This window comes from Cricetulus griseus, chromosome 4 (assembly GCF_003668045.3).
Source record: "Cricetulus griseus strain 17A/GY chromosome 4, alternate assembly CriGri-PICRH-1.0, whole genome shotgun sequence".
NCBI classification, from domain to species: Eukaryota; Metazoa; Chordata; class Mammalia; order Rodentia; family Cricetidae; genus Cricetulus; species Cricetulus griseus.
Genome location: NC_048597.1, coordinates 165673219 through 165809896, shown reverse-complemented (window position 1 = coordinate 165809896; position 136678 = coordinate 165673219). Strand labels below are relative to the sequence as shown.

The 136678-nt window shown below is 41.8% G+C and overlaps 1 protein-coding gene across 1 annotated transcript; it reads left to right on the top strand.

Moving 5' to 3' along the window:
* The first annotated feature begins 42363 nt into the window (after nt 1–42363).
* Nucleotides 42364–79195, top strand: Tnfaip8l3 (TNF alpha induced protein 8 like 3). The gene is made up of 2 exons (XM_027415074.2): nt 42364–42436; nt 78633–79195. Exons 1-2 carry the CDS (start codon nt 42385–42387, stop codon nt 79193–79195), a joined length of 615 nt encoding a protein of 204 aa, XP_027270875.1. The 5' UTR covers nt 42364–42384.
* The last annotated feature ends 57483 nt before the right edge of the window (nt 79196–136678 follow it).

Sequence of the window (136678 nt, the reverse complement as noted above, 5' to 3'; positions counted from 1 at the left end):
AGTCTGCGGTAAGTTTGGGATGAGCACCTGGCTACTTCCCTATTGGATTCTCTGTGGAGAGAACCATTCACACAGGAGAAAACTACAGACTTCATTTTTACTAACAGTTTAGTAAGATCCCATTATGTCTCCTTCTCACATTTTCATCGTCCACTCTTCTATGGAGAGACAAAATGGACTAGAAAGTATTCTATTAAATGAAGTGACCCAGTTTCGGAAAAAGTATCTTGTGCCCCCTCTCATAAGCAGATTCTAACTTTTAACATCTGTCTGTGTTTAAGTGTTTGTAATGAGAACATGGAACTAGATAGGAGACCCCACAAGAGGGGGTAAGAGGTGTTGAGAAGTTGGGGAAAGTGTCACAGGCACCTAGGACGTGGGCATGTTGATATTTGGAGTGGGAGAGCATGAGAAAAGGTTCTGGGTTTATTCATATTTTTTAAGTTCAGCTTATGGCTACAATTTTGTTTTGCTTTGTTTTAACATAATTCTTTATTGATTATTTTTGGGGGAATTTCACACCATGCACCCCAATCCTGCTCACTTCACAGTCCTTCCAAATCCTCCCCTCACTCCTGCAGCACGCCCCCCAAAGGAATCCCCCAGGAAATTAATTAAAAACAAAAATGAAACAAATAAAAACACCTCACTTCATCTTTCCAACACCTCTTCATCCCAGTGGCACTGGGGGCCACCGTGTGCCATGAAGTCGGTATACCCCTTTGTCCAGTCATCCCCACCCACAAAATGCTCATTGCAATGAGTCGTGGGATTGGTCTGGTTCAAGGCCTCTGGCACACCATCATCACTGGACATTCACTGAAACTCCTCTTGTTATGCTGCTGCTGGCCCGAGTCATGAAGAGCCTGTGGTTATTGTTCCACAGGACCAGTCCCTTCATGCACTCTGGCAGATCATAGATGTGGTAGATGTTGGGGGGGCAACCCAAGGACCAGGATGTGGGTCTGGGTGGTAGCTCAGATGGTCAGTCTGGACCACTGGAACCAAACCCCTCAGGTGAGGCACAGAGCCAGCTCTTCAAGGCCTATGCCATTGGGACCAGCTCTCCCATGCTGGGTCATCTTCACTGCTGCAGTGAGTCTTTTCTTTCAGGAAAGGCTATGTAGACTGCAGCTGAGGATTTCCCTCATGGTCACAATGTTTTAAACCAGGAGCAAGGCCTGAGGAAGCTGGGTAGGTATGTTACCTCCACCACGTGGATCCAGAGTAAGTGCTTAGAATGTGGGTGAAGTTGCCTAAAAATGAGCTAACTTATCTGTCAGTCAGCAAAGGAGAAAGTCGAGACACTGTTAATACTACACCTGATAGGAAAGGATGGGCTGAGCCTACATCCTGACAGAGATTCCTGCCACAAGTCAGTGTTTCCTCAAAGAGGCCAGAGAGGCTCCATCCACATTACTGCCCCCAACTGATTCTCCATGGAAGAAGCATCCATCCGTCTCTACAGAAAACCAAAAGAAACATATGTCTCTAGTTCATTGTCCTAACTAAATGTAGAACTTCCCTGTCCTTGGCTGGATCTGGACCCCTGGGCTAGAGCATGGTGCTCCTTAAATGAAGCAAACAAATTAGCTGTTTTCATAGTCTTTCATAAAAAGACTGGATAACACATTGGGCTCCGGGGGGTCCAGATGAGTCCTGTTAAAATCAGTGTGGACCATGACACAAGCCTGTTTGTCTTAATTCATGATCTAGAACCAACTTCAACACCTTAGACAAATCACTTTACTTCTCTGAGGCTATTCTGGCGACACCTGTAAAATACAGATAACAGCGCTCAGGGATATGTCAGGCATACTGAAGGAACACATAAAACCAGAGAAGTATGGAGCACCAGCACACTTGCCAGTCTAGCAATATGTTGATGCTAGCCTTGAACAGTTTGTATTACTTTCTAAAAATAAAAAAGACTGCTAAGAAAAATTTATGAAAATTCATCTTTTAACTCATATAATTTTCATAAAAACTCTGGAAGTGTTAGCTTGTAAACAATGCCAGATACTCATTTTCTTTATAAATATCTATAATTGAAATCAGCTTTACAAAACAGAACAAATGCAAGTAAATTATATGCATGTGATTAATTACAATTTTTTGTCTTATTAACAAAGACTTATGTTAATCTGAATTAGGAATGTATAGAGCATCCTTGAACTTTGTGATCTATTCTTTTGAGTTTAATTCCAAAAATCCTCAGGAACCACACTATTCTCGCTTCAGAAAAACAGCAGAAAATAAGCCAAAACCAAGACTGGGGAATGCTCGTGTCTTAAAAGTGAGGGAAGAACACTCAGGGCCATTAGTTATCAAAGAAATAGAAACTGAAACTACTAGAATGGCTAAAATTAAAAAGACTGAGAACAAATATTTGTAAGATGGGAAGCAGTTTGCGCTCCTATCCACTGCTGGTGGGAATATGAAATTATACAATAATTTGTAAATACTAGTCTAAAAAAATGAAACAACAAAAAAACTTGAATACACACCTGCCCAAAGACCCAGGCCTTATACCCAAGAGGAATAAGAATGCACACCCACAAAAATGATAGCACAGGGTTTGTCCTAGTTGGGTTTTTGTTGCTATGATAAAACGCTAACCGAAAACAATGGTGGTGTGTATTATTTCATCTTACAGCTCCCAGGTCACAATCTATCCATAAGGGAAGCCAAGGCAGGAAACTGGAGGCAGGAACTGAAACAGAGTTCACGGAGAACTACTGCTCACTGGACTGGCTTTCTCTCAGGCCCACATTCTGTTTCCTTTCTTATGCAGCACTGGCCCACCGCCCAGGGATGATACCATCGAACATGCTGAAGCCTCTTCCATCATTTAGTTAATCAAGAAAACGCCCACAAATGTGCCCAGTCTGATGGAGGCAAATCCTCAGCTGAGAGTCCCTCTTCCCCTGGTTCGAGTCAAAAGCTGTGACAGAAATATTAATGATACATTTTGTGCTGGATAAGTTAACATAAGTTAATTTGACACAAGCTAAAGTCATCTGAGAGAAGAGAACTTCAATTAAGAAAATGTCTCCTTAGGGCCAAAGTGGGGAAGCATGGATCTCCCCGGGAAGGGGAATAGAAGAGATCTTGAGGGTAGACTGGGGGCAGGTGGGGATGGTACCATGAGAGAACTGGCTGGGGGTTGGATGGAGGGGGAGAGTACTGAAATAGATGACTGGAAAGGGGGACAGGCATCCAAAGGTCCCTGAGTCAGCTCAAAGCAAGTCTCCTGGTCAAATCTGGGCAACTGGAGAATTGCTGATAATGATTCATTTTATTTCTCTGTGTAAAGTAAGACTCTGTGCACTCACAGTTATAACCACAAACACATGTGCATACATACAGACAGTTCTTCCTTACAGAGAACCCAACCAGCAAATATAGAAGGGCTGATGGCATTAGCCAGAAGCACCAGTGAACACTGAATCTAGCGTGAAGGTGGTAAAAATTCGATGAGAGAATATTTAGTCTCAGATCATTTCCTCACAGATTACTTATTAGTTACACATGGGAAAATGGAAACAAAGTGGATAAACTAGTCAGCTACTGTTTAATACACTAATTTCAGCACTCGATGGCAATTTTTGCCTGTGACAAATATTGCTATGGTGTTGTTGCAAACTCTTTCTAGAAGGTCAGTTAATTTTGCAGTTTACTTTTCTCTTCAGAGTCCAAACTCTTAACAAATCCTTTTCTTCCTGCCTCCCTCCCTTCTTTTTTATTTTTGAAACAGCATCATGTATCCTAGGCTGGCTTTTAACCCTCAGTTCCTTGCTTTAGCCTCCCAAGTACTGGGATTATAAAACTATGCCAGCATGGATTAGCTCCTGGAAGCTCAGAAACATTGGTTTGGCCCATGAGCCTTGGTCACTGAAACCCCCTTTCCAGATTGATAATCTTGGCTATTAAGATAGGTTTTAAAACAATGTACTATACCTTATCATTATCATCTTCATCATCATCATCATCGTCATCTTTATCATCATCAGCAGCAGAAGCAGCAGCAATAGAGATCAAGCTCAGGGCCTCATATGCACTAGACAAGCATTATACCATTGAGCTACGTCCTCAAACCCTTGTGTGTTCAGTTGCAGGCTCATCACTGAGCCTCAGCATCTTTTCATGTTTCAATCAGTCATATTTCCTTCTTTGGTGACTTTTTAATTCATCTATTAATTTTACATCCTGGCTGTAGCTCCCACCCCCATCCTCCCCTCCCAGTACCTTTCCCTATTCCCCCACCCCATCCCCAATGCCCTCTTCTTCAGTCTCCATCCAGGAATGGGAAGGTCTCCTGTGAGTATCAACAAAACGCATATCAAGTTGCAGGAAGACAAAACATCTCTACATGTATTAAGGCTGGGCAAGGAAACCCAGCATGAGAAGTAGGGTCCCACAAGTCATCAGAAGAGCCAGAGACAGCCCCTGTTCCAGCTGTTAGGAGTCCCACAAGAGGACCAAGCTACACAACTGTAACATATATGCAGAATGCCCAGGTCAATACCACGCAGGCTCCCTGGTTGTCGGTCCAGTCCTTGAACTCCCATGAGCCCAGGAGAGTTGACCATGTGAGCCTTCTCACAGTGTCTTTAACCTCCAGCTCCCACGCTCTTTTCTCCTCTTTGGCAGGGTTCCCGAACTCCTCCCAATGTTTGGCTGTGGGTCTGCATCTGTTTCCATCAGTTGCTGGATGAAGCCTCTCTGATGACAATTGGGCCAGGCATCAATCTGGTCATAGGAGATGGTCACTTCAGGCTATTTATCCTTCTATTGCTAGAAGCCTAAGCTGGGTCCTCCCCATAGACTTCTGGGAGATTCTCCTGCAACCCGGTTCCCCCACACACACACTGAAATGTGCTCCCAGCAGCCCCCTCTGTGTCCATGCAACCTGTTCGCTCATGTTCCCATCCCCACCTGTCCTCAGTTCACTCATGAAGTCTCTTCTGTTTCCCCTCCTCCCCAGGGACATCTGCATGTCTCCCCCATGAACTCTCCTTGTCACATAGTCTCTCTGGGTCTATGTTTTTTTTTTTTTTTTAGCATAGTAAGCCTTTATTTTACAGCTAATATTTTTGGTGACATTTTTAAAAACACTTTTCCATTTCATATTTTCTTGTAGCACAGTTAATGTAGTAAGGAAAAAGATTACACAGCAAAGAAAGATATTCTTTCTAGTTTTTATGTCAACTTGACACAAGCTAGACTCATCTGAGAGAAGGGAACCTCACTTGAGAAATTGCCTCCAAGATAGGTTAGAGGCAAACCTATATGGCATTAATGATTGATGTGAAGGGGCCCAGCCCTTTGTGGGTGGTACCGTCCCTGGTCTGGTGGTCCTGGGTTCCATAAGAAAGCAGGCTGAGCAAGCCAGAAAGCAGCTTCCTCCATGGCCTCTGCATCAGCTCCTGCCTCCAGGTTCTCATCCTGATTCTGCCCTGAGTTTCCTCAGTGATGCCCTGTATCATGAAAGCAAATAAATCCTGTCTTCCCCGAGCCACTTTGGGTCACAGTGTTTATTCACAGCAATCAAAGTCCAACTAAGACACATTAAGGAAGACAGTTCTTTATCAATTACACAAGCTTCAATATCTTTCCCAGATTTGTGTTTGCTCCCCATCGTGTAAAAATTTTGAGTATTAATTTATGTATACGTACCCTAGCTACTGTTCTATTGCTGTGAAGAGACATCATGACCAAGGCAACTTACAAAGAAAAACATTTATTTGTGTGCTTGCTTACAACTTCAAAAGATTAGTTCATTTCCCTCGTGGTGGCGAGCATGGCAGCAGGCAAACAGGCATGGTGCTGGAGCAGTAGCCCAGAGCTCACATCTAACCTGCAAGCTGCAGGCAGAAGGGGCTAGGGAGACCTAAAAGCCCACCCCTGGTGACACACCTCCCCCAACATGGCCATACCTCCTAACCCTTCTCAAAGAGTTCTATCAACTAGGAAGCAAACATTTAAATACATGAGCCTGAAAGCCATTCTCACTCAAACCATCATAATATACATCTACTATCACGTAGTAGAACTTATCCGTTGTAGTTTCTTAGAAGAGTTCCCCCACTCTGATGCTAATAAGCCTTTATTTTACATGCTATTTTGTTATTTCAAAATTTATATTTACATATATAATTGAAATGACACTTGATCCAGCTGTTTCAATCTCAGTGATCTAGTATCAATAATACTATTGATTTAGTATCCAAATACAAATCTAGTTTGAGTTTTACCACCATGTTTTAATTACTAATGTTTCAATATCTGGTATAAATAGCCCCTCCCCATTACTCTTTTGTTGCTGTTGTCTTACTTAACAATTTTCTTTCCAAGAATAGAATTGCTTGTTTTTCCATGTGAACTGTAGATCCACTTTAAATGTTTACTGCTGGGTCAGTGGGCGTGTTAGTACACACCTGTAACCTAAGCATTTGGATAGCATAGGCTATCTGCAAGTTTGAGGACAACCTGATTTACATATGAAGTTCCAGGCCAGTCAAAATAATACAGCAAGACTATTTCTAAAATACAGACAATTAAAAAAAAAAGACATCTGGATTAACTTAGAGAGACATGGCATTTTGATGATGTTGAATTTTCACCAGCTTGGAAACTCAGACACAGGAGCTCTTTTTATTTTTAAGTTTTTTTCTTAATGTCCCCTTCTTTTGCGTAGTTTAAAATACCATCTATGATGTTTGATACTGATTGCCCACTTGAAAGTATCTAAAATCACCTTTGAGACAAATCTTTGGGCATGTTTGTGAGGGACTTTATATTTTACGTTAAGTGAGATGGGAAGACTCAGCCTAATGTGTCAGACATCATTCCCTGGACCAGGTCCCCGATTGCATAAAAGACAGGAAGCTAGGCAAACATGAGCATTCACTGCTCTCTGCTTCCTGATTGTAGATGCAGCAAAGCTGGCTGTCTCGTGGCTCTGTTAGCGCCTTTCTCACCATGACGGACTTCCGCTTTGAATCGTAAGCCCAAATAAACTATTCCATCCTTAAATTGCTTTGTTCTGGTACTTTGTCACGAAACAGAAGTAATTAATACAGCATTTAAAATTTTCTCACATGAACCAAGCACTGCCCCATCTTGCTCTGGTCTCTAAGAGGCAACCCTGAGAGATTTAGAAGATAAAGGAGAAAAGAGAAAGCAGGCTCCCTAAGATGGCAACTTTTGTTCCCAGAAGTTGTCATGAGGAGCGATATCACAAATGCACAGGGGGGTTGGTGTCTGAATGTGACCAATAAGGAAAGGAGGAGGAGCCAGAGGCTGGATAAAACACCCAACCTAGAGTCTATTTAGCAGACCCCCAGCTCTGGGGTCCCTCCCACTCCTAAGGGAGCTATCTGTTAGCTACTCCTATAAGCTGTTGTTTTTGCTTGTCCAGTCATCTAGGTCTTGTCTTCCTTGACCGTCGATTCTTTGTCTGTCCTACATTAGCACCCCATTTATTTCATGGACATTATTTTTCCAATAATTCAACATGGGCACAATTTTTAGAATAATTAGTTTTATAAAAACGTGGAAATGTATTACTGCCCCTCTTCATTTTCTTGTGTGCTGACATGATAAAATGTAAAGTAGGAAAATGATATCTCTGGTCACCCTGAGAAAGTTGACACATTTTCTTTTGGCAGACACGGGTTATTTGGAGGATATTTCATCTGTTTCATCATTACAAATCTACCTTGTCGTTGCTTGTGCTTACTTAAGTGGATTTATAGGTTCATTCACTTACTGAGAGGAAGAAGGTTTGTTCATTTTCTTGTGTTAATCACAACCTCACAATGAGATTCATCTATGAGTAGCAAGCCTGATGAAACACATATTTAAACCCAGCACTTGTCAGGTAGAGGCAGGTGGATCTTTGCGAGTCTGAGGTCAGCATGGGCCACACAGTGAGACTCTTTCTCAAAAAAAAAAAAAAAATGTAGGGCCACATACATCAACCTGCCTTCCCTCACTATAATGAAATCAGACAGAACATTCTACAAACTGGTTTTGAGTTGCTCTTACAGCAGTATTGAAAATCCCCTTTGGCTTGTAACAACTGGATGAGCCCTGTTAACACAAGCAAGAAGACAGAGAGGAGAGCAGGGAAGAACCTCAGAGGTGAAGCAGGAGTGACTTTGAACTGCTCCTCGGTTTCACACTGCCACTCAGGGTGTAGCCTGCATTGCCCTTAAAACAAAACAAAATGGCAACGCATCATTCCTTCTTTGTGTTAAGATTGCTGTTGCATGCATATGTGTATATACATACAGATTCCTAAATATAACCTACTCCGTCGGTATAAAGTTCCTTGTATGCATATGTCTTCAGGGCTGACCTCTTGGTGTGCTCTTTCCTAGGGGAAACTATTTCTCCCACTCTCAGGATTCTTTAGTTACCCATAGTTCTTCGTGAAGGGTTGAGGACACCTGGGTGTCCGCCCTTTCCATTTTGGCCCGTCTGTTGAAAACTTTTCATTGAAACGGAAAAATTCTGGTGTAAGAGGAAATGGGAGGAGGAGACACGTGAGGAAGTGAATAAACGCGGCCTGAGGAGTGGAATGGCTGCTGAAGAGATGTAGCTAGACATGGAACTGGAGAGTCTGAGAAACCAGAGAGAACCAGGAGATAACAAAAGCATGGCTCTTCCTAAACCGACAGTCACGGCTGCAGCCCTGGACAAGTGTGCTCAGTCCACGTGCAGAGTAAAGGGAACAATGTCACTGTGACTCTCATTTCTCTCAAAGGAGGCAAGGAACTCTTTAATTACAGGCCAAGGATATCCAGTCTGGAAGAATTTAAAGAAAAGGGAAGTTGGAGCTGGGTGTGGCAGCCGGGAGGACTGTCAGGATTTCAAGGCCATCCTCAACCACTTATGAGTTCCAGACCAGCTTAGGCTACATAAGACCCCACCTCAAAAAAGTAAAAAAAAAAAAAAAAAAAGAGGACCACTTTTATACTTGGTGCTGTGTTAAAACGGCATCGGGAAACAATCCAGTCTATTAAACACTTCGAATGTGTATATCCTTTGACCCAGAGATTCACTTCTAAGAGTTTAGCCTATGGGAAACACACATATTTAGGAACTTCATACAGAAATATTTGCTGCAAAGTTATTAATTCTTGTGTATGTTTAGAGGCACCTCAGTATCTAGCAGTTGGGGATTTATTAGATACAGTTCTGAGTACTCAAACCACAGAACACTGCACTCTCCATCAACGGGTGACATATGGCTCTGTGGAATGCGGGTATTGTGGGTGAAAACAGCATGCTGCAGAATATTATTCATAAATTCATATTTGGTTTATTTTTCCAGAATGAGATTAAAGCATTTTGAGCTAAATACGCTTGATTTCATAATCATCAGTTACACAGTTAATTTTCATCAGAGTGGCTATGCCTGCGTGTTTGCACTATCCCGGCACTGCAAGACCTGCTGGGACATTACATGCACATCCCTCTCAAACCTTCATTTAAACAGCCTGCTGTGTCAGACTTGATGACTTTGATGGCATAAGATCCTCTCTTTTGGTGGTTTGCTTCAATTTGGAAAAACGGGAGCCCCACAGTGACAAAATGGTTATAACTACACTTAGTGATATTTTTATCCCCCCAAATTGCCAAGTGGCAATGTGCTAAGCTGCATCCAGCTCAAAACGCAAATTTCAAAGAACATTAACAGAAAAAGCCAGTACCAGTGATTTTCACAGTGCCCCAGAGACTCAGATGCTCTCAACAGTGTCATTGTCACCAGCCTGGCTTCCAGACAGTTCCATCCCACACACCTGCCATTAGAGAGCCACTGAACACACTCTCTCTCTCTCCAATTACCTATCTTGTTCATAGACTACAAGTTCACATGAGTAGGGACCACATCTGTCAATCATAATCTTTGGCAAATACTAAGTGCTCAATTAATTCGTTGGGTGAACATGTGAACCCCAAAGTGCCCTTGGAGGGATCATGCTTGAGGACTAGGGAGTAGAAGTACTTTTTGAGTTTTTTTCTTGTCTTTTTTCAATGACCTTGTTCTAACTCAAGTTTTAAAAAATCAAAGCTTAACCAACCATCATCTAAAAGCATGACTAAACAAGCCTTATGGCAACCATGTTACTGCCCAATGGGTGATTTGTTTTCAGGGAGGTCACTCTTTCCATTAAGAGAACCTAGTATAGAGGCCACGGTACCACCATCTGAGAAGTCTGACAGGAGTGTTCAAGTTACAGAAATGTTAAAGGAAGACTGCAGGGTCTCAAATAAGTAAAGAAAAAGCCATCCAGGACATAGTAAGTAGCTAGCAGTAACTAGTTACCAAAATCATATTGAAAGGTACAATCACTACTAAACACCAGTGACAGAGGCTGCTTTTAAAAGAAACTTGAAACAAGTAAAAGCAAATTGTTTCTAAATATTTGTGAAAGCAGTTTCTACCATAATTTTATGGTTTTGTTCCTTATTTCCTTTTATATGCTACTTATCATGACTTGAAGTTGTCCTAATTATTTGTATGCCTACATGTTTTCTTTCTTTTTTATAGACCATAATTCTATAGAAGTAAGGACCATATCTCCCAGTCACACGCTGTCAAATAATTGGTACTCAGTTAATTTGTTGGGTGAACATGTAAATGTATTAAAAAGCATTATAAGGATCCACTTATGATCTCAGCTAAGTGTGAAACAGAAATAGAATGGAAACTCATTAGCAATCAAAAAGCCCTGCAGGTCATAAGAAGAGAAATTTATGCCAGAAAGGATAGAGCATGCTAGTGCCTTTTAATGGTTCCTTAGTGAAGAAAAATTACAAATTAATATCTTAGTTTGCCAGCTTAAGTCAATCCCTCAAATCTATAAAATGTTATTAACAAATATATATATATATATATATATTATATATATATATATATATATATGTCAGGGAGGTTCTTCAGCCCATAAGGTAGGTTGAATGTTTGCAAAGAGTACAGATTGATGGGGAGATCAGTCTTACTGTGAATTCTTGTTCCCGGGGAGCATTGCAGTCCTGAGTTAAATAACCCATGCACAAACATTTAGCTGAGGCTGAAGCACTGTACAAAGTGTATCATGTAGGAGTTGTTCATTTGGATGGTGTATGCTTTAAGCAAGTCTTAATTGGAGACTTATACGCTGTGAGTGAGATGGAGTGGAGTTTGAGATTTGCTTTAGAACAGTCAGGGTTCAGGCTGGCTAGCAGAACAAATAAGACAAGGCTGACTGTGAGCTGATGACCCCCAGAACTCTAAGACTGTGTATGTGGGCTCTTACTAGGATTTCTTCTCTTAAAAAATTAAAATTTTTATAATCAAAAGCTAAAAAAGAAAACAAGCATATATAAGATTAGGCTCTCAGTACCTGAGTGATGGAGTAAGTTTCTAAGCTTCTCTCTGCTCTGCTTCATCTGGGATGGTAATTCTTACCTTACACATTACTGTAAGGATTAATAAAATGCAGGTGTGAGACTTAGAACAGTGATTGGCATACAGTGAGCTCATGAATATTATCAGAGGAGGAGACACATAGGTAAAGGTTTGCACACATCTTGACCAAAACATTACTCCAGGTGAAGGAATTATATATCATATCCAAGGTTCTTTTTGTTTGACTGTTTTCTAATATTTAAAAATGTGATTGTGTATTGCTTATATAATAAAAGTAAGTTGAATATTGCCTTGGGTACTTTTTACAAAGTGCAGCAATCTGGCTAGTGAAAGTTTGGTGAGCAGGAAATTAAAGAAGGGCTAACAAGAGTTAAGAGAAGAGCAAGCCACAGAAAGGTGGCATGGCCAGGGATGGAGGAGACAAGGCTGGGAAGCAAGGGCAAGCCCTTTGAGGACTGCTGGCCCTGCACAGATGTCCTATCAGCTTGCTGTTTTCCTCCACTGCCAACGCCAGTCCTTACCCAGTCTCTACAGATGTCTTCTTGAGGCAAGAACCTTTTCTGACAGTTTTACCTGTCACAGCCCAAAGGCAAACCCCAAACCCCATCTCCACTTCTCACATCCATCTGTGCTTTCTCCCAGCTACCTGGGGAGTGGTTTAACTTGGCACACCCACTTCTACCCGAAGTCCTAGTTTATCCACAGTGGTATACATTCTTTTCCTCCCACACAGCGAAACAGCACATCTTCCCATCCCTTGGCCTCCATTCTCCAGCGTAAAATCCTCATGTCCCTGCCCTAGAAATCAGTCTATTAATCAACATCTACGGTGTAACCAACCAGATGACAGGCAGAGGTGAGTGTAGTCAAAGAGCATTCCAGCCAAGAAGCCTGGCACGAGCATTTGACCCCGAAGGCTCTTTGACTGAACTCCTATTTGCCCTTCAATGCCCAATTTTTGCGACTTTCTTTCCCAACTTCTTTTTCTGAGGCCTCAGCTTATAACGTATTTCCTTTTTATAATAACTACTTTGTAGGGAAGAGACTGCTAATTGTCCCTTAGTACTTACTGTCCTTGCCCCCCCCCTCCCCGACAACAATAGCGTCTCTAAATGTCAGCCCAAGGAGTGGTATCTAAGAATAAAGAATACAATTCCTAGTCACCCTTACATTGCTGAGGTCACGTGAGCAAATCTATCCAATGGGACATAGATGGCTGGGGAAGAACTTGAAGAGAGGGTTATGAGCAGCTCTCCCCTGTTCATCCTGCTGACCTGAGCAGAGTTACAGCAGTAAGCCATGTAGATTCAGGCAGATGAAGTAGGCTGGTACCCAGAGAGGAAAGGCTGCTGCAGCAAGCCTGGGTGCCTCTTTCTTGCTTAAGTAAAGATAACAAGAGGTTTGACTTAGACTACTCTTGTTCTGTGTCTCTGTACACACAAGTATACCTATTTCTTAAACTATGTGCTGGCCTCCCTCTGATCCACACTTCAAGTCTGCATAATTCCTGAAGGGGTTACACATGCTAGTAGAGTCTCTGAATGATAAGATGAAGAACAAGAGTCATGTTCTTTGATAGTTTTGCGATACAATATCGCAAAACTATCAAAAGCCCTCAAAGCTTATTAGGGATTCTCAACCTTCCTAATGCTGTGACCCTTTAACAATTTCCCATTTGTGGTGACCCACCCGCCCATTAAATTATTTTTGTTGCTACTTCATAAGTGTAACTTTGCTGCAGTTATGAGTCATAATATGTAAATATGTGGGATATCTGATATGTGACCCTTATGGGGGCTGCAACCCACAGGCTGAGAACCACTGGTTTAGAGTCATGAAAATATATGATCAAAGAGGTCAGGACCAGGCTGGTGAAACCCACAGAAACAGCTGACCTGAACAAGGGGAAACACATGGAACCCAGACTGAAGTCTGGGAGGCCAGCACGGGACTGATCCAGACCCCTCAACATAGATGTCAATGAGGAGGCCCTGGCACTCTATGGGGCCCGTGGTAGTGAATCAGTATTTATCCCTGGTGTAAGAATGGACTTTGGGAACCCATCCCACATGGAGGGATGCTCTCTCAGCCTGGACACATGGGGTAGGGCCTAGGCCCTGCCCGGGATGATACCAACTTTGGGGAACCCCCATGGAGGGTCTTACCCTCCCTGGGGAGCAGAGGGGGAATGAGGTGAGATGTTGGTGGGGTATTGGGGAGAGGAGAGGGAGAGGGAGAAGGGATTGCCATGTGAAGCAGCCTTGTTTCTAATTTGAACTAATAAAAAAATAATCTCTTGGGTGAAAATATGATAAATTCAAAGAAAACAACATTTATCAAATCACATAAAAGCGCTGAAAACCCAAAGAGAATATCTTGATGGCAAAGAAAGTCTTACTCATTTGCCCTGTGCTTGGAAATAGAGCAACCTCAAAAGAAGTATTTCTTAAATGAGCAAACAATGGCTTGTCTGAAGTTTGATGGAGTAGGACCACTTTGATGCTCAGCCTGCTGTGGTAGTCAGTGTGGATGGAAAATGGGCACCAGGAGGCCTGAGTTCTAAATCCAGCCTGCCTTAATTAGCAGTAAAATTAGACTACCGACTTCTCCCTCTAGACCACTGTGTCCTTGTGGCAAAATGAAGGCAGAAGACTTTGCCCTCAATGATGGCAGAGTAGTTTATTGAAGACCAACCTCACAGACACCTGAAAAGAATAGACAAGATTACAAAGCCATCAAAAACATTAAGTTAAAAGGCAGCGGAGGGGTGCAATGTAGACAGCACTGAGCAGATGAAGTGTCAGAGAGAAGGGAGCATGCTGGGTATTCTTTGGGCAGCTTCCCCACAATATAGTCGCTAATCTGGGTAGACTGAAAGCCAAGGAGAGCATGGAATCAATGGTCCAGCAGCTGACCTTGGCTTTGGGCAACTGTACAGGCATTGAAGGAAAGAATACTAGGCGTGTGTTCTTAAGTATTACCCTAGTCCTGGAAGCAATAAAAGAATTATCTGATGTAAAATCTATGAAGCTAGAGATGTGCATTGGTAACATTTGAGATAATCACTGAAAGAAAAGTAAAATAATGTATAATTAACCAGCTGGCAGAGAAGGAATGAAAAAAAAAAAACAACCACTTGATTTCTCCATAATCCATAGACACAATATAGATTAGTGGTTACCAGGGGCAGGGAAGAGGAGAAGGGGAAGCAACTTCTCAAAGGGAAGTGGGGTATGGTGGCCTCTGTGTGTATGTGATACCAGCATTCCAAAGACTGAGACAGGAAGGCTGAGTGTGAGGCCAGCCTGGGTTACATAGTAAAGCTTTATCTTAAAACACAAAGGGCTGGGGATGTAGCTCGGCAGTAGAGTGCATAGTGAGTCTGTGAAAGGCCCTTTGTTCCACTTTTACTACACAAATAAGGGCTGGGTATGAGATCTTCTTGTGGGTTGATGAAAATGACTTGAAACTAGACAGAGGTATTGGTCATACAACATAGAGAAGGTACCAAAAGCTATTGAGTTATTCATTTTTAAATGGCTCAGTTTGTGTCATATAAGTTTTACTTCATTGAAAATTAAAATACAAAAATTAATATTAGAGTTATCTAAAAGCAAGCAAGAAGAGAAAGGGGGAGATGGCAGTGGCCATGTAGCTGAGACAGCTGGAAAGTCTCTGAGACTGAGAACAGGTACAGCACCCAGAGCAAGCTACAGATTCCAGGTCTACAAACAAACAATGGTCCAAGTCTAATGGTATTGATTACCATGGTGACCTGTCCAGTCAAGCAAAACCAATAAAGGACCCTTGCTGGGGAGCCACACAGAAGAAAAGGTGACAGTTCAGAGTGCTTAGAGTACAGGGTCACTAGAATAGACCCACACTCTGCTAAAGGATCTTAATTCCTATCTTGAAGACAAAGTCTACATTGCAGCATATAACTTTACCTGGGCAGATATCCAACTGTACCATGGGCTCCATCACTTTATAGTTGACCTGACAGTTCAAGAAAAGGAGAAGTATCTTAATGTGTCTCACTGGTTTAATCACATTCAGCATTACCCAGACATCAGGCAACATCTGTCTGGTGTTGTCTTCATCAAGAACAGACTGGATGATAACTCCCACTGGAAGGCCCTGCTGTGCAGCAGCAGGGTTAGAAGCATGATGGAAAAGCATAATGGAAAGTGTATTTTGGACCATGGCACTGACATAAATGAATATGACATCATTGCTTCTTTGTTAATGTTGGTAGAATTTTTAAAGTGTAAACTCAAGTCTGAATGCTTTATTTGTTCCTTAGTTGAAGCTTTGCAATTTTTTAATGTAAAAAATTCAACTGTTATCCAAACAAATCAGGATAGCATTACAAATTATCTGATATTTATAGGTGAAATTTATTTTAATAAAAGTTGCAAATCAGTGGCCCAATCTTTAAAAAGAAGTCACCCTGACAGTGGTCTACATCTGGTTACTTACCTTTTTTATGTTTTTAAAATTCATCTTCCTCTTAGTTATTTGTAGTAGTTTATTAAAAGCCTATGATAAATTATGCTGAGGATTCAGAAAAGGAGATAAATATTTGTTCTCAAAATATTTATGTGACTAGTAAATGTAGCTTTAAAAAAGGAAAATAGAGTAGGTGGAAAAAACAGAAGAGTAGAATTAAACTAAATGTATCAGTAATTTTATTGTAAGTTATTGTAATTAAATGGCCCTAATATATCAATAGAAAAGGCAAAATTATCACAAAATCCATGCATATTAAAGTAAGTTTCAATACCATCCAAGTGAAGGAGGAAAATAACATGACCTATAAATACAAACCCAGGAAAAATGCTGGAGCTGAGCTCATGTCAGACAAGTTAGACTCTGAGGCAAGAGAAAAGGGGAAACACTGTTTCAATAAAAATTCACTACACCAGGAAGCTATAATAGTTCTAAATCTAACCGTACCAAAAACACGATTCCACAAATGCAAAGCAAAACTTGACAGAATAAAGAGGAACAGGCCCCAGAATCATGAAAGATTTAACAAATCTCTTCAATAATTCCTAGGTGAAGCAGTAAACAAACAAACAAAAAACACTAGAAATATTCAAAATTTAAATACAATAATACATAAACTTGACTTAATTTATAAATTGTGGACCCAAGAGAACATTGCATTCTACAACTTTAGAATACACATTATTACCCCCCTTTCAAATTCTTCTTTTCTAAAATTGGAATTCATGAAGACATAAAACAAGTCTCAACACAAGTCCAAGGGCTAAATCACACAATAAATAATGCTCTGACCATAGTGGAATGGAGCTAGAATCAATTTTTTAAAAAGGCAAGTTCTGTTCTGTTAGGTATGCCATGGTGATTACAGTTGGTAGAACTGTGTTGCATTTTTGAATGCCATTAAAGAAAAATTTCCATCTTTGCATCTCCATTTTTTATCACTAGAAAATGCAAGTCAAACCGACCCTGAGCTCACACCTCACACAGTCATGTAGTCAGGCCATCCACCTCTATGCATTAATCTAATCTCTGATTTGAAAGATTTTTTAAAAGTCTCTGCGTGAGCATGTAAAGGCCTTTTTGTCATTATTTCCTAAATAATGCTATTTCCAAATAAATGGGACCTCCTGAAACTGAGAAGCTTCTGTAAGGCAAAGGACACAGTCAGCAAGACAAATCAGCAGCCCACAGATTGGGAAAAGATATTCACCAACCCCATATCTGACAGAGAGCTGATCTCCAAAATTTACAAAGAACTCAAGAAGCTAGTCTCCAAAACACCAAATAATCCAATTAAAAAGTGGGGTACAGAACTAAATAGAGAATTCTCACAGAGGAATCTAAAATGACTGAAAGACACATAAGAAAATGCTCAGCATGCTTACCCATCAGGAAATGCAAATCAAAACAACTCTGAGATATCATCTTACTCCAGTCAGAATAGCTAAAATAAAAAACAACAATGATAACTTATGTTGGAGAGGATGCGGAGAAAGGGGAACACTCCTCCACTGCTGGTGGGAGTGCAAACTTGTACAGCCACTTTGGAAATCAGTATGGCAACTCCTCAGGAAAATGGGAATCAGCCTACCACAAGCTCTAGCAATTCCACTCTTAGTCATATATCCCACATTCATATAACAAGGACATCTGTTCAACTATGTTCATAGCAGCATTATTTGTAATAGCTAGAACCTGGAAGCATCCTAGAGGCCCCTCAGCTGAAGAATGGATAGAGAAAATGTGGTACATTTACTCAATGGAGTACTACTCAGTGGAAAAAAACAATGGAATATTGAAATTCTCAGGCAAATGGATGGAACTAGAAGAAACCATTCTGAGCGAGGTAACCGAGTCACAAAAAAAAAAAAAAAACATGGTATGCACTCACTTATATATGGATTTTACACATAGAGCAAAGGATTACCAGCCTATAATCCACACCACCAGAGAAGCTAGGCAACAAGGAAGACTCTAAAAGAGACAAGCATGGTCAAGAAGGGGAAGGGGACAAAATCTGAGCAAATTGGGAGCATGGGGGGAGGGGAGAGGGAACTAGGAGAACGAGAAGGGGAGAAGAGGAGGGGTGAGGAGGACATAAGGGAGCAGGAAGGCTATGTAGGGGAAGAATAGAGGAGAGAAAAATAAGTGATATCATCAAAGAGGGAGCCAGTATAGGTTTAAAGAGAAATCAGGCACCAGAGAAAAGTCCAGAGATCTACAAGGATGATACCAACTAATCATCTAAGCAACATCAGAAAGGCTACCGTAAATGCCCTCCCCTGATAACGACTAACGACTAAGATTGACGACTAACTTATATACCAACCCAGAGCCTTCATCCAGCAGCTGATGGAAGTAGAAGCAGATACCCACAGCTGAAAACTGAACTGAATTGGAATCCAGTTGCAGAGAAGGAGGAGTGATGAGCAAAACTGTCAAGACCACGCTAGTGAAACCCACAGAAAAGCTGACCTGAGCAAGGGGGAGCTCTTGGCGCCCAGACTGATCACTGGGGGAGACAGACATAGGAAGGGATCAGGGACAAGATACACCCTCCACAAGCACATCCCATGGATGCAGTTCCTCCAATTAGGCTCCCCTTTCTACAGTTTCCACTTCAAGTATTCCACTCAATTACAAACCCTCAATAGATTAATCCATTAATTAGGTGAGAGCATTCATGATCCAGTCCCTTTGCAAATCCTCCACCACTGAACATTGCTCTGGTGATCAAGCCTTCAACACATGAACCTTTAGGGGAGACATTTCACATTAACCCACAATATCCAAAAGGTGGACTGACTTGAGTCCAATAGATAAGGGAGTGAGGAAAAATGTGACATGCATGTATTATACAATTAAATATATTTACTTACTATTATCTTATTATTTATTTCATCTTATATGTATGGGTGTTTTACCTGCATATATGTCTGTGAATATTTGTGAGCCTGGTGCCCACAGAGGCCAGAAGAGGACATTGTATTTCCTAGGACTGGAGTTGCAAATGGTTGTGAGCCCCAGGTAGGGTCTGGGAATCGAACCTGGGTTCTCTGGAAGAGCAGCCAGTGAACCTTCTCTGCAGTCTCTTATATAATTAAATATCATTTAACCATGAAGAAACAGTTGTGATGCTTGTTTATAGCATCACTCAAAACTGAGACATTGCACTAAGTGAAATATGACAAATGTAAACAGACAGAGAATCATATGATTCCATCTATATGAGGATCCCAGAATCATGGAGACAGAAAGTAGACTATAAGCTGATACAACAGTAGTTAAGAGCAAAGGGGAATTTCTATTTACAGTTAGAGTCTCTGTTAAGGATGATGGAAAATTTTGAAAATATACAACAATGTGATGAACAGACAACAATGTGAATGTTAAAATAGAAATATACATGTAACTACAATTTAAAAATAATACAGCAAACTATTGAATTTTATGCTTTAAAATGGTTACTTGTACAGTATACATTATACCTTAATAATCTGTTTATTAAAACAATAAACTTCCTGACTATTTAGAAATTAAGCAATACTTTCTAAAATGAGGAGTCTGAAACGCATGCTCCTTAGGAACCCCATCAAAGTCTGATGGTTCCAGGGCTTGGGACCAAGTTTCACTGTGGCCTCATCTGCCAAGCGTCCCCTCCATGCTGCACAGTGCAGCTTTATGGCAATACTTTCCTTGCGCCTTCTGAGGTTAATGGGATTTCATCCTTTGTCTCATTTTAAGAGAGAAAGAAATTCCCTTAACAGAGCTGGACAAGCTCACACTAGTTTTCTTCCTTTTCATGACTTCCCAGCCATCTGAGGATGCATTTGTATTCCCTAATAACCACTTTTCCCCAACCCAGGGCTGTATCACATTGCCTGGGAGACATCCACAGATGTTCAAGATTCCTGGCGGCTCTGTAAGCCCTGTGGCACAGGCTTCTCCATTTCTTTTCCTTTTTGAAGTGTGTGTGTGTGCGTTATAGTATGGTGTGTGTTTATCTGTGTTTGTAATGTGTGTGTGTGTGTGTGTGTGTGTGTAGTATGTGTATATTTGTATGTGTGGTGTGGTGTGTGTGGTGTAATGAGTGGTGTATGTATGTGTATTTGTATATGTGGTGTGTGTGTGTAGTGTGGTATGTGTTTGTATGTATGTGTTTGTGTGTGTGTGTTGTGTGTGTGTTTATATGTGTGGGTGTGAGTGCGTTTGTGTGTGTGTTGTGTGTATGTATGCATGTTTGTATTGTAGTGTGATATGTGTGTGTGTGTGTGTGTGTGTGTGTGTATGTGTGTGTTTGTGGGTGTGTGTTTATGTATATATGGTGTGTATGTACTGTGCGTGTGGTGTATGCACACATATGTGCAGAAGCTCTGGCCTGCATGTGTGAAGGTCAGAGTAGGATGTCAGGTGTTCTTCTCTATCACTCCCTTCTTTCTGTCCTAGTCAGGTCTGGCAGTGAACCTGGAGCAGGCTAGAAGTCAGAAAGCATCCAGCAATCTTCTGTCCCCCATTCCCAGTCTGGCTTATAGGAACACATGCAACCAAGTCCAGAATTTTAGGTGGATGCTAGTAATTCAAACTCACCTCTCCGGATCTAAGCAGCAAGCACTTTTACGAGGGAGGCACTCCCCAGCACCTCCCCCAGTCTCCATTTCAGAGGCTTCCCACAGGACAAGCAGCAGCAGTGACCTGGGAAGCAACTTCTGGATGGTGTACAGACATCTGTAATGAAGCCCCAGGTGACTGAGACCAGCAGACGTAGGGTATCATTCTGTTTGAACTCTCCAGGCTAGGGCTTTTGTTTAGGACTTGAAGGTAATTAAAAACAAATCACATACTGCCTATACCCCTTGATCAAGGGGTAAGTCCGGCATTGACAGGTCCCAGGAAGAAACAAGATTTCTGTAGTTACCATGTCCAGCCTTATGTACTGGGAAAAGCCAACTGCTCTTTTTTCTATAGTAAACATGATAGATTTTTTTCAACTTTTTAAATTTGAATTATAAACAGGATTGTTTTACATGACAATCCCAATTCCCTTCTTCCACCTTTCCTCCCCTACCCCTCCCAACTAAAACCTTATCTGTCACATATCTTTTCTGCTCCCCCGGATGGTAAGGCCTTCCATAGGGTGTCATCAGAGTCTTCTGTATCCTTTGGAAGAGAAATCAGGCACTAGGGAAATGTCTGGAGATCTACAAAGATGACACCAGCTATCTATCTCAGCAATGGAGGAGAGGCTACCTTAAATGCCCTCCCCTAAACATGATAGATTTAACAGGCACCTGCAACTCATGTTTCCAATACACATTTATTAAGTTCACTCCATAGACACTGTGACAACAAGGAGGAATATGAGTGATTCATATCTAGGAGAATCACATCTCCGGGTTCTGAGGACCATGCCTCCGGTGGTACCTTTTGTGGTTAGCCTGCAGCCGCATCTGAGGGCTGCCCTCAGTGCCTGAGTTGTGACAATGCAGGAACATAGAAGGCTTACCACCACCACTACCACCTAGGACCCCTTCAAGATCCTATCAAAGCAGAAAATGGATACAGAGACATACGCACCTAATGACAAGATGCAAAGCTACCGCTACTCACAAACTTGAGCAATGGGGTCATGTCAGTCTCCTAGTTCCAGATGGTGTGCTGAAGCCTGTTGGGGACTTGTTCGTCATCCTTGAGCAAAGCTATCTTTTCATTCACAAATGTCACAAAATGAACACAAGATCCAAGATCTAGTTGAAGAATGGGGAGGTGTACTGTACTTAGAGTAAATCTGGGTACCTGTCTGGACAGGCAGAAAGGATTTCAAGCCTCCCTGGGTCTTCCTGGCTTGCTCCAGACTCCTTTGATGGCAGACACCTTTTGATGAATGGTGGTACTCAGGCTACCAGGCTCATGTAGCTGCTCTTCATTGACTTACTGGAACCTCCTCCTTTTGATTCTCCAGAACTCTCTGGTTCTGAGTTCTAAACTCGGGGCCTGCATGAATCAGGGTCAGGCTGACATACATGGCTCAGGACCTGCTTCAGAATATTCCTTTACACTGTGTGAATATACGTCACTGTGTATGGTTTAATAAAGAAGCTGACTGGCCAATAGTTGAAGAAGATAATGTTAGGTGGGAAAGCCAAACTGAGGATGCTGGGAGGAAGAAGGGTGGAGTCAGGGGAGACACGGAGAGAAGCAAGATGGACATGGCATACTGAGAAAAGTTGCCAAGCTATATGGCAAAGCATAGATAAGAAATATGGGTTAATTTAAATGTGAGAGTTAGCTAGTTCCACAATTTGCCCCAAACCACAGCACTGCTGAGGAATGAGACTGAAATGGGAACTTAGGACTCTCTGATGGACAGAAAATAAGCCTGGGTAATCAAGTGTGTCTTTTTGGAAAAGAAATAATACAAACATAGAGCTGCATGTAAAAACAATATAGTAAGCAATCGGATTCATTGTAAAAGTTCAAAATTTAAAAGGTCAGGGATGCATCAAGGATATGAAGCATTTCAGATGAGTTTTCAGAAAATAATAGACCCCTTGCTCACTCAGGGAGCTTCTGATGTAAATTCTGTGTAGCATTGGATGAGCTACCCAAGCCTCTGTGGAGTCAGGTTCAAAAACTCCCAGGAGTGAGCTGGCAAAGCAAGGAAAATGGAGGCTGCGTATGTGGACAACAAATTCTAGAAATGTAAATGTGGCTGAGAAAGGAGAACCAAGTAGACAGCTGGAAGGGAGACCAAGGCTTTGGCCAAGGCAAACAATGGACATGGTTGAGACTAGCTCTTGGTAGGAGCAAGGGGCAGATCCCCAGGAAGACCTAGCGGACTTCGACTTCCATGTGCTAAGACCTCTTCTGACTGCACTACTGGCTAATAGATTTAAAAATTCAGGGGAATTCTGTGACATCAGGAAAAGCAGTTAAGAAAGGGAGTCTTGTGTTCCCATGGCAAAGGTAGAACCAGGCCATTCCTTCAGAGCTGGTTTCTGCAGCATCTAGGGGTCACTGTAGAGCTGGCACGGATATGATAAATACATATTCATTAGGTAGACTAGTAAATCGGGAGAGCTTATTCCTGAGCCAATTCTGCTTCTTCCTGAATCTGAACACATCTGTGTGGCCTCTCGATATCATTTTCATTTGTCAATTGAAGAGCTTGGCTTGGACAATCTCCAGCTCAGGTCCTTGGTGGCCTCATGGCTGAGGACTTTGTTAGTGAGGTCACTGAGTCTCTGAGGCCCAGGTCCAAGGATATTATTGGAAAAAGATCCAAGACTCCTGAACTGGAATGAGACAGGGAGGGGAAAGCAGGGAGTAAGAGCCACTAGATATCTGAGCTCAATTCTGCTACAGTGCTCTAAGAGATGGCAGAGCACAGACCGTAGAGTTGTCCTAACCTAACGGTTGGCTGTTAGGAAGCTGTTGCTAGGAGTAACAGCTCCCAGACATTTCCACATGTTCTCTGCACATGATCTGAGGGTGTTCCACTGGCCAAGACTGACTGTAGCACCTGGCTGTGGGTGGCAGGTTCCAGCAGAGGGCAGGGTGCAGGTGTGTACAGTGAGCACAGAGGAGCCGGGTGCCAGCGGCAGTGCCACCCTTGTGGCTATGCTCTTAAGGCCTTTGCACATTATTGATGTACTGTCTCAGGAAATGGGAGGGGTAGCCAGGCCAGGAGGACAGCCATGGGTCTTAGGTACACGTAAAGTTTTTCGCTCCTGTGAGGTAAAAGCTCACATCTTATTTTACAGATAGGGTTCTGTGAGTTTGGTTCCATTCAATTTCCAAAGCCTGATGAATAGTGTCCATTTATTGGCCTCTCAGCCATTCTAGGCTTTTCAGCACATATTAGACCAGAATGTCTAAAGGAAACCTTTGTTATCCCTAAATTCCATATAAAAACCAGCTAAAAGTCATAGGACCAAGGTCCTAAAGCTACTAAGAATAACCAGAAATTTGAGAGAATATGTAACGGGAATCTTTATGAGCTCCAGACCTCACACTCTTGTATTTGCTTGCCTCCTGGAGGCTCTGATGAATCTACCTTCTGAACCTGCAGGGCTAGAGTGAAAGACTGGCTGCTCGGGGCCCAGCCAGGTTGCAGATACTCTGTGAGGGCTAGCAAGCAGCCAGCCCCAATTTCTCATACCAGTTTTCTACTTTATTCTCATCCTACTGAGAGAATATTCCTCTATTCCTCCCCTCTATTCTTGTTGAAGAAAGTATTCCATTCATGCTTGTTAAAACAATAAGGAAGATTTTATTCAGGGCTGTGACAGGAGACAGGGGGAAGGAAGTGGCATTCAGCTCTAAACACAGGAACTAGTGGTAACTTACAGCCAAGGAGCTGAGATGGGAACCGGTGGATATGGTAAATTATTAAAACGAAAAGACAATGGTAGGTGGACTCTTGCTAAGCCCACTCAGAAGGGTTCTTGCTGAGGGTAGGACAGGGTGATCACGTGTCAAGGATGAACCACTCTCTCTCTATCAACTGTGCTTCTTTCTAGACATGGCAAGGATGAATATAGACATGAATGTAGAAGTCCAAAGTCAAGACCATTGAAAAGAGGCTCAGAAGAGCTCACCAGAAGTTTGGTCAAGGAGTCCTTGTCACATGACATAGTGGTCCAGTTAACATCAATGAAGCCACACACTTGGATTTACTACCCTTTCATGGTTAGCTTCAAAATAACGCTGGAGTGCAGGACTAATTGACACTAGTTTGTTTCACCAACTAAAGATCTTTCCAACAGTAAAACTGCTGTTATAAGTGGATAAAAGGTGTGGGATTTGAACCCAGAATGCCTTGCTTCCTACCCATAGCCCTAACCATCATGACACACACCTTCTCATCTTGTTCATTCTATAATGGCCTTAATGACACCCTCCATCACCAACTTGGCCCTGAAAGAGCCCAAAGAGATGGGCTCTCATATGACCATCCGTCACATGCTTCAGTTTCTTTGAGGTCTCTAAGGAGACAGTGCTATGATGGATATGCCATGATGTGATTTGATGAAAATAAAAAGGCATTATCCTACAAAGGAAGAAATGGGAGCAGACTCCTGCATTCGTTTCTATTTTTGTTGTGCTCTGCTTTTGTTTAGTAATAACGGGGAGGAGACCAAACCAGAGCACTCATGTGTAGCAAGAAATTTTTATTCCCAGGAACTAAAAACAAAACAAGTTTTAATTCATTTCAATTTTATTTGAGTTTTGCCAGTGGACATCTGTGCTTATAGGCTTGGAAGCTATAATACATGGCTAGCTCTTTCCAATAATTTTCTTTTGATAATTCCTCTGACACTGTGAAGAAAAGGGTCCTAGGCATGGATTAAATCTCTTATGACAATACTTTCCCAGATCTGCATGGCAAACTGCTACTTTTCTTTTTGTGCTAAGATAATAGAAAGGAAAACCACTCCAATTTATCAGAAGGAGAAGCAGCAGACAAAGCACCAAGGGAACTTACATTACCTTGGCTCTGCTACCCACTGGCTAACTGCAACTGAGGCAAATGACCTAACCTCTACAATTTTCTTGTCCTGTATTGCAAAATACAATGTTTCGAAGGCTTGATTTTCATGGTCCTTTCAAACATTGAAGTTTCTGGAATCTCTGATACAAAGTGGCACCAAATGACTTTCATTATGTTAGCACTATGTATACACACACACACACACACACACACACACACACACACACACACACTCACACACACACACATGCACACACGTACAATACAAACACACGCATGCATACACACATATGTGCACATGCATTCACACAAATACGGGCACATACATACACGCATGCAAACACATACATACATACCGATACATAAATGCATGAGTCTTGGCAGCTTCATGGTAACCCCTCAGAGCTTCCTTTCCTACACAGTCTTTCTTCTGCATTCTACATTTCCTTCACTACCTACACCCTGAGAAAACACTCCTGCTTTTCCTCAGAGCACCTCCCATTGGTCTGTCCTGCTCCCTACACTGTCTTCTGGCCTCCTTCTAATGCATGGGGCCTCCTCCTTCCATTCCCAGGCCTCTCTCATCAGGTGCTTGGTTTCCCTCCAACTAGACCCCTATCTCTCCTGCAGAGTGCTTTTCTTCTCTTTTCTTCTCAAGTCCTTCCTAGTCCATCCAGCTAAAACTCCCAGAATGATGTCTGCCATGCTGCCTTCACAGGCCTGCTAAGCATCGAGATGGTGGCTCCCCATCTGATAGTACAGAAGTTCTCAACCTTCCTAATGCTGCAGCCCTTTAATACCAGCAGAAGGTCATTCAACACCCCGCTAAGGGGTCACAACCCACAGGCTGAGAACCACTGATACAGTATGTCTGGTAGCTTTTTCTTTGGACTCCTCCAAGACTTGTGCAGCATCTGCCATGTGGCCATGTCCCTCTTACCATAAGCTGTTCAGTCACAGATCTGGACTTCCTCCTTCTAGTTATGCTCTTCCAAGCCCTCCCAGGTGGGCTGCTCTCTTGACTCTACCCTGTGCTTCTTTTTCTGTTCTCCTTTCTCAAGTCGGTCCCTGGATGATCTCACCTACCAGCCTCCACAGCTTCCTCCAAACCTCTAGGCTTCCCCTTTCAGCATCTCAGCTAACCTCTTCCATCACACCAGCCCACAAGAGTAACACTTTCACTTCCCTGGCCATTTATAATCCTGACCCTTAATGCCTCTTGTCTCTGTTTTGTGTTTTGCAGCCTTAGGGATCAAATCCATGACCTGGCACATGTCAGCAAAGTGTTCTACCACTGATCCCACCCCCTTTAAATTCCCCATTTTTTTTGTCCTACTATATGGAGATATAATTAACAAATGAAAATTACATATATGTACTGAATTGTCCCTATCCAATCCAGATCTTCACTTGCTTAGGGTGTGACAGCAAGCTCTTCCTCCTTGGTCTAATTGTTCAGCTTTACAAACTAACCCTCGGACTGTCACCACAGCCTTCCTGAAATATGGTTTGACTATGTCATTTTTCTGCCCCAAACCAACACTCACATTTCCCACAGCAGGCTTCGTCCACTGAATTTTAATAGCTGATAAGGTTAAAAAAATCAAAATTGAAAATCGATTTATCAAAACACATGGCATTAAACAATTCAACAGGTTTTTTACTACAGATACTCAAGACAGATTAACCATCACTTTGAATCCCCAAGGCAGTGTGAAAGTAGTTTACTTCTTAATTTCATTTAACCATTGAGCATTTGCACTGTAGGAAAGATGCTAGAGTGGCAGAACTACCAGACAGGATCCCAGGTCCCCGAGTCTACTTGGAGAAGAGCTCTGCAGGACAGTTGCTCCACTAGAAACACCTGGACCATGAGGTGGGCCAGAATAAAACATCGTGTTCAGCCCTTAAGCCTCAGAGTTGTTACAGTAGTTAGTCTATGTGTTCAATACAGAATGCATTCAGGTAAAGCTATACACTAAAGGATAAACAACCATTTTCAGTTGCAGGGGGAGTTAGTAATAGTAATAGGTCATATGGTGGCACTCTTAAGTAGCACTGTAGCAAATTTTATCTCACTTCATTCTTTTGATCAGTAGGGTGTTATCATTGTCCCATTTCACAGATAGTGAAACTAAAGTTGGAGACAAGGGACTCAGAATTTGAACATAGGTCATTTGGCTTCTGGTTCTTGATATTAATCACATGAGGTCCCCATCTCCTACATCCAGGTGATAAGATCAGAAATGGTGGGCTTCTGACATGACTTGGCTGGTTATTAGGTTAACAACATCGAGATGATTTGCTCCCAGTGTTTTTATTTAGACGTTTTTGGTTGTCAAAGCTGGGAGGTACTCCTGGAGTTTAGTGGCTAGAAACCAAAGATGCTTCTAAAATAACCTACAGTGCACAGGGCAGCCCCACAACAAAGGGCTATCTGTTCACAATGCTATCATGCTAAGGTTGAGAAACTTTGGCTAAACATTTTATATATTTAGGCAACAGAGCTCCAGAGATTCAGAATAAATTCATGCTCTTGTTTAGAATAATAAGCACATTTACATCCTGCCTTATACTTTAGTACCCAAAAGAACAGGAATAAAAAAAGATTGCTAACCAGTAGCTTTGGTACTCAGAAGTGTTGAGCCTTGGCCATTTGGAGAGGGAAACCAGCTCACAAAGATTGGCCACAGATAAAGAATTTGGCTTGGCTGGACTTCAGGAACAGTATATGGTAGAATAAATTCTCCTGAACAAATGCCAAGGCTTTCTGGTTTCTTAGTAACATAATTTCCCTGAGATGCCTCTCATATTTGAATTTTCAGCATCTTGACACCTATTTTACAACAAAGCAACAAAAGAAATTTTAAGAAAAGACATTGGCAGAGATTTTGGGGAGAGGAAAAGAAACCTAGTGAACATCTGGTCCAACACCTGTCCATCCCTTCTGGTGTAAGATGCTCATACTCCAATGACGTATGATGCAGAGATGTCCCCATCACAAGAGTCCCAGTCCATTTCCAAAAGTACCATTGAGCTCATTTTGTGTTGGCTTGCTACTCCTGGGCATGGAGCATACCCCGAAGAGTAGTTAATATACCTGGTGTGACTCCATTAGAAAAAACTAATTTTTCTTTGCCAACAGCTATCAGCTGGAAAGATCTCCTTGGTTAGAGGTGGGACCCTATGTCCACTTCTTCCTTGCAGTACTGACACACTGCAGGCCTGTTTATTCTACCATAGTCTCTCTGAGTTCATATATGCATCGGTCCTGCTGTGTGAAAGACAGTTGTCTATCACCTCTGGCTCTAAAATCTTTCTACTTCCTCTTTTGCTTAGAGCTCTGAACCCTGAGGGGCGGGGTAGGATAAAGACATCCTACTTAGGACAGTGTGCACTCCAAATCTCTCACTCTGAACACTATGGGCTTCTGTTTTCTCTGATGATGGTTGAGTGTGACACTGATCTATGGTTATAGAAGAATGTTATTAGGAATCATTTTGTTGTGTTCTTTTAATAGAACAATGGTATCTAGTTTTTTGTGAGGCCCATGATCTATCCAGTCTCAGGTTCTTGGCCACTCTACCAGAATCAAGCATGGGGTCCATTTCATGGAATGGGCCTTAAATCTAATGAGATAATGGCTTGTTACTCCTACCATATCGTACCACTGTTGTGTCAGCACATCTCACAGGCAGGTGACAGTTGTAGATCACAGGGTCTGTAGCTGGGTTGGTGGTCACCCTTCTCCTCTGGTAGCATGTGGAGTACCTCTCAGCACCACAAACTCTAGTCAGTAGGAGTAAAGGCTGTAGTTGGGCACCATCTCAACTTTCCCGTGTTCAGTGAGAGAGACATAAGCACTGTCTTCAGCAATAGGAACATACCATCAGTTTGTGGAGAGTAACCAATAGCTTTGGCAGCAGCCTGAGAAGATTGATATTTCCATGGGACCCTTTGGACAACAATCCAACAATATATAATCCATTCCTGTCACTGGGGTTTCAGTTGGTGGGGTAAGAGGTCTAGTTAGGGCATTGTCTCCCCATTATTTGGTGATTGCATTTAGATGTTTTCATATATGTGTATATTTTAGGAATCTGCTATAGTAGTAGGTTTCCATATAGCCCATGTTAGTTATCAATACCCACGTTCTCTCCCTCTCCCTCCCTCCCCATTTAGTCTTCCAGTCCAGGTCCCCCCCCCCAACTACCTCTCCATAACAATATATTCTATTTCTGCTTTCTTGGGAAAGCCTCTTTTACCCTTTAGTCCCTGATTAGGTACCTAGACTCTACTGTTATATGGATTGTAGCATGAATAATGAAGCTTAAAAGCTAATATATATCTATAAAAGAAAACATGCAATATTTTCTTTGCAGGTCTGGATTGCCTCACTCAGCATGATTTTTTTCTAGCTATATCCCTTTCCTGAGAATTCCATAATTTCATTTTTTTCTTAACAGTTGAGTGGTATTCTATTGTGTAAATGTTTCATATTTTCATTATCCATTCACCTATTGGTATATATCTAGGCTGTTCCCAATTTCTGGCTATTATGAGTAGAGCATCAATAAACATGACTGAGCAGGTGTCTCTGTGGTAGGATGGAGTATCCATCGGGAATGCCCAAGAGTGGTATAGCTTGATCTTGAGGTAGATCTATTCCCAGAGTCCTGAGGAACTGACACACTGATCTCTATAGTGGCTGCTCAAGTTCCCACTCCCACCAGCAATGAATAAGTGTTCTTTCCACAATCCTCATCAGCATGAACATCACTTGTTTTATTGATTATGACTATTCTGACTGGTGCAAGATGAAATTTTAAAATAGCTTTAATATGTATTTCCCTGATGGTTAAGGATGTCAAACATTTCTTTAAGTGTTTCTCAGTCTTTTGTGTTTTATCTTTTGAGAATGCTCTGTTCAGTTTTGTACACCATTTTTCAATTGTTTTATTTGATTTGTGAAGTCTAGTTTAGTTTAGTTCTTTGTATATTTTAGATCCTAACACTCTGTCAGATGTGAAAGTGGCAAAGATCTTTTTTCATTCTAAGCCTGCCACTTTGCCCAAATGATGGTGTCCTTTGCATTACAGAAGATTTTCATTTCTGTAGCTCCGTAGTACAACTTGAAATCAGGGATGATGATACCTCCAGAAGTTATTTTATTATTCAGGCTTGTTCCAGCTATCCTGTTTGTTTGCTGGTTTGCTTCTGTTTCCACGTGAACCTTAAAACTGTCCTGTGATTTCTGGGAAGAATTGTGTTGGAATTTTGATGAGGATTGCATTGAATCTGTAGATGGCTTTTAGTAGAATGACCATTTTTACTTAATGAATCCTACCAATCCATGAGCATAAGAGATCTTTCCATTTTCTATTATCTTCTTCAGTTTATTTCTTCCATGTCTTAAAATTTTTATTATACAGGTAAGGTATGTTGTATATTATTTTCATTCAATTCTAGAAAGTCTTTAATTTCTTTCTTAATCTCTTCTTTGACCCGCTTTTCATTCAGTAGAGAGTTCCTCAGTTTTTGTGAGTTTGTAAGCTTTCTGTGTTGTTGATACTTAGCCTTAATCCATGGTGGTCAGATAAGATGCAGAGTGTTGTTTCAATTTTCTTATATCTCTCTGTATGTTCAAGTGTGTCATCAACTTTGGAGAAAGTTCCACAAGTTGCTGAAAAGAAAGCATATTCCTTTGTATTTGACTGAAATATTCTATAGCTACTTGCTATTTGATTTATGATATCACTTCAGTGTTTCTACTTAGTTTTTGTGTAGATGACTGGTCTATTGGCAAGACTGTGATATTGATGTCATCCACTGTCATTATGTGACAAGCTATAGTAGTGTCTCTTATGAACTTGGGTGGCCTTGTGTTTGGTGCAGAAGTATTAAGAATTGCAATTTTTCCTTTGATGAGTATGTAGTCCTTCCCTATCTCTCTGATTAGTTTTGGGTTGAAGTCTGTTTTATCAGGCATTAAAATGGCTTCACCTGTTTCCTTCTTGGGCTCATGCCCTTAGAATTTCTCCATCCTTTTACCCTGTGCAATGCTATCCTTGATGGTAAGCTGTATTTGTTGCATGCAGGAGGAGGATAGATCCTGTTCCCTGAAGTTCAGTGGGTGACAGAGAGGAATAGAGATGGCCTGGGGGAAAGGCTGGTTCTGGTTTGTTTATTTGGTGGGGTGGGGGAGGGTACTTTTAAGGAGACAGCTTTAATTGTAGCCCGGCTGGTCTAAACTGCTGGACTCAAGTGATTCTCCTAGCTTGGCTTCCCAAGTAACGGGACCCACTGCTGTGCCTGGTGAGAGTGGGCCTCTTGTGACTGGATTAAGCACTTATAAAAGAGACAAACAAGGTCTGCCTCCCCTCCAACACCCCATCTAACAAAGGAAGGCCTTCACACTAAACTGGATTCCAGCTCTCTAATTTTGAATTCTGGCCTCTTGAGACACTTCGTCTGTATTATTTTGATATGCCCTTTTTGGAATGATTCCCAATATTTTTAGACTATTAGTTTCCTTGCAAAACTTTTTAAGACTATAGCCAAGAACCAACGGAAGGTTTGGTGGGGATGGGTAATGATCATAGACATGTCAACACTTGGTGAAAAATGGTGTCAATTCCCGAATGCTTCCAAAATATCTGGAGTCTTTAATCAAGTAGACAATTCACTCATACATGTGAGTTTTTCACTTTCTTTCCATCTTAATCCCACAGCTAAAATTCTAGGCAGAGATTATGGTATGGATATAAATAGACTGAGAGCATCATTATATGTAATTTGGAAAGTGTTTCACTGGCATACATCTGCAAGCACTTCAGGAACACTTTCAAGCTGTGTTTACATGATATTAAACATCTGGATGAAAACTGAAAAAAATAATCAATTTGGATTGAAAACAAAACAGAAGTACAGATTTCAGTGTCCTGGCCCCGGGGATTCTGCATGCAGAGCTAATCTTCACAGCCCAGGAATGAGATAATGAGGCCTAAGAAGAGCCATTAAAATGGCCAAGGGGCAAAGGGGTCTTCTGTGGGAAAGGAACTCTATTATGCAAGCGAAGAAGGGATATGATCAAAAACTAATATGAAGAACATGGGTCATAAAAATCCAAACTTCTGGAGCCAGGAGTTTCAGAGCTTGAAGGCAATGATTTCCATTCAAATGAAAATCCAGCAAATCATTTCTATCAGGGGAAGGATCTTTCAGGAAACTCAAGCTTCCAGATAGTCAATGAATTCTTCACGGTTTATTTTGACTCTTGTACGTAGAAAGGATTTCAAAAATGTGAAAGTCACTCCCAGGCCTCTTCTAGAATTCTTTGACAATATTTTTACCATGGTCGCTACTTCAGCTCAGTATGTTACATATGCTTGTGATTCAATGGGCCCTAGTAATGGACCCAGTGTTACTACACTTGCATTGCTATCTCTATTTGTTAAGAGTTCTTTTTCCTTTCTCTCATTCCTTGGCTTTGTTCTTGTAACTCATGTTAGGATAGGCTCGGTCAGAAACAGACCCTGAAATAAAGACCTGATAGCATATCTTCGTGGCAGGTAATCCCAGTATGTCCCAGCGGGCGCTGTCATGGGACAGAAAATGGGAAGGCCATCATTGCTGATGGATTAACTGGAGGCCACTTGCCTTGTGAGCATCTGGAGTTCATTGCCCTGGATTTCCATTAGACTGTGTAAAGCTGGACCTCACCGGAGGAGGAACACAAGCTTGTTACCTCCATCTGCCCACCATTATTTAAGGGTTCTTTCATTTCTATTGTCAGAGATCGGAAGTTCCCTTCAGTAAGAAGAAAGCCACCTAGATTTCAGGAAGATGAGTGACAGACCATGTGGGCATGGGAAGGAATTATAATAACCAGCTCTAGAGCCCTACTGCATCCTCTTGTTCTCATACCTCATAGAGTTTGGGGGTAAAGAAAGAAAACTAGACAATGAGTGAGAAAATGTTGCCAATAACATTTTCGAGTAGCTTGGGACCCTTTCTTCCTGATTTCCTTCTGGGTCTTGGCTATCATTGCAATAAGTTTTTCAAGGAAACTAATTGTCAAAAAACATTGGGGATCACTCCAAAAAGAAAAAAAGCCAATCAAATTAGTGTTTTAAACAAAGTGAAAGTAGCACAATGGTAGCTTGTGTTAGGCAAATTCTCCAGATGTTTGTACAGACTTCTTTCTGTTATTTCAGGTGATTGGGAATGGCCAGATCTCAGGGTATCAGGGTATAGGCAGGACCAAGTTTTCAAGGGAAACAACCAAATGAAAGTGGTGAAACTGAGGCAAAACATAACTCACTGTCTTACACTGGCACACAGTTCTTTGCTGACAGAGCCTTAGGGGGATCTTGGATTAGAGGATGTATAATGATCCCAGGCATAAAGCATTCTGGGTTACAAACAAGATTACCCCCTTCCTCAGTGTCTAGGGGAAGGGAACATGATCAGAACTGACTCAGGGATCACACAGAGAGTGTGGTCCTCAGAACTGGCACCTGAAGAGATCCGGGACAGATAGGCAGGCAGCCCTTGAACTACATCCAGTTCATGAAAAGTTAGGATAAGAAGCATAGGCTTTCGTTTAGTGTCCCTGTACTAGAACAAGATTGGTAAGAGTAGTGCCAATGAAGAGGGTAATGGCACAGCATGGTTCCATGCAAGAGGCTGAGGTGGGAGAATCACTTGGATACAGTTAGGGTAACACACAAGAATCCATACCTTGGTTGCCATCCCTAGATCCTTCATCCAGTAGCTGATCGAAGCAGAAGCAGTTACCCACAGCTAAACACTGAGCCAAACTCCTGGAATCCAGTTGTAGAGAGGGAGGATGGATGAGCAAAGGAGCCAAGACCGTGCTGGAGAAACCAACAGAAGCAGTTGAGCAGACCTAGTGAGAGCACAGAGACCTTAGTTGTAAAGCTAAGGAACCAGCATTGGACTGAACCAAGCCCTCTGAATGTGGGTGCCAGTTAGGAAGCCTGGGCACTCTGTGGGTCCTCTAACAGTGGAGCCAGTGTTTATCCCTAGTGCACAAATGGACTTTGTGAGCCCATTCCCTATGGAAGGATGCTATTGCAGCCCAGATACCATGAAAGAGGGTCTAGGCCCTCCCCCAAATGATGTGACAGACTTTGATGATTTCCCCATAGAAGGCCTCACTATCCTTGGGGAGTGGGTGAGGGTGGGTTGGGGGGGTCGGTGGGGAGCACAGGAGGATGGGAGGGCGGGGGCATGGGGAATTGATATGCAAAATAAGATTATTTCAAAAATATAAAAGAAAGGGAAAAAAGTCATGGTCAAGAGCTATGAGGAGCTGGATAGACAAGGAAAAAGTAAAATTAAGAGATTCATGGAAGAACTGGAGTTAGGATCTGATAGGAGTTTGGGTGTCAATGTAGAAATAATACAAAAATAAGAAAGCAAACCTTAGGACCATGAGTCTGGGCACTCAAAGCCTTTGGTCACAATGAGGACTTTAGGAAGACAGATTGCTCAGAGCTGAAGCTGGAAGCCCACATCACACTGACCCTACTTCACACAAGAGAACAGCAAGACATGACAGATTGTGCTCTTGGGTTCATGAAGCTGTCCTTTTCCTTTGCCAGTAATTCTCCTTCTTGGTAACTTTTTTGAAATATCACTTATATGAAAGGAGAAAGCAAGAATCCTGTACACTTGTCTTCTGAATGGAACTTTAATATTTGATCACTGTATTTAACCAAATGTATCAAGAGGAATTAATGTATGAATTACAGGAATGTGGAAGATAAACTGAGTTCCTGACTTCTCAACAATTATGTGCCTGAGACAAAATCCGAATCGAGGAAAATAACAAAGTTTGAAGGCTAGAAGAACACAAGCCAACTGGAACTATGGTGTCGTCAATACGCTCTTCTCTGGGAGAGGGCTAGTACACTTGAACAAGGTCATGATCTTGAAAAAGCTTTAATAAATCCAACCTCTCATAAATGTCTGCATAATACAAATTTGGTAGATATAAAACCCAGCTAAGCTTATTACTAACAGCCAAAGGAGAAAATTGCTAAAGCACTGAAAACTTCCATGGATGACATATTTTGAAAAGTGTGTGTGTGTGTGTGTGTGTGAGAGAGAGAGAGAGAGAGAGAGAGAGAGAGAGAGAGAGAGAGAGAGAGTACAGGTGTCTGTGCATGCCAGAAGAAGCATCTCATTCCCCAGAGCTGGAGTTACAGGAGATTGAGTCACAAGATAATGAATGCTGGGAACCAAATTCAGATGCTCTGCAGGAGCAGCACAGGCTCTTAACTACAAGGCCATCTCTCCAGCCACAGATAATACGTCTTAATGAAAATAAATGTGATATTTTTTGGCTAAAGGAGGATTTCCCACATCTGCAGTTGTGTTTGAGGTGTGAAGATGTTCACATCAGCAGCCAAGAAGCCAGGCAATAGTAGAGACAGTCCCAGGGGTCCTGCTAAAAGGTTGTGACATTAACTTATGGCCTTTTTCAGAACGGTCAAAGGTTTATGGCATCCAGAGCTCAGACCCAGGACTTAGAAGATTCCTCCAGTAGAAGTTAAGTATTCATGGCTTCCACCAGAAAGACTGGCTTTGAATCAAAAGGAGGGATCAGTGAAAGGACAATGCCAAGGAGAGATTTGGGGAAAAGAAATGTAGGCTAGACTGAAGAGTAGACAGTCTGAAAACCCAGGAAAGAGAAGAGAGGGAGGGAGGGAGAGACAAGGAAACTGGAAAGAGGTTTTTTGTTAACCCCTGCTTTTGAAAAGCAGGCTGGCAGCTGAGGTGAAATGAGGGGAAAGATCAGTATTAGAGGAAGAATATGTGATGCCAACTGAAAGCCCATAATAATGCTGGCAGGTAGAAGGACTGCAAAGGAGGGTGGTTAACATGACCTGGGTTCTAGTCCTATCTACCCTTAACTCTGGGCGAGGCACTCTAATGGTGGATGTGCTTCTTCCTATCTAAAGTGATGAGGTTAGACTGACTGACCTTGAGCACCGTTTTCCGCCCTCCACTCCTATATTCAAAGTAGGCATTACGAGACTTACATAAACGAAGCCTTCCAGATTGGAACACGTATTTAGCTTTCCTAAGGATAAAATTTTTGAAGAGAAGAATAAAAGGTTCCACTCAACACTTGGCAAGCAACATTTGTTCTGTATAATAATTAGCAAGTAGGCATTATTGAACTAGTTTGTCATATAATTATAATAAAATTAAAACGGGAAAATTTAGGGCATTCAGTTTTCCTTTCCATAGATCAGGGGGATGATTAACATCAACCATGGATTGGGTTGTTGAAGGCATATCCAGGGGGAGAGATCCGGCTTCAGATGAAGAGTTGTGGCTTAGAAAACCTCAGGAGTTCTGGGTTCCAGTCTCACCTGCCACTTCCACAACTCGGACATACAATTTCTCCTGTGCTTCAACTGGTTTCCATGCTAGGGGCCAAATTCAGATCCTCTGCAAGAGCAGTCCATGCCCTTAGCTACGAAGCCATCTCTCCACCCCCAGATAATATGTCTTAATGAAAATAAACGTGATATTCCTAGCTATAGGAATATTTTCCACATCTGTAGTAGTGTGACTCCAAAGGAATCCTAAAGTTCTGGAACTCCAGCTTCCTATAATATCTCTATCCATGACTATCCAGAAATTATTATTCTTAGGACTAGGCCCTAATGAAGTCCAATTAGGAAAGAATTTTTATTTATTTTCAAGGAAGGTAAAGTAATTTGGGGGATTGGTTGCACAGGTAAGAGTGGAGAAGTCAAATGGGGGCTAGTAAGGCAATCTGAACATTCTTTGCAGCAGGCAACCATTGTAACTCTGGGCTGGAAGGACATAAGACAGGAGATGCTATGGCAGCAACCTAGCTACTAGGATCACCTGATAGAAGATAGAGGTCACAGAGGAGACACAGCTGCCATCAGAAAGCCAAGGTTCAGAGATAGAGGTCTGGGAAGAATGTACTTGATACCATTTCCTGGCCCCCTGCTGGTCTTCTGCAAGCTCAAAAAAAAAAAAAAAAAAAAAAAAAAGAAAAGAAAAGAAAAGAAAAAGAAAAAAGATAACAAAAGCAGAATACTGTACAGCCAACAAGGGGGAATTTTCAAACGATACACATGCTAGTTTGCTTTCTGTTGCTGTGAGAAGCGCCATGACACAAAGCAACTTGGGAGGAAAGGGTTTGCTTCATTGTATAGCCATGGCAGGAACTTCAGCAGGCCGGGGACTTGAAGCAGAAACCATGGAGGGATTCTACTTACTGGATTTCTCCCAGACTCAAGTATAGCTACCATTCTTATACAGCCCTTGCTCACTTGCCTAAGGATGGTACAGCCACGGTAGGCTTGTTCTTCCTGCAACAATTAGCAATCAAGAAAACTGTCCACAGGCACACCCACACACCAATTGGATGAAGGCAAATATTCAACTGAGGTTCCTTTTTCTCGTGTGTGTCAGGTTGATCAACCATCACAGTATATTAGCAGTGACTACAACTAGTGGAATTATTAAGGATTTTTTTTTATTTTCCTCCTTTTTACTGATTTATATTTTCCCATTTTCCATAGTCACAATGTACTGCATTTGAAAGGAGTGGGAATTGTAAAATCCTATTTTTGCTAAAAAGAAAGAAATGTGAAAAGCCCCTCCCTTCTTTCAAGGCTGTCTTCCAGCCCCTTTTATGCTGCTAGATTAAAAACAAAAAACAAAACAAAAACAACAACAACAAAAAAAAAACACCTTTAAGCAACAGCTCCTCTGGAGCCATGATGGTTCTGGCAGAAGCTGCCTTATGTCTACCTTGAGATAGGTTGTTAATATAAGGCTGTCTTGGACAACTCCTCATCTTCTGGGTCAAGACCACCTCAGCCCAGAGAGAAGCACACTTGAATCTGGAGTCAGAGCACTGAAAACCACCTTCCTTGAAGCCTCCCTCCCTTCTGCTGTCAAGAGGTTTGCAGACACTCCCTTTCCATCCCACAAGAGGAGACAGGCAGATGAGTCATAACCCTGGCTCAGATTAAAAGAGTATTATTGCCTTAGCAGAAATGGATCTACTTTGTTTTCATTTCTTGACACCTTACAGATAGATATACCTTTTCCAGCAGATAGGGAGTTTCTCTAAAAAGTGAACAATTCTGTTTGTTGAAGTTAAGAAATGGCCAATGAGAGTCAGACATTGCCGTGTCTTAAGAGCTGCCAGGCTCCAAAGATGTATTGGAAACACTGAGGAAGGTGGTTTGTAACGCTCCGACTCTAGACTCAAGCCTGCATAGTGATGCCGTTCTTCTAAAATTACACAGAGGCACTACTGAAATCTATTCCCCCTTTCAGTTCCCAAAGATTTTTTTTTAAGGAAAAGAAAAATGCCAGGATGGGCTTGTAAAGTGAAAATCGCACCTTGGATTTCACTGTGTTCATGTGATGGTCATGAGATATTGTTTTGAGGGCTTGTCTGGCACGGGATTTTCCATCTGGGGGCGAAGATAATGTGTTTTCTGTTAACATTTCTCCTTCAACTCAAATGCCAGCAATCAGTTCCCTTTGTCTTATCCCTTGACAACACATTGCATATCTCAGGAAACTGGAATGAAGGCATTATTTAGCTTGGATCTCTCACTTCTGTTGTTTAATTGCACATACACTATTTCATTCTACATCTGTCTCATTCTGCAGAAATATGAGGCTGGGAATGGCTAACCGAAGAGGGATTGCCATGTCAAGACTCATCTCTTGGACTTTCCAAGGCACTTTGACCCGTTCTTCCTTCGATGCACCCACAAGCACTTATCATCTCTGAGCTCAGACAAGCAGATATTCAGAGTCGGTCTGATGACTGATGGATAGGCACGCATCAGGAATGTGTTCCCGGGCTTTTCTATTGCTTTCAGCACAAGAAGGTTCCTGTTACATTTTTCCTCTTAGACATTGATTGTGTCTCCACATAACTCTCATAGAGCACTTGTTCATGAAACACATGTAAACAAATAAATAAAAACAAAAACAGACCCAGCAAGTGCAGGGAAACAAAATAAAAGGCACAGAGAACGGCTCATATTCCTGTTGTTGAATTTAGACTTGGCGTTTAGAGATGCTATGTGTGGGGGGAGCATGGACTGAACTCAGAATCTTAGACATGCTCCGCACAGTCGCTAAGCCACGTGCTCCACATTCCCAGTGCCTTTAGCCCAATGCCCTGTGTTGTGTGAGGTTATTGTTACACTTTTCCTCTGTGAACTGTCTAAAGCAAACTTTTAAAAATTCTTTATTCGTTATGTTTTTGAGGCAGGATCTCACCCTGCAGGACAGTCTGACCTGTAATTCACTCTGCATCCCAGGCTGGCCTTGAACTTGTGCCCATCAGTCCTGTCTCAGCCTCCCTCCCTCCCCAGCCCCGTGGTGGGATTATGGGTTTGAGCTATCAGATTTAGCAGAGCAAACTTTTTAAAAATTTATTAATTTTTATTTTATATGCATTGGTGTTTTCCCATGGGAGTCAGGTCCTCTCGAACTGGAATTACAGACCGTTGTGAGCTGCCATGTGGGTGCTAGGAATTGAATCCAGGTCTGAAAGAGCATTCAGTGCTCTTAACCACTGAGCCATCTCTCCAGCCACTCCCCCCCCCCCCCCCGAGCAACTTTTATAATGACCCAGCCGTTTCTTGGGCCTAATTTTGCATTCCCCTTTGATTTTCTTTTTTTGGTGGACTTTGCAGAGCCCCCATTGAGGGCCCTACCCTGCCTGGGGAGTGGTGGGTGGATGGGGTGGGGGTAGGGGGTGGGGGAGGAGGAATGGGGGTGAGGGGAGGGAGAGGAGAAGGGACTTACATGTGAAACAAGCTTGTTCCCTAACTAGAACTAATAAATAAATTTAAAAAATAGGGTTTTGTTTTTATTTTTTTCTAAATGAGACCCATTAGACCAAATAATTTCTGTTCTTTCCCTTATCAAATATTAATGCTGTGCCAACATTAGATGTTGCTTCCATACTCATCACTTTTACTCCGTCACAGGGGACTGTGAAGGAAATGTTAATACAGGAGGAGACTGAGAGAGGCCGGCCATTTGCCCAAGAGTACACTTCATATATAGGGGCTTTTAAAAAGTATTTCATCAATTCCAACTTTATCACTGAGGCCAGTGAGTTTGGTTTTCCAGAAAACTTTCCCCTAGAACATAAAGTGGAGCTTTAATGATGTTCTATGAGGTCTACCTCTCCCTAAATGAGGTGGCTACCAGCTAGGTGAGAAGCCAAAGCCTGCCTGTAACACTGGACCACAGTATAAGTAGCATCTGTCCACTTGAGACAGCCTTGATTTGAGTCCTCCCTCATGTACTTACTGGACCAGAGACCCAGATTCTGCATTTGTAAAATGGAGATGACTATAGATTGAGTCTATACAATAGCCAAATTTCAACTGTGTTTCCCATCTCCAAAATGCAATTTCAAATGGTTCCACCTAAATTCATCCCTGGGTCTTAGTTTGGACAAAATGACTGCTCAGAGACACACTGGGAAGCTGGCACCTCGGAGTGGGCATTCTCTTCCTGGTTTCTTTTCTCTCATGTCAATAGTTTACGATCACTGTGGACAGTTTATACTCAAGAAAAACAGGCCTGGAGTTAGGTGAATTTTAAAGCCCATAGTAGAAGAATACAATGAAAGCACGTATATACTCAGAAATTAACAATAGCTTTCCCGTTCAGTGCTTCTTTTCCATGGCTTAGTCTCTTGATTCGATAATATTTTTTTAAAAAACAGTGGAAGGGGCCGTTGAGAAAGTTTAGCACTTTGCATTTAATCCCATCAGTAAGAAGAGGTTTCTCCTCAGCTCCCAGGCCAGAGGACACCAGGAGTCCATCATGTCATTCTCTATCATCTTACTCCCTTCAGATAGGATCTCTAATTGAACCTGGAGCTAGGTGGACAGCTGCAAGTCCCAGAAATCTTCCTGTGGCTACCCTCCATGGGGTTTCAGGCACCTGTGGGGGCCATGCAGGGCTTTTTAATTCAGTTCCCCACGCTTGAACACCCACTAGCTATATCCCCAGAAAAGAAAACATTTTAAAATCAATTCTTGCCTTGAGGTGGAGGCAAAAATTGGCACAGGAGAATGATTGGAAGGGCGGGTCCAGCCTTCCAGGCCAGCTCAGGCTGGGCCCTCACCCAGCTCTGAGAACCAGCTCGACAGGCCACGCCCACGCTGAGAAGAGCAAGAACTGCTGGAGTTATTGCTACCTGACTAGTTGTTTACTCTGTCACTAGGCATAAGGCCCACTGCTTGTTCTCTAACAAGCAAACCGGCATTATATATCCCACAATATTCCTGCAAGACCATTTGCCCACCTTCCCAAGCAAGGAAACAGACACACAGAGATTTCACTCAAGTGTCTAAGGGGTGAAGTTGACTAAAACGCATGTACCCTCACAACCCTAAATTCTAATAACTCCCCCTTTATTGGTCAGAGGCGCTTTCTCGCTGAAGAATTTTGCAAACTTTGCCACACCCAAAGAAGGGGACTTCGTGCTTCTAGGACCCGCACCACCTTGCCAGGCTTCCATTCCAGGTTTCTGGGTGTAGAGGAACCCGGGCTACTTAATCTCAGCCAGGAGTCTTGGGGCACTGGACACTCCTCTTTCCCCTCCCTCACATCCTACCCCTCCCGTCCCCCTCCTGCTCCCCCCCCCCCACTACCCTCGCGTGCAGGCACCGGCGGACGGACGGCGGGCGGGCCACAAGAGCTGGCTTGGCCTCTACGGAGCCACCCCCTGGCCCTAGTGTCTGGCCACACACTGCCCACTCTGCACCGTCTGGGCTCCAGACTCTTTGCAGGCGGTATCGATTGTGCCACGGCCACCGGAGCCGGGACGCCGGCTCCAGCGCCCCGCAGGCGGGCGGTGGTGGATGCGAGGGCGGAAGCCCACAGTATGGATTCAGATTCTGGAGAGCAGAGCGAGGGCGAGCCTGTGACTGCTGCAGGTAGAGAAGGGGCAACCCTGCCGGGAGGGCTGGGGTTCTAGAGGAGGGGAGGCCAGCGCAGGAAATCGAGAGTATTTTTTTCTGAGCTGCGGGGCAGGAGGCTGGTCCCCCAATAGCTCGAGCTCTTCCAGACCGAGACTGGAAACTGGCTTTGGGGCGTCCTCCTACTCCACTGCACTTAGGTGCGTCGGAGGGACAGGAGGGACGTTTGCCCATGGATCTCACTGTGGCGGGGTCTCCAGCGGCTGCCTTGACGCTCACTGACGGGTGGGGTGGGGGAGGGCTCGAGAAATCTGCGTCTTGTAGTTTTCTGCGGAAACCGGCGCAACCCTTTGGAAGTAACTTTCGGTGTGTTGCCGGGTCCTCCATCCTGGGGCTATGAGGTCATGCTTCAGAGTCGGTGAGAAGAAAAGACCCGTGGGCAGAGCTATTGGCGCGGCTTGTGTCTGCGGTTTTTCAAACTGCTGGGCAAGCCGGTGCAGAAGTGCTAGCCCATCCCTGCGGCTTGGCTGGCTGAAGAGGGCCCTGGATGAGGGGTCCTAAAGCAGTCACTGTGACACGCAGAGCGGGTCTTCCCCTTTAAGAGGCACCATGGGCTTTTCATGATCAATAGTTAGGGAATGATAGGCTAGGTGGCTGCTTATAGGAGAGAAATGAATATCCTCCTCCGCCTCTCCCCAGTACTGAGCAACAGGAGGAAGCTGCCCACAACTGCGGGTCTGTTTTCTGCCAGGCTCAGCCCACTTCCACCAGCCCGCACCGCCCCTCCTGGCCCCCAACTGGGGTCCAGATTCCAGGACCACTCACTTTCTATCAGCAATCATAGTTCTGTGCACTTAGCACAGCCCTGAAAGTTTGCTTGCTCCACATGCCATGACCGCCTGCCTGGAGTCTCCCAGCACAGAGACCTATACACAGTCAAGTCTTGACACTTTCCAAGGAGTGCCAACAGTGGGGACGAATTGGTGGAAGGCCTGTTAGATCAGGTGTGGGTATAGGAAATGCATGTTCAGGAATCAGGGTAGGACGACATCTAGCTGGGGGAGGGAGTTGTTCTTGTTTGGTTTTATTTTTTTGTTGGGGGAGGGGGTTCGAGACAGGGTTTCTCTGTGGCTTTGGAGGCTGTCCTGGAACTAGCCCTTGTAGACCAGGCCCGTCTCGAACTCACAGAGATCTGCTCGCCTCTGCCTCCTGAGTGCTGGCATTAAAGGCATGCACCACCAATGCCCGGCTTTTTAATCCCCCTTTTGCAGAGATTGAGGCTTACTAAAAGGCTTGCCCAGACTCCTAGTCACCATGGCCCCTGGGATTTATTTACCTCTCTGAGCTGCGCTTGGTCCTCACAGGGGAGCTGTGGTCCTCAACTTAGAGTAGGCAGGTTTCATGGGGCAAGGTAGGCAGAAAGGTAGGGTGCCTGTGTGTGAGGATTCCAATAGCTGTGCAAGGGACTCCTGCTGGGTGTAATATGTGTGAACGTCATTCATAAATGCTATCCTTTTGCATGCATTTGTGTTTTCGTGACTTTAAGGTGCCAACATTGTGCTTCACAGGTGGCTTTGGGATCTTCTCTAACCATGTGATCCAATAGGTGTATTTAATAGGCATCTGTGAGTATCTAAGTATATTTCCAGAACTTGGGGTAGACTGACACCAGACGTGTTGTCACTGACACCTTAGCAATCTCTGTAATTTTTGCCATGGTCCACCAACTTATTCTGTGGGTGGAAGCTAGAGGACTGGGGTAGAGGGGGAGGAGACTCCAGGGCTCCCGGTGGTTAGAGGAAAAGGGAGAGAGTGAACATACATCCTGGTGTGCCCACCCCAAAACCTGCTACAGTTCTGAATGCCCCTGCCTGTCCAAGTGACTGACAGTGTGAGAGGGCCTCTGCACAGCCAGCGGCACACATTGTCACTCAGGTCAGATGTGCCTGGGAGAGCAGGGCAGCCGGCTCTCACAAGCTGTCACCATTCGTTTGTACCTCACTGTTTCCTACAGTCACTTCTTCTTTCCTCGTGTGCTTGAATCTCACGACTTGAACATTTATTTTAATGTCATGAGCCATTATGCTAAATGACATTTAGTCTCACTCATTATTTTCAGTCTGTAAGTGTTCCCTTTGTGACAAAGCTCCAGAATTGGATGCTGTTTCTCCATCTTGCTTTGCTTGCATCCTGTCAAAGGCACACTGTTGTTGCAGAGTCAGGTACAGTTGAAATGACAGAGGCTGACCTTTGCCAGAAGGAGAAACCAGCATTCTTCGTGGACATGTACCTCCTCCAGGTGAGAGTCTGTAACTGAGAGAGATGGCAGAATATGTGCTCCTGGGCACACACACAGGTTTGCTTTGGAGGGAGTTGGGTTGTGAGGACGGCCGCCTCTTCTGCACTTAGGATGTCCTGTAGAAGGTTAAAAAAAATAAACTTTAGAATGAAAAAGACTTCAGTGTCTCTCTCAGGAGCAAGTTACTTCTCTTTCCAACCTTAGTTCTACCAGGAACAAGTAAATAACACCTGGGAACTATTCTTGGCCATTTCAGTAAGTGGCAGCTGTCATTTTACCCAATTGGGTGATCTCTAAGAATCCCACTAATTACTGATCCTAGTGCTTTGTAGAGTAAAAATTGCAAAACACACACACACACACACACACACACACACACACACACACACATATATATATATATATATATATTCATATAATTACATTGATTCCACTGATTAGCTGGCTGACAGGATGTTGAATTGTCTTCTCAGCGTACATGTGAGTGCAGGAGGGACTTTGAGTTTACTTCTCATCTCCACTCCCCTTGGAGCTCATCGGGATGGGAACATTGTGACCTCCTGATTTCACCATCCCCTCCCTGGCTCTAAAAGGCAGAGGCCACCTCAGCCCTTCAGCTGCTGATGTAGAGATGGGAGCTCATGTGTTGGGCTACTCCAAATGGAAAAGGAGTGGCAGTTTCTTCCCAGTGCAGCCCTCACTCCGTAAAACTCTTACACTGTCCAGGTGGCAGAAAGTATTCGTGTCCCTCTTGCCTGTGGTGGTCACCTGTTGGCAAGGAGTGAGGCAGTTTCCATAGACAACTTGCTTTTTACTGCTTTATGAGACTCTTCAAAAGCTCCTCCCATTTTATAAGGGTTGACTTTCATTGAGTAACAAACCCTCCTGGGCTCAGGAGGGTTGGGGAGGACAGGTTTGAGGATGGTATTTGTAGAATCTCCCCATGCCCCAGGAGGCACAGAATGCTATGTCACTCTGCTGTCTGCATGTCTCTTGCTTTTCTGTCATTTCGTGGTTCCTTCTGTGATTAGGAAAGCAGCAGAGTTTATGGAACACTGGATTCACTCCAGAGGCCTAACTTGGCAGTCTTTCCTTCAGCAAATCTATCATCCATCTCTGGGAAATCCTAGGGCTTGATAAATTAATTCTAAAGGGAATGAGCACTATTCCTAAGAAGCAACAGGGGAGTAGAATCAGCAATATCAATTTTTTTCATTTCTGGCTTGGAAATCCAAGAGTTTGTCTACTCAGCTGAAGGCAAAAGATCTTCTTGAACCAACAACTCCCTGGTCCAGGAAAGACAAGCTGATTGTATCTGAGGGGTGCTGCAGAAAAGCATTTCCGTGTGATAGAGTCTCAGTGTGAGATGGTAGCTTCTAGAGGAAAAATAAAAGAACTGGGAAAATGGCAGTCCCAGACTACCTTTCCCGTTTCATTGGATCTCCAGCTTGGTCCATGTAATAAGCATTTGGTAGATGCAGTAAATTGTCAAGAGGAGACAGACACTCCAGGAGCCAGACAGTTTGAGCAGAGGAACAGGTAAATTGGATGCAGCTGGGATTCTGGGAGATCGCAGGAAATAAAGTCAATGTAAGGCAGGCTAACTAGAAGAAGGTCTTGAAAACTTGGGAAGGGGTGTCCCAGGATTGTTAGATAGATAAGGCCAACAGAAAACCATCACCAGACATCACTTCTTGCAGAGATGAAGAAGTGTGGGGATTACAGAGACTCTGCGTTCAGAGTGTGACCCCAACACTGGAGAGGTTGGTGACAGGAATGCAGGACAGCAGAAGGATGCAAATGGCACTTTAGAGACAGTCGCAGAAGTTACTTACAGATTGCACCAAAGCAGTGAAAGCAGAAGGGAGACCGTGGTGTGTGCTGAGCTGGGATGAGAGCAGAACAGTTGAGTGAAAGTGCCCTGGAGGCAGAGAAAAACTGGACCCCAGCAATGTTCTCCACAATCATGTTCCTTCAGGCACTTGGCAGTGGGGCTTTGTTTGAAGGGTCTTTCCTTCCTTAGACCTAAGGTAAACTCTGCAGGTGCGTTTGCTTATGAGTTTCAGGGGTCTGCTGGTTCCCAGTTTTAGGTTAATGGTGGATGCTGTTAGCTACTCTTTGCTGACAGATTAATGATGAGTGAACTGGCCAGCTAAAGGCAGGGATGGCCTGGTCACGCTGCACCATTTGGCTCTTAGCCAAGTTCCTTTTCTTGTTCCTGTTTTTGAAGCTTGAACTGGTTTCTCTCCTGCCCACACAATGAGCTGTAGCTGTTTGATGGTCAGGAACTTGTCTTGCATTTCTGCATAGTCTCAGATGCTAGGGATGAAGTTTTGTTTTATTTTTTGTTTGTTTGTTTTTTGATTGACATATGAGCATCTGAAGGAACTTCCTGGGAGCTTTACACTGAAGGCTGGGCCAGTGGCAGAAGCCTTCCTTGTACAGTTAGAACTGTCAGTTGTGTTGTCTTATGCTTTGTTTACATTGCTTGGCGATTTCTGCACTGTCTTGAACCCTGGTAGAAATTATGAGGAATTGTAAAGAGAGACAGCATAATCTATTCTGTCCTCCATGGTTTGACATTGCATGGGGGAAGCAGATTAGAGATACTACATCCCTCTTGCCTGGGATTACATCCCTGACTCTCTTTTGTATTCTTCCTAAGCACTGGCCACACTATTCAACGTTTTATGATTGTTCCTATTTGGGGATATATTATATTTGTGAGCTCCCTAAGAGTTAGAACTGACTCTTTTTCATCTGCATCACCCACCCCACACTACCTATGTGCCCTAAACCCAGGGGCAGGTTGCTGAATGATGGATGGAGTCACGTATGCATGCATGGTTAGTGGGTTGGTTCTCCGGGAAGCAGACTGAGGTAGAAGTTGGCAGGAGGAGAGTCGGTTTAGTTTGGTTTGGGTTTTGAATTTTTTTTGGATCAGTATCTGTAGAAGAAGAGGTGAGGGAAGGGAGAGAGGAAGCTGTTTGCAGTCATGTCCGGTAGAAGAATCTGTGAAATTGGGGCAATCCTAGCAGGATGTAGTGTAGGATTTGGAACATGGGGACAACACAGTTTGTTCTCATGGGAAGTTTCTGAAATAGTGTATATGAATATGTACATATGAAACCACTTCCTACGTTATTTTTCTCTGTAAGAAAATGTGGTACCTGCTTTTTCATTTGCCAGTCGCATGAAGTTCTTGCCCTACTCTCTGTTAGCACTTTCTCTAATGGGGTTCATTCTCCTCCACAGCTTCCACTTTAATCCGCATTTAAATCTCTAGAAAGGTATTCTATAAATAATTTTGTTTAGTTTCTTGGCTACTTGGCCTCTAATTTACATAAAGTCTCTGTGTAGGTAGGTGTTTGGGGTGTATTCTATGTAAATCTGTAGAGAAAAATAGGGCTGAGGGTGTATCTCAATGGTACAGTGCTTGCCTGGCATGAATAAGTGCTTGGGTTGGATTCCCAACACCATAAAGAGGAAAAGGAAGAAAGGGAGAGAGGGGAAGGAAAGAAAAAGGAGAGAATTTCAAGAATAAACTTCGTTTAACAGCCCCTCCCAAGAAAAGATCCATAAAAGATGAATGGATATCCTTCTGGTCCTGTATACACTGAGGCATAAAAATATACCACTTTTTGTTTTGCAACAGAAATGTTCTTTTTGGTTAAATGCTTACTGGGTTTCTTATACATCATTACTTGGGAATAAATTTGAGCCTGTTCATGGAAAATCTACCCGTGTACAGACTATAAAAATGGAAAGCTTGGCAGCACAGAGAGTGCTGGACACACCCTAATAGAAACCAGGATTTTGTAATTCAGTTCTCTGGGAAGAAAAGGAGACACTTTGGTGGTGTCCAATAATACTTAAACTAGGGAAACCACAGAGACAGCCACTGGCTGCTAGATTCTGTTTCAGAAGTAAAGCATGCTTTCTGGGAAGAGGTCTAGCCTGAAAAGGATGGATTTTAGTAATGGCACACAGCTTTGGAAGAGCACGCAGCTTTAGAGGAGCACACAGCTTTGGGAGAGCACAAGCTTTAGGGAAGCACACAGCTTTGGGGAAGCATGCAGCTTTGGGGAGCACACAGCTTTGAGGGAGACCAAAGCTTATTTTTTGTGTGGTAGAGGTATCCACTTTCCATGTGAGACAGGATAACTTTAGGGATTCCGTGGCAGGAGACGCTAGGACCTTACTTTAGAAACCAGAGCGAGACAGGAGGATGTTGTCTCCCTGCCTCCCCAAGTCCAGCCCTAGAATGGTGCTTAATTTTTAAATTTTATGTAAGTCTTTATAATGTCTTAGGGATGTTGTTACTTAGGGGTGTGGCATCTAATCTTAAACTAACCATCCTTCTGGGTTAAATACTACAACAGCCTGATTTTCTAGGCATGGAAACAGAGGCACAGAGTGTAAGAAACTGTCTCAGGATTGTGTAGCTTGTGAGTGGAAATGAAGCCAGCCTAAGTCCAAAACCTGTTCTCTTGTACAGGCAGACCATGTATTAGAGTGATGAGTGTCACTAGATTGCTTTGCATATCCTGCTCAGCTCTCTTGGTACCCAAACCCTTCTCTATTAGTTGGGGCATTGTTTCTCCACAGGCCCTGCTGTGTATTACAGACATACTCTGCATTAGTAATAACACACAAGGATCAGCCCACATGGGCTATAGAGTGGGCTGGTGAAGGCTGTTTCAGTGGTCTGCTTTCTGTTGTTGTAACAGAATGCCCAAAACTGGGTTATCTCAGCTTACAGCCTAGGTTTGCGTTTCTGGCACTTTAGTTTACTACTTTTTAGGAACATTATTTTCGGGGGTCATAGGAATGTAAGTTCGAGGTACCTCACGTGAGAACAGAGCAAAGAGGAATATTAGACAGGACATGAAGAATAGATACGATGCTTTTTTCAAAGAAAATGGTTATCCCAAGGCAATCCTGAAAAGACAAAAAATGGCTTTATTTGAAAAGTGTGTTTTATATGAGAACAAGAGTCCCTATTCTTTAGTGTTTACCCACAGATGTAAACACAACCAGACACCAAACCTCATCTGGTTGCATGGCCAGGCAGGCTGAGGATTGGGATTGTAGGCTAGGTCCTCTTGCTCCAGTGTGCTTCTCAAAAAACATATGTAATTGTGTTTTTTAAACAACAGATTATAATTATTCTAGGGTCTGGGATAGAAACCTGTGTCCTAGTTTGCTTTCTGTTGCTGTGATAAAGCACTTGCCAAAAGCATCCTGGAGGAAGAAAGTATGTATTTGGCTTACAGGTTCACCATCGAGGGGAGCCAAGGCAGGAACTGAAGGCAGAAGCCTGGAGGCACTAACTGAATCAGAGACTGTGGAGGAACACGGATTACTGGCCTTTTCCTTGCTTCCTCAGCAACCTTTCTTATACAGAGCTCGGGTTCACCTACCTAAGGATGGTATCACCCAAACTGGGTTGGGCTCTCCTACATTAATTAGCAATTAAGAAAATGCCCTGCAGACATGCCCATAGGCCAGTCTGATGGAGGCAATTCTTAATCTGAGATTCCCTTCTCTCAAGTTATGCTCAGATTTGTGTCTATTTGACAAAAACTAACGAGCATAACATACTCCTTATCATCTTTAATATACAGACACATCACTTTAAACCATAACCTTTCTTTTCCTGTTTGTCACCAAGATCTGGTGTTACTATCATATCATAAAACACAGTATAGGTGGCTGGGGAGATGGCTCAGAGGTTAAGAGCACTGACTGTTCTTCCAGAGGTCCTGAGTTCAATTCCCAGCAACCACATGGTGGCTCACAACCATCTGTTATGAGATCTGGTGCCCTCTTCTGGTGTACAGATATACATGGAAGCAGAATATTGTATACATAATAAATAAATAAAATCTTTAAAAAAAACACAGTATAACTTTCTGTGTTTAAGTGGATGCTGAAAGCCTACTTTGCCTGTTAAGAACTCAGAAGAGCATGCCATGGATACATTTGAATATACAGCTAATGAAAAAGTTTTGTTACATTTTCTTAATGGGAGTTCACCTTGTCCTTAAAATTTTACAACTCAGGTTTCAGCCTTTATACACAGGAGGGTTTTGCTCAAAGCACAAGCTCTTGTATCCCATGTGGAGTTAATTTATACCACAAATTCAGCCTTTCTTCCTTTCTATCCCTTCTTTTACATGTTAGCTGAGTTCTCACCTAGATTGATAAACTGACTATTCCCTAGTTTTTAAGTCCTGAATTTGTAAGTGTCATTGTATAGTGGCATTTCCTAAACTTTCCATGATTTGATATTCCATTTGTTGAATTTGTATAAACAATTAAACAAAAACAACAAAATATACTATATCTAAAAGTTCCACGGCCTTAAAAAATCTAGAAGCTTAAAAGTTTGGTATTTCTATTAAATATTCAAAGTCTTTTAACTGTATGAGCCTATGAAATTTTTAAAAAGTTAAATAGTTTCTTACTCTAAGAGGGAGGAACCAGTCCATGGAAACAAATACACTTATGCAAATCTAAGGTCCAGTTATGTATCTCCAAAGTCATGTAGCTCAATGTCTGACATCTGGGGATCACTCAAGATTTTCTGGGCCCCAAAGGGCTCGGGCAGCTCCATGTCTCCAGTTCTCACATCTGCAACACACAACTTATCAACTAGGCTCGGGTTGGCTGTATTCCATAGCTCCTTGACAGACTTCTCTCAGCCCTGGCATCTCTAATATCTTGGGGTCTCCACTGCAGCCAAGGCTGCACTTCACCAATGGCCTATCTTTAGAGATTATGATCCTGCCAACTGCCAGACTTCAGCTGCTCCCTATGACCCTTCATGTTTTCAAAACCAATACCCTGTGAGACACATTATTTGCCAAGTTCTGTTGTTAGCTTGAGATGAATCTCTTGTCCCCTACTGGACCACAGCTTGTGTGCTTGTTTTGAGAACGGAATCCCAAGATTTTGACTTAATGGCAGCTGATTCTAAGCCCCAGGTAACCAGCATCGATTGTCTCAATAAAGCAAAGGTTTCACTTCTGTGGTGCTGACCTCCTGTCAATCACATCTGATTCTTCAGTCTCAGCTGACTAGAAACCACAGAATCTCACTTCATAGTATCATAGGAACAGCCCTGATAATGTTTGCTTCCCTCTCAAAAATCACAAGCCAGGCCTCCATTCTCTGCAGTGCTCTTTGTTTTCTCTTCCAAGTTCCCCAAAGAGCTCACTACACCCTGAGAATTTCCAGCCTAAAGTTTTAAATATTTCCACAGTCCTCACCCCCAACTTTATTGGGTCCTTCAGTGCAACGCCCTACATTCCTGATACCAAAATATATTCTAGTATGCTCTCTGTTGCTGTGATCAACACCACAATCCCTGTGGCTTTCAGAAAAGCCCACTCCTAACCCAGTGGAAGCCACGAAGGGGGCAGAAAGGAACCTGTAAGATCTCCCATCCTGATTCTTGCTGGGCCCCTTACTCTTTGGGAAGCTGTCCATTCCCTCAGGATGGGGCTGACTTGTGGAAGAGAGGGTTTGTTGTAGATTGTAGGTTGTAGTCCACCATTGAAGGACACCAAGGCAGGAGCTAGAGGCAATAACTTGAAGTGGAAACCACGGAGGAATGCCGCTCACTGGCTTGCTTACAGGGCTGTGTTCAGCTACCTTTCTTATGCAATTCATGCCCACATACCCAGAAATGGTACCACTCACAGTGGGATCAATCCTCCTGCATCAATTAGCACTCAAGACAATGCTCAATGACCTGCCCACAGGATAATCTGATGGGAGAATTCTTTAACAGTGACTCCTGCTTCCAGCATGTATTTAAATTTGCGTCAAGTTGACAAAAATGAACCACCACCCCCCACCTCCCTTTCTTATCTTGGGTTTCCTATTCTGGGCACATTTGCCCAAGACCATTTCTCTATCCATGAATTCTATCCTAATTATGACTGACTTTCGTCTTCATTTTTTTATTTATATGTTTTGTTTTTGTGTTTTATTACATTTAAAATTAGGGGAGAAAAGAATATTTAAATTTGGTATCACAAGATTACATTAGCTTATAGGTTTGTCACTTCCACCATTATCCATCATTCTTAAACAAATTCATCATTGAGGAGTTGTTTGACAGTGAGTAAAATTTATAGAAATAGTATCTGTTTCTGACACAGTTTGGTAGAAATCTAATTGAGGGGGTTATTTTGCATCTTGAAACTTGAAAATAAGAGATCATATTGTAGGCTCAATATACTTTATGGTCCCTCTGCCTCCATCTCATCCTACTCTAGCCTACCAAACAGAGGAAGCCTATCAGGAAGCTGGGAGGAAAAAGCAATACTCATATTTACCAGCACCATTAAAGCAGTTTTAAATTTCTTTCAATCACTGTTAAGGTTTAGTATTCTTTATTTGCCAGGCTTTCTTGTCTATACTTGCTTTGTCAGTTTATGTTATGAAAATGGTTTATGTTATGCATTTTCAATTATAAATTTATAATAGACTCCACAGAGAACCCTCCTCCATGCAAAGAGGCTCATTTAGATTTCAAGTAGAAACCAAAGCAAGCAGCTCCATCACTCAGTCCCCTGCTTATTAAGTCGCTATCTAGGGACCGGGGTGTGGCCCATGAGTAGAAACATTTGCTTAGCATTGGTGAGAAGACTTTTCTCAAGGAGACACAACACACATGCCTAGTCACCCCAGATAAAGAGCCCACGACTGACACCACCAAAGTTGGAGTTGGTGGAACTATGAGTTTTGTTGGGGCTACTTACAGCAGTATGGGTGAGGGGTTACTTACAGGGGCAGAAATGACTCAAAGGCAGCTGCATCACCAAGACCACCCCAGCATAGGTAACAGCTCACAAAGCTGGGAACTTGTAGCACACTGCTCAGCCTGCCTACAGCTTAACATACTGGAGAGTATCCTTTCCGGGTGCCTCCCAGGCAGCTCCACTGGCCTCAGAAGCTTTGCACCTTAACTGCCTGAGAGTGGCTTCCAGCAGCCATTTTATTCCTGGGAGGGAGGAACCCAGTGAGTCTGGTCAGTTTCAGGGGCTTCCTGAAGCTATTTTGAGTTGTTTAATTTCTGCCCTGAAGAGCTTTTCTGCAGAGTGGAATGTTTCAGTCTTGAAGGAAACAGCTTCACAGCAGTAGTGAAGGTACACATACAATAACAACCACAACAACCAGAAGCAGTTACCTTATTATTCATAAGTAAATATAACCAACATGACTTTTAAAACAAGAGAGCAGAGAATATAAGGGGAAGAATTGATAGAAAATGTCTTTCTGTATGCTATGACTATATATTTCTCTCATTGGTTGATGAACAAAGCTGTTTTGGCCAATGGAGAGGCAGCATGTAGCCAGGCTAAGTATAGGTGGGACTATCAGACTAGGAGAATGCTGGGAAGAATGCAGGAAGTGAGTCTTCAGGAGATGCCATGTAGCTGCCAAGGAAGAAAGAGACCCAGGCATCACCGGTAAGCCTAGACCACATGGAGACACACAGATTAATAAAAAGGGCTTAATAATTAAGAGAGAGCTAGCCAATAAGAAGCCTGAGCCATAGGCCAAACAGCTTATAAATAATATTAGCCTTTGCGTGTTTAATTGGGACTGAAGGGCGGTGGGACTGGGCTGGACAGAAACTTCTGCCTACAAAGAATGGTTGAGATGGAGGTGAATTCCTGGAGAAGCAGATGTTGGGCTAAGAATAACACAAAGCTCCTCCTGAGACCAACAGTGTATCGCTCACAGCTGTTCCCAAATGTCCCCACCCCAGGCTTTCTTCTCCCCGATGGCAGGATGGGCCAAGGTTCACAGGTGAGCGAGGAGAAGCTTCCAACCATTCTCTGCTGTGAAAAACTCCCTAGGCTTAGATCTTAGAGAACTCTCTAGGATAGAGCTTACTGGTAGAGAATTGCCTGATATGCTCAAGGCCCAGGGATAAAAAAGAGAGGAAAACAGAGAAGAAAAAAACTCTCTATAAAATTATCTCTAGGGGTGAATTTCTGCCTAAAGAGCTGAAAATAAGCAACTGTGAGTGTCCAGTTATGAGTGAGTGTAGTGGTTTGAAAGAAAATGGCCACCACAGTAAATGGCACTGTTAGGGGTTATGGTTTGTTGGAGTACGTGTGGCCTTGTTGGAGGAAGTGTGTCACTGTGGGGACAGGCTTTGAGGTCTCCTATGCTCAAGCTACACCCAGTGTCATAGTTGCTTCCAGTTGCCTGAGGATCAAGATGTAGAACTCTCGGCTCCTTCTCCAGCACCATGTCTGCCTGCACGCTGCTTTGCTTCTTGCCATGACAATGAAGGACTAGGTCTCTGAAACTGTAAGCCAGCTCCAATTAAATGTTTTCCTTTATAAGAGTTGCTGTAGTCATGGAGTCTCTTCACAGCAACAGAAACCCTAACTAAGACAGTGAGACATCTATATCAATCCTCCCCAAGACCCAGGGAACACTGAGTAAGAGGGAACATAGAGAACGTAGGAGCATGGATTGAGGATGGCATCCTGATGCCCCACCCTTAGCTGAAAAGATACTGATGGTTGATGACTACTGGGGTTGAAAGAGTCACTTTCTTTTAGGAATGTGGCCACAGTGTGTGTGGGGTAACAGTGGTTCCTAATCCCCAGTAGATAAACTCATGCCCATGATCATATATCATATGGGTATAACTAACTGGCTCAGAGTGATATAGATTATATATATATATTATATATAATATATATATATATATATATATATATGCATGAAATTGGGAGGGAAATGTGATGGGGGCATGTGGGGGTAGGGAAGTTAGAGAGGCGAATTGAGTTGTGGCTGTGATGGAGATACATTGTATAAATACAAGAAATTTTCAAAGAATAAACATTTAAAATGCTCTTTGGTGCTGGAGAGATGGCTACATCATTAAGAGCACTTGCTTTTCTTTTAGAAGACCTGAGTTCCATGTCCAGCAGCCAGATTATGTGGCTTACAGCTGCCTGTAACTGTAGCTCCAGAGGGTCTTACAGCCTCTTATGTCCTCTGGGGACACCTGCACACATGTAGCATACAATCATACAGACAATACATATACACATTTAAAAATGATCTTTAACGGTCATTATAGTGATGAGTAACTGTAGTCCCAGCACTTGGGAGGCTGAGGCAAGAGGATAAGGGGCCTAGGAGTTTGAAATCAACCTGAACAATACAGGGAGAAGCTATCAAAACACACAAACAAATAAATAAATAAGAAAGAAAGCTTCATAAAGGATTGGGAATATAGCTGTTAGAAGACTTGCTTTGTGTGTATAAACCTCCTCTGTCTCTGTCTAATTGCCTTAAACTGGAGGGAGTAGCTGAGGTGTGAGCAAAATCAAGGCTGGACAAGGACTAGGAATATCTGATCCTATAGTTAGGAAGTCAGGGTAAGTGGTATTGTAGCTGAGTACTTGTACATGCCATGGCACATATGTGGAGAGGAGAGGACAACTTTGCAGTTGTTGGTTCTCTCCTTCCACCACATGAGTTCCAGGAATTGAACTCAGGCCATTAGGATTGACAGCAAATGCTGTCACCACATGAACCATCTGGTCAGTGTCCCTGTCCCCAGACTTTTTTTTTTTTTTTAGAAAAGGTCTCATTCTGTTTTTCAGACTGTCTGGCTTTCAACTTGTGATCCTCCAGCCCCAGACTTCCAAATCTTTGGATTGCTGTAGATGTATTGGCTCCTTTTCCCCTACAGCATCTTTGGCCATCCCATTTTCTTGACCATGGGTTCCTACACAACCCCATAAGCCCTCCAGAAGAAAGAGAGGAGAAGGAGTAGAAACTCCAAGTGCAATGACCAGCTCTAGAGACTGGTTCTGAAATCATAATCTTAACCCACCATAGAATAAAAACAGAACTGGAGCACTGCAGTAGTTTTTAAGAACATGAACTTGAGTGCTAGGTGGCAATGGTTGTAAATCCTTTGCAAGCTCAGGGTAAATGAATTTTCATAGAACTCTGGACCCAGTTAAACCATCCATCAAGTGTGAAGATGAAATAAAGTCATCGTGACACTTACTAGCTCTCAGAAACAAAGGAACTCTCCACAACCCGCTTCGTGGGGGAGCTTCCAGAGTTTAGGAACCAACCAACTGGCTCCTCAGGCACAGTGATTTCTACCTCTTTTTGTGTGTCTTTTTTTGTGTTTATTTAAAAACCTACATAAAATTTTATATTTTGCCTTTTGACCCTTTGTTCTCTGGCTTCTTAAGGTGTTTGTTGTCATCTATTCTGGACAAAGTGCCTATTGTGGTTTATGTGGAATAATATGTCTCCTACAGTGTTGCATCTCCTCATGTGTTGGATATTTGGTCCTGTGCTGGTAGCACTGTTTTTGGAGGCTCTGGAAATGTTAGGAGGTAGGGCCTAGGCAGATGAAATAAATCATCGAGGGCGTGTCCTTAGGTTTGTCTTGCTCTGCCCTTTCCTTTCTCTTTGCTTCTTCTCTGCCCTTAGATGAACGGCCTGTTCATTACCCTCTCCGTGCCCTGGCTGCCATGATGTTCTTCCCAAGTTCCTGGGGCCACACAACTCTGGACTAATCCTCTGGGCTGAAATAAACCCTTCCTTCCCTGTGTTGTTTCTCCCCAATAGTTTGTCACAGAGATGAAAAACTAACAAATAGAGCAGGAAGTAAATTAAAAAAGAGAAGCCATGATTCTGAGAACTAAGACAGAGCCAAGAAGAAGTGGTGGAAGGGGAGGAAGATGTCAGGTACAGAGGAAAATGTGCTCAAGACTCCCAGAGAGGCATCCAAGAAAAAAGGAGAAGTGGCCAAGTAGTTGACTTGTTGACTTACAGAGAACTTCGTATCTCTTAGGAATTTGAGTGTGTGTGTGTGGGGGGGAGTTTAGCTCTAGATGGATAGGAAATAAACCAAAAGATAGACAAGTGTGTTAACTCCTTGGGAAAACAAGATGAGTAAGAGAGGAAATGTCGTCACAGAAGTCATAGAACATCCTGACTAAGCTATGAATGTTATCTAAATCATAATACTATAACTGCCAAAGTGTGATTTAACCAAATGTTGACAGGGAACCGAATTAGAAGGTAAACAGAAAAATGAATAGGAAAGACAATGAAATTTCCACCTTCTGTAGTCTGAGGTTAAAAGCAAATAAAACCAAGAACTAAAAGTATAAGCATGCAATTTAAATAGTGGAGGCCATTAGTCATGGAAACAGCTGAAGTAGCCTGAAGTGGTTTGTCTCTAAGGAGCCATCATCAGAGACAGGTCAAGAGATGTTTTGTAGATTGGTTTGACTTTGAAATGATATACCTGCATTATTTGAAATCTTTAAAAAGCCTAGCTTATCAGCCTAGAGAGCAATGTGACAGCTACAACCTCCTCACTGGATAAGGAGCACAATTCAGGGACCTCTGAACCCTGGAGGAGGAAGTAGACTTCAGTATCCCAAGTATATGCCAGCTCCAGGTTATCACTACTGTTCGTAATGTGAATTTTAATATGCATCAGAACTGGGAAGACAACCATTCACGTGATGGTAGCTTACTCTGTTTTAAGTCCTGGCTGTGGCTGTCGGGTGCACGAACCTTGATTTCTGCTCTCCAGGAGTTTAGACTGGTGGGGGATAAAGTTGTTCGTCCAGGTGGTGGATGATCAATGCCTAACGGCAGAGAATAGCAGGAAAAAAATTCTCAGGAGTCTGAGGTCCTTCAAGTGGAGCCCTTGTGGTTGAGTGGGAATTGTGCTGAGAAGGGAATAGGATGCCCTAGCACAGGGGACAGAATGAGCAGAGTCAGAGGGGGGGACCCTGGTATGAAAGGTCATGGTATATGTGAGAGTATGATGCCAGGTCAAGAGCTTGGAGATGTACAGAGTGAACAGAAGATAGGCCACTAGCTCAGAGTCCTGGATGAACCATGCCTGGGAATCTGCATAAATCTGTGAAGAACCTGGAGAGCTGGGGTGATGAAAGCAGAGACCCTAATCCTAAGGAGGGTTACATGCTGCTGGCAGCCAGGTCAGTCAAAGATTGAAAAACCTATTTGGGGGAGCTCTTGGAGTTTCTTGTCCTGGACTACGTGGTAGTTAGAAGACCTGCCCATTAATACCTGTAGCATTCTGTGCTCACACATTGTGACAAGCAATGTGTGTCTGTGCTTCAGACACCCCACATGGACAATTAAAAGACTGTCCAATTGGCCAACAAATATAAGAAAGAAGTGTTCAATATCATTAGCCATTAGAGAAATGCAAATCAAAACTATAATGAGAAACCATCCACACAATTAGAATGGTGGTTTAAAAAAGTTCAAAATAAAAAATACTGGCAAGAATGTGATAAAGAATGAATTCTCATACACTAATGGCAGGAATGCAAAAGTCACTATAGACACTGGGAAAGTTTATGGAAGTTCCTTAAGAATTTTGAAAAATAGGAGCTGGAGAGATGGTTTATGGTTAGGAAGATTTGCTGCTCTTCCAGAGGACCTGGGTTCATTCTTAGCACCCACATGATGACTCTATAATTCCAATCCCAGGGGATCCAGGCCCTACACATACTTGGTGCACAGACATGCATGCAGGCAGAACACCCAAACATATAAAAGAAATTCTAAAAATAGATCCACTGCCTCATCCAACTATCTAACTTCTATGTATATATCCAATAGAAATGAAGCCAACATGCCAGAGATACCTGGATACTCATGTTTTCATAGTGGTAGCCTAAGAATCAGCCTAGGTAACCATCAACTGATGAATGGATAGAGAAAATGTAATGTGTACACACACACACACACACACACACACACACACACACACACACACACACACACACTTGTATATATGTATATGGAGTAATTTTCACCCATAAAAAGAATAGAATTCTGTCATTAGTAGCAGAATAGATGGAACTATAAGACATCGTGTTAAGTGAAATATGCCAGGTTCATAAAGGCAAGTGCTACACGCTGTGTCTCATACATGAATTTCAAGTCCACCTTACTAGAATATCAAGTGCTAGAAGTTCGAAGCAGGGATGATAAAATAAGGCTGGATTTGATCAGCACAGCCATCAAATGTACAATTAATAAAAAAGAAAAACAATTGGTTTTAACAATTAAATTGTATTTGACAATTGTATTTTTAAAAGGCCATGTATGGTTCTGACAACAGCCGTAACTGTTGAATTTGGAGTGAAAATGGGGGAAGTACAAGACTGCTCCTCTTTGAGTATCTTCTTGTGCTGACTGGTCATTATTTAATTTTTGAGGTTTAAGTTTATTAAATGTTTGCCATGTGTCAGGGATACCCGTCTTGGAACTAACTGCCAAGGAACAAATAAATGAAAGCCAATGGGAATTCCCTGACTAGGCCCTATGCAGGGGAGTGTAAGAAGGGTAGCTGGACCTTTGTGAGTCTGTGGAGAAGATACACAGTGCAGTTGTGGTGAGTCTGGGGAAAACATGAACTTTGATAGGGGAGAAAGGGATTCACTGTATAGTGGAGTCTAATGGGAGGAACCAGAGCTGAAGTTTCTACAGAGCCCGAGTAGACAGCCCAGGACAGCTTACTCAGGTCAGGCTGGCAGAACTGACTGTCTGTGGCTTAGTCTGTGGGTGCTGAGGCTGACACAGGAAGAGTCTTTAGGAGAGATCCTGCCAGCTGCTTGTTCTGTGGTTGGCATACACTGAGGTCTGCTGGGGGAGTCAAGAGCCCCAGAAAAGATGGAAGAAGGCCCTCTGGAGGGAAGCCATAGAAGAGCAACGCTGTAGGCTCTGAAGTAAATGTCCCAGGGTTTTCAAAGGAGGAGGCAGTACCCCATGTCTAAAGACAACAGAAGAAGGGGGAGTCTGGACAGGACCAGTCAGCCTTTGAGTGAAGGACAGCTGCTGACCCACTCCACAGGAACACTCATATTTGGTATGTGCCCAGTGATAGGCTTTGTGGGTGAAAACTCAATGGTTGATTCTGAAGGGATCACTATCAAACTGAGAGCACAGAATACTCTGGACTGCTTTACTGTCCTGTTTAGCAGACTGAGAAACCAGGAATATGAAGAGATTGTCACCCAGGAGAATTGGGGGTGGGATCTTATCAGGGGGACAGGAAGTCGCTTCTATTGCTTGTCTCTATTCCCGAGTTGGATCAACAGTCCATGTTCCTCATCTTTGAGGAGTGACTCCATGGCCACCCCTGGCATTTTGACTCCATGGTGTCCCTGAAAGACTACCTGGTAATTCAGCTGCATGATCCTTTCATTGGTACTATTTTATAAATATTTGTATAAAGTCTGCAAATATTTTTCTGGACCACTTATTGTCCTAGAAACAAATAGAAGGAGGATTCCATTTAGAAGGGCAGCTTCTACCGCCACAGAGATGTGGATGGGTCAGGCCTTCGAGCCAGTCTACAAAGTCCAGGATCCCAACCTCAGACTCCTTGAATGATCATCTGTGAACTACACCCCTCAGTGCTGTCAGTCCTTAAGTCTGGTGTTGACTGTGATGACTGTGATTATTCCAATGTGGCTTTCCTCCAGTTCCAATTTTACTACAGCATATACACAAGGGTTCTCTCATAAGCAGCGTGTTACAAGTGTCCCTTTTCCTGCTGTTCCGTATTCAGTTGTTGAATGAAACTAAATTCATGTTTTTCTTAAAAAAAATAAACTAGATTGTTAAATAAGATGCACGGTTGTCTACAAGATTGTCTCCCTTCTGTCTTCTCCTTCTCCTGCATGTGTTCCAACTGCTCTGGTTCAATTTTCAGGTGTGTGTGTGTGTGTGTGTGTGTGTGTGTGTGTGTGTGTGTGTGTATTAAACTGGGGTTTTACATGTTGCTGGATTAATCAGATTATGAAATCTTTCAGGATCTTCGTTTTATGAGCTTAAATTCCCACCTCCTCAGGCTTTAATTTATTTTCTCTGGAGTTTGTTCCAGGAAAATGTCAAATACTAAATTTACTGATAGAATTCATCAGCATATTAACTACACACATCAGACCAGGTAATGCTTATTATGGGAAATACAAGGGTGATTTATGTTTAAAACGTTTATTATAGCTCAAATTCTAATTGGTCTGAATAATAAAAGCCCAGAATCAGACACAGGGATTGATGATGAAAGATCAGAGAAGCAGAGCAGCCAGTCACTAGTTCTTACCTCTACCAAACCCTCAGACCAAATGGAGGTTCCTGTGTCTAGGAATCCTCAGACTGAATGATGGGTTCCTGTCTCCTCCCACCTTAGATTCCTCTCTCTGCCCAGTCATATCACTCCTGTCTCCACCTCCCTAGTGCTGGGATTAAAGGCATGTGACTCCCAAGTACTGGGATTAAAGGTGTGTGCCACCACTGCCTGGCCTCTGTGGCTAACTAGTGGTGTAGCTCTGCACTCTGATCTTCAGGAGAGCTTTATTTGTTATGCAAAATGTCACCATAATTTATGATCACTCAAATCATGTATTATGATATGAACAATCTCAACAGACACAAAGAAAGTGTTTAATAAGTCAGGTATGTATTTGCAGTTAAAAGCAAAGAGCCTTGGTAGAATAAGGAGAAGAATGAAGATTTTTTTAACCTGGTGTTGTCCGTCAGAAACCCACAGCAGGGAACATGGAATTTGAGGTAAACTAAATCTATGTCCCCAGGGCCATGGTCACTCAAAATGCCTCCAGAATAAACTCATGTTCCCTCTAAAACAAGAGCTGTGCTGTTTGGGTTGACAACTATGGTGCCACAACATGTGACTTGAGAATGATTTACTTGTCACTGGAGGAACCTCCTGGACAGAAGGAAGCCAGGTGTCTTCGTGGACCCATCGAGTCTGGACCATCTGGTGCTACTTCCCCAAGTGTGTTGTGCTTTCTTTCCAGGGCCCAGGGCCTCCCTTGGTTTGGCTCAGAGTCCATTTTGTTTATTCTGAGATGGCTAACAAGGATTCTACTTTGACAGACACCTTAAGCCAATACTTCCAATGTATTTGGTTTAAGAAATCTAATCAGTTTTTTTTTTTCTTTGAAAACATTTTGGTGTAAATATTTGGTTTGATTTGTTTGTTTGGCTGATTTGCTTGCTTTTGGATCTCTGAAGATGGTACTTTGGAACTTTGAAGGCATTTGGTGTTTGTGTTGTTTGTATTGGTTTTCAGTGTCTTTGAAATGTTTTGCTTTGTTATCGTTTGACTTTGTCTCCTGACTTTCCTTCTCAAATGCATAATTCGCCTTTTTTCTGTTGCTTCTTTCTGTGACATCACTTGTCCCAGAGTTTTCCTTGGGCAGCTTTTTGTGTTCACAGCACAGCATCTTTATTACACAACCAGTTCTGAAATTCTTTCCTGCTTTAAAGCTCCAAATCTCAATTTGGCCCCACTGAGGTCCCTACAGATTAGGGGAACTCATTGGGCCGTTAAATCAAATGTCTGCAGACCCGCAACAATTTTCCGGGGCATTCATCTTCAAGCTTCTTGGTGAGTTTCCTTGTGTTACTTGATGGGTCGATCCTGTGAAATGTGGGTCCTGCATCCCTTTGCTTCTGCTCTTCTAACAAGCCCACTAAATATTGAAGAGCCACTGACACAAAAAATAGACATTTCCTAGACACATCCATCTTCTGCTCCAGGTCATATGTAGTGATGCATGGATTTTCTGGGGAGCAGCTTGGTAAAACTGATCTCTGCTCCTTCCAGGTGTATAAAGATCCTAAAGTCTTTCAGACTGATGAGAAAATGGGCCCCAAGGATAATGGAGTTCCCTGGGGATCGCATTCTGGGAAAAAGAAGGGGCTACAGCCAAAGGGGCAAGTAGTCTCTCTGAAAGAGATTGCAAACAATTCCAGCAGCTGGTGAGACCATTTCACAGGCGAGACTAAAACCAGATAATGATGAGGTGATGGTGGGTGTAGCTGGACCTGGACCAGGACTGATCAGATGTGCAGATGTGTGTATCTTTGGCCCTCTTTTTTAAACTTTTTTCTTACTTCAGGACCCTAAATGTGGGCTTGAGAGGTTTGCTCCATCTCTGTCACCCCTTCCCAACGTGACCACCTTGCATAAATATTTCTTCTGCTTTCTACTTTTAATTTGGCTCATCTAATTGGCTTGTTGTGGAAGGGTGGCCAGATGTGCTTGACACAAGTTGTGACCTCCAAGTTACCTGCTAGAAATCAGCCTGGAACATGCACGCACGCGCGCACACACACACACACACACACACACACACACACACACACACACACACACACACACAAGAAAGAAAGAAAGAAAGAAAGAAAGAAAGAAAGAAAGAAAGAAAGAAAGAAAGAAAGAAAGACCAAACTCACTGTCCCCCTCAGCTAGAGAGAAAGAGAGATGGCTTATCTTGAGTCTGTAGGACAGACATCACCTTTTGGCCCTCTGTTGCTAAACTAAGCCTTTCTCACAACTTAAAGAAACAGGATAAACATTCTGTTTCTAAAGTGGGTGATCTAATATCATGTGGTTGTGTCATGTACCTATGATAACTAGTTTTGTATATTTTTGGTTGTTTTCATATATTGTTTCTGTCAAAGATTTTTTTAAAACACTGTGGCCACCTCAGTTCTCTTTTTAAAATTAATTTTTATTATGTACTAAAATTATTTTTTGGTATGCCCAACTAAATTGCATATGCAGATTCAAATTTCAATATTATGATCATATATTAAAGCCTGATAAATACATACTATTTATATATTTAAGTATGCTAAAAGTCTCAAAACCTATTAAAATGATCTTTGGGAATGTTAAATGTTTCATAAAACTTTATTATATATAGAGAGATTTTGATAAGGATTTCCGTCCAAAATCAATCTTCATTTATATACCAGGTACATGAATTAATAAGATTTTTTCAAAAATATTCTTTTTTAATAAGTGCTCTGTCTATATGTATGCCTGCATGCCAGAAGAGAATATCAGATGGTTGTGAGCCACTGTGTGGTTGCTGGGAATTGAACTCAGGACCTCTGGAAGAACAGCCAGCACTCTTAACTGCTGAGCCATTTCTCCAGTACCCTAAAATATAATTAGCCTAAAACTTAAATTAAAGTTTTTATTATGGTTGGACTACATATAAATTAATAGAGACGTATGTTTACTGAAGATCTCTGTCTTCTCCTTTTCATAATGAAGATTATAGAAAATAAAATCCCAACACAATTTTGTTGAAAATGTTGGTTTATTGAAATATATCTTATGTATTGTTACAAACATAAACTGTCTGTATTAGGTTATGTTTTATTTTTATATAATGTACGTACTGTCAAAATTGATTTGAAAGTAAGTGCTCATGTAAACTAACTTGGTTTGACTTCATTTTGGCTATAGTAAATGAAAATTGAAATAAATCAATATGATAAAAGACAAAAAGTATATTTAATCAATGTGACATACAGCTAAAACAAATAGAGATGACGGATGGTCCTAATTGTCCTTGGAACAATTATCAAGAGTTTTTAAATTTAAAAAATTTGAAACGGCTTTTAGTGACAAGATACACATAATCCTATAATTCTGGTCAAGATGTTCTCTTCTCAGCCGGCATCCCACTTCTGTTCTGCAGCATGGCCCCTCCCATTGCTTGAGGATGTAAGTTAGCTTGAAGAGGTGATTGTTCCTTCTGCAGGCTGTGTTCTTCCTATTGACAGTTGCCCTGCCCTGAGATTCTGGACTATTTATTCCACAGGTTAGAGGGCTAGCTCATGTCTGTGTGTTTAGATATGCTGTATGTGTGTATATGTATAAATACACACACATCTTAATGATTTTAAGGATAGTTTTGACCGTTACTGCCTCTTTAAAAACAAACAAAGAATGGGATTTTTAAAACCCTTATTTTAGCCAAGCCTATGCAAGAGCAAACTCCAAGTATTTTTAAATTATCATTTTGAAAACCTACTTTGAAGCTTGTGCAGACATCTTAGAGTTTACAGATCATCATAATATGTTACACCATAGTGATATATATATTTAAAAAATACTCATGTCTATTTTTATATTATTGTATAATAATAATAAATGTCAAATATTATCCTGCTCTGAATGCCTAATCCTACTTTTGGTGCTTCAGAAACAATAAAAAGAAATAATTTTTCTAACAAAAATCCATTTCAAGCTATATGTTATACCTTAAATCTTTAACAAATAACTAGTTTAAGTTTGATTAAGGAAATAAGAACTAATATGTACTTTTGTTTATAATTATTGGATAGCTAAGACACCATATGTTTTGTTTTGTTCTGTCTAGTGACTTCTTCATTTAAAATTACCTTATTAAAATTGTTTTCTAAATTTTGTAATAATGTTTTAATAAAAAATAATAAACTTTTGTAATAATAATATTAAGATTAAAGTATATTATAAACAGCTATGTAAAAATAAATATGCTTGTAACTAAGTTAAAAATAATATAAAGGCTATAAAATTTTTGAAGGTTAATTTAATGCCCTGAGATAAAATTAATGCTTGCTTTTCTATAGTAATCTTTTCTTAAATATTGAATTGTTCTTAGCATCCTTTTACTAAATGGACATTTAAGAGTTGTGATTAAATTATGTTTTCTTATTGGACAAAAAAGCTTTTTCTTTTTGAATAGCCAGTCATTGCCTTAAGATAAAAAAAAAATCTGCTTAAAGAGCAATGCCTCCTTAGAATAATCCTATTAAGTCATATAGTGATTGTAAAACTTGCTGTAATGGACAAATGTTTAAATCTGTTTATAAAATCTGGTCTATTAGATAAACCAATAACACACAGTATTGTACAAAAGACTTTTAGTTATGTTAACTAAGTTTAAACTAGTTACAGAGACTTCTAAGTATGAAAAACAGATGATTATATCAACTAAAAGAAAAAAAAAAGACATCACATCAAAGACCCCTTTCTGATTTACAGATGAAGACTGTGCCAGATACTTCCAACCCACTCCTAGGAGGCTGCAAACTTCCCACATCATCTGAGAGTACCTTCATGTAAACTTCGAAAATGTTGGATGTTCTTATCTTTAACCACTGATAGCAAGCGCTCTGAGTAACTAAACAGTTTTCTCAGCTTTTATGTTTCTTTTTATTTTCCCGAGACAGAGTTTCACTGTGTAACATCTCTGGCTGTTCTGGAACTTCTCTGTAGACCAAGCTGGCCTCGAACTCAGAGATCTGCCTGCCTCTGTCACCCAAGTGCTGGGATTAAAGGCGTGTGCCACCACTGCCCTGCAACCTTTTATATTTCTTAAATATTCTTTATAATTAGATTTTAAAATTGTTTATGATATCTGATACTCCATCTAGTATATTTCTAATTGGTAAAATACTAGTCTTGGTTTTAATGATGCTACAAATGAAAATGTCATGTCCTGCCTTTTGATTATACCTTTTGTTATGACTGTTTGCTTACTCTAAACCTTATCTGAAACTAATGTTTGAAAGATTCCAGTGTTTTCATTGTTTATATAAGTCAGTATATTTGGATAAAGCAAAAATATCTGGGTTTTAAGTTAAACTTTAACTCCATTTACTCTGCTAGAGATACCTAAAGGTTTCAGTTAATTCTTCTTATCCAAACTATACAAAAGACATCTTATACCTTAATATAATTAGCCTTGCTTAAAAATTAATTAAACAGTATTTGTATTTAATAAAAAGATAATTCTATAGTAGTGACTTCCTCAAAAGTCCCATATCTAGCCATTTAAATATAAGTAAGATAGTTCATAGATTACAAGTAACTATAAGTATAGGGAGAACTATATAGTCAATCTTATTAAAAATATATAAATTTTATGTTTAATTCATCTGTAAACTTGACTCCATTAGGCCAAACTGTGTTCTTGATTACTTAATTTTAGGTATAGTAAGCCATCACATATAAATGCTTTGCCAGATGCAGTGGGTATAAAAATAATTCCAATCCAAACCATAGTGGCTAATAGTTTTTGTATGACCTGAGGGTTTCTTTCTTAATGGCCTTTCCTCTTTCCTAAAGACTGCTGCCTTGTCCACTACTCAATCTCATTTGCATCAGATCCTGGGAATGAGTCTTCCTAGCTATGATGGACCTTAATAAATAATATGTGACCCTTGCACACACAAAGTACATTGTCCAACACGGGGAAGTGTGAACAAAATCTCCTGGAGAAGCTGTGTCTGTAGAGACCAATTGGCTGATTAAAATGTCAGTGCTGTGGAGAGACAGGACTGTCACAGGTCCAAAAGCTAGCTATGTGAGCTTGGGCTAGTTTTAGCCCTCCAGAACAGCCATTCCTTGCCCACCTCTGTGTCAGAACTGTCATCAGACAGCATCTTGGGCCCGTAGAAAAGCTTTCCCCATCTCTCTACCTGTCTTTCTGATGTCTCTCTGGGTTTGTTAAAAGAGAAGAAGCAAAGGAATACAGGATCCACATTTCACAGGATCAACCAGTCAGATAACACAGGGAAACTCACCAAGAAACTTGAAGATGGATCTCAGCATCAATCCCCAGGAATATCGTTGAGGGTCTGAAGACATAGCTTCATTTGATTTAACAGCCTGAAGAGTTCCCCTAATCTGTAGGGACCTCTGTGCTGTCAAGCTGAGATTTGGGGCTTTAAGGCTGGAAGGAAGTTCAGGACTGGTTTGTGTAATAAATATGCTTTGCTGTGAGTACAAAAAGCTGCCCAAGGAGAACTCTGGGACAAATGATGCCACAGAAAGATGAATACACAGTAACTTTAGAATTTATCCTGTTTCATGGACACCCCCTGTCTCTGCAACAGAATCTGCCAACTGGAAGCTCCTGATGGAATCCCCATTGCCTAAATTCCCATTTTTGCTTTTGACTAGCATTTCAGCCTTCTTGGGTCCCCAACTTCGCCCCAAAGTCAGCAGGAAGTAGCATGGGAATGAATACGTCGCCCATTTTCCCTGGTTAAAATGCTAAGTAAAAAGGAACTCCCTTACATGGGGGATGCTAGAGAGATAGCAATTCCATGATTGGAACTTTAAAAAATGGGGGAATGAAGGGACCAGCTCCCCATTTCAGCAGCCATAACAGCTGAACACGTGCTTGTCTGACCTTGCCTTGGTCAGATGCCTGCCTCGTGGCAAGGAACCAATCAGAAGTTAGCTGGTGATGCTATGCTTTACAGCTCTGGGTGTGCTTTACGGACAAGTGCACAGCAATGATGCACAGAGCATAGCAACCACCCTGGAAGGGCCTCTAGGCCATAACAACCAGTTGACCAATCAACACAGGGCAAGCCCTCCAAGCCTGAAGGCACACCAATCCTGAGCCTGTGAGTACCCCTAGACACTCCCCTTACGCTGCCCTATAAGATCTCTATGCAGACACTTCAAGCTGTCTATCCTAGCCATCCACCACGGTGGATGGATGGAAGGCCCGAGCTAACATGGGGTTAGCTCGTTAAACAACTATGATAAAGCCTCATGCTGTTTGCATCAAAAAAAGAAAGAATTTATCCTGTTTCAATATTAACTCTAAAAGGACTTTTAATTTTCTTTTTAAGTATCTCATTTAACTCATATGTATCTTTAAGAGCTCTTTTTTTACATAATGAATTACCATTTTTATCAGTTAACTTAGAAGAACACTAGCTTCCACCAATCTAAGAGCTGAGAATTCCATCATATAGCATCCTGTGCCTATAAAATAGCTCCCTTCATCTCACTGTACCCGTCTCTATTTGAAACTTGCCTTGATTTATGACTTTCTTTGTTCTGCAAAACTGTAAAAACTACATGAAAACCACAGCAGACAACATATTTTATGGGGAAAATGTAGAGGTAATCCTTTTGAAGTTAGGAATTAGACAGAAATGACAAATAATTCTTATTTCCCAAGATCCCACTGGTGGGTGTTCTCACCATTATAGTAAGGCAATAAAAAACAAATAAGAAAACACAAGGAGAAGATGACACATTTGTGTGGGCAACTTTGGCTACATTACAATATCCAAGAGATGCTGCATAAAATCTACTAGAATTTACTGCAGAGCTCAGCAAGCTAAGTTACTGGGAGAAGTAGAGGTGAAGTCATCTTTGATTTGGAAACCTCATATCCATTAAACACCATTCTCTCACCATTTGGTGGGATCTTCTCTGCCCTCTGATCATGCTTACAAAATGTCTGCAAGTTTTATTCACCAAATAGCCTTTGATGTAGTTTATAGTACCTTTCTTGGTTATTATTGTATGTGTGTGAGTGCATGGGGGGGTTGTATGTATCACAGCACATGTGCAGAGGTCAGAGAACAACTTCCTACTTCTCCCCTTCCACGTGGCTTCTGGAGACTAAACTCAGGCCATCAGCTTGCACAGCCATCTCGCTAGCCCTTTCTTACAGTTAGTTAAATGGCTGTTACTGGTTGGGTTCTTCTGTATGTTTCTCCAAGTGACTTAGCTTGCTGAACTCTGTTGTTAGTTCTAATAGAGAAATTTTCCCCATAAAATTTGAGAAATGATTTGAATCTTCATATCGGAAAATAATAATCAAGACAGTTTCTAAGCAGAATAAATTGGGTTACTTATCCACTGTGTTAGCAATTAAGGTGTGGTATTGTTATTGAAATATACCAACAACGAAAGACTACACTAAAAATTCAGAAATATGTCCATTAAATATGGAAAGTTGATATGAAAAAAAATGAGACCTTTGACAAATCAGTAGCAGAAAGGATGATATATTTAACCAAAAGAATAAATTGTGTGGAAACAAATAATCCAAACCTCATTGGATATGCACAGATATCCTCCAGGTGGGTTGAAGACCTAAATGTGAAAAATAGAATATCAACATTCTAGAAAATGTATGAGACTTGGTTTGGCAGGTAAGGCAGTTTTAAAGTCAGATTTAAAAAATCAAGGGAATGATTGGCTGGTATATGTTAACATTTAATCTTCTGCATACCATTGGCTGAGAATGATGTGTGTTAAAACAAAATACCAGTTTTTGAACTGTTCACATGGACAAAAAATTAAAAGGTGGACTATTGGTGAGGAAGTGTAACCTCAGGAACTCACTACTGCTGGGAGTGAAAATTCGTGTGGTCTCCTTGGAGAGAGAGCAGTTGGCATCACTTCCTCCAGGGCTTGCCAGGCACTTTCTAGATGTAGGATATGACAGACTGCTGTATGTGTACAGGAGGTGGAATGAATTTGAGGGTCTGGCAATATGCAGACATATTCATAATAGGTAAATCTTGAAAGCATGATATTAAATGAAATGTTTCTAAGGCGTTTATGTGACACCTTTTATTAAAAGTTTAGAATTAATTCCTCTTCTATAAAAACTAGAGATCAGTCTCTAGAGTCCATTAGACTCGAGGGGAGAGTAGTGGGAGAGAAGTTGAAAACAATAAGAATGTCACATCCCTCTGTCTTTTTGTGTTAATTATATTTAATTTTATTATTTTTTTATTACTGTGAATATGCATGGAGGGGCCCATGTGTGGAAGTCAAGGTTTGAAAGGTTTTTACTTCTTTTTTTTCTTTCTCTCCATTTTTTATTTAAACTAGAAACAAGATTATTTTACTTGTCAATCTCAGTTCCCTCTGCCTCTCCTCCTCCCCTGACCCCGCTACCTAACACCCTACCTACCCCATACCCTTTCTGCTCCCCAGGGAGGATGAGGCCTTCCATAGAGGGCCTTCAGAGTCTGTCATATCCTTTGGGATAGGGCCTAGGCCCACCCCCCATGTGTCTAGGCTCAGACATCCCTGTGTCTTGGAGGTCAAAATATTAAGAACTTTTCTTGGGCTGGTCAGATGGCTTGCCAGGCAAAGTGCTTGCCTCACAATGACCGGAGTTAAATCTCCAGAATTTACATAAAGGTGGAGGAGAGAACAGACTACACAAAATTGTCCTCTGACCTCTATATGTAGGCTCTGGCACATGTACACAACCGTACATCACATATACTCGATAACAATACACTTTAAAAATGTGAAAGGAACTCATATATGGATTTTAGATCTACAGTAAAGAAGCAGCAGCCTACAATCCACACGCCAGAGAAGCTAGGAAAGAAGGAGGACCCTAAGAGAGACACACATGACCCCCCAGAGAAGAGGAAATGGACAAGATCTACAAAGCTAAAGGAGATCATGGGGGGAGAGGAGAGGGAGTTAGAAGAAAGAGAAGGGGAGAAGGGGAGGGGAAAGGAGGACAGGAGGGAGCAGGAAGATTTTGTCAGGGGGGGAACGGAGGAGAGCAAGAAAAGGGATACCATCATAGAGGGAGCCATAATAGGTTTAAAGAGAATTCTGGCACTAGGGATGATGGGGAATGTACTACTGTGTATGATTATCTTACTGATTATTGAATAAAATACTGTTAGGCCAATGAGACAGCAAGTTAGATGGAACTAAGAGTCAAAGAGGATTCTGGGAAATGTAGTAGAGAAGTGCTGATCCAGGCAGGAAGTGACATAGCAAGGAGACTCATATTTAAGCGAAAGAGAAACAGGAAGGACCCTCTTTTCCCCTCGGCTCCTGCTCCAGTGGCATGATGTGATCCACCAGCTAGGAGGGACGCCAATAAGGCGTCTGATAAGATAAGTCTTATAAAATATATAGATGTATGATAATTGAGACTGAGCTAACAGATGAGAATCCTAGTCATTGGCCAAGCAGCATTGTAACTAATACAAGTCTCTCTGTGTATTCATTTGGGCCTAACTCGGGCAGGCTGCTGTCGTAAAGCTCACACGTGGCAGTGGGGCTCAGGCGGCTTTTGACAGGAAGATTTATAGTAACATAGGGAAGTGTCCAGAGATCTACAATGTAAACAATAACAAGCTAAACAATAGTCAAGAGGCTACCTTAAATGCCCTTCTCCGATAATGAGATTGATGACTACCTTATATGCCATCCTAATGTCGTCATCCAGTAGCTGATGGAAGCAGAAGCAGACACCCACAGCTAAACACTGACCTGGCCTCCGGAATCCAGTTGCAGAGAGGAAGGAGTGATGAGCAAAGGGGTCAAGACCAAGCTGGAGAAACCCACAGAAACAGCTGATCTGAACAAAGGGTTGCTCATGGACCCCAGACTGATAGCTGGGAAACCAACATAGGACTGTTCCACACCCCCCTGATGGAGGAAGTCAGTATGGAGGTCTGGACAATCTGTGGGGCCACTGGTAGTGGATTAGTATTTACCCCTAGTTCACAAATGACCATTGGGAACCCTCTCCTCATAGAGGGATACTCTCTCAGCCTAGACACACTGGGGAGGGCCTAGGCCCTGCTCCAAATGATATGACAGACTTTGAAGAACCCCCATGGAAGGCCTCACCATCCCTGGGGAGCAGAAAGGGGTTGGGATTGGGGGGTTGGTGGGGGGCAGGGGAGGAGGGGAGGGAGAGGGAACTGAGATTGACATGTAAAAGAAACTTGTTTCTAATTTAAATTAAAAAAACAAAAAATTTAAAAAGAACTGGGTTTTTTTTTTTCTGTGTATTGGCCGTATAAATGTTATATTTTCTTCACACACACACACACACACACACACACACACACACACACACACACACACACATATATATATATATATATATATATATATATATATATATTTGTAATGCTTGGTGGGTTTAAAGATGTGTTGTGCTGTTTGTATATGTACGTATGTGCATGTCTGTGTGAGAGCATGCATGTGCCCATGGAGGCCAGGAGAGGGTGTCTGGTTTGTTGGAGTTGGAGTTATAGGTGTTTGTGAGTACCTGATGAGGGAATGGGGGTCTGAAGTCTAGTCCTCATGATAGGGCAGCAATCACTCTTAACCACTGAGCCATCTCTCCAGCTGCAGTTTTTGAAAAATTAATTCCCCTGAGGGAGATAAAACCTGATCAATCTTTATTTTAAAGTGGGCAGTAATTCAAAAAAGCATTTAAACTAATTGGTTTACCACTCATGCATGGGAGTTTAATATGTACTGAAATGTGTGTTTAGTGTGGGGTGAAGAGCAGGGCAGTGGGGAGGACCACAGAACCCAGCTCTGTTATCTCCTGCATGGTGGATTTAGAAAAGTAACCTTACTTTCCCTTGCCTTGGCTTCCCTGAGTGTAAAATGCTGCTGCTGTTGTGTACATCATAGAATTGCCCCATGAATATGATCAGTTATATGCAAAAAGGATTCAGTGAGCAAGACTCCCCTGCAAGGAGAGGCGTTGTTTAAAGGAATTGTGTAAGTGGACACTGGCTTTACTGATGACTGCTCTTCTGTGGTATAAAAATCTCTCTCAGATTGTCAGAATTAACTCACCAAGTTGAAAATGATTCAGTTTCTAATAACTTCACAAATACCTGCTTCAGATAGTTCTGGTAAAGGAAAGTGATCAGATTCTCATTTACTTTTCAGAGCTAGCTATAAAATCAACAAGAAAAACAAAATCCACACATAACTTTGTTAAGACAGACATGATTCTATCAAAAAACAAAAACTGTATCTATCTTCAAATTCTGGTAAATGTGTTATTCTGTCATAATGCTGTCCTTTTTGTATTAAATGATGAGTGTTAGCTTTCCCGGATAGATGGAGATTTAAATTGAGATCCATTTAATATGCCACATAAGTAATAAGTCACAAGCATTCAGGAGATTTTGTAGTCACTGCTCTGTTGCTGTGAAGAGACACCATGACCAAAGCAACCTATAGAAGAAAGTATTTAATGGGAGGCTAGCTTACTGTTTCAGAGGTAAGTGTGCAACCATCATAGCAAGTAGCATTGTGACAGGCAGGCAGGCAGGCAGGTAGGGCCCAGGAGTACAATAGCAGGTAGTGTAGTGGCAGACAGACAGACAGGAAAGCAGACAGGCAGGCAGATAGGCAGGGCCCTGGAGTACAAAGGCAAAGGCTGCAGGCTTTGTCTAGAGTTTTGTGAACTTGAGCCCTGGAACTCTGCCGCTGACTAACCACATGTCTCTGAATGCTGCTGTCCACTGTGCCTGTTTCTTACTCTATGAGCTGGAGCAGCCAGGTCTTCTCTTGCAGGACTGTAATGATCAAAACATGGTGCATTCTGCCTCAAGGACAGACTCACCAGTTGAGTTATACGTTGCTCAGGATAGGTTGGTGGTTGGCTGGGGTGGATAAGAAAAGATTAAACAATAAGCTGAAAACTTTGACAGTTGTCTCTGCCAAAGCCTCTTCATTTCACCTCCAATGGTAGGTATTGGGGTGGGGAGGCCCCAATCAAGTCCCACCCTCCAAAATGGCCTCCCAGTGCTACAATTACAATGAACCGTCATGCCCGGCTTTATGGCTAATTTCTTATCAGATCATGTTAAACCGTTGCTTTTACTTGTAAGATGTGTCTGTGGAAGAGCTCTTGCCACAAGGAGAATAGTCATCAGCCCCTTCTGTCCTCTGCTCATATGTGCTTGCACGCTAAGAGCATAGCCCTCCGTCTTTGGTTTTGTGTCTTGCAGGCAGACACTTGCTGAACTCACTGCAGAAGGAAGTTAAAGCTCAGAGTTCTTTATGAGCATGCCCCACTCAAAATGCCTTCATGTTCCCTATCCCCTGGACTGACATAAAAGTGACTGGTGACCAGAAACATTCACTTCTCTGAGCTTCTCCACCTGGCTCTTGCCTTCTCCACGGCCATGGTCTTGTGCCGCCCCCCCCCATCCTTGTCCACTTGATTCCCCATCTTGACAGATGGTCTCCCTAAACAACACACTCTGCTTCCATCCGGATGCCATGTCCATTTATAACTTCTACTTAACATTTGCAGTTAATTTTCCCCCTGCTGTCATCTTGAGCTGTCAATAGAAATGAAGTGATGTTATTTGCTTGCTCTTACAAACAAGCCTCCATTGTATAATGTTAATATGTCTCTCTGTACTATGTTCAAGTTTTCCACTTGCTTTCTAGAAAAGTAACAAAGGTAGAGAATTAGAGTCCTGTGAGGAGGAGGAGGAAGAGGAGGAGGAGGAAGGAGAGGGGGAGGAGGAGGAGGAGGAGGATAGAATAGCTGTTCTGGCTCCTCCACCCCCACATCCTGGTGACGCTCAAGAACACTTTTCTGGGCCCTGGTGACAGCTCAAAGTCTGATGTCTTTTCGAACCCTCATTTACCTTGCCTCTCTCCCAAAGATTATTACCTTATTCTCACGATGCTCCTCTCCCTCTTTCCTGCCCACTCACCAAGCTTGATGAGTCTTTGCTGCTGTTTGTCACTATTGGTGTGCCATTTCACCATCTGGGAGAGCTTCATGTTTCTGGAAATATGGAAGCGTAACTTGTGCTCTGGCTGAACACTGTTTTTAAAGCAGCAACCCTGTGTGGCTCCAGGTCTTTCCCACACAAGTGTCCACAGAGAGCATCTTTGGTGTTCTGTCTCTCTAGACTACTTCACTCCCACTGTCACACTGCAGTCATAAATCCTCAGGCATCATAAATTACCCCTTATCCTTAATGACTAGATAATGGAAGCTTTTGTTCAGAGATAATGAAGAAAACTATCCCTGGCCAAAAGCACTTTCCTAAGGCATGCATATAGGAATGAAAAACAAAATTGTGTCAATACCTATTCTGGATATTTTAGTGTTTCCCACTAACCATAGTGAAGTTTGCTTTCCTAATCATCTTTACCCCTGACTTTGGTTCCCAAAACTTGATCCATGTTCTTCTGTCTAGCCTACAGTGTCTCTTCCTGGTATATTACCAATATGCTTCCTCTATAGAATGCTAATACAGAAAAAGTATGGATAGAAAAGCCAAAATCTCCGTGTACAAAACATACCTGAATAGGACTATGCCTTCGGATTCACACTCTCTTAAATCATTAGTAGCATTTTGTATCTCCTCCCCATAGAGCTCTGGGAGCTATAAAAGTGTTCTGTTGTCCCCATTGTCTTGATTTTACTTCTACCAATCCTATGATATAGGATTCTACCAATCTATATGATAGATGAGGCCAAGGCATGGTGATCTTCCTTCCTTCTTTCTATTGGTCAATCATGGTGTTTCCTCCTAGGGAGATTAAAAGAATTTATAGCTCTGGGGTGGAGAACCTTCCCAGACCGACAAAGAGCCAATCTAAAACTCACATTGATGATGCATCTTTTAATCAAACTACCTTAAACCACTCTTCCAAATGTCATTTAGAGATGTATTTCTCATAAAACTTTATTTTTTAAAGATTAACAAATATTCAACCCTGTGTGAGCACTGTGGCTCGACAGAAAAAAAATACCAATCTGTGGAGGTTTATTGTCACCAGAAGCTTCCGTAAATTTCAATTTACTTATACACCTTGGTTGTAGATAATTATGATGGGTTAATCAGGTGTTTTCAAGCATTAAGAGTGTATATGAAATTAAAGTTCTGTGGGTGAGCCAAGCATGCTGGCCCATTCTGATAATCCCAGCATCAAAGGGGTAGAAGTGGGAGTATTGCAAGGTCAAAGCCAGCTTGGGCTACATAGATCAGTTGTAGACTCTGCAAAGTATTTCAACAAATTCAAAACAGACTTGTGTAGACATAGTGTTGTAGGGTTCAAAAACACGTGTGCTCTCCTTTATTCACAAAGTGGAGAAGAAGCAAAATAAGTTGGCTGTGGTTTTCCTAAGTTTCATTCAGTGTGCTAGTTATACAAGGTATGTTTGATTTGTCATTTGTTGATGTTTGTATTTCCCTTCTGTGCCCTTGAGAATTAGTGACCTGGGCATAGAGACACATGTCTGTAACCCCAACACTTAGGAGGCAGAGGCAGGAGGATCTTGAGTTCAAATCTAGCGTATGCTACAAAAGTTCCAGACCAACCTGGGTTACAATAATGAGACCCTGAGTCTTTGTGATTTTTTTTGTCTTTTTTTTGTTTTTCTGTTGCTGTCAACCATGCCCAGGGCCTTGTACTTGATAAGGAAGTGCCCTCCCACTAAGCTAAATCCCCACCCCTGTGAGACCGCATCTCAGAAATAAAAATGAACAACTAAATAAATAACAAGCAAATAAACATTGGTTGGGTATCATTTCTTAACAGAGTTCTTTTGACTTCTCCCAAATTTCTGGCGTCTATTGTATAAGTTGTACATACAGGTAATAATAACCACATACAACAGCTGCGTAGCGTCTGGAATACACCACAATTTCCAAGATCTTGAAAGTGAAAATAGTATATCTTAGATTCAATAAAACATGGATCCCAAGACTCAGAGGAAAAAAACAGTGTCCATGATCAACTTGTCCATATTGTCCCTGGAAATTGACTACGTTCTGGGCACCATGCAATAATTTTCTCTTATGTAAGTTGCAGAACTGAATAGTTTCCATAGTGCCAGTGGCTGTAGGGAAATCTTTGGTAAGTAGTGAAGTCAGAGAGGTCTTATGTAGGGAGTAGGTCTGAAATGGTAAGATCTTGTCTGGAAGAGAGGAAGCCACGTCCACAGAGGGATGAGCATGAGTGCCATTTAGGAAATTCTCAGAAGGAACAGGCCCATGTGGAGAGGGCAGGCAGCTGGTGGTTTGGCATTGTTGATGTCTGTTTCTCCATAAAGTGTCTTTCCTAGTGCTGCCAAGAACAGTGGTGAGGGCTGGTGAGATGGATTCAGTTGTAAAGGTGCTTGCCACCAAACCTGTTAAACTGAGTCTAATCCTTGAGACCCACAAACTGTCCTGTGACCACAACAGACATGCCCACACATGTGCTCACACACATACCACAAATAAATGTAATTTAAAACTAATAAAAATGTTAGTGAGCAGGGTATGGTGACGCATACCTATAATCTAAGCACTTGGGGGAATCTGGGGTAGAGTTCATTTAGGGGATTGTGGGTATAGACTTTAGTTTTTGTTCTAAAGATGTAAGTTCAACTAGCTGTGTTTCACTTGCAAAAACTATAAAAGTTCTCATTCCTGCATTTGTTTATTTCGTTACCATAGGTCCTAGTGTGTTTAGCTCGAAGAGTCTTGCCCTTCAAGCCCAGAAGAAGATCCTGAGCAAAATAGCCAGCAAAACTGTAGCCAACATGCTGATCGATGACACCAGCAGTGAGATCTTTGATGAGCTGTACAAAGTCACCGAAGAACACACCCATAACAAGAAGGAGGCCCACAAGATCATGAAAGATCTGATCAAGGTGGCAATCAAAATCGGCATCCTCTACCGGAACAAACAGTTCAGTCAGGAGGAGGTTATGATTGTGGAGAAACTCCGGAAGAAGCTGAACCAGACTGCCATGACCATGGTCAGTTTCTATGAAGTAGAATACACCTTTGATACAAACGTGCTCTCCAAGCTGCTGCATGAGTGCAAGGACCTGGTCCATGAGCTGGTGCAACGCCATTTGACACCCAGAACCCATGGGCGCATAAACCATGTCTTCAACCACTTTGCTGATGTGGAGTTCCTTTCCACTCTCTATGGTCCGCATGGAAACTGCAGGTCAAGTCTCAAGAGGATTTGTGAAGGGATCAATAAATTGTTAGATGAGAAGATCCTCTGAATGGCTTCTCTTCTCCTGATCAAAGTTAGAACCTCTGACTTGGTCCAGTGAGAATCAAGCAGCAACCCTCATTCAAGATGTTCTTGTTCTGTCCTCTTCATCCTTCTGATGCCGATTTTAACCCAGACCTAGTGTGTTGGCTCCCTGAGCACAGGCAGGAGTTCTCGAGTCTAAATGAACCGTGTTTGCAAGCCCAGAGAGTAGTCAGCTGTCCTAAGCAGGGAGCCTGTTTGCTCATCACCCTTGAGCTTGCTTCATCTTAAAGTGGAAGGCATCCTGCATTAGGACACAGAAGACTTGGGCTTGGGTATCATTCCTGCCACCATGAACGCTATCTTCTGTGTTCTAGAGATGTGATGCTTCTTGACTACCTCACAGGGTTGTTGTGAGGACCAAATGGGACCACTCACATCCATGGTTTTGTGAAACAGACACCAGTGATTGTATATAATAAATAGATGGGGCAGAACTAGTCATAGTTTGTGTGTTTGTTGTCAGTTGTCATGGCATATTTAGTAATCACAGTACCAGAGTGTCTGGGGTATAAGAATTATGTTTTTTTTTTTTTTTTGATAGTCTGAACCACAGAGTAGGGTTGAGACAAACCTGGCCTATATAGGAAATTCTGAGGAAATGAAAAAGAAAAATGGGAAAAAGAAATAGAAGAAAAGGAAAAGAAAGAGTTCCTTGGCTCCTTTGAGAGAAATGAGAGTCAAGGCGATGCTGTTTCCCTTCCTCTGCACGTGTGGACTGAGCACACTTGTCCAGGGCTGCAGCTGTGACTCTCGATTTAGGAAGAGCCATGCTTTTGTTATTTCCTGGTTCTCTCTGGTTACTCAGACTCTCCAGTTCCATCTCCAGCTACATCTCTTCAGCAGCCATTCCACTCCTCAGGCTTCGTTTACTCACTTCATCTCGTGTCTCCTCCTTCCATTTCCTCTTACAAGGGAATTTTCCATTTCAATGGGTAGTTTTCACTTTCCCTAATGAGATGATAAATTCTGTTTTGTGGGGTGTGGGCTTCTGCACTAAAATTTATTTATAATTGATCTGTAATATTTCTAAGTATCCGTTGTGGTGTAGAGCTTCAGTAGATGTATATATTGTATTATCAAATCAGTGTAATTAGCATATCTATCGCAAATATTTATTTTTTTCTGGCAAGATTATTCAGAATCCCTGCCTCTAGCTATTTAGTAAAATGTAGCACATTATTTTTAGCTATAACGACCCTATAATGAAACCAACAATAGAATTGTTCTGTGTAAAAGTAACTATCAACTTCTTTTCTTCTCACTCTGTAGTAACTGATGTTCTACTTTTTATTTCTTAGATATCAACTTTTGGAGTATTTCATGTTTGTGGATTACACAGTGTTTGTTCAATGTCTGTCTCGTTTCACTTAACATAAAGTTTTGTAATTTCAGCCATATTGCTGCAAATGTCAAAATTTTTTCTTACAATAAAAAACACTCTGTTCTGTTCAAATGTCACTTTTTCTTCCACTGCTCATCTGTCAATGGTGCTTTGAGTCTTAGCTATTGCAAATATTGCTGTGATAACCGTGGGACTCCCACACCTGTTTTCAACATGACTACTCCATTTTCCTTTGCACTCAGTAACGTGGTTTCTGGTTTAGGTGGTAGATGTATCCCTCACTTCATAGGGAACAACCACTCTGTTTTCTGCACTGGCTGTTCTGCTTTGCATCTACAGCAATTTTATCTTTTCTCCACATCCCTATCAACACATGCCATCCTTTGTCTTTTTGATGTTATTGTATTCTCAGAGAAGTAAAATCTCACTGTGATTTTAATGTATATTTTCCTAATAATGATTTTAATGATTTTTACAAATATTTTGGCTATCAGTATGCCTCTTTTTGAAAATTTCTATTCTTGCCTTTTCCCTTTTAAAACTTCGATTGTGTCTTAACTTGCTATTGAGCTTTCTGATGGTGTTAACAGCAATACGTTATCAGAGTAAATGACTAGAGCTGTGTATGCCGTGGCTGGCAGACCCAGAGAAGTGGGGCTGCCCAGACCAAGATCTCAGTCAGTTCCAGATATGAGACCTGAGACAGGATTTAATTTCCACTGTTAAACTTTGATTTTGCTCTGATTTGGTTGTGGCTGTGCCCTGATTCTTACCTCTTAGAATAAGAAATATGTAACTTGCTTGTGATTTTAAAGTAGCCCAAACTTTGGAGTTTCAGAGAAACTTTGGACACTTTTTTGTTTGTTCTGTTTTGTTTTTGTTTTTGTTTTTCAAGACAGGGTTTCTCTGTGTAGCCCTAGCTGTCCTGGAACTCACATTATAGACCAGGCTGGCATTGAACTTGCAGAGATTCATCTGCCTCTGTCTCCTGAGTGCTGGGATTAAAGGTGTGCACCACCACCACTCAGTGAAACTTTAGGTTCTTTAAAGAGACTGAATTTTTAAAAACTGTGGGACTTTAAAAGTTATACCATGCTTTATATTGTAACATTGATATTAATATGAGATCTTAGGGACAAACAAAAAAGGAAAGGTTATGGATTAATAGTAATATTTTAGTATGTCAGTGTTTAGCATGTTAAAGGTTCTGTTGTCTTGGTTGAGTATCTGTCAACTTGACATAAGCTAGAGTTTTCTGAGAAGAGGAATATCTAATGAGAAAATGTATACATCAGATTGTAGGCAAATCCCTAGGGAGTTTTCTTGATCAGTGACTGATGTGGAAGAGTCCATCTCACTGAAAATGGTGTCATTCATGGGTGGGTTATCCAAGGTTGTACAAGGAATCAGGCTGAGCAAGCCATGGGGACCAAGCCTGTAAGCTGCACTCCTCTGGGGCCTCTACTTTAGTTCCCGCCTCCAGGATCCTACTCGGAGTTTGTACACTAAATTACCTTCATGAAGGACTTTGATCTGTGAGGAGAAATAAACCCTTTCCTTCCCAAGTTGCTTTGGTCAGATGTTTTATCACACCAGTAGAAAGCAAACCAAGCTGGTAAAATATAGAGTCCTTTGAGTGTACCTTGAGTGTAACTTGAAATATGTGATGGTGATGCCTCCAGCCATCCTTTTACTGTCCAGCATGAGTCTTCTGTATTTTCATATAACATTTAAGGTCTTTTTCTGTAAAGAGCTGCATTTAAATTTCGATAGGAATTGCATTAAATCTTTAAATTGCTTTTTGTAGGTAGGCTGGGTTTTTTGTTTGTTTGTTTGTTTGGTTGGTTTTTTTTTTTTTTTTTTTTTTTGAGACAGGGTTTCTCTGGAGCCTATCCTGGCACTCGCCTCTGGAGACCAGGTGGCCTTGAACTCACAGAGATCTGCCTGCCTCTGACTCCCGAGTGCTGGGATTAAAGGCATGTGCCACCAACGCCCAGCGGTTGGCTGGTTTTTATAGTACCAGTCATGCCAATCCACAAGCATGGGAGCTCTTCCCATCCCCTGGTAGAATGTTCAATGTCCGTTTTCAGTGACTTAAAGTTTTTTATTGTACAAGTCATTCACTTCCTTAGTTAGATTTATTTCATGATTTTAAGGCTGTTGAAGACTTGTTTCCCTGATTTCTTCCTTGGTGTGATTGTCATTTGTGCACAGAAAGGATGTGTATTTTTTCTAGTGTTATTTTGAACCCTGCTACTTTGCTGAATGTGTTTATCAGGTGTGGAGTATTTCTCATGGACTCTTCAGGGTCTTTTATGTACAGAATGAAATCATCTGCAAATAAGGATACTTTGATTTCTTTGTATCCTCCTTGTTGCCTTCATTTGCCTTACTGAACTAGGTAAGACTTCCAGCACTATGTTGACTAGGAGAGGGAGAAACATACATGATTTGTTCCTAATTTTAAAGAAAGTGCGTTGAGTTTCTCCTTGGCCTCCTCCTTCATCCTTCCTTCATAATTCTTCAGTAACACTGGGATTAAACAAAATTTAAAAATTCCATTAACTTTGATTTAATTTGATTTTCAGCTTAGCTGTAATTTGTGAAGAAAGTTCACCTACTGCATGTTGGTTTAAATAAGCCCCAAAACTTCACAGACTTCCAGGTATCACCAGGTAACAACTGCAAAAATAGAGATCTGAGGTAAGAGTCGTTTCAAAAATCCCTTAGGAGAGGCCCCAAGGATTTGAAGACTGAACACTTAGGGAGGGATTTTGCTTTTATCTACTACTGGGGTCTTTGGTTTCCCAAAAGAGACTGAAACTATGAGCAATTCTGTGAACAGAGGCATTGATACCAACTGCCTAGTGCTAGAGACACTTAGAGTCTATGATGGAGCTGGCCCACAAATATTAGAACAAGTATAAACTAGATTCAGCTACTGTTCCCGAAGTAAAGAAGTGTTGCTATGGTGATACTGGAGCAAACAACACAAGCAGAATATCTCCTCCCTCCTCGAGCCCTGCAAACTCCCTAACTGTAGAGAGCAACAGGAAACCTGACAATGCAGGCACATGGCTTTGGAGTTCCAACCCCAATGCCACACAACAGAATATTGAAGAATGGCTTTGGAACTCAGAACTAACGAATGACATAGATACCTACGTATATAAAGTCACTTAATGCAATTAATAAATTACATATTATGTGAATGATTACCTAATATAAATAAACTTAAAAGTTGAGCTGCCTATGTTGTGTTCCGAGCTATTCTGTATACTATCAATAGCTAAATAGTATTAAAAAATTTCTCCCTTTTAATCTTGGTCTTTAATTTACATACTAATAGATTGGGTTATACTTTTTATCTATGATGGTGGTACTTTTGTAAAAACTTCTAATATAATTTTTGCTTCTTAGAAGCAAATAAGAATTTGAATGAATGAAAGTAGATAAATTTTGGCTTTTGAAACAGCTGGCATGTTGAAAGCTTCCAGTATATTCATAAAATTGCCTCAAGACTCAGTAGAATAACAAACCTTATGTGACTCAAGTTTTTCAAATTTATTAACAAAGTTTAATTTTTTTCTTTAAAATACCCAGGAGAGAATTATTGCAAGAAGATAGCAAAACAGAATGAAGAATGGAGGAGTCTAGCTACATTCCCATCACACAAATAAAAAAAGCACTTAGTTCACTGCCACAGACATCCACTGACATCTGCACATGCACACACACATAACACAGACACAGACACACAGACACACACACACAGACACACACACACACACACACACACACTTAAATATACAAATACTTTGTAGAGAGAAGATAAAGATTTGTATCTAATTTAGATGTCCTTTATTGTAATTTAGTCAGTGAATTTACCATTAAGAAATAAAAAGGCTATCACTTAAGTTATGACTTATTCATGCTTATAAAATATGTTACTTCAGAAATGGTAAAAACAAAACAAAAACCTCAAGACCTCTTGCCTAGGAGTCAATGATGTATAGTATGAAATAAGACCACAATTAGGTATGTGTGTTAGTGATGACATTCGGTTACAAGTGTTTTACCCTAAGGGGGAAAGAATGCTTTGAGATTCCAAAGTCCAACTCCTCAGATACAGGGGTTTTTTAAAAAAGTATTCTTACATTTTTCTTTATTTTCACAAAACAATACATAGGAAATTCATGTGTGTACTAGTATGCGGTACATTTTTGTGGAATGGGATCTCATTCTGCAACTCAGACTCTCTTGGAAATCCCTGCATAACCTATTTTGGCCTGAGGCTTGCAGTGAGCCTTCTGCCTTGGCCTCCTGAGTGCTGGAATTACAGATGTGAGCCACTATACCCAGGAACACTAGTACGTAGCTTTAATTGACATTAAGAAATTGCTTTCTAACTGTAAGTTCCATTAGCTTTTGTCCTTCAAGATGGGGATGTGGAAACATTAGATGTGACAGAAATGTGTTGGAAGCTATGAAGGGGAGAAGGGGAGCTTGCAGCCTGGGGTATAGTCATGGCACCTGTGGAAGGAGATGGGCAGGAAGGAGAGTGGCTGCACAGTACCTAACTACAGCACAGTCTCAAGAAAGGCGGAGCAAAGAAAGGAAAGACCCAACATCACAGTAGTGAGCAGAAGCCTTGAGTGAATATGTGTTGTTGACATGATCACAGACACGTCAAGGACTCCAATGCCCTAGACCCATGGGAAAGGCAAAAGCCTTCCCCTGGTTTCTGTGTGGATATTGACAGTGTGTGAAGACGAGGCCAACCACAGCTTCCTGCCCCTGGATGTTTACAATGTGCAAGTGATCCCCTACAGAAACCCTACCAAGATGAGTTCAGCCTCCCTCCTCCTTCAGCTGTATGCAGCAGCCTCATGACCTTGCTCAGCTGTATATAAGAAACTTGATGGTAGCCAGGTGTAGGTGACGCACGCTTTTAATCCCAGCACTTGGGAGGCCGAGGCAGGCAGATCTCTGTGAGTTTGAGACCAGCCTGATCTACAGAAGCTAGTTCCAGGACAGCCTGCAGAGCCACAGAGAAACCTTATCTTGAAAAACCAAAAATAAATAAATAAATAAGTAGAAATAAAACAGAAAGGAAGGAAGGAAGGACGGACGGAAGGAAGGAAGGAAGGAAGGAAGGAAGGAAGGAAGGAAGGAAGATGCTGGTTTTGGTGTGTCTCCATCAGAGCACATGACCCACCCGATCCTAGCTTTTCTGTATGCGTATCTATTGTTTCTCCATCCCCTGTTGTCCCAGTTAGGTTAATCCCTAAACTGTGATGGTCATGGCAAGGCAAATGGAGCCAAAACAAGGACACCTGACTGTGGAGAACGTGAGTTGGTCAGGCAAAGGGAGGCTCCAGTGAGAAACAAGCACATAAGGGTAAGTGGGGAGTGCAACGCTAGGTGTGGGATACAACATGGGGCTGGTAGATTTTGTAGACAGGAAGTTATATATTAACACCCCAAGACTGAGGAACCTCAGAAGGAGTTTAAAATAATTATAGCTCCATTAGTTAATTCTTAGACTATGTTCAGGAGATATGCCCTTGGTTTCCCAAAGAAAGGACAGTAAGTTTGGCTATTTGAGAGAATTAGGGAGTAGCTATTAAGTTGAAGGACCCCCAACAAACTTCCATTCTCACTTTTGGTTCATGGAGTCACATTTGTGATTCCATAGATTTGCAGCCATTTCCTTACAAAAGGGAAGACTCCCCCTAATTAAATCCTGGGTGAGTCTGGCTTTGTAGGCCTTGCCACTTAGAATACTAGGAACTGGCCTCTTGTACCTGACACAAACAGTGACAGTGGATGGGGTTCACATCTGTAACCCCAGTAGCACCCCTGCAACCTGCAGAGATAGAAAGGCGATTGCAATGCACAGGTCATACTTGCCCTGGCCTGCCTGATGCCTCAGAGGTTGATATGGAAAAAAGTGACTCTGAGAACAAGGTCACCCAACCCAGGTCACAACTGCACATTGGGGCTATGCCACCGAGAGACTGCAGGGGAAGTGGTCTCACTCCCATCTAAGGTAAGAGACCTGGAGGAAGGTGCTAATGGCTTTAATTGCTTTTCCATGTTTGAGCAACCCAATCCACAGAATCCAAACTAGATGGCATGCCATCATGAGACTGTGCCTTTCAGTCCTTAAATGAGACCCAACACGTTTGTAAAACCTAAGGCTTCATATACCCAAGGACCTATTCAGAGAGTCCTCAGTGACAATTGATGGCCTTCTTCTGATTGGTTAAGCATGACAACCTGAGGCATTACTTTTCATTTACAACTGAATTACAGAATTATATCAGGATCAGGGACAACAAAATCTAGCCCGTGGAGTTGCTATAACCAAAGACTTGCTCCTGTATACAGGACCTTAGGAAGTGACCAGAAACCAATTACACTAACCTTTGCAAGCCTGCCACATTAGCATATTGATGTGTTAAAGGCATGGAGAGAATTGCCCACCATGGATAACTGAGATTCACCAGGGCCCATAAGAATTGTACCCAGACTGTGTGACCTGGCTCTTACAAGAATACCTTACAGATGGTCCTGAGGCAGGGAAGGTGCTTTTGAAAAGGCTAAGAAGACATTCGAGGAAGCCCTAAGGGGTTTGTATAAGCACTTACATTTACAAGAGATGATTAGATTGTGTGCAGACATGGGTCCTAGCCACCTTCAAGGTGCTGCTGTCATAGTAGCCCTTAAGGAAGTTATGTGCTTTGGGGGAGACCACATGCTTTACATGTGGGAAATGGGGTGTTTTGCTTGTGATTATCACAGGATTTAAAATTAGAAAACAAGCAGGCCCTGGTACCATCTGCATGACCTGCATGGCCCCTTGGTTTATGCCCATGATGTTAGAGAAGAATCCATTGGGTTAATAAATTCCATTCATAGACAGATATACATGGGCAACCTCTGACAGGGCTGGGAATGAGGTCTGCCCTAGCACCATCAAATGGTAAGGGCTATCTCCTGGTGAGGCCCTGTGGACCACCAAAGCAGACAGATGACCCTCAGCCACCCAAGGCTATCATCGATCAGCTCTCTCAGGCAACCTCAGACAGTGAAGGGATTGTACCTCATTTCTACCTTGTCATGAACTAACCTCAACACAGGACCCCATGCCATCCTACTGGCACAGTAGAACTTATTTTAGGAAGAAGAAACCAGACCCTATGGGGACTACAGCTCCACCCAGGGGAAATAGATAAAGATTATACAAGGCAAGTTCAAGTTCTGACTCAGTTGCCCCAAACTTAGTTTGATACTATACATGAATTAAAAATGGCTCAGTTACTGATATACCTCAATGTTAAACAAGGGAAGGTGCTCATGGCTCATCTCCATAAACTTTTTTTCAACCTAATCTACTTGCACATTGCTTCCAATGGCAGATTCTTCTCTGGGGTATGAAAAACAGCCCTACTATGCACCAGGGATCTGTTGAGGTTATCAAGCCCATGAATGACAAAACCCTAAGGGTTGTAGTACTACTATATAGATGATATTCTAATCAGCCATCCTGACTTCTGTATTGGCAGCCATCTGTCTCCACCTCAAAAACAGCTTTTAGGCCCATGGCCTTCAATTTTCTCCAGAAAAAGGTACCATCTCTAGTCCAATATCTAGGTATAATTATAGAGGCATATTCTCTATGCTATCAAAAACTAGTAATTTGCAAGGAGTGTCTCAAATCTTGGTGATTCTAAAAACTGCTTGGAGATAATAATTGGCTCACACTCTCACTTAAGCTTACTACCCAGAAATTTTGTACACCTTTGCAAACTTCTCTCTCTCTCTCTCTCTCTCTCTCTCTCTCTCTCTCTCTCTCTCTCTCTCTCTCTCTCTCTCTCTCTCTCTTTTTGAGACAGGGTTTCTCTGGGCTTTGGAGGCTGTCCTGGAAGTGTTCTTGCAGACCAGGCACACCTTTCCAGCTTGTAAAAGGGAATACCAATCCCTCTTCTCCTACATTTCTGAGGCTGGGGTGGCTTTTAGCTGAAGTGGAAGTAACTATGACCCCCACTGGGCTACTCTGGAAACTGCAGTACATTTTGGCATGGTTGCATTTGGGGCATTCCACCCCCAGGCTTCTAAACCCTTACTATGATTTGGTGGCAAAATTAATCTCAAAGGGGTGCAAATTCACTATAGAGATTTTAGGTAAAGAGACAGAAATAATTATCATCCCATATTCAGGAGATCAGCCAAATCAGCCCTGGCAATGGTCCACTGCCTGGCAATACCCTGGCTAATTACCTTGCTCAGCTTGATCCTCATTTTCCACCATTCAGGATATTACATTTAGCATCCACTCACAGGTTTATTTTTGCCAAGGCTTTGACTAAACTGTCTCTATGGACGCCTCTGGCAATGACATGGCTGCCTACTACTCTTCCTCAGGTTCTAAAATACAATGCATTCCACACTTCCGGCAAACAAGCAGAAGTCTTTGTGGTCCACATGATTTTAGAGATGTTTGCTTTTCCCATCAGTATTTACAGTGCCAGCTCTTGTGTGGCAGGAGTAATGCAAGCCTTGGAGTTAACCAGTTATTAGTTGAATCCTCAAGAGTTATACCATCTTTTCCACAGGACCCGGGAACTCATGTTGCCGCCAGAGTCCTCACTATGTTGGCCATATTAATTCACACTCAAGTCTCCCCAGGCTATCAGCTGAAGGTGCTTCACAAGCCGATGTGTGACACGCTGTGTATGTGCTGCTCTGCAGTCTGTCTTGATAAAAGCCCAGGAGAGTCATGCTCTAAGCTGGGCAGATAGTTAAGCAATGCACCCACTGCGTTCCTTTTCAGCCTGTCATGCATGGTGGCATTAACCCCGGACGGTTGCTTCCTAATGCTCTTTGGCAGGCGGATGTTACTGGTGTCTCCTCTTTGGGGAGAGCACAACTTGTACATGTTTCTATTGATACTTATTCTCACTTTGTTTATGCCTCTGCCCACATGGGAGAGGCTGTAAAATGTATCATTGCTCACTGCTTTGCTCCGATGGATGTTATGGGGTTATCCACAGCACCTCAGGACAGACAATGCCACTTCTTATACCTCTTCTGCATTGAAAAACATTTGTAACCAACATAAAATAGCTCACAACACGGATGTTCTTGAGCAGATGCAGAAAGGGCTTTAGAATAGTGTTGTAGATCCAGAGAGGCATCAGTTGGGGCTGTTGATTACACCCCCTGCAGCAGAAGATCTGAAGAAAGTACTTTTTATAGCCACCTCAATATGAAAATAAAATAGTCCAATCCTCTGCTGTGAGATTCATTCTGAGACTCATTCTGAAGGCTTATAAACTAGTTATTCTCAGCTCTGCCATTTCACCGCCACACAAATCTATATTGTAATCTGCAACGGATGAAACTACAGCTGAAAATGAAAGACATTTCTATTGTGAGGATGTTATTGAGGGTACAGATGACGTGGAAGCGGTGCTTACAAGTTTGCTAATGATGCTGAGTTAAGTAAGATGGCAGGAATGAGATCACTGAGTTCGTACATAGAACAAAGTGGGCCATTTCATTACTGTGCTGGGTTATCCGGATAACTGCACCCAGACACAAATCAGTGGTAAATGGTTTCCAGAACAAAGCACTTAAGAAAGGCATGTCTAGTCAACAGTGTTCACAATAGACATCAAAAATAATTCTAGCATTGGGGCACAGAGTTGAGGCATCAAAATTCTAATTACACATTGAAAATGTCTCTTGTAGGGAAGTGAGCTTCTAGCTGATTACAAATGTATTGTTTTGGAAGATCCAGTTGGGCTTGGAAATGAAACATAATGTCCTGGTTTATAAAAACAAGTGCCTACCATTCCTCTAGATTGAATCCCCATGAATCAAATGCCCAAGTTTATTGTAGTGAGAAATTCTAATAGGTGAGACAGACAGAATTCTGTTAGGGAATTAGCTCAGTGTAGCAGTAGAGTAGGGGTACAGTTAGTGTTAGAGATCAACTTATGGTTGAGTTTTAGAACTAGTTTCGTGTACAGGCTAGATGTGGAGTTAGAGTTAGGGTTCTGACTAGGGTCTGGTTAGGCTTAGTATTAGGGTTACGATGAGAGTACTTTTAATGTTAGTCCTAGGGTTAGAGCTAGCTTTAGTATTTGGGGTTGGGCCAGGTAGTGGTGGCTCACACCTTTAATCCCAGCACTTGGGAGGCAGAGGCAGGTGAATCTCTGAGTTTGAGGCCAACCTGATCTACAGAGTTACAGGCTGGCCAGGGCTACACGAGAAACCCTGTCTCAAAAAAAAAATACACACACACACACACACACACACATACACACACACACACACACACACACACACACACACACACACACACACACAACCCAACTACAACAAAAAGCCACCATAGTATTAGGGTTTGGGTAGGTGACATTGCCAGGGTAAGGATTATAGATAAAGCTAAGTTAGAGATTGGTACAAAGTTAGTGTAAGAGCTGTAGTTAATGTTAGTACAATGGTTAAGTTTAGGTTAAGCCTAATTTTAGGTTTCTAGCTGGAAGTATGGGTACAATTTGCATTAGGTCTAGGGATATAATTAGAGGTAATATTTGAGCTAGGGTTGATTTCACTATGACAGCTAAGGTTTGGGTTAATAGTAAAGTTAGTTATAGGGTTAGAAGTGGTGTTAGGTTTAGGGTTAGGGCTAGGGTTGGGTTATGGTTAGAAGTAAGTTAGAGGTAGGGTAAGAATTAGGGCTATGTTTAGGGTTAGGTTTAGTGTTAAGTCTAGGGTTAGAGCCAATGCATGGGTCAGGTGTATAGTTTTAATTAGTATTATGTTTAAGTGTAGTTGGGGGGTTGTTTTTGTTTGTTTTTTTTTCTCTTTGGGGGCCCACTACCGAGCTCCTAAATAAATACAGAGACTTATTTATGAATGTCTTGTTTTAGCTTGGCTTGTTTCTAGCCAGCTTTTCTAATTTAACTTAAATTATCCCATTTCGCTTTAACTATGTTTTGCCTCCGAGATTTTTACCTTTCTTTATTTTTGTATCTTTCTTTCCTTCTTACTCTGTGACTGTGTGACTGTGTGACATGTGGCTGTGTGGCTGCGTGGCTGTGTGGCTGTGTGGCTGTGTGACTGTGTGACTGTGGCTGGCCCCTGATCCTTGACCCCTGGCATCCCCCTCTCCTTTTATTGTTCCTAGCTCTTCTCTCTTCCTCTTCTTCTCTTGAGCTTAGATTTCTCCTATTTATTCTCTCTGCCTGGCAGGCCCACCTATTTCTCTCTCCTGCCTAGCTTTTGGCCGTTCAGCTCTATAAGACCAATCAGGTGTTTTCGATAGGCAAAGTATCACAGCTTCAGAGTCAACATAAAAGAATGCAACACATCTTTTTTATCATTAAACAAATATTCCACAGCATAAACAAATGTAACAAATCTTAAATTAATATTCCACGACAGTTAAGGTTATGAATACTGCTAGGGTTGGGGCTAAGTTGTGGTTATGTTGGCCATTATACTTAGGGTTTTGCTTTGTGCTAGTGTTAAGGTTTGCAGTTGTTGTGGTTGTGTCAGTGTTTGCAGTTCTGTTGAGTATTGGCTCAGGGTAAGTTGGATCTAGGGTTAGGATTAATGTTAGACCTGACCTTACAAATAGAGCTTTGTGTGAATTAATACAGACCATAGGTGAGGCTTAGTGCTCGGGTGGGGGAAGAGTTGGGGAGAGTGTTGATAGTTTTGGGGGCCCACCACCCAGCTCCCAAATAAATCATACACAAAGTCTTATTCTTTCTTATAAATGCCCAGCCGTGGCTTAGCTTATTTCTAACCAGCTTTTCTTAAATTATCCCATCTACCTTTTGCCTCTGGGCTTTTAAACTTTCTCTATTTCTGTATGCCTTTCTTTACTTTTTACTTCATGGCTTGCTATGTAGCTGGGTGGCTAGCCCCTGATGTCCTCATCCTTTTCTTGCTCCTGGTTCTTCTTTCTCTACTTCTATTTATTCTCTCTGCCTGACAGCCCCACCTATCATTTCTCCTGCCTTGTTATTGGCCGTTCAGCTCTTTATTAGATGTTTTAGACAGGCAAAGTAATACAGCTTAACAGAGTTAAACAAATGCAACATAAAAAAATGCAACACATCTTTGCATCATTAAATAAATATTCCACAGCATAAACAAATATAATACATCTTAAAATAATATTCTACAATAGGAGAGCATTAAGGTAAAGGGTACAGTTAGTGTTAGAAATTGATTATGATTTTTGAGGCGGGTGGTAGTGGCGCACGCCTTTAATCCCAGCATTCAGGAGGCAGAGGCAGGCAGATCTCTGTGAGTTTGAGACCAGCTTGGTCTACAAGAGCTAGTTCCAGGACAGTCTCCAAAGCCACAGAGAAACCATGTCTAAAAAAAAAAAAAAAAAAAAAGACATTGTTTAGGTTTTTGGACCTAGTTTTGGTGTGGTGGTTAGATGAAGTGTTAAGGTTTTAGATAGGGTCTGATTGGAGTTACTGAAGGGTAGGGTGTGAGTTAGGGTTAGTGTTAGGGTGATACTCAGGATTAAGGTTAGGGTGATAGTGGGTTAGGGTTGGGGTCAGGGTCAGAATGATAGTCAGGGTTAGGGTTAGAGTTGGGGTAATACTCAGGGTTAGGGTTAGGATGATACTCAGGGTTAGGCTTAGGGTCAAAGTGATACTGGGTTAGGGCTAGGGTTATGGGTTAGGGTTAAGCCTAAGGGTTAGGGTTAAGGATTAGGGCTAGTTTGGGGTTTAGGGTTAGGGTGATACTGGGTTAGGTTTAGGATTAGGGTGATACAGGGTTAGGCTTAGGGTTAAGATCAGGGTTAATGTATGCCTATGGTTAGCATTAAGGCTGGAGACAATTTTAGGTTGGTTTCCGATACTAATGTTCCTGTTAGTTTTGGACTTAAGGAGAGGAAACACTGTCATTATATCTAATGTTAGAGTCAGATGCACGTTCTGGTTTCAGAGTAGGACTTGGTTTGTCAGTAACATTGAAATTAGTCCTGTGTTTATGGTTAGAATTTGATTTGGGTTTTTTTTGTGTGTGTGTGTTTGGGTTGTTGCTATACCAGGTTAGTTTAAGGCTAATGCTATTATTAGTGTTGTGCATGGACATGGTTATAGTTATGGTTAGGGGTTCCAGGGTTACTAGTGGAAATAGAAATGTTGTTACATTTACATCTAGAGTAATGTTAGAATTAAAGGTAAGGTTGGTATTATTGATGTACTTGGGTTAGTGTTTGGACAGTTTTAGGCATATTTCTAAAATTAATGTTAGAGTTAGAAGTAGGGCTAAGATTAGGTTTAAGAACCATTGATGTTATATCTAAGGTTAGGGTTTGAATTTATGCAGGTTTAAGGTTAATCTAGAGTTAGTTTGTTTTTAAGGTTATTGTTAATATTATTGTTAGGTATAGCTCCAGCTTAGGGTTAGGGTTAGGATTTGTGGCAGATCAGGGGTTGTTAGGCTTAGGGTTAGTGTTATGCCTGGAATAGTTTTAGGACTAAGGACAATTTTAGGTATAAATCTAAGATTACTGTTAGAGTTAGAAGAAGGATATTATTATTATTAGAGTTAGGGTTAGGGTTACAGTTAAGGATGGTATTGGTGTTATTTTTAAAGGTTGAGGTTAGTTAGACATAGGGTTAGTGTTAGGATTTGTGTTTTCCTTAGGTTTAGTGTTAATGCTAGATTTATGGATAGAGATAGGTTTGGGTTCAGACTTGGTAAAAGGATCATGGTTTGGATTATTGACGGGTTGGTTAGATCTTGGTATAAAGTAAGTGATAGTACTATATAGTATACAGTTATTGATATAACTAATATAGTATATGGTGAGTGATAGAACTAATATATAGTTAGTGATAGAACTACTGTACTATACAGTTGGTGATAGAACTACTACAGTATACTATTGGAGACAGAACTACTGTTAAGGTTAGTTGAGACATAGATTTAGGGTTTGGGATTGGGTTCCACATCCTGTTAGGTCTATGGAATACATTTAGGTCTAGTATATAGGTTTAGATTTAAGGTGAGAGCTAGGGTGGGGTTTGGTATTCAAGTTAAGTCTAGGGTTAGAACTTGTGTTAGGTTTGGGATTAGGGCTAAGATTACGAATGGGGTTTTGAGATAGGTTTAGAATTAGGATGACTGGTGTTGGAAAGCAGGGCGTTGGTGGCGCACACCTTGAATCCCAGCACTCAGAAAGCAGAGGCAGGCGGATCTCTGTGAGTTCGAGACCAGCCTGGTCTACAGAGTGAGTTCCAGGATAGGCTCCAAAGCCACAGAGAAACCCAGTCTCAAACCCCTGCCCCCCCAAAAAAAACTGGTGCTGGATACAGTGTTCATGTTAGGTGTAGAGCTTTATTTTGTGGTCCTGGATTTGTTTAGTGTTAGATAGGGATTGCTGGGGCAATGAGGAAATGAAAGACAGACATCTGCAGAAGCAGGATCGTTCCTTTAATCTGAGCAGCTCAAGGGGCGCAGGCTCCCCACTGAAATGAGACTGCATGAATATGGAGCAGGGATCTTGGGGTTTTAGTAGGATGAAAGATGGAGTACTAGAAACAGTGCTCAGTGTAGCATTTGGTTAAGGCTTCAATTACTGTTTGAAGTTGTATTATGGTTAGTTTTAGAGCTGATTTTATTGTTTGTGATAGATTTAGGTTTACATTTTGGGTGTTGGCTATTGTCTGATTGTGGTGAATGAAGGGTTAGGGTCAAGGCTAGTGTTAGACAGGGTATGGCTACATTAGGGTTAGCGGCAGGGTTATGGCTATGCCTATGATTAGTGTTAGGGCTAGCAACATGTTTTTATTTCGAAGGCTATTGTTAGAATGAAAGGTACAGTTTTGGTTGCAGTTGGGGCTAAGGGGAGTATCGGTCCTATTTTTAAGGTTAGTTTTCTAGTTAGCTTTAGAGTTGAGGGGAGCTACATTTGTCCTTAATGTCCATGCTGGTCCAGGAGTTACCCACTGCCATCAGATGCCACTTAGGGATTGGTACTGAGATCAGGTCCTCTGGGAGAGCAGCTAATACTGACTCCTAATTCCTGAGCCATCTCTTTAGACCCATGAAGCTGGATTTTTTTCAAAGTCATTCTACAGCCTGAGTTTTTCAATATAAAAGTATTTGACCCTCTGAAATTTGTTCCTATGTATTTTATATAATAAGATGCCAACAACCTTTTATTTGCTTCTACATGGATATTGAATGACTTCAAATATTTAACATAAGAAACTCTAAACTGGGTGTGGTGGCCTGTGCCTTTAATGTCAGTGCTCATGAGGCTCATTCAGGGATACAGGTGAGATCAAAGCTAGCCTGGTCTACATAACAACAGGTAGGTAAGACATCCTTACACAGATTCTGACTCAAAAATTGAAAACAAAACAACAACAAAAATCTTTCTATATTTCTATTACTGATTGGAGATTCTCTTAGTCTAGAAAAGCGACTTTCAGCTTTCCCAATACTTTAATACAGTTCTTCATGTTGTGGTGACCCCCCCAAGCATAAAATTATTTTCATTGCTACTTAATGACTGTAATTTTAAAAGTTACGAATCATAAAGCAAATACCTGATAAACAGGATATGGTATGTGAACCCTATGAAAGGCTTGTTTGACACCCCTACCACCACCAAAGGGTTACAGCCCACAGGTTGAGAACCGCTGGTCTAGACACTTGTGTCAGCACCACAGCCTGGCATAGTGTGGTGTGGACAGTGGTGTGGAACCATGCAAATTCAATTCTGTAGAAACAGAGTTTGACCCGCTCTTGCTCCCCTCTCTTCCCACTCTGGCTCTCACTGGGATTCTGCTGCCTGTGTCAGAAAGTCAGCAGCATTTCTCTAATGTTTGTTGTATGCAGCTAGGAGTGGGAGCCATGTGTGCCATACTCATTGATTATTTAGTGGAGAGTGGGTGACATGTATGTCACAGTGAGCATGGAGAGGTCAGAGGACAAACTGTCAGTTGGTTCTCTCCTTCACTATCTGTAATTCCAGCTCCAGTAGATCCAACACATTCTTCTGGCCTCCAAAGTCACAGGCACACATGTACACACACACACAGGTGCACTTTTTTTCCATAAGGGAAGGGTGTGACTCTCCATTATGAGTGAGCTTGAGATTCTGTGAACAGCAGAACTTGGTTGAACCAGCAGGGGGAGACAGACATCATTCACATACATAGAAAACTCTGGGGCTTCCCAAGGCTACATAGTTTGATTCTGTATAAAACAATTTTAAAAAACCCTATGTAAATAGAACACAAATTATTTTGTACATTTGAGTAAGGCAAATGGGCTGAGCAGTAAGCTAATACCAGATCGGCTGTTGTACAATTCTTTGATCTTAGAAGGAATCTGAGAACAGTTTGGCTTGCATATCAGCCTCCAGGATACATAGTGAGATCCTGTTTTTAAAATTAAAAAGTTATCAGAAGGACAGGACCCAGCCTCCTCCCACCAGATGCTGAAGTAAATGAAAGACAGATTTATCAGGAGCTGGGATTTTCGTGACGTTTGCATGGATAGAATTTGCATGACAGGAGCTGGGATTTGCATAACATTTGCATGGATGGAAGAGGCTATGGGACCAGTAGGCAAGAGAATCAGTTAAGATAATTGAGTATCAGTTTTTAAAGACAGTTTAGTTGTGACAAATTAGAAGCACACAGGTCATCAAGAGAATCTTCCAGGTGTTCTCCATAATTGAGGATATTGAGTTACCTTACAAAGTCATGCAACTTCCGTTTTCTTGAACACTACCTACAAAATTAACTGTATTCCCTGCAACCTGAATGTGTGTTCTTATTTTGTGTGTAAGTTTAACTTTTTAATTTAAATGATTTTCTTGAATTAATGCCTGCCAGGTATAGTGCTATGTATTCCTGGCACCTGGGAGACAAGCAGGCAGATCTGTGAGCTCCAGCCAGCTTGCTCTACACATTGAGACCCCCGTCTCAAAGATAAAAACTAAATTAAACCAAATAAACGCATGTATGGGTCTCTAAACCATGACTTATTATGAAATACTCATCACACACACTGTAACGCCATTAAGCTCCACAAAATGCATTTTCTCATTACCATCAGTGCAGATCCTAGCACTGGGGCAGACAAGAGCAATGGAGACCCAGGCCTCAGTACTAAGGACACCTGGGAAGCCATGAAAATTATTATGTTCTTATTTTACAGATACTAAAACAACATTTTCATTACATTCTTGAAAAGAAGTCAATTAAAGCAAAGACAATATGTTTAGGTCATTTTCTAGGTGTTATATAAAAACACTTTGGGGCAGGCAAGATGACTGTGGATAAAGGCACACGTGCATACACACATGTACACACTTTTCTAAATAAATTGATGAATGCATGCATAAATAAGCAACAGATAAATAAATACTTGCAGGTATGAGGGGGAAAGAATACAGGATGGTGCACTAGAATGTCTCTTCCAGGATGAAACCCACCCATCAGAATGGAGTAAAATCATTTTCCTTTAAGATCAACAACATTGCCAAATACCAGGCACCTAGTGTGTTGTTTAAATTTTTCCATTCTTAACTCTCTCTCTCTCTCTCTCTCTCTCTCTCTCTCTGAAACCAAGTGATGCTCTGTAGACCAGGCTTGCCTGAAAAATCACAGAAAGTCACAATATAAAGAAAAATTAAGGATCTGAAGAATCTACAAAACACAAGGGAGGGAAGAAAAGAAAGATTGATGAAAGCAATGGGGTTTGATATACACCAGTGCACTCCATCCCATGTTTAGGGAGCTTGTGCCATCTAGTGTCCATTACACACAATAACTATAAATTATGTTTCTGGTTGCTGGTTCAATGAAGAAATAAACAAGTAAGAAAAAAACCAGAAGGATCATGGCATGCAGATGTGGGAGGGGAATCAGTAAAGAGGCTGAGGTGGTGTTAAAAACCAGAACAAGGAGATTAATTTAAAAAAGGATCACACTGGGAAGAAGTCTCAAGATCCTGTCAAGACTCTCTCCCCTGCCCCAGTAACTCCCAGTAATAACGTAAAGGTTAAAGAGAAAATGACACTTGATTGTTTAGTAATTGATAACGATAATAATTTAGAATAATTGTGAGAGGTGGGTGCTTTCATGGCAGCACTCAGGAAGTCCTGGGCCAGGCAGTGAGACAATGTGTCTGAAGTCCCAAGGGTAAGGGGTCAGGACAATCAGTAGGGCTTACTGGCCTCCAGATAACTTTAAATAATATCGAATTAAAAATGAAGTACAGTCAAATAAGCTAAAAGAGCTTTAAAAGTCTGCTTGATAGATATCAGCATGGAGGCTTCTCTACCCACTTCCCCACCCGCAACAAGGCCACTTTTGACCGGAAGGCAAGCCATGTACATAGCTAAGCAGTGCTGTCCAGCTGTGGCTCTGCCATCATTGTTCTTCCTTCGGTCTCTGGCACAGGGTCAAGGTGTTATGAATGGGTGTTGACCTTTGAGCTTCTGACCCTTCTGTATTTGCCTCTCAACTGTTGGTATCATAGGCAGGTGCCACCAGGTCTGACATACTAGAATTCCATGTCACAAAACTCATTTGTCTATGTATGGGTATCCATGTAGTTGACAGGCCACAATGGGTTAAAGAGACCTACAGCACAATTTAAGTAGTTTCAGGTCCTGGGTCATGAGAGAGAGAGACAGAGAGAGAGAGAGAGAGAGAGAGAGAGAGAGAGAGAGAGAGAGACAGAGAGAGAGACAGAGAGAGAGACAGAGACAGAGAGACAGAGACAGAGAGACAGAGACAGAGAGACAGAGACAGAGAGAGACAGCAGAGAGACACAGAGATTAGGGAAACTTTTCCAGAGTTTATTGGTCAAGAAGATAGACAGTAGACAGACAGACAGACAAAAATAGACACACACGCACTAACACCAAACACAAAAGAAAAAAAGAAAGAAAACAGGGAGTATAGCTATCACTCTCTCATGCCCCCCACAAACAAGATGGAGACACCCTGTTATGGAGGACATAAGGCACTTTGATGACAGGGTAGAGAAATACACTTTGAAGTAATGAAAAACTCCCTTCCTTCCAGCTGGCTCCAGTATCCCTGAAAAATGTGATCCTGGCAGCTCTCCATTTCTAACTTTTCTTTTCGGGAGTCTCCTACCCTAGCCTGGGCACTTGGTAAAGACAAGGGTCGGAAGAGAAGTGACAGCAAGCACGCCCACTGTTCTATACATGCAGTAAGAACCCAGACACTCGCCCCAGTCAGGGGAGAGGAGAAGGCAAGCTACTCTCCACCGAAATGCATCCTGACCCTCAGGCCAGCTGGAGAAGTAGGTAGGTGCCCTAGCCACAGATAGTAATATCTATTTTTTAGAAATAAAGATAATTATACTAATAATAAAATGAGGATAATAATGAGGTATAGTGACTCATTCCTTTAAAAAAAATTTAGGGGCTATGTGTTTTGTCTGCACTTATGTCTAAGAACATGGGTGCCTATTTGCCCCACTGGACTTAAGCGGACATCAGGTCCCTTACAACTGGAGATTAAACAACTCATTCATTACTGCACAATGAACAAGTCGAGAAACTAATAAAAATTACAGAATATGAAGGAGAGCTTTCAAACTCCTTCTATGAAGCTTTGATTAGCCAGTTTCAGGCTAATAAAAAACCAGGTAAAGGAAGGGAAGGAGGGAGGGAAGGTGAGTGAGTGATTTCTGGTGATCATAGTTCTTAAAAATGCTCAGTAAACAGTTGAAAACTAGATACTGGCATGCATCAAATAAATTTTCCATGGTGACTGAGCTGAGATGCAAGGATAGTTCATCACATGCAAATCACTAAATGTAATGTACCACACAAAAGATCTAAAAGAAAAACATAACAAAAAAAGTGATCATCCCCATGACAAAAAGGGCTCCCATGAAATCCTCTATGTCTTTGTGATAAAAGTCCTAGAGTGAGGGGGACTAGAGGGAACTATTTTCTGCATATTAAGTCTGTAGATGAGAAGCCTAAGCCCAAAATCAGCCTAAATAGAGAAAAGCTTGAAGCAATCCTACTGAAATCAGGTTTAAGACAGGGTTGTCTGCTTATCCCAGATCCTTTTGTGCTCAAAGCACTAGAGGGAGCAGTAAGACAAGGGAAGAAGTAAAGGGACACAAATAGAAAAGGAAGAAGTCAAGCATCTCTATTTGCAGATGACATATTATATGTAAGAGACCCTGAATTTTCCTCCAGAGAATGATGGGGGATGTCCTTAAAATACTGGTTGGTCAGTAGCCAGGCAGGAGGTATAGGTGGGGCTACCAGACGAGGAGAATTCTGGGGAGGGGACAGAGAGAAAAGCCTCGAGAGATGCCATGTAGTCTCCAAAGGAGTAACAAGCTGGAGCATTCTCTAGTAAGCCAAGACCACATGGAAATACTTAGATTAATAGATAGGTTAATAATCAAGAGAGAGTTGGCAATAAGAAGCTTGAGCCATTAGCCAAACACTTGATAATTAAAGTAAGTCTCTGTGTGTTTATTTGGGGCCAAACAGCTCTTGGACCAGGTGGAACAGAAACTCTGTCAACAAATGGTGCCCCCAACGTAGGGCAAGAATTTTCATGTAAAACCTTAAAAAAAAGCTTAAAAGGGGATTCCAAAACCAAAAGAACAAAGTCAAGCACATCTTCTTGGTAGCAGCATTTTCTCAGGTAGGCTGTGTTTGCTAGAGGCAAGCAGAGGCTCTCAGCTCCTTTAAGAGAAGCTTCCTGACTCAGCATTAGCAGGAGGGGGGAACGATGACAAAAAAAGGGGGGCCTCTTTTAAGAAGCCCTGCTACCAAACAATTAAATGATGTTTACAAGCAGTTGATAGCATGCTTCTTGCTGGTAACATGAACTTAGAAACTCCACCATGAAGATTTGACTCTCAGAAAGCCAAGGAATATGTCAAGGCCAGCTGCTGATTTAATCTTAGCCATGCAGATTAAATACTCATGTGGTCAGAAATAGAAAGAGATACGCAGTAAAGACAGATTCAGATGAAGAAAACCTCTAAATGTTTTACGGTGTATTTAAAACTATAAGTAGGCTTGGGAGAGAAAAGAAAAAGGATAAAGTCCTTAAAAAAGAAATAGAGTAGCTGGGTGTGGTGGCATACATCTTTAATCCCAGCACCTGGGAGGCAGAGGCAAGCAGATCTCTTCGATTTCAAGGCCAGCCAAGTTTACAGAGTGAATTCCACGACAGCCAAAAATACACAGAGAAACCTTGTCTCAAAAAAACCAAAAGATAAAAGTAAAAGAAACAGAGTGGGGTGGGAAACACCACATAAATATGAAAAATATACAGAGAGTAGATACTGTATGTTACTGTGTTTTCTTTGAATTGTTTGAGTGCTGAGGAAAGAGCAACAGCTGCTAACAGACATTTGATTATAAATGCTGCTAGAGTAATCCAACCTATCTATTTTGAAAATGCCTTGACTTCAAAATTTAAGTATAAAGACATGTTACTTTGGAAAAGAGGTTCTGCTTTTGTTTCCAAGGAAGGGGAAAGCTGTGGATTCCTTCCAGACTAATATGGTTTGATCAACCAACATCCAACATCCAAAACAGCTGAGACAATGCAGCCTCAGTCTACTACAGCCAGGATTTGGCAAGGTTTCTGGGTTTTCTCAGGATCTCCATGGGATCGACACTGCCCCCAGACAGCAGGAAGCAGTTTGGAGAGAATGATGCACAAATTCCCAAATATTGTATATGTTTGTTTTCACTTAAATAAGTTTGGTTATAAATGGTTAATGATCATAGTTGATTTCTTTCTAAAGAAAAAAGGTAATATGGTATGAAATGTATACTTTGCATTGGTATGGACTTTGGTTTATTGATATAAATTTAAGATCAATTTTGTTATAGGTATATTTTACTCTTGTTTAGGTATTGTATATATACAGCTCTTTTAAAAATGCAATGTATAATAAAATACAGATTATAGATAGTAATCCATAATAGTCAAAACTTATAGTGATGTTAGTTAGGTTTTCTAGATATACATAGATATATTTGAGATGGATAGATAGTCTTCAAAACCTTTCAAAGACCTACAGAATATGGCATGTAAAATGGTTTATTAGGGTTTTTTTATGACAATGAGACACAACTGCTCCTGGCAACGCCAATTATATCAGAAAGGAAGATGGGCATCAAAGAAACTCAATATGGAATTTGCTTTCAATATGGTGAGACTGGCCATTTAGGCGAGAAGCTGCTCTTGCCTGGACTGTTTGACTGTATGCTGTACAAACTGGACATGCAGGATCTACAGGAAAGTGACTTCCTAAACTTGCCTAAACAAGATGGAACAGTCCTTCAGCATTCCTGCTTCATGGAAGAGTCTGCCAGACATTCTGCAGGACACAGGAAAATGACTGACAAACTGCCAATAAAGGTGAGACAGTTTTGAAATTCCTGCCTTGCTGAGACAGTCTAGGCCTGTAGGCTGAAGATGGATGCCCCAGTGTTACAGAGGAACTTGGGGTGACTGTCCAGGCAGTGAGATGTCTCTGTCAGTTCTGAGATCTTTGATGGAGTTGAAGACAGATAGTTATGGTTACAGTTTTCCTTAGTTAAGATAAAAGATAAGTTACATATAAAACTTTAGACTCACAAAGATAGGATAGATAATAGGATATTTTCTTCAAATTTTGCCAAATGTTAATGGACTAAATATTGTTAACTATAGTTCTTGCTTGATAACAGTTTTATTATATATAATTTTATTGTTAAAGTTAAAATCTTCCTTTTTATTTAGACAAAAAAGATTATTGGTTGATGAATAAAACAGTGATTGGCCAGTAGCCAGGCAGGAAGTATAGGTAGGGCTACCAGACAAGGAGAATTCTGGAGAATTCTGGGGAGATGATTCAGAAAGGAACCACCAGGCAGACACCATATAGCTACTGGAAATGTAGGACACTCGGGCATTCTCTAGTAAGATAAGGCCATGTGGAAATACATAGATTAATAGTTATGGGTTAAAAATTAAGAAAAAGCTGGCCAGTAAGAAGCCTAAGCCATCAGCCAAACAGTTTATCATTAATATAAGCCACAGTGTGTTTATTTGAGTTTAAATGGCTGCAGGACCAGGCAGGACAGAAACAGCATCTACAAGAGAACTAGAAATAGAACACAATGCCATCAAGGTGTCAGGATATAGAATCAACCTGCAAAACTCCAGAACCTGTCTATGCACAATAACAAACATGGAGAAGGAGATCGTGAACAAACTCACTTTTGCAATAACCTGAAAGAAATTTAAATATCTAGGACTAAACCTACCCCAAGAGGTGAAAGACCTCTATTGAAGAAGATAAATGATGAAGAACTGATACGGAATCCATAAGGTTAGGATAGCTTTAATAGATAAATGCCAGCCAACAGCAAGCCAGAACGTGCCAAAAGCAGCAAGGGCAGGGAGGCAAAAGAGAGCGAACCATGTGCCTTGTCTGTCCCTTTAAAGCCTTTCCCCATCACCCTGATATCACCTTGACCACACCAGGCATGGTCGGGCACACCTGTAGCCACCTCTTAGGAGGCATGGTTATGGTGTCTCCCTACAGACCTCTACAAATGAAACTTAAAGTTTCTGAAGAGAGAGCTAGAGAAAGATACTTGGAAATGGAAAGGCATACCCTGCTCTTGGATAAGTAGAATTACTAGCATGAATATGATGATCCTACATGAAGGCATGGTTAGATTCAGTGCAATGCTGATCAAAAGCCCCATGTTATTCTTTACAAAAATGGGAAGAAAGAAAACTAACCTAAAATTTATATGGAACCACAAAAGACCCCACTTAGCCGAAACAACCCTGATACCATTTCAAGTAATGGTACAGAGCATCAGTCATTAAAATGATATATTACTGGCACAAAAACAGACTGGTGGAAACATATCTAAGGCCCCAACATAAATATGTGTAAGTATACCATATCCCATCTACTATTCCATAAAGATGCCAAAAACACACACTGGAGAAAGGACATTATTTTCTACAATGGTGCTAGGGGAAACTGGATGCCCACCTGTAGAAGAATGAAATTGGATTCATATCAACCATCAGGCATAAAACTAATTCTAAATGCATCAAAGATATAAATGTGAAAACTGAGACACCACTAGAAGAAGCATAGGCAATACCCACAGGGTATAGGTGTGGGAAAGGACCTTCTAAAGAGGACTCCATCTGCCCTGTGGTATATGGGTCAAGGATTTAGAGATGGAGCATCATAAAACGAAAAAGCTTTTGTACAGCTAAAAAGATGACCTATCAAGAGACTCCTCCTCCTCCTCCTCCTCCTCCTCCTCCTCCTCCTCCTCCTCCTCCTCCTCTGTCCTCCTCCTCCTCAATCGTAGTGGCATCTAACCTTGCCAGTGTATTTGTGTTAGTGGCCACACCCCCTTTGGGCGTGGCTTCAGGTGCAGATGGAACCAGAAAGAGGGAAGTGTAATGCAGGCTCTCTGTCTCTGTCTCTGTCTCTGTCTCTGTCTCTGTCTCTGTCTCTGTCTCTCTGTCTCTCTCTCTCTCTCTCTGTCTCTCTCTGCCTCTGTGTCTCTGTCTCTGTCTCTGTCTCTCTGTCTCTCTCTCTGTCTCTCTCTCTGTCTCTCTCTCTCGGGTCGCGGATCAGGGTTCTCTATTATTATCTGTGTAAGTTGTTCCCCAATAAAACAACCATTTATCATTTTTCTTGGGTTTAGTGAACTCATTATTTCCCCACCTTCATTCCTCCTCCTTTTCCTCCTGTTCCTCTTATTCAGATTAATTTAATTTTCTTTTATGTGCATGGTCTGTGTTTATGCTTGCAGTTCCTGTGGAGGCCAGATGAGGGCATTGGATCCTCTGGAACTGCAATTACAGACCACGTCAGCTCCCATTTAGGGCCTGACCCATGTCCTCTGAAAGTGCAGCTAATGTCCTTAATCCCTGAGACATTTCTCCAGCCCCATACAACTGAATGTTTTCAGATGCATTCTTCAGTCTGAGCTTTTACACATGTAAATTATGATCCTCTGAAATTGTGTATGTTATAAAATAAAATGCCAACCACCTTTTATTTTCTTCTAGATGGGTTTTTTTTTTTTTTTTTTTAAATTGATTCCACTATGTAACTTTAACTTCAGCATTCAGGAGGTACATGTCAGGAGATTGGTGAGGTCAAGGCCAGTCTGTCTTATATACTGGCTTCCAGGCCAGTTATGGTGACCCAGAGCCTGCCTCAAAAATCAAAACAAAACAAAACACACTTCCTTGTGTTTCTGTTCCTGATTGGAGATGCCTTTAGTCTAGACACTTGTGTCAGCACCACAGCCTGGCATAGTGTGGTGTGGACTGTGGTGTGGAAATTCAATTCTGTAGAAACAGAGTTTGACCCGCTCTTGCTCCCCTCTCTTCCCAGTCTGGCTCTCACTGGGATTCTGCTGCCTGTGTCAGAAAGCCAGCAGCATTTCTCTAATGTTTGTTGTACGCAGCTGGGAGTGGGAGCCATGTGTGCCATACTCATTGATTATTTAGTGGAGAGTGGATGACATGTATGTCACAGTGAGCATGGAGAGGTCAGAGGACAAACTGTCAGTTGGTTCTCTCCTTCACTATCTGTAATTCCAGCTCCAGTAGATCCAACACATTCTTCTGGCTCCAAAGTCTCTGCCTCTCTGTCTCTGCTTGTCTCATTCTTTCTGTCTCTCTGTCTCTGTCTCTCTTACACAAACACACACACACACAATTAATCTTTATTTGAAAATTCAGATATGTATGAGTGTGTACACATATGTTCATGTGTATGTATGCATACATATGTGCTTGTGTAAATGTGTATTTGTATGTATATGAGTTCATTCTTTTGCATGCCTATATTCATATGTGACTGTGCATGACCATATTTTATTTGTTCATATGTGTATCATATATGCATGTGTTCATATATGAATATATTCATGCATGCTTGTGGATGTTTTTGTATTTTTATGTATGTAGCTATGGGAAATTATGCATGTGTATATTTATATGTGCATGTTTCTATGTATATGTATATGTTGTAGAATATTAGTTGAAGATGTGTTATGTTTGTTTCTGCTGTGGAACACTTGTTTAATGGTGCAAAGATGTGTTGTATTCTTTTATGTTGCATTTGCTTAACTCTGTAAAGCTGTGTTACTTTGCCTGTCTAAAACACCTGGTTGGTCTAATAAGGAGCTGAATGGCCAATAGCTAGGCAGGAGAAAGGATAGGTGGGGCTGGCATGCAGAAAGAATAAATAGGAAGAGAAATCTGGGAAGAGAACAAGAAAAGGAGAGAGGACATCAGGGGCCAGTCACCCCAGCTACACAGCAAGCCACAGAGTAAGAGGTAAAGAAAGGCATACAGAATAGAGAAAGGCAAAAGGTAGGTGGGATAATTTAAGAAAATCTTGCTAGAAACAAGCCAAGCTAAGGCCAGGCATTCATAAGAAAGAACAAGTCTGTGTATTAATTTGAGAGCTGGATGGTGATCCCCCAAAGAACAAGGAGTAAAAGAGTAAAGAGTAAAAAATGCAGCATGTATGTGTGTTTGTAATTATGTATTCATTTCTGTGTTCGTATTTGCTGTGTATATTTGTTTTCATATGTTCGTGTGTGTGTGTGTGTGTGTGTGTGTGCGTGTGTTTTATGTGCATGTGAATATATATTCATATGTGTGTGCATTGGTGTTCATATGTATGTGAATGTCTGTGTTCATATGTGCATGTGTGTGTTCATATATGAATGCACATGTGTGTGTTAGTATGTACCTGAAGAAGTTCATGCTCACATGTACATGTATGTGTTCATATACTCATGCTTGCACTCATATGTGTATGTGTACATAACTATGTTTACACGTGCATTGTGTCATATGTGCATTGTGTGGTCATATGTGCGTGTGCGTGTGAGTGTGAGTGTGTTTGCATCACATACATCCATCAGACAGCCTGGAATCTGATCTCTTACATCATTACTGGGTTAGGAGTCTTGGCTCCTCTCTGCCTCTGTTCCTCATTTAGATGTAAAATGGGAACAATAACAAACTTACCTTTAGGGTTGTTATGAAGATGAAATTAGATAATGTGGATAGACTGTTTTGAATAAGGCCTGCCATGAAGTAAGGCTCTATAAATGTTGGATGCTGTTTTTTTAATGCTTCGCTTTAAAGCCTGAAGGCTCTTCTGCCATCTCTTTCAGCTACATCATGTCCCTCAAAGGGAACTGTCTCAGTCCCTTGCGGCCTTACCATGCCTACCACAGCCTAATAAACATTAATGGCAAGCGTTTGGGGACAGTTGGCACATGGCTTCTCTCCATGGTGTGCATATCAAATACTGTCACCATCGAGCTAACTGATGGTTTCACTTTAGCAATTGAAGGAAACAATGCCATTAAGCCTATTCAGAGAAGTCTGTTTAGAAGGTTCTGCCTGGAGAAACATCTAAATTTCGTTTCAGTATGAAGCAAGTGAGTATTGGTTGATACTTTTAGAGAACTAGGCTAGGGTCCTGTGTGTTTCTTAATTAGCTATATGCCCCAGAATCACCTGGGGGAGTATTCACACTAAACAGCCTGGGTCCATACCCAAGGGTTCTAATTCAAGGGGCCTAGGTAGTGTCCTGGCATGATTATTTGGAAGACACTTATCCAGATAATTCTGCTTCTGATCTGCTGGTCCAACCATTCCTGTATCCACAGTTTTTATGGCACATTTATATAAGTAGGTACAATATTAAGAGACATTTCTTCTCAAGATCTCTACTCACAGAAAAAAAACCTCTCTTGTTTGAATATCCCATGTGACTATGACAATGCTCCATGAGGACTGAGCAGATTGTCTAGTGAATTTTCTGCAGTATGAATGAAAGCAGCAAGAGGAACCTTTGAGTTGTCTTCTGGGACTGACTCCTTTGATTGCAGGCTGAGGCTGCACCAGGATGACAAACACATGGTGGCATTGCTGCTACAATATCTAGTTTTCTTAGATAGTTGTTCACAACTTTTAAATTTTAGGGTAGTTGTCTACCTGCTTATTAAAACTTTAATTGGGAGATAAAAGTAGAACAAAGAACAGGAAAGTGTAAATGAATTCTATCCACTTAAATAAATAATGATTTTAATATGTATACTTTTCTTTATAAAGAATTAGTTTTTAAATTTTTATTCATGTGTCTGAGTACCCACAGAGAGCAGAAGAGGGTATCAAATCCCTGGGAGCAGGAGTTACAGTCAGTTGCCTGATGTGGAAGGGAACTGAACTCATGTCCTCTGGAGGAGTAGTATGTGTTCTTAGCCACTGAGCCATCTCTCCAGTCCTAAATCATGCTTTTCAGTTCCATAAAAGGATAGAAATTATGAACAACAAACAAAAACCATATATTAGGTCATAGCTGATGGCTTCTAAGCCTCTGAAGCTCCCTGTACCATCACTGGACACTTTCCTGCCTCGCTCTAAACAGTGTTGATTGAGATTGTAGCTCAGTGGTAGAGTAGTTACCTAGTATATGCAAGGTCTTGGACTCAATCCCAGCACTACAAATAATAATCATAATCATAGCTAGAAATAAACTATTGCTGATTCTACAATCTGCTGTCATTTCTATGTATTTCTATTTCTAAAAATCATTGCTGAAGTGATTATCAAATGAAAAAAGGAAGGAATATATAAACATTATATAACACACACACACTGGACTGAATATATATATATATATATATATATATATATATATATATATATATATATATGAGCTCCAACTGTTTCAGGAACTGAATAGCAATCTCCCCTGGAAACGAATCTCATTCATACCAGGCACTTGAGAACTGCCTGTTGAGCTGAAGTAAAGGACACTAACACTGAGCTCCCAACGCCCTACTTCAGAGGTGCTTCATACAAGAAATGCTCTTTCCACAGGACAAAAGAAAAGAGCAGGTACTCTAAGCTCAGCTTTTATGTGGGATTCCAAGAGCTGAAAGGTCAGACTGCCAAATGCGCATCACTCCAGGCTATTCAATATGGTAATTAATACACTTAAATAAGATGGGAAGCCACCGACTTTAACAGGAACTGCAGAACGGCACTGTAGGAAGCACAGGATGCTGCCATGGCAGACACAAAGACCTGTTTTTGAGTGGAGTATTGCCATGTGTGTAGGAAATGCCTGCACATTGTGGAAGTCATAGACATTCCCTCGAAGGAAAAGTGTCTGATGTCCAGCCCACAGCTTTCTCTTTTGCTTGAAGTTGATCTCTTTCTGTTTATCTTTTTATATTAGATTATGTCCTTTTAAGGGCATGTTGCAGGTATTCATCTGCACATTCTTAGTACCCACCAGAGCCGAGCATATAGCACCCCTAAAGTGTTGAATAGCAGCAGGGTGTTGAAGTAATCTTCTCTTGCTTAGTTTCAGAATTAAGTTAGAAAAAAAATGCACCCACATGGATAGTAGTGTGTGTGTGTGTGTGTGTGTGTGTGTGTGTGTGTGTGTGTGTGTATTTCTAGGGATCCAACCCAGTACTCGGGAGGCAGAGACAGATGGATCTCTGTAGGTTCAAGGCCCTCTGGCCTACATAAAGAGTTATAGGCCAGCCAATGCTATACATTGAGACCCTGGCTAGAGAGAGAGGGTGAGAGAGAGAGAGAGAGAGAGAGAGAGAGAGAGAGAGAGAGAGAGAGATGACAGCTTATCCATATATTCTCTATGTTATTCATTCATTCCTCCCTCTTTGTGTATTCACTTGCTCATCTACATCCATGTAATACTTGTTTAATGTATGCTACCAACACATAGTTACAAAAAAATGTTGCTTTGACTTATTAAAGTAATGAAGGTTGTGCTGGAAGTCATTCAATGATTAAAAGCATTTGCTTCTCTTCCAAAGGACCCAGATTTGGTTCCCAGCACCCACATGGTGACTCACAACCATCTCTAACTCCAGTTCCAGTGGATCAATTACCCTTTTCTCATCAAGTACTACCTAGTCCATGTGCAGCATGTATGCATGCATGTAAGCAAATGTCCACACACTTAAATTAATATATGTATGTATATATGTATGTATATATTTATACAACACACACACACACACACACACACACACACATATATATACATATATATATATATATATATATATATATATATATATCAGAGCCAGCATGATTGCTCAGCAGGTAAAGAACCTGCTTTGAAGCCTCAAGATGTGAGTTTAATCCATGAAACAAGTTGCCCTCTGACTTCTACATGGGCACCATGGCCAGGGCACTTTTGTAAACACACACACACACACACACACACACACACACACACACACTCTACTATATATGTGGGGGCATTTTTTTCTACTAATTTAATTCTGAACTAAGCAAGAGAAGATTACTTCAACACCCTGCTGCTATTCAACATAAAGTGCAGTTTAAATTTCAAAAATTAATTATATAGACAAAACTGCATCTTTCTGCTCTTAGTATAATATTTTGTAGCTCAGAAGATGTGGTCTTTTAATTACATTTGTGGGTATAGTTTAAAACCTTTATGAAATTTTGAACAAAAACCCAAATCAAAATTTTCTCTCCACCTAAACAACTACAATGGCAAAGAATGTATGTTCCTTTTCCCATTTCATGTCTTTCTACCACAAGATGGCAAGAAAAAAGAAACTCAAGTCCCCAATATCCATAACAAACTTGACCTTCAATGTTTCCTCACCTAAAAGGAAATTAATTGCATAGACATTCAAAAGAATCAGAAATCCTCATTTTTGAAATTTAAAAAGTGAAAAGCTCCTAATTCTGGCTAAGACTAGAAGTTTGAGGCTGTGACCCTGGTGCTTGGAAGGTAGGGGCAAGATGATGGAGCATCTGAGGCCTACTTGGGAAGCATAGGAAGACTTTCAAAAATAAACAAGCCAGGGGCAGTGGTTCACGCTATAATCCTGCTGAGACAGGAGGATTGTTTTGAGTTCAAGTCTAGCTTGTGCTGTATAGTGAGTTCCAGGCCAGGCTGGGCCACAAGGCTAAATCTTGTATCAAACAAAAAAAACACGGTACTTCTGTCCCCACAGACACAAATAAGCCTATAGGCTGTACACTCATTGTGAGATAAAGAAGGCCTTCAGCATTAAAGCAAATGACACAATAATGCATCACCAGTTATTTTAGCCTCCTGTCTTTGCTCAATACCTGTCTTTGCTCAATATTAATCTTACATTTAAAAATATTTAGAATGAACCCCCCAAAAAGTCATAACATTGTTTGGAATTAAACTGCCAGTAAGGGAATGTGTATGTATAAGTCTTCAGGAATGCTCTTCCCATATTTGATATGATCACATATGTAATTTTGTATGATTTTTGTTTATAATTTTTCTTTGTTCTGAACTAAATGTCCATCAGAATTCTCCCAAGAAAGCTGACTTGATTTTTCATAATATCTATGTCGTGAGACCATATAGATTACTCTCCAAAGCAAACAAAATTTATTGTGACAGAAAACACAGCAAAGGAAAAAAAGACCATCGATGTTCATGAAGATAGTATGTGATAGCAGAATTATTGAGGCTGTTTGGGTATCCATTCTGGAAAAAAAACCACCTGTGGTATTTTGCATTATTGATTACTGATTATTGACTCTCTTCCACAACTCCTCTTTTTCCTTCCTCCCAAATGGATAGCTATTTTCTTCCCAGATATGAGACCTGTCTTTTCTCTAGGGTGGAGAATTCTTCCCCAGTGGGAAGAACCATCTCTTGCCATGTTGACCATATCTTGCTTAATTTTCTTCTCCAAGTCAATGACAGGAGTAAACAGGAGAGCCCAGACAATGGGTCCTTCAAACCTGACCATCTGGGGATCCAGGACTATCCTTGGTGATATTTACAAATATTAACAGGACCATTGAGTCCAACTGCCACTTCAGCTTTGTACCCAGAACTCCACCAGTCTGCAGAACCCATTTTACTACAAAGCACAGTGACTTTCTACTCAGTTCTCAACTTTACACAACTGAGCAAATGTAGACAAGACCCAAATCCCTTTAAATCCATGGATTTCCTTTAAACTGAGAAAATTCATCAAAGAATTCTCTCCCAACTCTTAGTTCTCCAAGTCACAATACTCAAGGCTCAGGATAGACTGAGAATAAACAAATGGGCCATGGCATCCACCACACCTACACAATGATCCAGATGAGACATTCCTGCTTGCTAATTGCCCAATCTAATCTTGCTAAAGGAAGAAGCCTTGGGTGGGGACATTCTTAGTCAAATAAATTCCTAAAGAGAATGTCCTGTAAGCAATGGCATCAAGGAAGTATATCCACTATCCCAGAGAGACCAGAGCTCTGCATCCCTAAGGGTGAGTCAGTGCAGAGCCTGAATGGATGACGGAGCCTGGCAGCCTCTAGCTGTTCCCCTTCCTCTTCAGCTCTCCTGCTCTGACGCTGGTACAGGTCCTCCTCTCTGGATTCTTTATGCATTGTTTGTAAATGATAAATTACATGATCTCAATATCTCTGCCATTGATTGCATGTTTATCTTCTGAACAGATTTTTTTTTCTTTTTTGTGACAATGTCTAACAATGTAACCCTACCTGGCCTGTAGCTCCCTATGTAGACCAAGCTGTCCTCAAACTCATGGAAAGATCTTCCTGTTTCTGCCTCAGAGGTGCTAAGATTAAAGGTATGCATCACCACCCTTGGCTTCATTTTTTTTTTAATCCAAAAGCAACTCATAAGCCAAAAAAAAAAAAACATGTAGATGTGTGACTAATAGAAAATCATAGTCCGGGCAAAGTCCAAATTAAGTTGCATGATGGTGAATTCATCCCAAGGTTAGTAGGAAGACACATTAAAAAGAACTACAGTCTGAGGGACCAGCATTCCTACAATCTGTAAACTCACTGAAGATCTACTACATATCAGTCATCTTCCAGATTCTGTAATAAAAGGATGAATGAGACCTTACCCTAGACGTGTCCACATTATACAGTGATTGGTTATTAATCACCATGGATACCTTCATGCTTCAGGAATGCTGGTTCTCAGGCTCAGACAACAACAGGATCAGGGTGAAATACTTAAGTCATCTAGACAACAGGAAGATACAAGAGTCAGATAATGTATGTTGTAGAGTAACTATTGACATAAGTACAAGACATAGGGGATGAGAGGTTTCGGGGTTAAGAGTGGTACAAGAATCTGGAAGATGTGTGGGAGGGACTCAGGAGATCTGGGGCTCTAGGTTGACTTTGGCCATTTGACAAATACTGTTCCTTAAATTAGACAATGGATATAATAATGTGGAGACTGAATACTCCGTCTCCCCCAACACACACCTCTTACTCATCACTTGGTGATGGCTGGTTCTTTCTACAAGTAATTTGAGGTTAGAACAATTTTAGCAGATGGAATCAAATGAAAGCAGCAAAAATTGATGGTACAAAACCAAACTAGCAAGGACCCATACAGTTTGGCCAGCCTTGGGTTATTATTAATACTTTTATCCATTGTTTTCAAAGGAGGAATCGAGTCTCTGTAGACTCATTTGATGGGTAACATACAGTCAAAAAGAGCTTGGCCTCTTCCTTGGTGATGATTTCTATATTAGGTATTTGTTGCCTGTTTTTGTTGTGGTGGTTGGACTCACTACATAGGCCAGGCTAACCTCAAACTCAAGAAATCTACCTGCTTCTACCTCCCAAGTGCAACAACCACGCTGGCTTGCCAGTTCTTTTCAGCAGATTGTGAGTTTGCTGAAGATGAAAACCTTGTCTGTCTTCTCATCACATTGTTTCAGTGCCTATACAAAATAATTGGCTCAGTTCCTTTACCTTCTTATCCAGCAGTAACCAAAATATGTTTATTACTGTTACAGAGGTGTGCAGGGGTGATTTCCGACAATGGGGCATTAACTAGTGTTGGAGCAAGTTTCAGGAAAGGTAGCATTGATCACAGTGAATGGGTCTTCATGAAGTGGAATAGAAAGAGGAACCAGAAAGAACAGAACACCATGAGCAAAAACAAAGCCTTATGAAGAACAGTCGACTTCAAAGGCCATCCTGTTTCTCTGTTTTGTCCAGAAGCTTTGTCTATTAAGATCTTCTTCATAAAAGCAAATACAGCTGACAGAAAGGGAGTGAAGATGGGGTACGGTGGGTGTTTAGGAGTTAGGCCATTCCACTAAGCAGTGTTTCCCAAGTATCTGCCAACCAGGATGTGTATAATTCTTCCCATTATAATTAAGCCTGGAATAAGGTGTTGTCTCTGGAGCCCTGATTGAAATGCAGGTATGGACCTGGGAAGACTGACATGAGCTCTCGGTTACACCTAATTAAAGAGCTGGTTCTCTCACAACTTGACCTGACCTGTCCAAAAACCGAGGAGAGGCAGGCGATGCCTGGGAGCAGAGCACACAGGAAAGCAAATGAGGGTTGGGGATCTGTATTGGGGGGAGGCTGACAACGAACTAAAAACCAACTTTGACTTTGGGCAATCCTCCCAGGAGGAGTTGGAGGAACACGCCTTGCCCTAGATTCTTCAGGAATCCCATTGACAGGTCTCCCCAGGTTCACAGCCCTGGACTTCTTTGGGGGTGGTCGACTCCTGGGCAATTAAACTGGGCCACTGCGGGCAACTCCGCAGTTTTAACCCTTTCCTCCCAGATTCGGGCACGGGCCCTGCGCTCATTCCTCCCCGCCGCGCCCGCGCCCGGAGGTTCCGGAACTGAGCATGCTCAGTAGCCGCCCGCGTCTAGCTCCCAGGGAAACCTCTGCACGCCCTCCCCAGCTGCTCTTGGTCGCCTCCTCGCCGCCGACCGCCCAGGGTGCATCCCGGCTTGCAGGGCTCCACGCGACCCAGATTCCCGCCCCTCCCCCGCCCCTCCCGCGCCCGCAGCCAGTGCGGCAGCCGCGGCCGCCTCTGTCCAGCTTCCGCGCGGGGACCAGCGTGCTCAGGATCGCCAGAGCCTAGCAAGAGCGAACACGGAGATGGAGACCACACTGGCGCTCTCCCGGAGCTGCTGAGCCCACCGCTATCCCCGTCCCGGTGAGTCGCGATCCCAGAGGAGCCGAGGGGCGAATGCCCTTGGAGAAGAGAGAGGCAAGGCGGCTGCTGAGCTGTGTAGGGTAACAGAAGAAATGCTCGGGGTTGGGGACAGTGAAGGGACGTGGATGAAAGTGCGCACTAGCTGGGTGCAGGAGCGCCAGGGTCACTCAAGACTATAAATCCTCTTTCTTATCCTGCGCCGGGAAATTAACACCCGCGGCGCTGCGGGTCAGCGCTGGAAGCTGTTTGCGTCCCAGGGGCGCGGGTCGCCTAGCGACTGAACGCCACTGCAGGTGCCTAGGGAGGGATCCAAAGCGGGGACAAAGAGCGGCCTGACTGGGACGAGTGGAGGGTCCTGGCCCCCGGGGAGCCTTCCGTCCTGCGGGTCAGGCCCCAGGGCGGTGCCAGGCGGCAGAGTGGCAGAGCTGTTGACCGGAGGTCTTGGAGCCTCCACCCCGAGCTAGGTCTGCGAGGCTGGCGCTCTGCGCCTCCTCCCACTGTGGGAAACTCCACTCTTGGAGCATCTCCTGGGCAGGTGCAGCTGAACAGGCAGGCGGAGAACAACAGCCCCGAGAGCTATTAAAGCCAGAACAGTGGAGTGAGGCATGCTGTTTTTCCAAGTGTGGGCACCGACTACTCCCCCTCTTGGTGTGTCCGGTCACCCTCTAAGTGGCGAGTCCGGTAACACCTTATGAATATTTCAGAAACGACCTCACAGACTCGCTTGCTTCAGATCAAGTTTAATGAATATGTGTGGGAGCCTTTCTGCCCCGCACAGACACAGATGGAAGCCTCAGCCACTGCTTGGAGCTTTCCAAATTTCATCTCTTCCTCCCCACAAACCGAGAAAAAAGACGTCACCCATCCCCGCGAGCTTTAGATTGGTGTCATAAATTGAGGCTGTCGTTTGGAGAGACCGATTTTAGGCAGGCATTCAGCCTTTGTTCTGCATCTCAGCATCGCATCGCGCGTGTGTTGTGTTGGTCGCTTGACAACCGTCCTTAACTGGTATTACCAATATGGTGGAAAGCAGGTAGCTTGCCTACATTGGGATAAACGTCATAATTCCTTGTTGTCTTATGACAACACAGAGTAACAGCGGTCTTAGCCATTCTCTCCCTAGAAGTTTCCTTTTGAGGTCAATCTAGTTGAAATTTTGCCAAAGGCACACATTCTTGTTATCCCTCACTACTGGGAGATACTCCCTCTTGACCTCTCTGTCTGACGGGAAAACAAATGCTTTTTCTGTAAGACATCTCTGTCGAGAACAGCAGCATAATGTTTTATTGCAGGGAACTTTCTGGATTGTAGCACACTTACACTTTGAGCTATAGCTCTCATTGTACCATCACAATTAACCAATAAACTGACATAGTGCATAGTTGTCAGTACTCTAGGATGGTACTGGTTTGCAAAGTCAGTTCCTTCCCCCACCTCCCTCCTCACCCCCCCCTCCGGGTATGTGAGAGACAGGTAGGTAATCTTGACCCATCTATAAGGAATTATTTTGTTAACCAAAAGCTCAAGATTCCCTGTGAAGAATAATGAGGTGATAATTCTCTCTCACAAGTCCGCACATACACGGAAGAGGCTGAGGTGTTTCAGTTTACAGATGTTTCCCATTTAGGAAAGGCTCTTCCAACAAAGACTACTGCAGTTACATCACGGGCCTGCCAGGTTGCTTCTCCCAGCCTGAGGACAGTGAGTGCTGTGCTAGATTAATGAAGAAAGGCAACATGGAAATGAAACTTTGCTCATTTTCTCTATTGTGTCTTGTGGATTCAAGTAAAAATACACAAATGTTAGCTTTTTAGGATATTTTTGACGCCAGCATTAGAGTATCTTCTGTGCTAAAAACTGTTGATGGTATTGTAAAGGAATTCTATGGAATTAACAAAATAGGGGAAATATTATGTAACAAGCAACAATTCCTAAAGCATGTCACCAAATGGCTCAGGAATAAACCCAGCTGCGTTCACAGATGTAAAATCTGGCTAATTGGAAAGTTTGCAGAGCTCAGACACAAACTTCCAGGTGTGTCAAGGAAGCAGAGCCTTATGTCCTCCAAGAATTTTTAAAAATCCTTTTTAGGATTTAGCAAATAAAAACTCAGGCTGCCTCCCTAAATTTGAATTTCAACTAAACAGCAAATCCTGTTTTAATTTAATTTAAATGTCATGTATGATGTTTGAAATTATACTTCAAAAATTATCAGTTGCTTTTCTGAAATTGAGTTTGGACTGGGCAGACTTTTTTTCCCCTGGCAACCCCATAATAGAAGCGTTTCTTTCCTCCTCCCTTTCTGGGTCGCCTATGGCTTGAAAAAAACCAAGTGGAACAGAAGTCATATGCTGCTCTGCAGACAATCTGGGGCAAGCTCAGCTCTTGAGCTATTGAGAATAACTCATGCCTGAAAGTGAGTATTCTCGGTTTTGCACATATCTGCTGAATACTTCTACTTGTTAGGCGCTGTGGGAGTTGCCAAGAATCCAAAGATGAGAAGAAGCGGGGGCCGGAGGTAGATTTACATGGACCAATGTAGAATTTGCTTTGTTGGAAGTGTGAGGTGTGTATTTGTCAGGGGTGGCTAATGTAAGAGCCTGGAGGAAGACACAGAATTCAGCCAGATATCTCCATCAAGGAATAAGATAGCTGGCTGCCCAGCAGGGTTGACAGAGCTGACCTCAGATATGAGGATGAATTCTTACCATGGGAGAAGAGGTGTAAAGAAAGTGCTTGGGGACAGACTGAAGCTAGAAATTTCAGAATGTCTAGCTGATAGACTCAGAGAAACAGACCAGCCTGTCATGTCCTAAATACAGTGTTCCAAAGCACTCCTCCCCATCCTCCAGCTTTTGCATTGTTTCCTTCCCCCAAAGAAAGACTTTTAAACAGTTACTGACCAGAATGCAGAAAGCGCTAAGATGAGGCAAGTGTCGAGACTGGCAAATGGCAGTTAGGCAAAGGTGTATCTGCATTAAAAAAAAATCTTTAATTTTTTTTAATGTGTGTGGGTGTTTTGTCTGCATGTATGTCTGTGCACCATGTATGTACTTGGGGCCTTTTGGGGCCCAAAGAAAGCAATGGATCCTCTGGAACTGGAGTTTACAGATGGTTATGATTTGTCATGCAGGTGCTAGGAATTGAACCTGGGTCCTCTGGAAGGGCAGCCAGTGCTCTTAACCAGTGAGACATCTCGCCAGCCCTCTCATTGCATTTTATAAAGCAGGCTACCTGCTTTTGACTAACATTATTGGGTTCTCTTTCGTTACCCCACTACCACCCTGGTCTCTTCAGATAAAAGCTACTACACAGTATTGGAATGCATTGTTTCTTTAAGTTTTTACTTTGGTATAAATGTAGATATTTAAATGTATCATTTGAGGGGTCAATCAATATTCAGTTTCTTTTGGTACACTTTCTTGAAATAAGATAAGCATATGTTTAGGCTTTAGCAAATCTGTTGCTCCAAGTGGGAAAAGACATTAAATTGCTATCATTTTCTGTTTCAGTTGAGCTGTCTTGAAGGAAGCAGATGCTGGTGATGGAAAGAAAGTATATTTTACAGAAATAGTGCCGTGTGAAAATGACCATATGCTTGTAGTATCAGAGAGTACCTCCTTAGTGTTCTGAAGGGAACTAATTCCAAAACAATACCACTGCAAACACAACTGTGTCTGTAGAGATGCTGAAAGCGCTAGCACTGGGGGTCAGTGTAGGATGTTGCATGCAAGTTGAAAGTTAAACCCATGCAGTTCGTGGAGAGACCAGTCACCCATTTTTCATGAGTCTAACAGGCAAAACTGCAATACCCAGTAACAGAATGCCAACCTAGATCAACCTTCTGTCAAGAAACTTAGCTATCTCAGCTATCATTCCTCAGAAGAGCCTCTAATGTTTGATTATCCATATATGTGACTAATTTTCACTTTAGTTTCTTTTTTTAAGAAAAAAAACAGTGCTAGGGAGTGTTCCTAGGGTTTCTGGATGCCAGACAAGCACTCTAGTACTAAGCTGTACTGCATCCCTGAAAGAAAAGAAAAACTTTTTTTTTTTTAATTTTAAGACAGTCTCACTAAGTTGTTCAGTGTGGCCTTGAACTTTCTCTGTAGTCAATTATGTCCTGAACATGTGATCCACCTGCCTCAGCTTCGTGAGTAACTGGGATTAACAGGCTTGACCCATGAGGCCTAGCTCATTTTCTACCACAAATTCTCAAAATCCTAAGAATGGCCCTATACTGTAGTATCTAGTGAAATAGTCTTACCAAATAAGTGATCATCCTCCAAGATAGAGCAGAAAGCAGTCTAATTCAGGAACTTACTCCAGCCTCAAACATCTTCCTGTCTTATAATTTTGAGTTTATATGAGAGGAAAAAACTGTAGCCAAGAGATATACTGAAATTATTAAAGGCAGTTAGAGCTTAGGTCTTGTTTTCAGGAAGGTTCACACAGCTTATTACAGGAAGCTTTGCTGCAGTGGTCCCCAGTGACAACTTATGTGGACTACCACCCAGAGAGCCTAGGGGGTGATACCAGATGCTCATCCACCATATAAGTCCTTAGTAAACATCCCGAATCCAAACATCCTGCAAACAGAATGCTCTTGCATCCCACCAGCAGGCAACCTTCCAGGCCCCTCATGCTAGCTGTGGACAAATAGCATCACATCTTATTCCAGTTTCTCTGCTGTAAGAGGGGAGGTATGAGAATTTAAAATAATGATATGCCAACCCTGATGTCTGTATCTATAAAATAAACTTGAGGCCTCGCTGTGGTTTCAATAGGCAAATAGCTTTGTTCTTAAAGAAATTAGGAACGTATAGAAAGTGAGTATACTCGATATGATGTTTCCCATGCTTTTGAAATAATGCACAGATTGGATTCTTTTTTATTCTTACATTTTGGAGGCGAAGCAGTTTGGTTGTTGCCTAAGTAGAATTTACTAAGCTGCTTTTAAAGATCAGTCTCAGCTGGTGGAGATGCTACTCACCTCTTTAGTCCCAGCATCTGGGAAGCCAGTCAGGCTCATTCAAGACCAGCCTAATGTGCATAATGAGTTTCTGGCCAGTCAGGGACCCTATCTCAAAAGAAAAAAATTAAAACAAAAAACCTACAAAAAACAAAAACAGTCTCAAACAGACAAAGAAAAACCAAAAAGACAAAGATCAGTCCCTGCAGTCAAGATGGCTCAGACAGTAAAGACACTTGCCCTTAAGCATGATGGCCTGACTTTCCCTGAGCCCCACATAATGGAAAATGAGGAAATGAGGAGCAAATTAGTAGATTGTCCTCTGCTCTCCACATACACTATGGTGCATGCCTGTGCAAGTTACACACACACACACACACACACACACACACACACACACATACACCACAAACTAAAGAAATGTGATTTAAAGACCAGTCAAAAGCAAACTAATGATGCAGATTCGGAGTTCTTCACATCCTTTTGAAATGAAGTTTCCATTTTAATTATTAGGCTGAACTTATTAATTAAAAGCCTGACATAAGAGCTTATTTAAGTCACTATAATTCTCCTTCCCATTTCCTCTTGTGCAACTAGGTGGTGAAAAGCTGACTCTTAAAACTATGTGTGTCTGTGTATGCCTGTGAAGGCCATTGTCCTCAGAGGAGCTAGAGTTAAAGACTGTTGTGTGACCCCTGACCTGGGTCTAAGAATAGAACTATCTATGGTCCTCTGCAAGACCTCTGCTGTATGTGCCATTGGCCACTGCGCCATTTCTCTAGCCCCTACCATATGTTTTGAAGGTTTTATTAATGATGAAGCTAATCACTTACTTATCTCATAGATGTTTTGATTTTTTGTTTTAGTTTAACGGATACCATCAATGACATGAATTCTGTTCCCTACATCTTTTTTCCCTCCACCAGTTGACATTGTAAATATTTGAAATGTAAATCAGTCAGTGGAGTGAATTTATTATATAAATACATTTCTTCCTTTTTCTTTTGAATGAAGTAGAGATATTCTATTCAAAATCTGAAAGAAAAAATTTCTAAAAGTTGTATAGTGGACCCTTTATTTTTTGTTTTATTTTGTTTGTTTTACTTTGTTTTTTTGAGACAAAGTCCCTCTATTATGAAGCTCTGGCTGGCCTGGAACTCACTCTGTAGACCAAACTGGCCTCTAACCCAGAGTTTCTCCTACCTTTGCTTCCCAAGTGCTAGAATTAAAGACATGCACCACTGTGCCCAGCTTTGACCCCTATATTTTAATATAGTATTTTTATTTATTCTTTGAGAACTTCACACAAGCATACAATAGATTTTGATAACCCACCTTTCCTCTCTCCTCCAACTCCTACCAAACTCCACCAACACAGCCTCTCCTAAGTCCTTTCGTTCTTTCTTCTTTGTTTCTTTCTTTCTTTTTAATAACCCGGTGAGCCAAATTAGTGCTATCCATTTGCCCATGGGTAGGGGCCATCCATTGGAGCATGGGTAGCCTGTCATGGCCATACCCCAAAAGACACGTGATTCTTTCTCCTCTGGTAGGGTAGTTATTAACCTCCAGTAGCTCCTTAGCCAGAGATGAGGCCAACTGAGCCCTGCCCATATTCATCCTGGGACTTTGACTGTCTTGATCCAGTGTAGCTCATGAGCTATTGTGAGTTCAGAAGTGCAATGATAATGTCATGTCCACAAGTCAGCGCTTTACAACACTCTCCCCATCCTCCGGTGATTGCATTCTTTCTGCTCCTCTTCCCATGATATTTCCTGAGTCCTGGGAGGGGAGCAGTTGATATAGCTGTCTGATTAGGCCTGGGCACCCACAACCACATATTCTCAGCATTTGGATCCGTTTTGAGTCTCTGATGCCCATTACAAAAAAAGGAGGTCCTCTGGCCAAGGTTGGGTACAGCATTAATCTATGGGCATAGATAGCATAAATATTTAGAATGTAATTTGACAACATGACCACTTATCAACACAACAATAATGGACTCCCCCGGTGGCCCATGACCCTCTCAGAGATAGGCTTACAGTACTAGGTATGAATTCCCTCTTGTGAGCAGGCCTAAAATCCAATTAGAAAGCTGGTTACCTCCAGGACAGTCACATCATTTTTGTACCAGCAGCATATCTTGCCTGGCGGCTTGGTTTTGTACTATACAGGATCCAGTGCTAGGTAGGTCTAGTGTCTTTTCTCTTCCAGTGGCTTGTGTAACACCTTCTAGCACTCTGAAAGTTGGCCCGGCAGAAAAGAAATTTGTTGGCCAGTCCAGATTGATTTCTCTAGATCCTGAAACTAAAGTGAGACACTCAGGTTTTAGTTTTAAAGTGCCTTTAGCCTGGAGATCCATTTATTAGCTTTGTAAAAATGTAAATAATTACTTTTAGTCATGAAGCTTAATCATAGGTTCCCTTAAAATGGTAAACACTCACTAAAACTATGTTAATTGAGATGTATATTACACGTATCATTAGTCATAATTTAAAAAGCCTTTATTAAAATGCCTAACATAGAATGCCTTCATACTCTGTCCTGTGTTTAATGTGTGCATGACCCAATGTGTGGCCCAATAATACAGATCAAGATTTAACAATACAAATGACGGGCATCTTAGTTGCAGTTCTATTTCCTCCTCTGTTCCTTTAAATGATAGTTCATCTAGAATTATTTATAATGGATTCATAAAGGCTACTTATACATATAGAATCCTTCTGCAGCACAGCTCATCAGTTCAGCCCTTGAATAACCTGAGAGTTCAAAACAGAACTGAAATCTGAGATTTCAACTCAAGTAGACCAACTAGGTTGAAAGAATGTGGAAACCAGTATAAAAGGTGGGCTTTGCAGGTTCACCTTAGAATTCCTTACTAGCAATAATATTTTTACAACTTTATCAACATTCCAAAACTACATAGGTCACCATGAACATCTCAAAAATAGAGAATTTGGATAATAGTCAAGATTCAATTTGATATCCCTTGGCCCAGAAAAAAAAATCAAGGGTAAGATTATGTTTTTAAAGGGATGGTTATGAGGTTCATTTAGGATCTAAAATCAATTCCAAGACCAGAGTTTTAAAGTACCAGTTTTTCTACTGTTGGATTATGGAAACAGCTTTTTCACTTGAATATGAACAGAAGAACTTTTTATTGGATTCATAAATGATCTAAGCCCAAATCAAAGAGGGTCAGAAGCAAAATGCACAACATACAATCTAAAAAGTGACACTCTGGGACCACCTGTGGGGAGTGTAAGAAGAAAGAATGATTTCCCTGAGTAGAACTTTGACTCAGATGACCTGAAAATTACCACCTAAATTTGATTGTGGACTTTAAATTGAGTTCCTAGGTGTTTATACATAAATCTTCCATTGTCTAATTCAACTTAATAAACTATATGTAACAAATAACTATTGTATCTTTGTCTTTTGGGGGGGTTGTTTTGTTTTGTTTTTCGAAACAGGGTTTCTCTGTGCAGTTTTGTAGACCAGGCTGACCTTGAACTCACAGAGATCTGCCTGCCTCTGCCTCCTGAGTACTGGGATTAAAGGCATGCATCACCACTACCCAGCTTGTCCTTTGTTTTAAAATGAATATATAACTTCATTATTTTATACTTAATTATTGCCTAGGCAACTAACAGTCACAAATTAATCAATAAAAAATTAAATAAGCACATCTATTCTGTGACTACCACTGGGTTATTTCCAGAATATTCTTTAATTATCTAAGCTCATCTTTGACACTGTTCTTTCTGGATGATGCTATTTTTTAGCAGCTGTAAAACTAGGCATGTGTCTTAAGTTGTACATATAATTGAGCATGACAGTGGGTGTGTAGTCTGCTTTCAGAGACATGTGTTTATACTCTAAAATGGACATTTGTTACTCTTTTTAAACATTGCCTTCAAAATTCCTGTCCTATATTGGGGACTGTATTCATTGTTATACAGAGAAACAGAACCAACAGGACATAGACACATTTGTGCATACATGCGTGCTGAGTGTGTGTGTGTGTGTGTGTGTGTGTGTGTGTGTGTGTGTGTGTGTACTTGTGTGTATACATGAAGAGATTTATTACAAAAAAAAGTGGTCTCTTTTGATTGTGGCAGCTGAAAAGTCCATAATCTGTTGTCTGCAAACTGGAGACTATCCAAGAGCAAGAAGACACCAGTCTTCAGCCCACCATGGGAGAGGCTGGTTCCTCCTTCCTCCACCTTTTGTTCCATTCAAGCCCACTGTAGATTGAATACTTTTGACCCACACTGGGAAGAGAAATATGCCTTATTGAGTCTAGGGATTCAAACACTGATCTTATCCAGAAACTACATTCAGACATACCCAGAAATAATGTAATTGGAATTCCTTGGGCCAGTAGAGTTGACATGTGAAATTAACCATCATAAGACTCTCCTACATTATGAAACAGATCCACTTCCCACAACAGACACTGAAGGTGTCAGGTGTTTCTTTTTTTCACAGACCTTTGAACCTGAGACCTGCTCCTGGCATCCAAATTCCACTGCAGGGGTTCTAGCCATTAAAGCCTCTCTACCAATGCCAGACAGTGCAGAAGCAGTACCAGCCTGTGTCTGGAGGTGGCAGTGGAGGTTTCTTTACTATGTCACATATTAAGCATCCTTTGGGGCTGGGGGAGGCTATACAGCCTCCAAACCTGATTTCCTTTCCTTGCCCACTGGGAAATCTAGGGATTACTTTCATTACATTTTCTGCTTAAATAGGAGAGAGGGTTTTTTGGTTTGGGGTTTGGGGTTTGGTTTTTTGGTTTGGGGTTTGGGTAGCCCAGACTGGCCTTGAACTTTGGAGATCTTCCTGCCCTCACCTCTTAAATGTTGGGGTCATGGGCTTGATCCATCATGGCCCACTAGTTTCTGTTTCTGCAATAATAAAGCCCTGATTAGCACAGAACTAATCCCATGCTAATGGAGGGGCATTCTTCAGTCACTGGGACCCACTGAGTGTACAACATTGTGAAAGGCACAAGGTGGGGGAGATGTTTATTCATTCTCTTGGTGTTTATGAGACAAGACATCTTGCTTGGCCTAAGCTGGTGGTCTGGGGATAAGTAAGGAGATGTAGGGACCTCAGTGGCAAACCTAAGTGGTGACATGTGAATCTATGAGCAGAGTGATTTTAAAGATTGCTTTAGTGTGGAAATGGGAGGTTGGTATAAGAAAGGATACTTGTTAGAACAATAAATATTATGTTTCAACTATTTCAAGAAGCAACATTTTTTTTCTTTTTTAACATATAAAGCATGGAAGTCCCTAGAGTATATCACATCTTAATCACCGTTCTGTTCCTGCTGGGCCCATCCATATTTCACTAAACCTAGGATGTCATTGTCATGTCTCCATCATCATCCATCCCTGCTCACCCTATCCATATTTCACTGAACCTAGGATGCTATTGATACAAACTATCATACTCTGAGTAAAAAGTTCAGTAAGGAACTGGGGAGATGGCTCAGTCTGTAAAGTACTTGCCATATAACCACGAGGACCTGAGCCTGAATCCTCATGTAAAAAGCCAGTGCAGTGATATGCGCCTGTAGTCCCAGAGCTGAGGGGGGGAGGTGACATAAGAGGGTGTCTGGAGCTAATCTTGCCAAATCAGTGAGATCTAGGTTCAGTGAGAGACCCTAACTCATGAAATATGGCAGCAAGCGATAGAGGAAGCCTCTGACTTCCATGACAACCGGCACTCATGTACACACACTCACACACACCCATCCACACACAGCCACATACCCATTCACAGGCAGACATACCCATACACAGACAGGCACACACACACACACACACACACACACACAGAGCCATACATACCCATCCACACATAGGTACACATACCCCTCCACACACATGCACTATACACAAAACTAGAAATAAGTTAAGAAAATAAATACATGAAATAGATGGTTTATTTATACCAGATAATACTTTCACATCACTTAAAACATCACAACAGTAAGTCTTGGGTCCAGTCCCTAGGACCCAGTCCTTCTTCACTCTAAATCTGTCTTTCTCAGTCTTAGAAAAGCATGTTTTACTTTTAATGTGAGAAACTGTGTCCACACCTTTTGTTGTCTTTTGCAGTGTTTTTTATTTAAAATTTTAATTTTCAAAACTAATGTTGAGAACATTTTATGTCAAATGGACTATTACTTTTTAACATTTCCATAGTCTTTTAAAGGTCAGAGACATATCCCGTCAACTGTGCTTGCCAACCGTTTGCTGCCTGGAAAGGCAGAAAACCGTATGCTTTTGAAGAGGGTCATAAGTAAACTTATGGGCAGCCTTGACTTCTACTGCGAACATGGACTGCCTGCCATTGCTGTAAATCACAAAATAACCCCGGATGAGTGTGTATATCTGAGGAAGGGAAAAGGCTTCCTAGTTGTCATGTTAGAGCACGTCAGTGGGTCGGTTTTAAAGATAATTGCTGAGGAAGGAAAAAAGAACAGCTCCAGAACGTGGCCTCGGGGAGATGGTTATCAGTGAGCATTGCCCCTCCAGTGGGATAGGCTGGGTGGCATGTGTGAACAGTAACTGTGCAATTTCCAAGGCTTTTTCATTCTCCAGGGTGCTAGTTTTCTGTCATTGTGTGACTACCTTAAACCCAAAATTACATTTCATCCATACTTCAAATGTTCACAGCCTTGGGATTTTTTTTTCTTTCCTTTTTTTCCCATTCCATTTCATCCTTCCACCATTTCCTTCCACTGATTCCTTCCATTTTCTGTCTTTTTAGTTCAATTTGCTATTTTATTGCATTATATTCTTTTAAAATCGCAAGTCTCTCATTCTTCACATAGATTTGTTACTTCTTGGAACTTGCTCAAGTATGAAGCAGGCTGAAAATATAGACATTATCTGAATTCACTAATTGTCTTAGTTAGGGATTGCTATGAAGAGACACCATTACCACAGCAACTCTTATAAAGGAAACTCGTAATTTGAGTGTGACTTGCTTACAGTTTCATAGGTTTAGCCCATTATGATCACGAGGGGAGCATGGCAGGTGCAGGGGTTGGAGCTGAGAGTCCTACATCTTGCAGGCAACAGGAAGTCAACTGGCTGTCACACTGAGTGAACCTTGAGAAAAATTCCTCAAAGCCCGTCCCCACAGTGACATGCTTCCTCCAACACGGCCACACCTCCTAATAGTGCCACTCCCTTTGGGGGCCATTTTCTTTCTAATCACCACATTAATTTAGACCTATTTACTCACCCAACCTAAATCCGATGCTAGACCTATTTAATCTGAAAAGACTGATGGTGTCCTTCTTTGATCTGTGGCCCTGCTCTAGCAGAACCCAGCAGTTCAACAAGTTGTTTTTGCCCTGCCTCCTTACCCACAGTCTGTGCCCTTGGTTTGTGACCCATGCAGATGTGTTCTTTGCTGGCATGCTCATTTTGGATAGATTTTATTTCTAATTTATTGGAAATAATTCACGGACAGGCATACATGCAAAGCATAAGAAAGAATTAATGGCAGCTGAGTTCCTCTGATCTTTAAACTACCCCAGCTTAAGGTATTTGTTACTGTGAGCCTTTTCTAGAATGCTCATGTTTTCCCTCCATTTTGCCTTCTCCACCTAAACATGTCACCACCGAGGAAGGGGTAGGTCAAAAAGAAGCATATCTATTTATCTTCTTAATACTTACTTTATGTTTACTCTGTTTGTGTCAGGGAGTGTTTTACCTGCATGTATATCTGTGCACCACATGTGTGCAGTGCCTGTCATAAGAGAGTGTTGGATCACCTAGGGCTGGCACTACAGAAGGCTGTGAGACTGAGCCACTATGTGAGTAGTGAGAGTCAAACCCTGGTCCTCTGGAGGAGCAGCCAGTGCTCTTAACCACTGAGCCATCTTTCTGGGCCCACATATCTATTTTTACTAGATTCCAAAATCTCTACCTGACTGAGGAATGTCATCTCTATTCTTAGTTCATTACATTCTAGAAGGGCCACAAGCATCATAAGATCACAAGTGTTTGGAAGGTGGTCTCCTAGGTAGCTCCCCAAGGATGCTGTGAAGCTACCTTGATGGCATCCTGGTTTTGCACTTTAGGGTAAATTAAATGGGGTTTTCATTCTGTTTTCTGTGTCTATCTGGAATTTTGTCCCAGTGGCTTCTAGAGGCAGTGAAGAAGAGAACCCTGTGCCACTGCCTCTTGAATTCCAACTCTGTCCCATGCTAACCACAGACCTTCATCAGAAGGTCCCTTAACCTCTCTAGCTCAATTTTCCCAGCTGTGAAGTGAAGACAATAGTTATGATTCACTTCTGAAATGGCTAGGATTGAGTTTATATAAACAAAACCCAATGGTTGTTGCCCAACTCTTAGCAACTTGTGTATAAATATTAGCTGTTATTAATTCCACAAAACCTTAAATTGAGATTTAATTCTGCAGGTTGAATTTTATTTTTATTTATTTTGGTTTTCAATACAGGGTTTCTCTGTGTAACAGCCCTGGCTGTTCTGGAACTCACTTTGTAGACCAGGCTGGCCTTAAACTCATAGAATTCACCTGACTCTGCCTCCTGAGTGCTGTAATTAGAACTTTATTTTTTAATCACAAGTTGGGCAGATGTTAGAATGAAATAGTACTCTGCTGGTTGCTTTTATGTGTGTGTAAGCACTACATGGTTGTTAGAGGATAGTCAGTTAAAATTTAAAGATTCTGTGTGTCTGTGTCTGTGTGTGTGTGTGTGTGTGTGTGTGTGTGTGTGTGTGAGAGAGAGAGAGAGAGAGAGAGAGAGAGAGAGAGAGAGAGAGAGAGAGAGAGAGAGAGAGAGAGATGTAGGGATTAAGATTTTGAACAAAGGAGCTTCGGTGTCTTTAGTGGAGTCTCTAACTCATTCCCTGGGCTGTTCAATGACTAGATGGAAGAGATGGGGCTCCACTGTGGTACTTTACAAAGAACCTCCAGGAGCTTCATGCTCAAAGAAGACAGGGCAAGCACCCTGATGTTGGGGTGAGAAGCCTTTCAGAAGTCTTGGACCACTAATCAGCATCCCTTCCCTCCCAGCTGGAAAAAGAGACGAGGCAGATAGCAGCAGAGCCCCATACCGAAGTGCCAGCTCATCTTGGGGTATTTGATCAGCAAGCTCAACCATTTGATCTTTCTCTTTGGATCTGCTCATCTCTCTACACATGGAGAAAAATCTGTCATGCCTTGCTGAGCTTAACAAGCCTAGTTTATAATTGTATTCTTTATTATAGGGAAAGTAAGCTCTATGATTTTTTCTTTCAGGTGGGAAATTTAAAGTTTGCTTTACTAGTGTTAGTATTGTCGTTTTAAAGCCTGTTTTCCTAAGAAAGGTACATAATTCAGTCTGACAGATATGACAGTGTGTAGCATACCAGGCATCGTACAGTTCAGGAGCCTGGGTAGGAAAGAAACACAAAACATAATTTGGGGGAGGGGGTAAGGAGGTGGTTTAGTGGATGAGATGCTTGCTGCACAGCATGGGGACCTGAGTCCGGATACCTTGTACCCATGTACTGTGCTTTTGCTGGACATAGATGCAGACACCTGTAACTCCAGACCTGGTAGGGCCAAAGAGGGGAGGATTTCTGAGGCTTGTTTCAAGGAAATAAACAAGAAACTGCCAGAGCAGACCTTTTGACATTCTCCTTTGGTCTCCAGGCAAGCACATGGGTGTGTCTCACACGTGTGCACACACAAACACACACACTCAAAAAAAATTTTTTTAAGTTTTGGAACACTATTAAGGATACAGAATACAACAGAAAATTCTGATGCCCACCCCAGAATAACCTTCCTCTGGAGAGAAAGTCATGGTTAAGAGACAGTGCACAGAACAGCTTTTATGTTCTCCTTAATTTCCATGAAAGAGGTGGCAATAATGTCTAGTCAGAAAATTGGCAAGCTTTTCCTGGATTAAACAAAAAAGGCTGGTGTCTGTATTTGTCAGTAAGTGAACTAGCTATAACCACAGAGGTAATTTGCATTTAATCATTAAACTTAGTAGCCTGGTGTGTACAGATAGTCAAGATGTCTGTTACACCAATGTCTGTTGTGACAATGGTGAAGATGAGGAGAAACCCAGAAAGTGCTAACTTGGCCACAAAGGATGACCGCGGCTCCTGGCACCCTCACCGAAAATCAAAGGATATTCCTTATCCATAGCAGATCAGATCATCATAGATCACACCCCATAATGCCTGGCTACAAAGATTGTCTAGCAGTAAATGGTGTCCCCCTTGAAATAGGTCATAATTTTAATTAAGTTTTTTTTATTTTTCTATTCAAATTTGAGCTAACTCATTTAATGACTTGCCAATAAGCAATGAGTTAAATGGCATTTCGCTTACTCTTTAACACCAGCCATTTTGAATGTTTCTTTTTTTCCCAGGGGGTACAAATTAATTAGACCTAGTTGTTGTGTTGCCCTCTTATGGGGAGGACAGGTGACTAAAACTGGCGATTATTTTTCCCCATCACTTTTTCCCACCCAATAAGCGAACCCAGTTGATTCTACCTGATAAATATCCCTCACCTATTTGCTTCTCTCTCCTACCACCATCATTGTGTCAATTCAGGTCACAAAAATGTACCAGAACTTATTTTGACAATTTGTTAAGTGACTCTTGACAAAATGATCTTTCACTTTAGGTGAAGATACAATAACAATAATGACAGTCTGGGGCTGGTGAGATGGCTCAGCAGTTAAGAGCACTGGCTGCTCTTCCAGAGGTCTGGAGTTCATTTCCGAGCACCCACATGGTGGCTCACAACCATCTATAATTGGATCTGATGTCCTCTTCTGGCACACAGGTGTACATGAAGACAGAGCACTCATACATAAAAAATAAATTGATTAAAAAATAACCTTGACAAAGTAACACCATGAGTGCCTAGGTCCTGGATGCCTATTATGTACCTACAAGTATACTAAGCACCTACATGCTTTGGTCCATTCAGTCCTTGGACCTACCTTGCAAGGCAGCTATAACTACCCTTCCCACTGAACCCTAGACAGACTAAGCCACTTGACTAAAGCTACCAGCTGGCTTGTTGTACTTGTATGAACTTTCACTCCAAAACTTTTGCTCGTAACCACCAGTTCCCTCTCTACCTCACTGGTGACTTTTCCCAGGTTAGTAAGTCTTCCTCGTAGTTTCAAACTGTGTTGCACCATTCAGTGCAGTGCTGGCCACAGACACACTTGAGAAGTATTTTTTCCCCATGAGTAAATTCAGGGACTATGGTGTATATAGCACAGAAAGCGTTAGTGTTGTGTGACCTATTTCTTTGCATTTCAAGGGGGACACCATTTACTGTTTCATTTTTCCCATATAATTATGAAATGAAGTCTATATACGTTAATTTTATCTTTAAAGGTTTCATTAGTTCTTTGAGGATTGCAAACAATGTGTTTTTATCACATCCACGTCTCTCCCGACTTCTCCCTGATCCACCCATCCATCTTGGTGTCCAGCCAAGAACCTATGACTAGACAGGCCACAGCCCCTAGGGCAAAACTTATTACTATTATTCTGCTAAATGGACATAAAAGTTTTAAAGGTAAAAACCTTTTTTAAATTTTATATTATTTTTAATTACTCATATTTACATATCCATCCCCCCATTCCCTCACCCTCCCCTCCTCCCATGTTCCCCAACCAACCCACCCCAACCCACCCCCCAACTCCTCCCCAGAGAGATTGAGGCCCTCTACGAAGGACCTTCAAAGTCTGTCATATTGTTTGGGGGAGGGTCTACAGCCTCCTTGCTGAATCTGGGCTGCAGTAGTATCCCTCCATAGGGATTGGGCTCCCAAAGTCCATTTGTGCTCTAGGGATAAAGACTGGCTCTGCCGTCAGAGGGGCCATAGACTGTCTTGGGCTCCTAGCTGGTACCCACATTCAGAAGGTTTGGTTTGGTCCAATGCTGTTTCCCCAGCTTTATGACTAGGATCTCCATGCTATCAGTAGGTCAGGTCCACTGTTTCTGCAGGTCTCTCCATCCCTATCTTGGCTCCTTTGCTCAACCCTCCTCCCTCTCCACAACTGACTTCCAGTAGTATGGTTCAGTGCTTAGCTATGGGTGTCTGTTTCTGCTTAGAACAGCAACTGGATGAAGACTCTCCTTCCTCTCTCTGCCCCCGGGCTCCAATTTGGTCAGGGGTTCTTGTCTCCATCCCCTTCTTCGAGGGACTTTGCAATCTTCTCTTGGGTTCCTCCTTGTTTCCTAGCTCCTCTGCCAGTGTGAAATGTAGGCTAGTGATCCTTTGCTCTATGTCTAAAAATCAAATATGAGTGAGTACATACCATGTTTATCTTTTTGTGATTGGGTTACCTCACTGAGGTAACTAGTTCCACGTTCTTCTTGACGTACTAGTTGTGAACGTCAAGATTCCATTATTTTTCCGCTGAGCAGTACTCCATTGTGTAAATATACCACATTTTCACTATCCATTCTACAGTTGAGGGGCATCTAGGTAGTTTCCAGGTTCTGGCTATTACAAATAATGCTGCTATGAACATAGTTGAACAGATGTCCTTATTGTATGTGTACATTTTTTGTGTATAAGCCCAAGAGAGGGATTGCTGGATCTTGAGGTAGACTGATTCCCATTTTCCCGAGAAACCGCCATACTGATTTCCAAAGTGGTTGTACAAGTTTACACTCCCACCAGCAATGGAGGAGAGTTCCTCTTTCTCTGCATCCTCTCCAACATAGATTGTCATTGGTGTTATTGATTTCAGCCATTCTGACAGGAGAAAGATGGCATCTCAGAGTGGTTTTGAGTTGCATTTCCCTGATGACTAAGGATGTTGAGCACTTGCTCAGGTGTCTTTCGGCCATTTTGGATTCCTCTGTTGAGAATTCTCTATTTAGTTCTGCACTCCATCTTTTAATTGCATTGTTTGGTGTTTTGGTGGCTAGCTTCTTGTGTTCATTGTATATTTTGGTGATCAGCCCTCTGTCAGATGTGGGGTTGGTGAATATCTTTTCCCATTCTGTGGGCTGGCGTTTTGTCTTGCTGACTGTGTCCTTTGCTTTACAGAACTTTTTAACCACATGAAATTAACTACTTGAGGATAAATTGTTAAGTCTGACAACACATTCCTGGCTGTAATTCATACTTTGCCACCTCTGTATTTATGAGAACTCTAATTTAGTCTCACCCTCACAAAGAAGAACAGTTGTCATGAACATGGGTTGTATATTGGGTTTGCTTAGTAATTCCTTCTGGACTATGGTTCTAATTATATTCTAAATATTTATCTAGAATTGAGATTGATATCCTAACCTCCAACTCCTCTATCTCCAAACCATCACTTGGCCCTAAAACCTTAGAATATAGATTCTAAGGAACCTATTCTAAGGAATATAGATTTAGGAACCTAGATTCCCAAAAGTCCAATTCTCAAAGTTCTGAATCTCAGTGAATTCTCTATCCACTTGACATCCACAAACAAGGGCATGTGTTGGCTCTTTCTTTTACTTCACCAGCCCCAACCAACATCAATCGGTCAGTTCACAAAAGTCTTGCCAAATCCATCTGCTAAGTATCCCTCAAATTCTTCACACTGTGTCTCCATCCTCTGCCTTCCTATACCATTATCTCTGTCAGGATCATCACAGCAAGCTTCTGAATGGTATCGCCACCTGTAATTACACCACGCAACAACTCATTCTTTGTGCTACAGTCAGTATGGTTTGAAATTTTGCTGTTATTTTATGTGTATGGGTATTTTGCATGCACACAATCTGTGCACCATTTGCATGCCTCATGCACACAGAAGCCAGACGAGGGCATCAGCTACCCTAGAACCAGAGTTACAGATGGTTCCGAGCCACCACATGAGTGCTGGGAATCAAATCCAGGTTCTCTGGAAGAGCAGCCAGTGCCCTTAACCATGAGCCATCTCTCCAGCCCCTGGAATGTTTCTTTTTTTCACCAATAATTAAGCTGTGTTACATACCAACTTGCAAACTTGCAGTAGTTCTCACTACTCGTGCAAGATGCTTCAAGCTTTCTAACATCATCCACAAAGCCTTCTGATATGCCCTTATTTACCTTTCCACCTCTTGCTGACTTCTCACTGAGGACCACCTCCAGTCATAGGAACATCTTCCCTATACACACTGTGCTTTCTTTCACTTCTGGGGGGGCTTGCATGTGCTATTTGAGGAGCCCCCTACCTCCTATATTTAAGCTGGTCATCCCTCTTACTTGTCAGCCTGCAACTCAAGACTGTTAGGTCTGAAGGATGCAGCCACACCCCTCTTATTCACCCTGTATCTTTACTGCCTAACTCTGTGTCTAAGGCCTAAGAAGTATTATATCTCCTTAAAAACACAAGTTTAGAATAATGTTTGTTTGCAGAGAAGCTTCAAACGCAGTACAGAGAGTTCCTTTCTACCACCACTCAGTTTCAGTATTAATATCTTTCATGAATGCAACATACTCACCACAACTAACAGATATGTGTTGGTACCTCATTTTTAATCCAAGTCCATATATTTTCCTTTTAAATGATATTCTTTAAGTATCTTCAGTTTTATTTTGTTATTATTACTCTGTGTGTAGGTGTATGGTGAGTGAGTGTGTGTGTGTGTGTGTGTGTGTGTGTGTGTGTGTGTGTGTGTAAGTGCAAGCATGCACATGTCACCCACATGGGTGCAGAGGTCAGAGGACAACTTTATGGGGTTTGTTTTCTCCTTCCATCATGGCTTCAGGCAATTGAGTTCAGGCCATCTTGCACAGCAAGTACTTTCACCCACTGAGCTATGACACTTGGGACTGTTCTTTATTCACATTTCCTTAGCTTTTACCTCATATCCCTTTTCTGTTTCAGGACCCTGTATGAATACTTCATTTACTGGACCAATCTCCTTGGGCACACACCTCTTGGTTTCCATACTTCATTGGACTATCCTTATGCCTTATGTCTCATTACCTTAAGCACCTTGAGAAGTATAGTTACCTATTCTGTCCCATGTCCTCCCTCTGGGATTTGTCTGACATTTCTCTCCTGATTAGACTGGGGTGACAGTGTTGAGGAGAAACCACAGGAGCAAGTATCATTTACATATGGCTATTTGCTGTCAATGGGACTTCTCACTGATGGCATTTGCCTTTAGCACCTGACTTGTGCTTGTCAAGTTTCTCTATATCACTCCTTTCTCTGTCTTTCCATACTGTATTCAGGAGGACACTGGGTCTAGCCTTCCTCTGAGGGTAGGAAGGTGTGTAGCCTCCTCCTTGTGTTTACCCATCTAGAACGATGGATCTTCACTATACGTAGGTTCTAAGTCAAACACTGCTCTATTTTGTTGCCCAGATTGTTCTTTGGCCACTGGGGCCTCTTTTCATGTTTCTCTGTAGTTATTTTGTTTGTCTTAAACACAGCCCTTTCTGACACAACACAACGATTCTCACCGTGTCCCAGTTTTAGATCGATCGTTTCTCCAAGCTCCCTGGCTCCTTTCAAAGGTGATGAGAAACCTTAGGATCTCTGGAGGCACTAGATAATTAAATTCAAATTTTGATTCATTTGGAAGCCACAATGTAAGGGATGATGTAATATTCCCACCACCCAAAATGAACAAGTATTGTGTTTAATTTTGCTTCTGACATGTTTTAAGAGAAAAACACTTAAAGGGTTAAAGGTCATTTCTCACCTCTCTGACTTGCCAGAATCAATCAACCACAGTCTCAACTTGTAGATTGTCTTCTTCAAACATGTAGACTCTACATTGTAGAGAGTACTTGCAGAAGCAAATACATGTTGAGGAAAAGACTGGCCTTTAATTGTGCTGTATCCCCCGACTTCTGAGTTGCTCTAGGTGGTAGCTGTGATTTTTCCCTCTGCTGTTCCACACCTCCTAAAGCTGGGCTTCCCCCTTGCCCCTCCTTCAGGGGTATCTTCTCTCAGCTCTTATCTGAAGCCAAGCCTGCATCCATCTCACCCATCCTTGGTTCTCCGGAGGATGTCCCGTGTATCA

What these genes read in the sequence shown, in the direction of transcription:
- Tnfaip8l3 (XM_027415074.2), top strand. Translation starts at nt 42,385, where the DNA reads ATGGATTCAGATTCTGGAGAGCAGAGCGAGGGCGAGCCTGTGACTGCT. An exon ending in CGAGCCTGTGACTGCTGCAG is followed by an intron (nt 42,437 to 78,632) that starts GTAGAGAAGGGG and finishes TCGTTACCATAG; the next exon opens with GTCCTAGTGTGTTTAGCTCG.